The sequence below is a fragment of the Watersipora subatra genome, chromosome 4 (assembly GCF_963576615.1).
Source record: "Watersipora subatra chromosome 4, tzWatSuba1.1, whole genome shotgun sequence".
In the NCBI taxonomy this organism is placed as follows: Eukaryota; Metazoa; Bryozoa; class Gymnolaemata; order Cheilostomatida; family Watersiporidae; genus Watersipora; species Watersipora subatra.
The window spans coordinates 65,809,767-65,945,071 of NC_088711.1; the positions used below are offsets into that span (position 1 = coordinate 65,809,767).

The 135,305-nt window shown below is 38.0% G+C and overlaps 11 protein-coding genes and 1 long non-coding RNA gene across 14 annotated transcripts; 6 read left to right on the forward strand and 6 right to left on the reverse strand.

Annotated features, from left to right (window-relative positions):
• Nucleotides 1–1,925: 1,925 nt before the first annotated feature.
• On the reverse strand, nt 1,926–11,069 carry LOC137394528 (jhy protein homolog). Its single transcript, XM_068081252.1, has 9 exons — nt 10,921–11,069; nt 10,577–10,753; nt 9,818–10,087; nt 9,557–9,625; nt 5,193–6,870; nt 4,419–4,658; nt 4,019–4,150; nt 3,427–3,555; nt 1,926–2,605 (listed from the first exon to the last, which is right to left on the reverse strand). Exons 1-9 carry the CDS (start codon nt 11,067–11,069, stop codon nt 2,201–2,203), a joined length of 3,249 nt encoding a protein of 1,082 aa, XP_067937353.1. The 3' UTR covers nt 1,926–2,200.
• A 4,272-nt stretch (nt 11,070–15,341) lies between these two features.
• Nucleotides 15,342–20,231, forward strand: LOC137394529 (uncharacterized). The gene is made up of 12 exons (XM_068081253.1): nt 15,342–15,509; nt 16,133–16,330; nt 16,618–16,763; nt 17,000–17,233; nt 17,359–17,541; nt 17,770–17,876; nt 18,046–18,141; nt 18,414–18,645; nt 18,999–19,117; nt 19,486–19,703; nt 19,908–19,971; nt 20,209–20,231. Exons 1-12 carry the CDS (start codon nt 15,423–15,425, stop codon nt 20,229–20,231), a joined length of 1,707 nt encoding a protein of 568 aa, XP_067937354.1. The 5' UTR covers nt 15,342–15,422.
• A 425-nt stretch (nt 20,232–20,656) lies between these two features.
• Nucleotides 20,657–22,719, forward strand: LOC137394896 (uncharacterized). The gene is made up of 4 exons (XR_010978402.1): nt 20,657–20,721; nt 21,158–21,343; nt 21,655–21,864; nt 22,255–22,719. It is a non-coding gene; the product is annotated as an uncharacterized lncRNA (long non-coding RNA).
• A 1,051-nt stretch (nt 22,720–23,770) lies between these two features.
• LOC137394530 (general transcription factor II-I repeat domain-containing protein 2-like) lies at nt 23,771–25,003 on the reverse strand. The gene is made up of 2 exons (XM_068081254.1): nt 24,909–25,003; nt 23,771–24,768 (listed from the first exon to the last, which is right to left on the reverse strand). Exons 1-2 carry the CDS (start codon nt 25,001–25,003, stop codon nt 24,054–24,056), a joined length of 810 nt encoding a protein of 269 aa, XP_067937355.1. The 3' UTR covers nt 23,771–24,053.
• Nucleotides 25,004–31,375: 6,372 nt separating this feature from the next.
• LOC137394894 (sperm axonemal maintenance protein CFAP97D1-like) lies at nt 31,376–38,390 on the reverse strand. 2 transcript variants are annotated; one of them, XM_068081674.1, is made up of 8 exons: nt 38,281–38,390; nt 38,001–38,171; nt 37,719–37,799; nt 35,209–35,327; nt 32,920–33,028; nt 32,730–32,834; nt 32,287–32,421; nt 31,376–31,764 (listed from the first exon to the last, which is right to left on the reverse strand). In XM_068081674.1, exons 2-8 carry the CDS (start codon nt 38,085–38,087, stop codon nt 31,672–31,674), a joined length of 729 nt encoding a protein of 242 aa, XP_067937775.1. In that variant the 5' UTR covers nt 38,088–38,171; nt 38,281–38,390; the 3' UTR covers nt 31,376–31,671. The 2 variants fall into 2 exon arrangements, with proteins under 2 accessions (XP_067937775.1, XP_067937773.1); XM_068081672.1 differs by having other exon boundaries at nt 38,269–38,287.
• Nucleotides 38,391–38,886: 496 nt separating this feature from the next.
• Nucleotides 38,887–48,206, reverse strand: LOC137393282 (protein disulfide-isomerase-like). The gene is made up of 10 exons (XM_068079766.1): nt 47,945–48,206; nt 47,617–47,814; nt 46,377–46,507; nt 45,465–45,582; nt 42,568–42,692; nt 42,239–42,475; nt 41,812–42,019; nt 41,389–41,570; nt 41,068–41,190; nt 38,887–39,251 (listed from the first exon to the last, which is right to left on the reverse strand). The coding sequence occupies exons 1-10, from the start codon at nt 48,096–48,098 to the stop codon at nt 39,228–39,230; spliced, it is 1,500 nt and encodes a 499-aa protein (XP_067935867.1). The 5' UTR covers nt 48,099–48,206; the 3' UTR covers nt 38,887–39,227.
• Nucleotides 48,207–48,396: 190 nt separating this feature from the next.
• On the forward strand, nt 48,397–66,318 carry LOC137392979 (HAUS augmin-like complex subunit 8). Its single transcript, XM_068079356.1, has 14 exons — nt 48,397–48,475; nt 51,758–51,861; nt 52,636–52,660; nt 53,231–53,321; nt 53,968–54,137; nt 54,282–54,406; nt 55,301–55,524; nt 59,559–59,676; nt 60,067–60,164; nt 61,305–61,424; nt 61,625–61,744; nt 63,879–64,029; nt 65,775–65,925; nt 66,193–66,318. Exons 1-14 carry the CDS (start codon nt 48,441–48,443, stop codon nt 66,311–66,313), a joined length of 1,653 nt encoding a protein of 550 aa, XP_067935457.1. The 5' UTR covers nt 48,397–48,440; the 3' UTR covers nt 66,314–66,318.
• Nucleotides 66,319–66,810: 492 nt separating this feature from the next.
• LOC137392980 (beta-secretase-like) lies at nt 66,811–72,401 on the reverse strand. The gene is made up of 7 exons (XM_068079357.1): nt 72,232–72,401; nt 71,953–72,132; nt 70,755–70,949; nt 69,024–69,208; nt 68,205–68,336; nt 67,853–68,102; nt 66,811–67,164 (listed from the first exon to the last, which is right to left on the reverse strand). The coding sequence occupies exons 1-7, from the start codon at nt 72,338–72,340 to the stop codon at nt 66,815–66,817; spliced, it is 1,401 nt and encodes a 466-aa protein (XP_067935458.1). The 5' UTR covers nt 72,341–72,401; the 3' UTR covers nt 66,811–66,814.
• Nucleotides 72,402–83,366: 10,965 nt separating this feature from the next.
• Nucleotides 83,367–91,430, forward strand: LOC137393616 (serine--tRNA ligase, mitochondrial-like). 2 transcript variants are annotated; one of them, XM_068080248.1, is made up of 8 exons: nt 83,367–83,612; nt 83,879–83,980; nt 84,538–84,586; nt 84,704–84,927; nt 85,260–85,477; nt 88,430–88,646; nt 90,395–90,550; nt 90,640–91,430. In XM_068080248.1, the coding sequence occupies exons 1-8, from the start codon at nt 83,397–83,399 to the stop codon at nt 90,760–90,762; spliced, it is 1,305 nt and encodes a 434-aa protein (XP_067936349.1). In that variant the 5' UTR covers nt 83,367–83,396; the 3' UTR covers nt 90,763–91,430. The 2 variants fall into 2 exon arrangements, with proteins under 2 accessions (XP_067936349.1, XP_067936347.1); XM_068080246.1 differs by having other exon boundaries at nt 90,395–90,538.
• A 10,270-nt stretch (nt 91,431–101,700) lies between these two features.
• LOC137393518 (uncharacterized) lies at nt 101,701–117,331 on the forward strand. Its single transcript, XM_068080099.1, has 6 exons — nt 101,701–102,867; nt 106,533–106,634; nt 107,034–107,092; nt 108,366–108,612; nt 110,017–110,271; nt 116,377–117,331. Exons 1-6 carry the CDS (start codon nt 101,760–101,762, stop codon nt 117,015–117,017), a joined length of 2,412 nt encoding a protein of 803 aa, XP_067936200.1. The 5' UTR covers nt 101,701–101,759; the 3' UTR covers nt 117,018–117,331.
• On the reverse strand, nt 111,200–112,942 carry LOC137393057 (trichohyalin-like). Its single transcript, XM_068079446.1, has 2 exons — nt 112,930–112,942; nt 111,200–112,629 (listed from the first exon to the last, which is right to left on the reverse strand). Exons 1-2 carry the CDS (start codon nt 112,940–112,942, stop codon nt 111,200–111,202), a joined length of 1,443 nt encoding a protein of 480 aa, XP_067935547.1.
• Nucleotides 117,332–120,806: 3,475 nt separating the features above from the next.
• Nucleotides 120,807–123,980, forward strand: LOC137393280 (transcription factor SOX-14-like). Its single transcript, XM_068079764.1, has 2 exons — nt 120,807–121,174; nt 122,836–123,980. Exons 1-2 carry the CDS (start codon nt 120,877–120,879, stop codon nt 123,549–123,551), a joined length of 1,014 nt encoding a protein of 337 aa, XP_067935865.1. The 5' UTR covers nt 120,807–120,876; the 3' UTR covers nt 123,552–123,980.
• The last annotated feature ends 11,325 nt before the right edge of the window (nt 123,981–135,305 follow it).

Genomic DNA, 135,305 nt, shown 5'->3' on the forward strand with positions numbered 1-135,305 from the left:
AAGAACCTCATAACTTCAAACGTCATAAATTTGGAACTATATGCAGTACAAAGAGGCTCTGCGGTGACGCGCGTAATATTATTATGTGACAAGTCCTTGCGGGTCTGAGAACTGGCAGGTGGAGCCTACAGTCAATGTTACTAAAAGACATCATGAAGGTACACTTCTTGTCATTGCTCCTGCTGCTTGCATATGTCCTACCAGTAAGTATTTCAGCTCTCAAGTAGGGGAGACAAATGGAATGAAGGGTTGGACATAATTCATAGCGTGGAAAGGTTATTGCTGTACCGTATTTGTCAAATCCTTGGGTTACAAAACTTTTCAAAGTTATGTTTAGGCTTTATAAGATCCTATTCATATCCATATTGTTAAAAGAAATTAAAAATTAATAATTTAATATGTTGGTTCAAATAAGTATGGTATTTTGATAAAGATATTTGGTGACGAATTATTTTTTGACTTCGATCGAGTTTGTAAAGCTTCAGTCATAACATGAGAGATACTTTGTTAGTTGCAGCGAGTATGGTGATGACAACTGCGGAAGGATAACAACAGCAAAGTTTGACCAATTACAAAGTGTAATCACATGGTTACACATTCTGATTGAACAATACAATTCTTTAATTCCTTGTACTTAGGTCAATAGTTCACACACTACTACCTTTAGCAACCTTTTTTGTGACAAAAAAATCCCTCTCCGAAATATCAACAACATGATAGCAAAGGTTTTTGTGTTTTTAGGAAATCTACTTAAGCTTTTTGAGGCAGCATGTTCACGTATGGTAACAGAATGTTCACGCATGTTAATTGTATTTCAAGCGTGTCTTCAGCTTGCCGATATGTCCAATAGGTTTCTTTTTAAAAATTGACTGCAGCATCAGGAACAATACACACTTATGGTTGTCTGGTTCATCGTATGGTTTCAGTGATAGGTCAAGGATACTTTGAACAACTTTCCCTGAATAGTTTTCTGTTACCACTTCATGTCAGAAAATCAGAGCAAGCAAATACCTCAAGTTTTGCCTCCTCAGAGACTGACTGAACTAAACCCAAGTGATATTCATGTCTATGTCTCAGGTATTACAATCAAGAATGGCGCAAAGCTCAGTACGTAACAAGTACTGTCCGCTAAGTATAGAGCGTTATTATTATTAGTACTATATGGTCTGCAGGTCAAACAAGAAGAACTACATATGTGTCTAGAGGACAATGAGTGCCAGGAGAACCAATGCTGTCACCACGACAGAGCTGTTGGAATTTGCAAGGAAAGGCCACATTATGGACTACCATGCGGATGTGGGTGCCAGAAAGGGCAGATGTGCCGCAATGGCATTTGTGACTATATCTTCAAGGGCTAAACTGTAGTTTTAGCAAAAGTAAATACAATGATACATCCTTAGACCAACCGCGTGCTAAACACTCCGACATCATCAAGCACCACAACACAGCAGCACTGATCAGTCTAACATCAGATTACTGTCGTGTGCTGTTCATAAGATGCCCAGCAAAACTTTGAGTCTCTTTAACTATTACCTTAGGGTCGCCTTTGCGCCCCTCAGATCTCTAGCAGAAATTAGCACCTTGTAGAATCTAGGCAAAGGTAGAGCAACACCTTTCTGGGTGTGAAAATCTACTAAGTTCACAAAGGCTAGTCATCATACCGGAAAATCTATCTTAAGTATCCTCTGTAGAGGAGCTCAGTCTATCCATAGAAAAAAATGAAAAATAGATACAAAACTACAATACGTAAATGTATTGTATCTGCAACACAAAACTGCTAATACATAAATATTCATATCACAGAATGAGTGGAATTAATTATTGATGGCATTCTATATTATATTTAGTAAAAAAAATAAATAAAAATGTAAACTTTAATTGGCAGTGTGAAAGTTTGAGCTAAAATAGAAGAAATAGAAGCCAGTGAGAGCCCATTCATGTACGATTTGTACATCTATGGGAAAGAGCTTAGAAAATATTTACATAATTATGTACATATGATGAAAAAGAGAACCTACACAGCAAGCACCAGCAGTTTCATTATCTAATAGTAAATATACCCCCTACATTGCCAAAATTATGTTGGAGACAAGCGTGAGCGGGTAGACTAGCCTATCATGAGCCTCTATATCCTACATGCGTCTTACTTCATTATTGACAAGCGCCTACAGGTGTCAATAAATACTAGTGACTGTCACTCTCAAATCTTCTGCCTGATGCCAGCAACCAGTCTTTTTTCTTCCAAATGTCTCTTGTGAAGTAGATCTATGGCGTCCATATAGTTTACTTGCTCGCGGGTTACTGAGCTTTGATTCAGCATCGGGGAACTAAAGCTATGGGGAAAGGAATCATTTCTAGGTTCAATCGCATTGGCTAAGTGTATTGGCAGTGTTCCATTGATGGAGCCAGGACCCTGTGAAGTCTTGAGACTGGTCTGTGGTGCGAGGACAGTGCTGTTGGTGGTCCTGTAGGTTAGTTGTGATTGGTCGATATCGTTTAACTTAGACAGACTCCTCGCAGAACTAAGGATCTTTACTGGTTCCGCCGCGGGTTCAGCTTTGGAAACTACTTTTGGCTTAGGCACCGTCTTGGAGTACTCCTGAGCCTAATAATAATAATAGTAGTTATAATAATAATAATTATAATATATCTATTACTTTTGTTGGTGACTCTTCAGCACAACGTTGCTGAATGGTGCCTCTCAATATTTACAATGTTTTTAGTAATTTATTATTTCTCAGCTTCTAATCTACTAAAAGTATACCAAGATGGTTGATTTCTGACCAGTATCTACCGGGCTCAAAAATTGTCATGAGATGACAACTCCTCCGACTAATAAAAACTTCACTACCAGCCGCAATTAAATGAGTTTCAAAATCATCCACGGTAATTAAAAAGCTAAACATTAATTGTGGGCCGCAGATTATGCGGACTTAAACAAAATCAAATGCGTAAACAGAGAATAACTGAGAGCAAAAGACATTTGTTGACAACCTGTATCTAAACTGGCTTCACCCGATATGTCAGTCAATCAGCCAATAACAGAGGATTATATAGCCTTTCAGCTATTGTACATTTCTCTCTTTATGGTCTGGCCCACAAACACGAGGACAGACTCAAACCCTTGAGGTAGCCTACACTACTGACACCACACCATATACCCATACTATATGGTGAACAACACGAGGACAGACTCAAACCCTTGAGGTAGCCTACACCACTGACACCACACCATATACCCATACAATATAGTGAACAACACGAGGACAGACTCAAACCCTTGAGGTAGCCTACACCACTGACACCACACCATATACCCATACAATATAGTGAACAACACGAGGAGAGTCCAACCAATACTATTCAACTGAGACGACTCGACACAGTTATTCTGTTCTGACCTCTTCTTGTCAAACTGTTACTCACAAGCTGTCTCCCGGAAGGTTGCGCAACTTTCTCCTCCTTCTTTCCTTCTTTGGCCTTAGCCTTAGCTTTTTTAGCCTCAATTTCCCTCGCTTGTTTGGCCAACTGAATCTGTTTCTGTCTCAATTCATGCTACAGAGTAAAATGTTACACATTACAATATGGACTCACTAAACACTTAAGTCTAGCCCTAAAATACCCTGAGATTCTCCTAAAATTGTGAAGGGCATGCGATGGGAAACCAAAAGCAGCACATTTACACCAGTCATGCCTCCCTTCCCTTTCCCCGCCTAGAAAAGCTGAAAGCAGATGAAATGAACAAAGGAAAGTCATAAATACAGAAAAATATGAATGTATAACTGATCGCTGGCAACATGGTTCAGCTGTTCAAGAGGAGACCCTAGAGTAGGCTAGGTAACAAGAAGTTGAGGAATTGAAATATTCACCTCTTGATAAACAGTGAGATTAGACTCAGGACCAGACCTGAGACAAATGATAAACTACATCGATTAATTAGCTCTGTTAAATTCAGAATACTCAGTTTATTTACATCTTTAGAAATTATGCGATTATTCACAAAGAATCCATATCCAACCTTTTCCCTCAATACATTAGGATCCGCGCTAGGGCCAAGGCCACCAAGTTTCACCTCCGTGTTTAGCTTTTTATAGTCCTTGAGTGTGTATGTTTTGTAGCTGGTTCCTTTGTCCTCTTTTTCACGCTGACTCTGAGACAACAATTCATGAAGAATTGAACACAACTTCACAAAGTACTGTTATTCATAGATGACCTACTTGCGAATTATTATACCGTTATTTATAGATGACCTACTTGTGAATTGTAGCCCACACCTCATAGCACACCTCGGTGCTGACTAAATCTGACAAGAAACCACAAAAAATTAACTTTATCATCATTCTGCTTTTAATCCGTTCAATGTTATGAATGTGGCATTTGATTGAATAGATGTTGTTACTATGACCTCCTGAACTCACTTTGTGTATCTGGGAGTAGGTCTGGCTCGCACCGTCTCCAGACTCATCACTTATCTGGTGGTGAATAGGTGGCACCGTCTGGTATGGATTGAGTTCTCTGCCAGAGTGAGTGGAGTCTATCCTGGGAGAACTTGGGCTGACCTCAGATTGTTCTGTTGAAAGATGTTTTAACTTGTCATGTTCTAAGGCTATGATCTCCTCTAGTGTCAGGTCATTTCCGTCTGAGACAAAGTTCGGAGGCTGTCAAGCAGACAAATGCATAAATGAAGATTCAATATAGGCAGCATGTGAGTGAGTGAAAGACCAGGCAGCAAGTTAGCAGTAGATACAAATAATATTTACTAAGACGATAAAGCAGCAGGAAAAATCTGAAAACAAACTGCAATGAGAGCTTTACGAATTAACTAAAGAGACAGAGTGGGAGGTGGTCTGACACAAAGACAAGTGACACTCCAACATCCATAACATTTGCAGAGGAGCCATTAGTATGATAAAGACACTACATATCTCCACTTAAGAGATGAAGAGGAGTTCAACTAGATCAATGTATAAATGTACATAAAAAAGGCGTTTTGGCACCCTTGAGTAGAGTAGCAAAGGTTTTAGGTTTTCGCTTTCAAAGGCAGCAGCCATTATAAACACTGATGGTTCGAATATTGTTTACCAACATTTATAGTTCTTTGGGTTTACTAATTAATGCTGTTGCTTGGCTCCTGGTTGACAAAACATGGAACCAGTAGTATACAAGTTTGTTGAGGATGTCTCCATGCTTACCCTGCTCCGAGAGTTCCATCTGGATTCTGTTTCCACTCTCTGAGTTGCTGCCGGCTCTCCCATTGACTGTAAACTACTCTGATAATACTGGTTATAGGAATCCAGCTCAACTGGAGCGAATACCTCCCGTTTGTCAGAAGGCAATTGGTGACCAGTGCTAGTGAGCTGTGTGTGGTATCGGGGAGAGCCTTCTGGAGACTCGTACTGGGGTACAGAACTAGGAGGGCCATAGGTGCGCACTGGTTGACTAGCAAAAGCAATCTCTTGAGCTTTTCTCTCAGGACGCTGAGGGATTGGTCCTATAGGTCTCATATGGGTGGAGCTTGCCACAGTTTCACCGGAAGGTTCTAAGTTTACATCCAGTTTTACTCTTGACTCAGTGATTGATTCATGACTAGCGACCGATGACCTACTGGTTTCAGGTTTGCTGCGGCTAGTGGATGTCATGCCATTACGCTTTTTTGCTGCTGGTCGGGACTTCACTTGAGAAAGCTGCATTGCTCGCTGCTCCCAGACATTCTGTGGAGGCTGTCGGGCAGATTCATTGGCTGCAGATGTTTCTGGCTCCACGTCTCTAGATGGCTTGACCATCCTCAGAGCGTTATCAGCGGACGCTGCCTTTTTGCGAGGAATAACCATTCCAGGAGCCCACTGTTTCCTTTCCTCTTCCTGCTGCCGTGATTGGGCCAATCGGGTCGCATAGCCACTTTTTGCCGAGCTGACCCCTCGAGCCCGATTGATATTTCGCTCTATAAAATCCTTGTCTGGTCGACCTGGCTTTGGAGCAACCGTACCAACCACTTTTGAATTGCCCTCAGATGGAGCCGAAGACCGCACCGATCTGGGAGAGACATTCGTTGGTAGCTGGGCAGAATTGTTTGCCTGTGAATACTGCAGTTGCTGCTCTAACTGTTGCCCATAGTTTTGCTGCATGCCATGAGATGGCTGTTGTTCATACTGTACTCGTGGGTGGCTCTGGTGTTGGTTCAGTGCATAGGATTGAGCTTGGTATTGCGACATACCATTCAGTTGATCTCTCTCAATATTGTTTTCTGTGGTTACGAGTTGATCTTTGAGAGGGTGTCGACTCTCATACTGTGATGTCATATCCTGTTGAGCATCATTTTGTACATGACTGTCAGAGATACCTTGATAATGCAGAGGCATGGGTCCTCCTGTTTGGTACTGTGTTACGATGGGCTGTTGATTCCTATACTCATTACCTTGACCTTGATATTGCTGTGATATATGTCTTCCATCTTGATGTTGAGAGGCCATCTGTTGCTCTAGCTGGTATTGCGAAGGCACAAATCCTCTCTGGTATTGCGGCGCTGCTCCTGCCTGAGATTGGTAATCTGCTGCTGCCTGGCGTTGCTGATGAAACGTATATGGTTCTTGATACTGCATATGTGGTTGAGTGGGATAATAGGATGTAGACTGAGGTCCTTGAGGCTGAATCGAATGTTGTTGAGTCCCAACAGCCCTTTCTGATCCCCGTCCATCTAAGTACTGACCCTGCTGGGAGACTAGCATTTGAGATTGTTGAGAGGCAACATCTCCCTGTTGATCAGTAGGCATTTTCCGTAGTTGAAATGAATTGAATTGGGAGGCTCGAGGAGTTGTCTGTTCTTCTTGCTGTTGATGTGCGGATAGAACACTTTGCTCTCTGTCACTTTGACTGCAAACGAAAAAGAGAAGAAAACTACACAACTAAAATGAAAATTTCTGAAAGTTTAACTACATATACCTGTTAGAATACAGATGTACACATGGGGGTCCAACCACACAAAGTTGTCGTCAGAATAGTCACTTTTAAAATCACTGTCGTCACTTTTAAAATCACTGTCGTCACTTTTAAAATCACTGTCACCTTTTTTCAAGTTGGTAACCAAAACAACCTCTTTTTTCACATTTGTTATTTTAATACAAATATCCATTCTGGTGGCACTGGATTGCATTAAAACCCTGAAACTTGCTCAGTTTGAACTTCTGCTAACCAAAAGCATGGCTCAACCAGCGACCTTCACAAACTTATTAGTAATGTTTGGGAGCGTTGCTGATTACTCCGCAAAGAGTGACAGCCGTCTCAGGCTTTTAGGGCTACATTTCTTGTACTGAAAATAGACCGAGATTATCTTTAATAATCACTGTCAGTCACAGACTTGGAAACGGATTTGCTGTCAATGTTGTGGCATTTCATTGCTGTTTACTTTAATTATTTGGCAGTCTATAAATGCTGGACCAGATGCTTCAAACCAAAACTAGTGAAGTTTTGGTTGAACGTTTTGATTTATGGACAAATAATAAGTTAGTAAAGGTACGGCTACACGTAACAAATTTTTCGTTGGTTCTAACCAAAATCACGAAATGATTGAAACACACAGAATTATTCTGCTCTGCTAGAATCGTGCTAGCGGGCACGATTCCAGCAGCTTTTGCAATTAGTATACCCTAGGACACTTATGTATTCGCGGCATCTAACTTTCGCATTTTCGCGGTGTAATCCTCTCGCGAAAATTTAATGAGCGAAACTAAACTATCATAACGAACGAGCGAAAACGCGAAGTTAAATAGCTTTGTTCATTGATATCCACAATAAAATCGTAATATTATAAATGCAAGCAACTTTCGTCTGTGGTTAGGATAGATGGGAAATTTCTGGTAAACTCATTATAGCTAATACACCAACTGAGCAGCATGGCAAAGCAATATCAGTTTAGTCACCGAATTTGTAACTGATGAGGATGAATGTCTGGTAGGTGAAGTCGTAAAATTGAAGAATAATTATTGCAGTGATGAATTTTATTACCATCCAAAAACAATATCAACCCTCATCAGGTCCAACCACATTATCTCTTTCACTGCCAATCATGTACAAATTCGTTACCGGCCTAGTGCCAGCCATTTTACCGAAATTGCCGATATTGCTTCATGATATGTATACAGTATTTTTCAAGTTCTACTTTAATTATCTGTATAATCACGAAAATCTAAACTGGCTATTATGTCATCAACAACTAATTACCTGTTTTATGACTCGCGCGGGGTAGTCAATGAACTCACAGAACAATGTTCGTTTTTAGATTAGAAATTCTCAAACAAAAGTTTAAAATTGCTTCGTTGTTTTAGGCTGATTTTATAGAGAAATCTTCGGACAACACAGTCAATTTCATAAAACACTTAAAGATCGTGGGTTATGTGGTCAACAAATAATAAAATCAGGTTACCAGACAATTGCTGAGAAAGTCAGAAAATGCGTTTATGTCAGTGGCCCCTAGAAAACGCATAAATGCGTTTATGGCAGCGTAAGGGTTATACAGTTTTGGTTGTGAAGTTGGTTGTTACCTATCTATTTTCTTCTTCTTGGGATTCGAGTGTGAAAGTCACGGCGCGAGGGACCTAGACGTCATTGATAGTCTAAGAAACAAATGGCAGCAAGTGATCAAATTGAATTGTCGATCTCACCCACACGTTTCAACCTGTGGTTTACAAATACGAACTATTCCCAAATTGAATTTTTTTCTTATTAGTGAACTGGACCTGAGGAATGTAATGTTTTTTCCACTGCATTTATTTTCACACCACTATATTTTCGCACTCATCAGAGCTGCGAAATTAAGTTGCAGCGAAATTTTACTCTGTGTGCTACTCACGAAACTAAATACTAGCGAAATATAAGTGTCCTAGGGTAGTCCAAGAGACGTATAATGACACACAATAAAAGTATAAGTGCAATTCAACATAGTACACACGATGCAACTGCTTAGATTGCGTTATTGTATGCATTTATTGTTTGTACGCTATAGCTACAAATTGTTTATTTTTCAATTGTATTTCCTTTTTAGCAGCAAAAGTTTTGTGGTAGAAAATGTTGCCATCTTTAGCGCAATCAAATCGGTTGCATCGTATTTACTATGGTGAATTTCCGTAATACATTTCTTGCGTGTCGCATTATGTTCTCCGACTACATAAATTTTAAAATTATTTTGCTAGAGTCGTGCTCGCTCACCAAGAATAGCGCCACTTAAACAGTTACATCGTGTGTTCTATGTTGAATTGCTTTCATACTTTTATTGTGTGTCACGATACATGTCTTGGGCTATACTAATTGCTAAAGCTGCTAGAATCGTGCTCGCTAGTAATTTGTTTACACTAATCTGTTAAAAGCGTTTCGTCGACGAACTCGGTGGGCATGCACAGCTACAATAATTCTGTGCATTTCGACCGATTAATTCTGCGTTTTTCGTGATTTCGGCCAGAACTCAGAACCAACGAAAAATTTGTTACGTGTCGCCGTACCTTTAGTAATCCTACTTACACAATCATCGTCACCTACATTGATAAACGGTCGTTTCGTCTGTCACTTTTTAAATATCCCTGTCGTCGGGTCGTCAGAATCGTCACAAAACATGGGAGGACCCCCACACATATACCTACATTGAATACAGATGTACACATATAGGGCCTAACTACATTGAATAATTACATTGAGCACAGGCATGTGCACACATTCACACAGACACATATACAAACATACCTAGACTGAAGACCGGCATAACACTCTGTTTACCAAATTAAAATACTTTCGAAATACTTCATGATAACTCAACAAGATTTTAGCATACCTTTGGATGGGACGAGGCGTGGTACTCCTTACTAGAGTCAAAGATAGCCTCAGATCTTCAGCAGTTCCTGGAGTATGGGTCTGCCCATTCACATCTGACAAGCTATTGAAAGGGTTAGACAACGGTTTGTTAGAACTCATTAGGTTCTCGAGTCGTGCAAAGTCTTCGTCTGTCATAGACATATCGAGGGAGTCGTCTACCGCCTTTGAACCGTCAGTTTCTGGATCATCGGCTATTAGACTGTCAGTGAGGACGAGAGGGGGGACGAATCTATAACAAGCAACAGAATGAAATTTATCTTCAGTCAATGTGCCTACCCATGTCTGTATTGTGTTTAATGTTCATGCTATGCTATACCTTTAAATAGTAGATGTACCCAACCAAGTAGACACACAGTTATAATCAACCTTTCAAATTAATTAAACCAAATTAATTCAAATTAATAAACCTAACTAACCATTCAAATTTAATATGACAAATGATTAAAGTAGCCAGTCTATGATCAGAGCCTACATCATCACATAGTTATATAGTCATATATAAGTCATACAGAGTCATATAGTCATACAGAGTCATACAGATTCATATAGTCATACAGAGTCATACAGATTCATAGCTATACAGAGTCATAGAGCTATAGAGTCAGAGAGTTATACGGAGTCATAGAATAATATAGTCAATAGTCACATAGAGTTACACAGAGTCATAGAGTCTATAATTTTTCCTTGACCCACACCTATTTAGTTTTCTTGCACCTACTTGTCCGCAGCAGAATTCTTTTTCGGAATTCTATGGGGTAGCTGTGGACTTTGTTGCTGAGCTGAAATCTTTGGCTTTTCAGGAAAAGAGACGGTTTCTTCAATGTCTTCATCATAATCCGAGTTTACGTACTGATAATCACTCAAATCTGTCTGCTGGTTGTAATCAGTAGTGTTTCTGCAAGGAGAGTATTTCTTCTGCACAGAGTTTTTTAGGCTTAAATAGTGATCAGGGAGGTTGCCTTATAACAAACGCCATGATATATGTCACATCTGCAGCTTGACGAACAGCCCTGGCTTTTATCAATGCATAGCATAGAACTGGTTAGAGCAAACATGACCTACATTTGCGCAGCTGAAGAGTTGTATGGAGACGGCGAGTTGGTGGTAAGATGAGCCAAGAGGGATTCGCTGGCCACTTTAATAACTCCGCTATGAGTATGCCTATCATCTCCATCTAATGAGTCCACCGGTGATACATTTCCATCAGCCATAATTTTATGCTGAAGACAACATAAAGAGCAGAATGAGTCCTGTTAGAACTTGTTTTAATCAAAGTCGCAGTCTTCAACCTGCAAACAGAACCTAGATCCTTGAAATATTGACATTATACCATAGCAAGACCTATAATAAAATACAGATCTGTGGCAAAAATTATTTCAATGCAATCTGCAATAAATTTGCAAAGAAAAAGCATAATCTGATCTGCTGATAACATGGAGCAAAATATCTAATAAGCTACAACTTTTGACAGCAATATTAAAACTCTGAACATCAGATTGCTTTTGAGCCACGCTTGAAAAGATCAAAACAAATTATAAAAAGGTTGTTTCATCATAAAGTAATCTTACAAGTAACAAAACATATTGAACAAGTTTTTATATACCAAGGTTATAGGTTATAAAAATAATCCATTTGCAGTATGTAAAAGAGAACCGGCGTGCATATCTGAACAAGTTGAACCTGACCAAAGTAAGCTAATGCCTGTCACTAGAAACTGGGTTGAACATAGTTTCTAGTGTCAGGCTACTTTGTTGATCATAGTTTTCCCCAGTATTTTAAAATCCCCAACAACATAATTACATAGATTGAATCAATTCAAAACAAAGTTTTTATTTACCGCAACTCATGAAAGTTTAGTGAAAATTATGTAGTAACTTTTACTGAGGACGAATTTTCTCAGTGAATTACTGATGAGGTAGAACACTCGTGTTCCCCGTTGGTGTAGTGAGAGTGCCTCATTAGTTTAACAGTTTACTATGATATATTTGGCCCATGGTTCGGCAATACCACTGATCATGTTCAACTGTGAAAAGCAACAACGAAGAAACGTATTGTAACAACAGATATGTCAACTTGATTTACCAAAGGAGTAAAATAGTTCGACAATTCAAGCAACTAGTTTAGCCACTGCAACCATTCTGTTGTTACATCACTACAATAAGCTGAAATTATATCGCATGATACATAAATCACATCACTGTAAAATGCCTAAAACAAAAGGAAAATCATAACATCATTGTAAAATGTCTAAAACAAAATGAAAATTATATTTTCAATATATCTAAAATTAATCAGCAATATTATTATATATTTGAATATTTTTTGTTTTGCTACAATAGTAAAACAACTATGCTATACATCTTGTAGTTTTTTGACTGTAGTTCCAAGTATTTTTAGTCAAACATGGCATAAAAATGTGCTTAACCAAGCTATTAAAATCCACTTCGGATTTAGCAGTTTCTATTCAGTGCAATTTATCTAAAACTAATGTATTTAAAATTCGCAGTATCAAGTCAGTGTCACTAAAATAGCAATTTTCTATAGCTATGTTCTGACGGTAAAAAAAATAATATGCGATTAAATTGTGTAGTTTTCTGACGGTTTTCGTGCGAAACATGGCTGTTCACTGATTTCCGCTATGCGGTTGCTGCGACAACACTGACATACATACAAAGTAACGCTCAACGTAGTACAATTTACTACGGTGGCATAAGAATTGATATTTAATGCTATTATGTCTATGGGCCAAATTAGCGACCTGCAACTATTATATATAACCAATTGCCATGGCGCCCAGCATACCAGGTATATTGGGGCGTCTACCAAACCTAAACCTAAAATTTTGAAACGTAGGCCAGATTAATTCGTTTGGAATTTACATGCACGCATACATTACGAAAGCTATAATTTAAATTTTGATGAGCAAATATAGTACATACATATCTGCCAACTCTCACGCAATCTCCCCAAAGAAAAAATGAAAATGCGTGAGATTTTTGCCCCAAATTCCACAAATTTATATATACTATCATTGATACATCAATTGCCCCAAAACCAAAGCTCACGCATTGCCCACTCTTGGGTTGGCAGGCCCATACCTGCCAACTCTCACGCATTGGGCGTGAGACTCACGCAATCACCCCAAAGAAAAAATGAAAATGCGTGAGATTTTTGCCCCAATTTCCACAATTTTATATATACTATCATTGATACATCAATTGCCCCGAAACCAAATCTCACGCATTGCCCCACTCTTGGGTTGGCAGGCCTGGGCAGGCCTGAGTACATAAACAAATAACTTTACTAACTTCAACTAATAGTTTTTGTTTGTATGATTATAACAAAATTCATAATGCATTTTCCAAATGGTTTGTAACGTCACAGCAAACCTAAAATTAGTAAAATAGCGAAGGCCAAATCAAACTTGTTTACACTTTGACACTGCCCGCGTAGCAGCCGTTAATACAGACTCGCTATATCACAGCCGATAACAGACTGTTATATAGTAGTACTATAATTATACCAGCGCAAAACCAGCAAGAGCTGACAATTCAGATTCTATATATCACAGCCGATAGCAGACTGCAGCATCAGTGCAACTCCAGCAAGAACCGATAAATCAGACTCTATATCACAGCATATTGTGTATATACCGGCACTAACCTTTGATTCAAGCTGTCGTAGTTACTAAAGAAGATGTTCTATAGTTGAATAAATTTATTATAGGTGTCCCATGCTAACCAAATTCCGACTGACCCTCAAACGTGAAAGCAACAAAAAACAAACTCAATGTATGATTGGTGGTTACAAGTAGTTGAAACTTCTAGGTCAAAACGACAGTTATTTTTGAAAAGAAGAAATATAATTTTCTGGTAAATATACAATAGAAGAATTTTGCTCCATTTTTGTAATACATTAATTAGACGAGAAGAGAGTTCATAACAAAACAAAAAACCAACAAATATTCCTTCTCTATTTTCAGAGGATTTTTTGCTCGCAAGTGTAGAGCAGCGGATGCTTTATAATCTTTTTAGTGGGCGCGTTCTGACCTGTAATTAGTCCAGCAAGCGCCTTAGTCTCCATTAGCTGTTGAATCACATCATAATTTGAAATTTTTAGTTGGGTCCGTAAACCCAGATTGATTCACTAGGGTGGTTGTAGCCTGTGCTTCCATCCTTTCTTCGGCCCTTCTCAGTGCCACCAACATTTAATGAAGAGTTATCCATTCGCTGTAGTGGTGGAAAGTCTTCTTAATAATTGTCACGCAATTTTACTACAATTGGTGATACGCAAAAATAGAGGTGGAACGAGACAGGTTTTTTAAGCTCGAGACGAGACTCGAGACACTGTCTTGTAAAAATTCGAGACTCGAGACACGAGACAGTAAAATAATGAGCATTTGGTGATGATTTTACTACACAAGTACTAGCTACTTGGTATATATAAAATTAATAAAACTCTTTTTAAATTGAATTTTCACCTGGTGTAAACGATTTAAATACAACATTTTAATAGTGATATGCATGTAGTTTTTGTAAACAAAAGTGACACAAACAGCTCTAAAATACCGAAGTTATATATTCTAAGAATTTTGAGCTTGATTGATCATAATTATTATAAACATATTGCTTTGTTCATGTATATTTTTACCATCTATTGAATAGTTCTTACTTTTTAATGTAATGTGTAATGAAACCGATAGCCGTCACTCTACAAAGAAATGCCGCAACTAAAAGAACACACGATAACACTTTCATTCTTATCGTTTCATTAAAGTTTGCTTTGTGTATTAGCTGTAGTATGTGAATTATATTTAAATTGTACTCATGAAATTATATTAATTACTGTATACATGTATATTCTTACATTGAGCTAACAAAACGTCATTGTTAACCGAGCACGGACTATGGTCGACACAGCCTTTCGTTCGTTTCTCCGTGTCCGGGCAAGTTTTACCCGCGATTGGTAGTATATACGTAAAAGAGGCCCGAATTTTATGAAGGGCAGTTGGTGTTTAGACACGATACGATAAAATACAGACATTTTACCCGCAAAAGTCTTATTTATTAAATTGGATTATCCGAAGAGTAATTAGATACGACCCGGTATCTGTTTTAACGACACAGAACCGAACTAAAAAATAACAGGGCCGTTGTCCGGACTACATGATTAGACTCAGTGGCCAACATAATCAGTAGCAACAGGTAGTAACGGACCGGGTATAACTTTAAAGGCAGTTGCCCGCAATCCATTACAATATATGGAGTTGTTGCTATCGCAAGAAGCCATGTTTTAACAACCGTGCGCAGGCGGCGAGAGGAAATTAGCACCCCAAATGAGAACGCGCGCGGGAGGTAGGAATAATGGGTTGTTGGGTTTACCCGCGAGCGCCAAGTACGCCGAGCGTACTTATTCTAATTTCCTAGCTAATTTCGTAGCTAATTTCCTCTCGCTCGTTATCGCGTTCTAAACTACACGTTCTAAACTCGTACACTAAACTTGCATCTTCCCTATCTTGGAGAAAAGATTCTTTCAGCAAGCTTGAATCAGACACCTATCATACCATGAGCACTGACCACACATATCATTGTGAAAAACCAGCAGCCAGTCACCAAGAAGTGGAAGTATCAGAATGGGACAGCATTTGTAAAGTAAGGCATGACATGAACTGAAAACAAGACTCAAGAGACTGTCCTGTGTGGTCTGTCTGTCAGTTCTTTTATCTTCAGTTAAGTTAGGGGAAGAGTAGAGCAGAGATAAAATAATTTGATTTTTAATTTTGTATATAACTACATTGTAACAAAATCAATCACGAACTACTTGCTCTACTTGCACTTTGTGTTATCTAACTGAATACTGAACTCGATTTTGCTTGCTCATACCAAAGACAAGCCAAAGAAAACCTTTTCTCATACAATTGCTTCACAGAATAAATATCATGCCTGCCAAGCATATATTATGAATCAGTCTTTTAAGTCAAGCCTACTCTGTCCAAATTATATGAGGCGCTTCATAAATGAGCTCATCTTTTAGAAGTACTTCGCTTTAATATGACACCTGGTTGTCAAAATCTCCCAAAATTCATGCATTTCATTTGCCCCATTACATTATTTTGGGGGAGGTTGGTGGGCATTTGCCGCCAGCTACTCACTACATTGGTCAAACTACTAATGACGAAGCAACTATACAGTTTATCTTTGCTATCAATCATGGTCTGAGTATGATTGTGATGTGTTCACCAATGAAGGTATTTGATGATACTTTTTGTTCTTAGAATATCCTACCTGAAGGTTTTGCCTACCACCTTCTAAAGCACGAGATGGTCCGAATAACCTCCAAGACGACCTTTGTCTTCTCTGTGAAGGAACTAAAATCAAAATCCGATATCTTGGCTTGGAAGGCCTCGTTTCAGGCAAACAACAGATGGCGCACAAAGGAAATCAGGAAGCCTACAGAAAGACTCCTGTTTCGTGTAAGTTATCACAAGTATAATAGGTATGAAAATACTCTAGTGTTGTTAAACCAGGTTTATCACCAGCCTGCAATGTATAACCAGAATCGCTGGTTGTGACTCAAAAACAGATTCAATCGTTTTCTAACCTCACCACACTCGAAAGACACAAGTCGGGCACAAGACCCGAGTCCGACACACTATACAGTTGTGAAAGAAGAACCTCAAGGGCATTGGATTGGTGCAAGTATAGTATACACTGTCATGTTTGTACTCTGTGGATCTAATATATTACGTACCTTTTTCAGCTTAGAGCTGTTTGTCAGCATCAAACACAGTATCAAAACAAGCATAGCTGCAAAAATAAGCAGAAGAGGAAGCGAAAATATTCCAACATAAAAAACACTGGATGTCCAGCCACGCTCACAATAAATTTAAAGTCAAAGGGAAACATGTAAGTTAGAATATAGCGAGTCTCTCTTATCAATTGCTTTAGGATTTATACATTTTGAGGTAATGCCTGTATTTCAAACCAAAATCGGTTATCAAAATCAATCGGTAACATAACAATTAAATAAAACATTGTTACCCCTGATTCTATGCCTCTAAAAGGATTTTGTAACTTGTTAAGCGACTGTTGGACTGAATTCATCAGATTAGTTAATAGAAATAAATATTTTCTGTTTCAAGGGGATCTAGTGAAGCAGTGGTTAAGCTCAATTTGGCCCACAACCACCAAACAGCTTCTGCTGCTTCATATGGAAAGAATCGTGTCTCTGAAGAAACCACTAGAGCACTAGAACAGCTTTTTGTTGATGGACATTCTCCGATCTCAGCTTTAAGTCATTTGAAAATGACTGTGGAAGAGGATGTTGTCAAACTTGCGAACAGGTCAATCATCCCATCATCCAAGTTCTGCTCAAGGTATATAATTTGTGTGAAGGAAAGGCCAGTTGAACATTGTTTATACGCTCCGCGTACATTGTCTGACCTACAAATTATTTGATAACCATTCAAATTGCTAGCAATTCTCATATTTTGCTTTTTAGACTTTATAACAAACTGAAAAAAATCAAATATGGTGAATTTCAAAAGACAACCGCAGAGATGAGAGAGGCTCTACAAATAAAATTGGAGAATGAGGATGTCAAGTTTTTGACAGGTCTAACAGAGAGCGGCCAAATGGTTGTTTCTCTGATAACTCCACTGATGGAGCGCTCACACAATTTAAGGTCAGCTTCTAAACATTACTGTGACTCTACATAGGTATAGTCTATGTACAGCATGCACTTACTAGATAGGATATAGGATTTAGTGACCCCAACCACTGACCCCAACCACTGATTATATTCCTCTATTAATTGTCATTCAGTGTCATTTATTGTTATTTATCATTTAAATGCGCCTTTATGTTCAAACTGGCAGTGAAAATAACATACATGGCACATAATCTGTTGCAGAGAGTCTGCAGAGATAGTGTTTTTAGATGCCAGTGGTGGAATGGACGGTCACCAGACCCGCCTCTTTCTACTTCTAACCCATTGCCATGGAGGAGGTGTCCCTTTAGGTATGAATAAAATTTAAATACAATGTAATTCTTCATTCACTAATAACAACCTGATTTGATGTTTTTGTTGTTCAAGACAATGCATGCTATAGTTGCAAAAAGCCATGAAGGTTTTGAAATGCTAGAACATCGAAAAACCCAAACTAAACATATTGTGATTTTATTGCAGGTGCATTTCTGACCACAAGTGAAAGTGAAGATGCCATCACCATGGGATTAGACCAGATCAAACAGCTTGCTGACAGTTCTGGCTTCTATAACAGAGGTTTTTCATTATTATTTTTTTGAAGATAATTCATCTGAAACTATAATTCATTGAATGTTGGTACTCGAAAAAACAATGTAGGCTGAGAGACACGTGAAAAAAATCCCCACTCTGTTTAGTGGTTAATGAGTGAACTTGGTAGTACCCAGAACAATGCATTTCACAAATCACATAAAAACTTCTCTTGGCAATCAGTGTTTTGATGACAAGGAACCCATCTCTGCCCTTCTTCGTGTTTGGTATGATCAACACCCATCGTTCAACAATTTTAGGCCTAGTTGGACCAACATTGTTTATGGTTGATGACTCAAAGGCAGAACATGCGGCCATTAACACTGTGTTTCCAGAAAGTCGAGTGCTGCTTTGCACATTCCACATACAGCAAGCGGTGTGGAGATGGCTGTGGAACAGCCACAACAGGATCCACTTGAGAGATCGTAACACATGCATGGAACTGTTTCGTAGGCTTCTCTACAGCGATAGTGAATCTGAATACATGGAAATGTAAGTATAATTTATAATGCTATGTATTTGATATTTGTATTATTCAGAAAGCAATTTTCAAATACCTACTGATATTTTGGAGCGAGAAATGGAGCAGCAATGATTACCCTGTGTTATGGATAATGAAAATAATAAAAGCAGAATATCAGCACCAATCCTTGGTGTTGTTATGTATATGTTAGTGTTTATTTGGTGTAATTTTAGCCTAACTATTATTCCCCAAACCCCAGGAGGGTTGATGACTAATAGTTAGGCTAGGTGTAATTCTTTGTAATTTATCTGGCATACTTTAAATGTATATTTGATGATTTGATTAACAAGCAGCTATTAACAACTTCCTTAATGATTTATAGCTATGAGAGTGACCATTCGTGTCTGGCAAAATATCCAAATTATGCCAATTATCTTGGCGTGTTACATGGCAGGCGAAGTCTTTGGGCTTTGTGCTTCCGCCAGAGCAGTCTCACAAGAGGTGGCTATTAAAAGAAGCTTGTTGCATGCAATCCACTGTTCACTGTTCCTTGCTTCTGCTCTTCACCTTCTTAGCTTTTTAGGTGTATCCATGGGCTATGGTCAATTGAATGTGGTGTTGCATTGCATGTCATACATATAGTGTATACCACAAAGTTCAATGCTTGGCATGAGTCTGCAATTGATATTATGTATGAGAAGAAATCGCATGGAATGTTATTGTCCTTTCATTTGTCTAGTTTATACTCATTTAAGCACCAATTGTATGGCCTTTTAGCTTTATTATATATTGCCTCTTGTATGATTTTATGTGGGCCTGTGCTACCAAATTATTTATTTTATACTTAACATCTATGTTCGATCTTTAAGGTAACAACACCAACAATTTTGTGGAGGCAGCGTTCAGACTCCTCAAGGACACAGTTCTTCATCGAGCTAGAGCGTTCAACTGTGTCCATTTGACGGAGTATCTGATCACAAAATTTGAGAATTCAATTTGTAACAGACTTCTTGATATTGCCCATGGCAGGACAGAGCTTAGACACAGAAGGAAACGACCTGCAACTTCATCAGTAACAATAAAGCATGTGAGTAGCATGTGGTACATGAGGTGGATTAGTTCAATTTATGTTATTGGACGTAATTTTAGAGTAGGGTAAGTTGAGTTACAGGGGAGATGTCTTGTCGGATTTCTTGATATTCCCATTAAGCGTTCCTCAAGTATAGTAAGTTCTGCTGCAATAATGACCTTACGGTTTTTTATGTATATATAACTTACTTGGTCTTTGCAGAAGGTTGGTGACCAGTATGAGGTGGTCATAGGGAAGACCAAGAGACTCGTCCAAGCTGATCTAGGTTTGTGTAGCTGCACTTATGGAAACACAGGAAACCTGTGTAAGCACCTGTGGGCTGTGATGGAGAGTGCATTTGAATGTGGAACAAATGCACACCACTATAAGCCACTCCAGCACCAAAGGGAGGTTTTGTTTTGGCTTTCAACAGGTAATACCATAGGACTAATTACTGTTTAAAATGATAATAAGTCAACTAGTTTGCTTAGCCTTGTTAGATGTAAAGTTTGACTATTCACAGTGAACTCTCATAAAACATTCTAAACTATTGTACAGGTCAGAAAGCACAGAATGGCTGGTTGGAGCCGCTCCACCACAATACTTTTATAGATAATAAAACGATTAGTACAGAAAGAGAAGTAGAAGAACATCTTGAATATGAAGAGATTGTTAAAAGGTACTGGCCTAGTATTAACCATCTTCGCTTCGTAAAATGTAGTGGTCATGTATGACTAACAAAAGTCAGCCATAAAGCTTACTATTACTAAAGATTGGAATTTTTTGAGACCAAGAATTCATTTGAACCACTTGCAGTACGAATGTATAAATAATCTTTTTCAACTATAACCTACTTGTGTTATACAATATAAAGTTTGGTCATATGTGGGTTTGATTACTCAAACACTAAAATTCATTAGATAGCTGGATATGTTACATTTTGTGAACAATTCATTTGTTTTTATCATTTTAGCGAGAACAGTTATTCAGAAGTGGATGTGATACCAAAGGTTTCTGAACTACAGCGCCAGAAATGGTAGGCCACGAGACAAGGCACATGATCATCATATTTATACATGTTTTTCATTTATAAGCTATTTTGTCACACATGCCTGTTATGACATGTCAGCAATCATCATCGCATAACATACCTGATGTATATTATTTGCCACTGTGGTGATTGATTTGATAAAATCATGTCAGAAGCCCCTTGTCCTATGTTCTCTGTTCAACAAACTTACCACCTTCTGCTTCTTGCTTCATTACTCCAGTGGTGTGTTTACTCTCCTGCTCAGTTTATTCAGTAATGATTTTTGTTTCTCAAATGATTGTACATTTTATGATTCATGCCGAAGTTCATACTCTGTGTGAACAATGATGATTCAATAGTTGAAAGACAAGATTACATAACACTGGGAGATATTACTGTTTATAATATGCACATCATGTACATATTATTGAGTTTTTTAAAGGCAAGCAGCTATTGATGCATTCCACAAGGACATGTCGGATAAACTCGAAAACTACTATGAGGCGGCTATGTATGGTCCGGCCTTTGAGACCTTCATCGAACGGTGGAAGGCCCGTACAGCGAGTCAGAAAATCACTCTCCTGAACACACCATTGTTTTTAGGAGGATACAGTTTTATGCAAAAGAGGTGAATTTTAGGGTGAATTGGCAGGGTGTAGTATTGCCATAGTTTAGATAACAAGTCAGTCAGTTATACATTAATGTACAAGCATGCCTCACATGGTATTAAATGTTGATAGCCGTTTGATACATGCCTAACTATTAGGCCCACCCCCCAGCGGTTTTGGGACTAATAGTTTGGCTGGTGTCAGACACTCCTCATCAGATATTCTGGATAAAGTTTTGTGATTAATCACAGTATCATCAGATTTGTACCATGTAAGACATAACGAAAAACATATTTCACATGAAAAAGAACAAATATCATAATAATTACAGGACTAAAATTGGAGTGCAGCCTTCAGCAGTGGCCAGAAGAAAAAGGCCACTCGGCACAACAACGAGCCAACATGGAGGTTCTCGTAGGAAGGCTGCTGAACATGCCTATGGGAAGGAAACCAAGAAGAACCAACCTGCCCCACACAGTTTATTATTCTGTGTGGAAAGAACCATTTCTTTAGGCAAAACTCACTCCAAGAAATGATACCGGTATGTTTATAGGTATAGAATAGTCTATGGCTGTGACTTGCGCTTTTAATTAACTGTACTCACCAGAATTTATAAATGATGATGTCTTATGAATGATAATGGTTTCTTCTTTACACGTCCAAAGCTCTGTGAGAATATCAGCAGGCCATGCATTTTTATTCGCAGCTGTCCGATCCACATGTTTGAATGGAACATAGGTGTAAAATATTATAAATCTAAAAAACCATCTCCTTAAATCTTTTATCATTTAATCAATTTTATTGATCAGTTTTAGGAATTACTTTTCATTATTGTTGATAAGATGCATGTGAGTACATCTCAAGTCTCATTTGTTAGTTAACACTTTTGTATACTTTCTGTTAGTAACACTTTCTTTTGTTATTATTGTAGTAAATCTTATGACACACTGAATGATGATCAGTTGCCAGTGGCTCAAGAAGATACCATTACTACATCAGAAAATGTTCCAGCATCTCCCATATATGACATGGAAGCTCACCCCTTTGCATTATTTTGTTTTATTATTTTAGGTGTGTTAGGCGTAAGACTTCATCCTCGTACAGTCTGAATAGCATCTTACTGAGTATTTCCAAATAAGGTTTTTATATATTAAAACTTATTGAAAGAATACAATGAACATTCTGGATATACATTGTAAGTGTTTTCAAACTTTATCTCACATTTTATCCCCTAATCCACCACATCATAAAGCAGACGTGATTCCTGGATGAGGCTCAAACATGAGTCTTTTTAATGGCTAACACCAGACATTGTTAGTCAAACTCTAATTTATGCTGTAGCAATAGTGAGGATTAAAACGCTTTTGGGATTTGTAAAAAGATATAAAGACACAGCCTGGCCAATTGTCCTACTTATATTTATTGAGACAGCTTGATCAAACTGAGCCTCTTGATGATTTGATGCCTGCATTTGTGCCAAGAATTGTCTATGTACATGTAGATCACAGCTGACTTGATTTGATCAAGAATTATTGGTTTGATATTGTTACATACTATTACAACTGATCTGTTTCAAAAGTCACATGATGAAATGCGGATGTGTAAGTGAGTTGTGGCATGTAAAAATTCTGCACCAGTTGTATAGCAGCAGTGCTATTCATCACTGTAAATAATTCCTTATTAGATCAGCCAAGCCAAAGGCGTTTTTATAGCTTACCACCCAAAGTGAGAGACTCTCACTGAGAGTATAAGTTCACTCCATTCAATGGTACACACACAAAAACTGAATTAACTTTTGTTCTCGGCGTTGAGGAAAAGATGATCAGTTCCCAAAATTTACATAATCTGCAGCGACATTGCATTTTTCTATAAACAACTGCTCAATCATGAACTGAAGTTTGGAAGACAGCGTACCAAATATCAACAAAGCTACTTCCTCGTTTTGATCAGAGCCGTATAGTTTCAGAGTTCCATGGCCAGCGGAAGCATATATGGGAGCTCTATTTTTTATAAAAGTTATAATGGAGAGGCCGCAACATTAACCAACACATATTACTCTCATTGGCAGTTGCTTTAAAGTTGATTGTTGTATCATACACCATTTGAAAGAGGACAACATTTTCTAGAAGAAACTACCTTTTTTGTAAAAAAATAAAATCTATGCAAAAAAGTGAGATGTTGAGAGCGAGGTAAGAATATTCCATTAGAGATCAGTATGTCGATCGGGTTTGTTTGGAAACAGCATTTTTGTTTCCGGTTCTTGATGCTGGACTCAGAAGCTATACGGCAGGGGTGCCCAAATACTTTTGCTGGAGGGCCAAACAGGTAACCAGGCCTTATCAGGAGGGCCAGACATGAATACAGCTGTATATATGTAAATGTATGTGCATTTTAAGTAATGTGTAAGTAAACATGAACATAAACATGAAATGTATGTGCATTTTAAGTAATGTGTAAGTAAACATGAACATATACATGAATTGTATGTGTATTTTAAGTAATGTGTAAGTATACATGAACATAAACATGAAAGTAACAAGGTGTAACATAATAACATATGTAGGTTTATTCTCAACAAAATCTACTGTGCAGAAGAAGTATATGTAATGTTAATGAGACACATGGAAGCAAGTTTGCTTTGCAGCTATTGCTGCAATATCTGGTTTATCTTTGGTTACTGCTACAGATAAGAGCTTTTGAGTGTGTTCCTCTGTCAGTACACTCCGATACCTACTTTTTTATAAATGTCAGCTTTGAAAACATTGATTCACACAAGTAGGTTGTACCAAAGAAAGTAGGTAAGTGCACTGCCATTTTGCATAGCATAGGATACTTCTCCTGGACAGCAGGTTGTGTTCGGAACCCTACAATAGTTTGCTCAGCAAATTGAGCTTTAGCCAGTATATCTGCCTTTAAATCACACAGCTCTAATTCTGCCACACCTCTCGGAACATGAGGAAAGTTATCAACTTGGGTTTTCCAAAGCTGATGTGCCTGAAATGGGCACGCAACCAGCTCAATAATGCCATTGATACTATCAAAGGCAGCAAAGCGACGCTCCATCTCTGAAGAAACATCAATGAGAAAAGCGCATGCTGCTGTAAGGTCCACGACATCATCACGACCATTCTCAAATTCTCTGATGATTGGAAAGTGGTTCATATCACTGTTTATGTCCTCGTAAAAACAGTGGAGTTTGTCTTTAAAAGATGTTACTGCCTGCCAGAGTTCTACCACATTACGACCTTCACCCTGCAATTTCAAATTTAGGTCATTCAGATAGGCCAAAATGTCTGTCAGAAAAGCCATGTCTCTCAGTGAATGCTCCGATCTGAGAATCTCTAAAAATCGTTCTGCTGCATCTCCTCCAATCTCACTAAAAACCTGCTCAATATGCTGTCTTACAGTCCATACCCTTTGCAAAGCTATACCCTTACTCAGCCATCTGCAAATATACATTAAAGTACATTGTATATTAAAAATAATTCACAACATTCACAACTTTGCTGTCCTTTTTTACCTTTTCATAATGTAATGAAAATAAGTATGTCAAATATAATTCAAAAATAGCAGTATGGTACTAACCTGACGTTGTTGTGTACTAACAAATCATCATACTGAGAATCAGACTCCTGGAGAAATTTTAGCCGTATAGTATACGGCTCTGGTTGTGATGTCATATATCGCGGCACAATCGCGCTTTCTTGACTTCTCTCACGAGAGTTTTTGGGGTGCTAATTTCCTCTCGCGCGCAGGCGCTTTAGTTCTACTTCCTGTCTCGAGTTTGGCAATAGTTAACTCGAGACGAGACCGATACGAGACGAGACAGGTCGATACTCGAGACGTCTCGTGTCTCGTTCCACCTCTACGCAAAAATTGCATACTACTGAAAAACATCCAAACCCAGAAAACACTCTTTTGTAATTGGATACACGTGTTTGGGCTTATAGGTTACAAATGCATTTGATTCAACTTTCTAGGTGTAGAAGATAGTATACAAATATCGACATATTATACAAATATAATATGCAGCTGAATGTACCCCATATGTAACAAATATAACATATTTGTACAAACATAACATGGAACTCCAGCAATGTAGCTAAAGCTCACCCACAGCTTAGCGGATTTCTCCAAAAACTAAGTCAAGCAAGAATTTTTTTTAGGTTAATAAAGGAATTTATCTTTACAAAGGAAGGATCTTTACATTGTATCACATGCAAGAAATTCTTATAAACATACAAAAGCATTCAGTGCTGGTTGATTCAAGGCTAATATGAGTCAAGTATTTAATCTATTAACCTTTAGGTTAGGGTTTGCTCTATCTGAAGTGGTACTGTTACTGATATGGTCAGCATAACAGTTGATTAGGGCTATATATGGGCTGCGATATCTTTCATATTGCTAAATAATTCTATAGAAAAGCGCAACTCTTTCACGTTGAAGGTAGGATGATGTAAAATTTTCGCTACTCATCAAAACAAACTGCATTTAGCAAGATTGGAAACGCTTTAAGAGTTGATGTTCACTCACACACCTTAATCAATAGCTGTTAGTAAGATAGTATGTCATTGCTTGATAAGTTGTTGAAACGATCAGAAAAAAATCAAAGCATTAAATTAATTAGGGCTACATAAACCAAAGTTTTAGCACAGTTGCTTTAGTGTAAATATTAAAAAACCTCACATGCTTTTGTTGTTACTATTTATTTCGTAAAAAGGAGCGTTTTCAAAAATTTTCATTGAACGAAACAGAAACTTCTTAACGAGCTGAAGGCAAAGATTTTATATGCCATTCAAACAAGGGCATGTATAGTTTGGATTATATGTTTTCAATACCATGTTAAGTTGTTTTGCTTCTGATTGAGGTTACATCTATGCTTGAGACTACATCTATGATTGAGGCTACATCTATGATTGAGGCTACATCTATGATTGAGGCTATATCTATGATTTAGGCTACGTGTATGTTTGAAGCTACGTGTATGCTTGAGGCTACATCTATGATTGAGGCTACATCTATGATTGAGGCTATATCTATGATTGAGGTTAGTATACCTGTATGTTTGAGACTACATGTATGTTTGAGGCTACGTGTATGATTGAGGCTACGTGTATGATTGAGGCTACATCTATGATTGAGGCTACATCTATGATTGAGGCTACTTGTATGAATGAAGTTACATGTATGATTGAGGCTACATCTATGATTGAGGCTACATCTATGATTGAGGCTACTTGTATGAATGAAGTTACATGTCTGCTGCTACTACAACATTTTAGTAGTCATTTTAAATTTATACTTTTACGATATTGAAAAATCACAATACGACCTAAACAGCATTTTCTCTCATGAAAAACCTTTTGAGAACATATACATAAGAGTCTGTTGCTGATACGCTATCCTAGTTGAGAACATATACATAAGAGTATGTTGCTGATACGCTATCCTAGTTGAGAACATATACATAAGAGTCTGTTGCTGATACGCTATCCTAGTTCTTGGCGTTTATGCACCTAACGTTTATACTGCCAAGAATTGTCTTTCCTGCCATCACGGTTTTCTCAAAAACCATCCTACTGTAATCTTGATTGACAGGCCTTTACCAAAGTGTGCATTTTATATAGTGGCCATTTACCAACGTGCATTGAAAACCTAGACCGCTTTACAATACCAACTAGTATTGAGAGATAATACCGCCTAACAAATATCAAGAGAACGCAACACCTGACATATTTCAAGAGAGTACAACACCTGACAAAAGGCAAGAGAATACAAGACCTGACAAAAGGCAAGAGAATACAGCGCCTAACAAATGTCAAGAGAAAACAATACTCAACAAATGTCAAGAGAAAACAACACTCAACAAATGTCAAGAGAAAACAACACTCAACGAATATGCAAAAAGACCCTTTAAACTGAAATGCCTTTCTATGCATACTCAAAAAAATTTAACTTATTGCTCAAAATCAAATATCACCACAGTAAATGTTTCCTGAGCTTCTACATTCTGAAACAGTTTTGATCAATTATGGATTTTTGCTCTGGTATTGTTTCATTATATTTCTATATTATTATGATTTGAAACATTCTCAGTTCTAGTATATTTGATTGACTCAAATATACTAGACAAAAACGCATGGCTTTAAAACTTACTACTACTAGGAACAATAAAGCTTTTCTCAAATAAATTTTGACGAAGTAATCTCAATAGTCGTTAATAAAAGTTAACTTTATTACACCTGTCAAGAGGTATTTTAACATGTCTATCAAGTGTGTAATATCAAGGCGTCACCTGTTGATTTCATAAAGAACTGAACTAGAATCAATGAAGCCTTTCATGATAAAAATTTGTGTGATTCGAATGCAGAGTTGAAAGAGAAACAAAATAGCATTTATTAATTAAGCAACTGAAGCCTTAAGACTACTATAGGCCACTATAGATTCTCGTGTGCATATGGCTAGTATAATAACATATATTAGAAAGTCCTGGAGTGGAGCAGCAAGGCTCGTGTCAAACTGTTCAACAGTATTATTAGCATACAATATGTTTTACAAGATACAAGTTGGGAAAGATAATAGTAAAGCATAAGATTTAGCGGCTTGACATTTATAATTGTTGTCAGGTGAACAAGTATTAGTAAGAATTTAAATGTGAAGTTGTCTTCTCCTAGCTCATCTAAAACATTCTTGATGACTCGGCAACAGCTGTATTCTAGTCATCTAAACTATAAAACTTTTCCTTGTAATGATATGGTGGGTGTATTCGACAGGATATGTTATGTTCTAGGCACCACTGATTTTAAGATACCACTAGTATCCTATCATTGCTAATGCTGGTCAACTGCCATTCAGATAGTAAAAGTTAGCAGATATATCTCAATGATTGACTGCTTCAAACAGATCCGTCTATTACCTTCATGAACTGATGCCGTCATCATGAGATAATTCAAATTTACGTAACGCTCCGTTTGAGCATCCATAATTAAATTATTTCATTCACATAGTTTTAGTATGTCTATGTACTGTCTATATACTGCCTATGTCTATGTACTGTCTATGTCTATGTATTGTTTATGTCTATGTACTGAGATTAATTTTGCCTTCTTCGCTTCAGTTTCTTTAATGAAATTTACCAGCCATGATGCTTTTATCTTTTCAAGTCAACAGGAATACCTCCATCTTGCTGTGTCAACCAGTTCTATTCATCAAACTTTCTCTGAATGTGAGACTAGTTTTTGAATCAGTTAATCTCTATCAACACACAAGAGGAACGTCCAGAACTCTATCAGCACACAAGAGGAACGTCCAGAACTCTATCAACACACAAGAGGAATGTCCAGAACTCTATCAACACACAAGAGGAACGTCCAGAACTCTATCAACACACAAGAGGAACGTCCAGAACTCTATCAACACACAAGAGGAACGTCCAGAACTCTATCAACACACAAGAGGAACGTCCAGAACTCTATCAACACACAAGAGGAACGTCCAGAACTCTATCAACACACAAGAGGAACGTCCAGAACTCTATCAACACACAAGAGGGACGTCCAGAACTCTATCAACACACAAGAGGAACGTCCAGAACTCTATCAACACACAAGAGGAACGTCCAGAACTCTATCAACACACAAGAGGAACGTCCAGAACTCTATCCACACACAAGAGGAACGTCCAGAACTCTATCAACACACAAGAGGAACGTCCAGAACTCTATCAACACACAAGAGGAACGTCCAGAACTCGAATAAAGTTACAACATTGTTTTGAGTGTTTCTCTTGTCTACTGCTTCATCTTCTCTCTCTATTTCCTCCTGCAGTGACCCTCTCTGGTACAACCAATCTCTCTTCCTCTTTACTTAAAAAGGTAAGAATTGAGCTTCTCGTACCATTTGAACTTCTTGTTTATCTGCATTTCTTTGCTAGCCTCTACTACTCTCACCTTTTCTTCTCAACCTTTAGACATTTTTAAGAGCTTCCCCCACCCCCACCCACTCACAAAAACAACACTCACAGTCTAACTAAAACAGTAAACAGTAAAAGTGGCTGTCAACAACTGTATGCCTGTTGTAAATAAATCTTTTCATTCCAAAAACTCTACATGATTATTGAAAAAGACTGTCGGTTAGTAGAGGTTTCCGAATACAAAATCTCTATAGTTAAGCCTACTTACAGTTATCATACTGTTTAGTGGTGATATCTTTCTATACTTTTATGAAATGCTAGGTCAGCCCAAATACAGCAGGAAACATTTTGTATTCACCCAGCTACTGTGTAGATTTTACTGTTTCACAAAAGAAGATAACATTTACATAGGCTTGTTTAGGTTGATCTCATGTAGATATAGAAGATACCATTTTGAAGCAGAAGTGTCAGAGATATAACATTTGTATACAAATAGATCACAAAGAAAGGACCATATGGGATAAAGGGATATTTTGTGAGCAGAAATCACAAAGGTATTACTACTTGAGTGTAAAGGGACCGCAAGTGCAGAACCATCTGTAGGATAAAATGAGCACAAAGGTTTAACTTTTCATATACCAGAAATAACAGGTCATTGAAATTATTGTCAGCGCTTTTAGTAGTTGTTCCTGTAAGTCTAACGTTTACCAATCACTCTTTTGGCCAGAGTTCAGAGAACGGTCTAGCCAAATAAATATTATCATTGATATGCTAACTTGCTTTCATGTATTTTATTACAATAAGTTTATCGTATGATTATTTGTTTTATAAAAAGGATAAATCTTCATGCAATGTATGTTAATGTAGACTCGTGTATGTTTACTGCTATAGACGAGACACGTCTGATTCATGAATAGTGTCATAAAGCTTTAGCGATAAAAATAGATTTCAGCCTCAAGTTGTCTTCTCTTTTTCAGACTGATTTGTTTATTTCCTGCCGGTTCTCTTTCTATGTGTACAAAGTACAGAGGCTTATAGAGTTGCACCAATAACAGGGTAACAACTGGACAGGTCAAAGCGAGAGGGTTGCTACAAATTAATACTTTTATTGTGATCACCGAGTGATGCCTTAAGCCTCAGTATTACGCTAAACTGTAACTGACTAGAATCATGTAGCTACGAGTGTGACTAACTAATCAGATTTAAAATGATGGGTGTAAACATCTCAGCGTTTCATTCAAACATTCTGTATCATTTTTATGGCTGATCAATTTCATTATTATTATTATTTCCTATTAGCATGTTGAGTGTACTTCCTGTTGTGTTTATAGAAGTTGTAGAGGTCAAGCTCGGTGTGATTTAAAAGTCTTAATTGTGGAGCCACTAGTGCTAGCTGACCACCATTTATTTGGCTCCTCTATTTATATGGGTTCTTCACAATAACCACATAAGAACTCCAAAGAAAGTCATGCAATCATAAATTATTGCGCGCTGTGAAAAGCTTGCATAACCAGTTAGCTAATCAGTTCATGGTAGAGAGGTTTGAATGTATGGTCTGCGATATCATAACACTTCCTCTCCTCTACTTCAAGTTTAAAAGATTTGTCTCCTTTTACATAAACTATACAAACAGGAATTTAGTTTATGGTCAAACGCAAATGCTTAGGAAATGGAAAAAATGGTGTCACATTCGAAGAAGAGTGTTTGTGAATGCGCTGAAGCGAAGATACAATCTTATTTTCCACAAGTAGGTTGGAAGAAGGGGGGGGGGTGCAGTAATCTTCATTTTAATATTATTTGTCTTAGATGTGTCAAGTTAGCAGGCTATTGTAATTTTGAATTTTACTTCATTTGAAAAGGTCTGAGTTGGAATTGGGTGGAGACATTTCTGTAATCATGAATGTGAATACGCTGAGCGCATGTACCTCCATATTACAAATGACACTAAGATATAGTACTGTTGTTATACACACTGAGTTTGCAATTAATAGTTTATTTTTAAAAAAGAATTATTGTGCAGTTGATATCTTTGGAGGAACATTGACAGTTTTTGAAAATACTCGTCTGTTTGTTAGGTTGAGTAGATTCTTTACAGTTTCCAAAGGTCTAGCTCAAATCATCTATCGTTTACAAAACATGTTTACATCGTTTACAAGTAACCCCACTCTATGCACTCAGCGCTATGATTATACGTAGAATAGGGAATCAATAGTAAATCGATAGGGAATCAATACAGAGATGTCAGTAAGAAACACACAATAATACACACATGCAATTCGTAAACATGTGTACAATCTATCAAAAATAGCTTTTGTATTAGATAAGTAGAGCAAGAGACCGTCTGTATGTATCTTTTATGTACAGGTGACAACAACAGAGAGATAACTCTCTAAATAACTGTGTATTGAGGCAGCGCTGTCGGGCAGGTGATGGAATTCTAAATCGCTGGCAACTTGGGAACATTCGCATTTCTATTTTTCCTTCTGTTTTCCGGCGGCGGCTTTTGAGCTTTTGGTTTCTGGCCATTTGGCTGTAGAAACAATTGACATACACAATACAGGTTGACACAAACGACCTTGTCCTCACTGTTCCTTATTGCTAGTCATCTATCACGTGTGTTGTTGTCCTTGACACACATTAAATCCTTTCATATTAATGAAAGGAAAATTATGAAAAGGAAAATTTCTTTTTATAGTTTTCCTTTCGTCTTTCTCCCTATCAAAGATATATCTGTTTTATGGAGACATCAATTTTGATATCCCCAGGAAACAGGTATGTATATCTATGATTCAAATGAGTGCATTTATTTAGTTCATCGTAATCTAAATCTTCTCAACATAGCAAATTGTCTCACATGTGATCTCTCCTGGGTGTTATTAGCTGCTCAGTAGAGCCTGCCAGGGCTATCAGAATATAATAGCGCATCACAAGGAAACGCATTCACAGAACTAGAATAAAACCTATTAACGATGCTGTGATGGTGTAAGGTCATTAATAGGTCAGAGACAATGTAGTTTACACAAGGTGTCTCAACCGAGACTATTTTACGAACCAATGGTGGAAGCTCCTTATCCTTGCCACCAGATTGATTGTTAGTATCTGTATTTGATGTCTCTGAGCTTTTAGAATTTTCACGCTCTTCGCCTTCTTTCACCCGATCAGTCCTCTCTGACTTGGTTTCTGCATTCTAAATACAGGCACCAAAATAACTCTTTACCAGCTAGTGACATCTTATCTATGAAGGCAGATATTATTGTTATTACTGTTTAAAAACATAGCAGTCGTCAAGAGTGACTATATAGTGTACTCATTTTTTTAAAGTAAACTTTTTTGTCTCATAGAAACGATTCATAAAATAGCTTTGTCAGGTTTGTATATAATGGGATCAAGTCATATGACTTGATCCCATCATATGACTTGATCAAGTTAATCACATGACAAGTTTTTATACGTGCCACTGAAATGGCAATAGTTTCTTTTATATAATTCACTTACTCCGTTGCTTACGTTAGATTCTGTCCTCATTCTCGGGCTATCATAGTCCTTGACACTGCCTCCAAGCATCTCTTGCAAATTTTTATGTTTTTCAAAGTCCTTTTTCTACAAAGAAGCTCATAAATGTCTACATAAAGACCCTCTATGTAAGTAACACTCAGTAAGTATCTACTAGCAGCCATTGGCTCACCTGTTGAACCCTCTGTATAACAGGTCTAGTCTTTTTCAATCTCTCCAGCATGGCCTGGTTGTCGATCTCTATTTGTCGCTGCTGCTTCAACCGAGCGGCAGCGTGCAGGCTGCAACACAAATCAGAGAGTGATACCATAAAGTGGTACAAAGATTATATTTATATGCTATAACCTATTACCAAAGGGCTTTAGTATCCCATTTTTTGCCCTCGGTACTAATTCACTTGTTGTGTACATATTTTCATATATTTATAGCAAAATCTTTACATTTTTTACACTTTATTAAGTATGACTTTTTTTGCATAAAGCTAAAAAATATTAGTATTTTTAATTTGACTCAATTTATGGTGTTGGCATGAAGCGCATTCCTACATGAACATAATATAGCCTGTGGGCATAGCAGTGCTTGGGACTACCGTGTGCACTTGATTTGTACTTGGACAGTTTATTTTCATTCTGATTGGAAAAGGCCAATTAAGTATATCTAGCTTATAATAATAGCTATAATAACTGGTGTCACAGAGACTGTTTACAGAAATCTATAACAAGCCAATTTACAATGCTAAGGAAGTGGCACTGTCCGTACAGTTGCCAACGAAGACATTTTAGATGCAATGTATCCCTGTACATGTATATGGATTCCTCCTATGGACCTCGCGCAATACTATTGATAAAATATAATACCTATAATCTGACATATTATATTAATTGTTTTCAGTACATTTTACATCTGCTGCCGGGACATCTGAAGAATTAATTAAACAATTGCAGCAGACCTTCCCAAGCGTGAATAATTGACAGCAGCATTACTCGGCAGCTGAGCTATGCGATATGATGGGCCAAGGCACCAATCCAAGTGAATGTTACCACCTGGTGGTAGTGAGAAGGTCTGAATGATGCACAACCACTTCAACACCTTGAAGTATCACAAGCAGGTCCCGTGATCCTCGACCGTAGTAACAACTTTACATCAATTGTGAAAGCACTTTGAGTTGCACAATTCCTTCTGAACTAGATTTTTTTTCAAAATTCGAAGTTTATACAAATAATAAAAAAACAAACCAGATAGACAGAATGGTTTTTCCTACAGACTATTAAAAAGTAGCGTTTTAGAGACAAATGAAGAGACATAATGATTATAGTGAGTCTGATAGAGTGTCTATATTTGTTATGAATAGAAATACAAATAGTTGTTGTGTTAAACGCCTGTTGCTGAGGAAAGAAGCTCTCTAGCTCTGTCTATTTCTTAGACTTCATTAGCAAGAACCTCAAACAGTGTGTCATTAAAGACTAATGATCTGTCAGCAGACATTTTTCGTTTCTCGGTCAGTTTGAAACACCTGCAGTGTTCTAGCGATACCTCGCAAAATAGTGGTCCAATCGACTTTAAACTTCAGAATTATACTGCAAACTTATCAAGCACAGAGTGACCATAATTTCGTAATTTGAACTAAACTGAAAATAAAGAACAAACAAAGTAAAACTACGCAGCCAAGTTTTCTTAGGCACAGGACGAGGTGGAACAACAACTCCCCGAATTACCTCAGGCCCAGGCTTCTAAGTGTTGATACTAGTTGGCTAAATGAAAAGGTTTTATAGATTGAGGGTGACATTTGCTGCCATTAAAGTAGTGTGCAAATAGAAAAGTCGAGTTTCTAGTCAGGCAGCCGTCACTCACCGAGAAAGGGTTCTACGGAATCCATTTAAAGCAGGCAGCCGTCACTCACCGAGAAAGGGTTCTACGGAATCCATTATAAAGCAGCGTATTGATCTTACAGATGATTGAGGATATCATTAGTTGTAAGGACAAATGTTTTTAAACATACCTTTGAATGCAAGCATATTTTGATATCTGATGCTTTGAGAACCAACTGATTGAAAATTATTTATACAAAAAAACTAATATAGTGAGTAGAGCAGCTGACTGACAATACTTACGTTTGGCCATTATTCCTACCAATAGAAACATACAATAAGCAGCGACAAGTAAACACGAGCATGTTTTTATAGCTTCTAATGTCATGTAATGTAATTCTGTTTCTCTGTTACCATATAAAGATCACTTGCTACTGCATGTCAGTTAAATATATCTTCCGATAATTTCAGTACAATTATGCTTTCTATTTTGCTGGATTTGAGAATGAACAGAAAGGCTCCTGATATGTAAAACCGTAGTAAAGTTTAAACGATAAAACAGCATTACACTTGAACACAGAGCCAACAACAGATGATACATGAATAATATTTCCTCTCAACTCGAGTGCTTCGCAGACCCCACACAAACTTACTCTCGCCTGGACCACTCATTCCAGTTGCGGACTGTGCCATGACCTTTCACAATAACCTTGATCTTGTCCAAAAGCAACTGGTTCTCCCGGTTGTACTTATTCTGCTGTTCCTCTAGTATCTGTGAAGGACAAGCACAAGTCAAACTCATCTACCACCATTCACCTACTCAGCTGCCTCCAGCTAGATAAAATGACATGCTAAAGCTTCTTGTTGTAGCTCTGTCTACTGGGGATTAGAATGCTAGTCAGCTGAAATGAGTAAATAAGAATAAATACAACTGCTACCTTCAGTAGATCCTGAAACATTTTAAAATGATTGTTGAACAAAGTTGACTTACTGACTGTTTCTGCTCTATACATACATGTATATTTATTCTGGGCAACAATTATGATAAACCTGGATTCAATATTTTTGTTACTATTCAAAGCATGAAGATATCTATTTATAGATTATGAATCATGGGTTGTCATATAATGATAATCCATCAGTTTACTTCTGTAATTTACTGTATATGCACATGTAGGTTGAATAGTACTTGAGACAGCATGTTATTACTAGATGTCTAAAGTCATATTCTATGCAGAACTTATATAAGCCTATTCAAAACTATATATTATTTACTTACATATAATGTTATATTACTATTATAACATATTGTGGTTACTTTAGAGTGTATTTTAAAACTAGATTGAATGAAGACCTGCTTGCTTTATAGATTAACCTAGATATGATTGTGCATATTTCTAGCAATCGTTCCAAAAGCAGCGATACTGGTGCATACTCATTCTTGACGATATTTAGTTTAATCTAGGTTTATTACAGTGTTTCTGTCTCACAACTATTGTAGGTTTCAATTATTGCAGAAAGCTTACTTAGCGTTAATAGATTTTTCCTGACCAATAAATAGCCTAGAAGTCATTCACTTCACAGGTTTCGATAAAATTGATTAAAATGCAGATTAAGTGACCTGCAACTTGGTTGGGAGGATGGAGATATAGAACTATCAGAAGACTAGTGGGTTCATGTGTCTTCATATTAGACGTTGATAAATTGACAAAATATTCAGTATCTACGTGACCTTCATGCTCCTAGCAGCCTATAGTAGTAGTACTGCCGCTACTACTACTACTGTAATTCCTACTGGGCTATTGCTACACACTTTCTTTAACCACTTCTGAAAAAGCTGCTATGCATTTAGAATGTGATTCACTAGTGATCTATTTTACCCTAAAACCAGATGATAGAATTTACTAGTGACAATGTGTTACAACTCAGTATATCCATTGCCTTTACACTTTTAGCAAGCCATAATACGGTCACAACAGCATTAACAAATGAGAAAAATGTAATAACTAAAACAGTAACTATCAGCTATTTGATCAATCAGCTCAGATGGACTGTGAATAAGTATGGCAGCCAATGACACCTAGTGACAGCTGATGATAGTAGAGGATGGCAGATGACAGTAGATGACAGTCGATGACAGCCAATGACAGTAGATGACAGCTGATAACAGCCGATGACAGCAGATGACTTGCTGCTTGCACAAGTCTGGGTGTTGGTGACTGACCATGTTATTATAATAATTATGTTATTATATGGTGAAATTATCCTTCCTTCCTAAGCATTGAAGTGGTTCAAAGACATAAAGAAACCTGCGTCTCACCAGAGGTTGTTAGATTCTTGAGGTCTACTGAGTGGGGTATCCAATGCTGTCATTTGTTACAAGAGGATGTAAGTAGCAGTTCTAATAGATATCAGCCACTTGAAGGTCCTTAGTGAAGTTAGATGCCATGTACTGATGTACTATTATTTTCTAAAGCAACCCACTACTTGAGGTCAGCAAATGTTTGACCCCAGCCCTACTCGCTAGATGATGATTCACCTGATGGGGCCATCAATTTTGAAGAAACTATAAATCCTACAGACACCACCAATCCTGCTAGTACCACCATCCTGCTGGTACCACCATCCTGCTGGTACCACCAATCCTGCTGGTACCACCATCCTGCTGGTACCACCATCCTGCTGGTACCACCAGTACTGTAACGCTCACATAAAAGCGCACACTAATCCTTCAAGAGTGACATTACTTTTTGCTGCAAAGCCCAATGACTGCTGAATTCCTACTACACATATACAAGATGTTTGTTGGTGAGCTGAACAAATTATCAAGTATAAATATGCTATGTGGCATGCGATTGATGCACGAACAGCGTCTGTCACGTGCATCTGGGATAATCGCAAGCTTTACAATAATAATAACAGCCATGTCTGTTTGTCCAAAGCTAAGCTAAGAGTGTTAGAAAAAAGATTACCCCACACTGGAACTGAACTCCCATATTCAGCTTTGCAGCCCTGCACCCTACAATCTGCACCGCTGGACCACCTCACAGCATGACAGAATAATTGTGTACATACTTATTACACACGATGATTTCTCACAGCGCATGATACTACCAGCGTACTGATCTTTATAGAAGTTACAAACTTTGTCATATTAACTTACTGCTTGTCTGTTTAATCCAAGCTGTAAGTGTGGGTACTGCTTCGGTGCTGAGTTGTCTAGCATAGATGGGGCATCTCTGACCTACACATACAAATGAGATAGAAAATAATTGACTACCTTTTGTGATAAGCTTGCAACAATTGTAACTTCTGTATAGGAAGCTGAAGCAATGGGGCAAGCGTTGAGTATAGGTAAAGTGTGAGATACAGAGCAGGTAAAACAGATATATAGGTAGTGAAGTACAGAATGGGTGAAATCTCACATTTCTGTTAGGCTACATACCCTAATTCTGTGCATCTTGAACTTGTCTGACTCCCATTTTTGTGCAAGGTACTTGCTCGCCGGTGCCAGAGGCTTTACCAATGGCATCTTTACTCCCCGCCTTTTCTTTGCTTTCTATGTGTGAGCAAAAGCAGTGACTTTCAAGTCCAGTATAGAAAACTTCAATCGAAACTACAATGCCTATGAATGAAGTAGCTGGCGTTGTGTATAGTGAATAGAAATGCATTAGGTCAGCCAATGGCTGACCACCATAAAACATATAATTTACCTTGTAGCCTACCTTCTACAGCTCGTCTGTGTCTTCCCGCCCTATAATATACATTTCTGTTGTTACCTCGTAAACAGGCTGCCCTAGTGATGTCAATATACACCAAGATATTACGCTAGTGCAAATCTCTCTCACTTGACCACGGATACCCCATTGAGTTATTGATTGGGAACTGACAAGCTCTTTTGAGATGCACAGACGTGTGAATTGGCACAATAGAGATTGATTGGCTAATTACGCTTCAAATAGCCAGTAATCAAGGGAACAATATGTATTGGCTTTTGTTTATTCCTTTGATTTTTTGAGAATCCTCAAGCTTACACTAATAAATCTGAAATTCTTATCTAGATGAAGGCAGTTGTGAATACAGTGTAGGTGTTTGAAGCAGGATGCAGCATATTTTACAATGATGGTTGACTTGTAGAGTGCTACCTTGTTGCGGAATATCATGTCATAGCTTCTGGGGTTAGGTTGCTAATTTCAGAATTGGTTTGTGACGTTGTGCATGCATTTCTCCGAAAAAAAGTAGAATACCTGAGAAAGATGCGATCTTTAAAGTCATAAATATATTGCTGGAGGAAACAGGGTATCTGATCATTTCATCAACTTTCAATAATCTGTGTTTGTTGAATTTTTTATTATTAAACAACTCTATAAGAGCTTTGATCTTCCAGCTAAAACTGTATAACATTAAAAATATCTCATTTACTCCATAAATAAATACAGACTTTGGTCTATATAAATGGAATGAAGATACAAAATAAGACTGCAGATCCAAAACTAGAAGTAACTCCACAAGAGTGGATAAAACAGAGACAAACGATGTCACGACGGTGTAGCGCGTGACAACAAGAGATGACTTGTCTAGAGTCTTGGTGAGATTTGGGTGCCGAGAGGAATCCCAGTGACTATACAAATGCTAATAATTATGCTCTACATATGGTAGACTTCCTTCCTGTCTACAACTCCTCGCGCTTCTGTTCCTAAAATAGTGAAGAGGTGAATGATAGCACAACAGTAGCGAAAGGTAGGAATGCTGTCGTATGATAGCAGCAGTAATAAGTGGTAGGTTTACTATTGTATGTTAACAGTAGCAATGGGTGGTATGGGTGTTATTGCATGGTAACAGTTTTAATAAATGGTAGAAGTTTCATTAAATAATAATATACTAGAAATTCCCCTGTCATACAGCCCGCGACTAAAGTGATAATGGAAAAAGAAAGGGTACTGATGGTTGAGAAATGCAATATTAGCAGTCAAAAGGCACTGCAGTGCAATAGGATAACTGCAATGGTAGCTGTAATGTACTGGGTGTTATTATGTACAACAAACAGCAATAATGAAAGGAAAAGATTATATGTTTATATGTCTGTCCCCTGCAATAGGAGAAATGCAATATTAGAAGTAAAATGGCAAGCTGCTGTGTAATATACACAGGCTGCAAGGGAGGGGGCTGTATATCTTTGGTCATAGCAACCAATATCAAGAAGTTGTGATATTTATCTAGAATTTGTATTTAGATCTAAAAAATTATCCTGAATTTAAAAATCTAAACAGATTTTAGCTGGTTGTCATAGAAATGGATATATATCTATAAGAAAATGTAGGCCTATTACTTAATTTTGCAGATATTAAAAATGGCTTGGCAGTACCGCGATATTGAGCACATCCGTAGTATCATCAACAAAATCTTTAGAAAAATAATAACAGTAACATATTGCACACCATCGGTCACTATATACTTCGATCCTATAAATTCGAATGATTATTCTTATAATTAAACCTTATAATAGTCCTATAAAACCGAATAATTATTCTTATAATTAAATATTGTAATAATCTTATAAGAATCGTTAGAAAAATATCATCGTTATTTCCTTTACTTTCACTGCTTTGGACATCAGTTGGAATACCAAAGTATTCATTATAAGTGTCCAAAATGTCAGAGTCCGGTAAAATCGGCAAAAACAAACGATTACTTTTCAGTACATCTACATTAATTACAGAAACCATCGGCGATTGGACAATGCCATAGACTGGTCAAATGTGCACATTTTTCTCGTGAAATGCGCACCAGTTAACGGTTCTACTCTTTGTCGCACGGCCTTATCGGCGTTTCGTTGGCAGGTCTTAATTTTGATTAAAAAAAACTTGTCAAGTTTTTATCATGATTTTAGGCCAAATTAATCTGTCTATTTATGTATAATCCGATCAGATGGGTTAGTTTTAGGATATTGCACAAACTTTTCTAAGACTTAGTAACATATTGAAATATGTTTATATGTGTTTTGTATCATTATTATACTTAAACGACTCTACACAAAAATGGTTAAATTTTTTGATGGGACTATTGTACAAGGGTTTGGTAACGGCTGTTGACGAATAATTTTTCGGGAGTTGTGTGCGCATATGCATTTATCATAAAGCTCCCAAACAATCGCTTCGCTTGTGTTTGGTCGTGGGATCAGTAGTAGGAGTGCTATTGTATACTGACAGTATCAAAAAGTGTGGTAAGCATGATATTGTGTGGCAACAGCCGTGATAAACGGTAGACTCATTATTGTAGGATAACCGTAGCAACAAGTAATAACAACGGCAACAATTGGCAAGTCCTCTACCACTGTGATCCCAAATGTATGGCTGTCATGGATCCACAAAAAAATGACCAAATGCTCATTGCATGTGTTTGGTAGTTGAGTAGTTGATACAGACTAGCTAATAGCAGGAGTTGCATAGAACTGAGTCTATGCCATCAGAATGTTGACAGGTTAGGATCAGAGTCTAATCATGAAAACCTACCTCTTTTCCAGCATCCTCTGGTGTGTCAGGAGGTGTGCTCGCACCTTCTTCGGGCAGTGGTGCATATTTCGCTAAGAACTTGGTGAGGTCCTCGAGTGACCTGTCTCCACTATAACTGTCCATCTGTGATGTACAAAAACGTTTTTACAAATATACTCATTACATACACATAGACACAGATCGCACACATGGGAGACACAAATGGATATTTTTATGATAGAATTACACTTAACCACAGTAACAAATAAAAAGACGAAGAGCTCATATTTGATGAACTTGCAATTGCATGAACAGGTTGTACAGTGAAGGAAAAAAAATCACCTTGCCACCAGAATTAGCAGGGAACATTTTAAGGGTCGGGAATCCTTTTACGCTCACTTCCTCCAACTCATTCTGCGTAGAATCAACCTTGGCGATGACCACATTCTCTACTCCCTCGTACTTCTCAGCAATCTCATCCCATATGGGTGCAAGTTTCTTACAATGGCCACACCATGGGGCATCTGTGGGACATTCAATATAGAGTTCTTACAATGGCCACACCATGGGGCAACTGTGAGACATTCAAGATAGAGTTACAAACATTTTAAATATTTAAACTCTTATTTAACAAAAACTTCTCCTGCACGCATCAAATGTCTAACAAACCAAAGCATTCTATGAGTGAAACATCAGCCAATAAAATGACTAAAGAAACAAACTTAAATGCCAAAACCAACCAACTCACAAACTAAATAAACTCACAAAATTCAACGAAGACATGCTTGCTGTCGTCAAGAGCGACTTCCTTGAAGTTTTTTCCTGTTAGAACCTTAACAGGCTTAGCATCCCAATCCTCGGGGATCTCCTGAGTTTTGAGGAATGGTTTGGCACCACCATCGAGGAAACCGGAGACAAATTCGCCTATCTTCTCAACGGATAACTCCGAAGTTTCTGGCTTGTACTTGAGATTCTGAAATGAACCATATTAAAAGAGAGATGTTCAGAATTAGTAAAACGGGGTAAAAAACAGCTCAATAGTTAAGTATAATTTTCAGTCATGTTCAACGCTTTAAAAAAGGTGGACACAGTCTCAAGTTTTTCTGTTCACATGCCTCGTTGACAAATGGATGACACCCGATCCACTCCAATACAACAGTGAATCAACAGTGAATCAACAATGAATGCCTACCTTGTCTAGGTTGAGGAGCCTGTATGCGGGATAGTCACCCTCCTTGAGGTCAAGGTACTGGAGAACTTGGGCGGCTGACTTGTCTTCGGTGTTAAGGTAGACTGCAATCACTCTACCCGCGTGCTTCTTGGCTACAGCGCGCACAGCCTCGGCTCCTGCCTCATACTCGTCTGATGTCTTGGCCATAGCGAGAAAGAAAAAAGGCACATCTTTTCCCGAGAAAAGCTTTTGTGCGGTCTACAAAGAAGAACATCCCATCAAAAGAAAAGTAGTAGGCCACATCCATTGAGCAAGGAAAAACAACAACTAATAGCAAATAAAATTGTTACCTCAGGTGCAAATTCAGTCAGAAGGGGTACAGTTGTAGCCTTAATGAAAGCAGTGATGGACTCGACAGAAAGACCCTCTGTCAAATCTGCCCTCTTCTCATCAAAGTCTTTGATGGTGTGCACACCTAAAAATTATTTTCTAATATTAAAGAAAAATGTTGTTAGATTATCAACAGCAGAAAGCATAACGTCTGACTGTGAAATTGGAGTTCTCACATTTGTTGGAGTTATGTACCCTTGTATTTCATGGACACACAAGAGCAGACAAATAAGAATGAATTTAAAAAGAAGTGGTCCACACAACATGGTTGCACTGGATACTGCAGAGCATGCATATCAACCCGTTCGCTCTGGCACCATCAGACAAATAACTCAACCTAAAGGCCCTTGCACAACTCAATCATCCCATTCACAAGGAGAGTAGTAGCGTACACTAGCAAACTCCTTCCTTAAAGGTTGACTTGCAACAAAATTCACATTACAGTTATTTGGTATCAAAAGATTCACCATGTTTTACTCTGTTGAGTTGTACGTGCCAAATATGTGGAAATGTGATTACAAGCTCTTAAAAGCTTAAAAACGAAAAGCCGCCATAGATTGGAATCTCTTTATTTCTCTGACGTTGTCATTACAGTTTGGTTATTGTCTTGTCACGTGAAGTTCTCACGTGAATTGAAAGGCCAATGAAAAGCTCAATATAAACTTATCGTATCACTTGTTTATGACAAGCACTTCGGGTTTTACTGAAGACCCCGTATCACATATAGATGCTCGCTACTTTACAGTTTTGTTTCGACTTGGTCTAATCGGCAAGTCGTAATCTGATCACAGGACCCAATACTTCGCAAATAATTTATGCAGCACTTTTCGAGTATCACAGGTGACCAACAGGCTCGTCATGATTATCAGACAATGATATGTACTCCTTTCGAGCTAAATTAAAAAAATTAAATGAATTTTTACGGTAAGTTATAAGATATCACTGCTAAAATAAACAGCATTACAATGACGATAAAATAAACGCGTAAGAACAAGAGACATGGTTTTATTGAATGCGTGAAGAATATTTGTGAAAATATATATCGACGAATAAGGTTGCAGGAAAGTGTAAACAGAAACCATCCTACCACAGCTACGTAACATTTGAGCCGTTTTGGAAAGAATCCAAACTACGGCGGTCTCGTGTGGCTGCGATTAACTGTTTGTCTTTTAGCTTTTAAGAGCTTGTAATCACATTACCACATATTTGGCACCTACAACACAGCAGAGTAAGACATGGTGAATCTTTTGATATCAAATAACTGTAATGTGAATTTTGTTGCAAGTCAACCTTTAAGCCTGGTTCCCATATCGAATGCGAGACCCTGGCGGTAATCTTGCGCAGTGAAACACTTTCGGTGCTAGGCTCAGCGGCTTATGTTCACCTAAAGCTGCGTCGCTGGTAATCGCATAAAAATGTCCGCTCGCCATGCCATCTCCAGACCTTCACCTGTACAGTGCCTTTTGGGAAGGCTTTTCCTGCAGCTCTTCGCAAAAGTTGAACAGTGCTAAACTCTTGCGTAGACCGCGGACAACTACCCGTGGTACTCAACAAGTAGGTTCACATTTCACTGCTGATAGTCCTGCGGTACTGTCGCCGGTGCTTGCGACGCATATGGAAACCAGGCTTTACTAAATGTAGCCTTATGACAAGCAGCTTATTAAGGAGGTCCATAGGAATCGGTATGCTTCAGACAAGGTACAACAGCCGATTCTAACATTGATCTGATCAATTGTTCGTCAGTAAAACCCAATCCAACTTCAAGTTTTTGTGTCGTATAGTTGACTATTTAATTTTTTATAGAAAACTTAATACAATTTATATTTATTTGTTAGTATTTAATACTAATTTATAATGCCAGTAAATGACAATAAACAGCGTAAATAGGAAATGCAACACACATTTATATTACAAAAGTAAATTGCTCACTGAATTTATTAGCTTAAACGTGAATGTTCAAATTATTACTGTTACTTTTAAATTCTGAAAGTAATTTCATTCATTTCTCTTATCTGAGTTATAGGAGCTGACTGTTTATCTGTGTTCTATCTGTGTGTCAGGCTAAGACAAGTTCTATATGTGTGTGTTCCATCTGTGTGTCAGACTAAGACAAGTTCTATATGTGTGTGTTCTATCTGTGTGTCAGGCTAAGACAAGTTCTTTATGTGTGTGTTCTGTCTGTGTGTCAGGCTAAGATAAGTTCTATGTGTGTGTTCTATGTGTGTGTCAGGCTAAGACAAGTTCTATGTGTGTGTTCTATCTGTGTGTGTGAGGAGGCATGTGTCTAAGACAAGATTAATAATAAGAACAACTGAAGTTTCAGATAATTATCAATACCCGTCGATATAATCGATACCCATCGATATAATCGATTTAATCGATACCCATCGATATAATTGATACCTGCCGATATAATCGATACCCGTCGATATAATCGATACCTACCGATATAATGGATACTCGTCGATATAATCGATACCCATTGATATAATTGATACCTGCCGATATAATCAATACCTGTCGATATAATCGATATCCGTCGATATAATCGATACCCGCCGATATAATCGCTAAATGGCGGACAGATCTTGAAGACTGATAACATTGATAAGTAGCACGTTTACTATCTATGAGCAGTTACATGAAATGTTTAGACTAAGTTTACGGCTAACTTATGGATAGGTCAGGGAGAAGTTAAGGACACATTTAATAAACTGCTCCACGCATGGAACAGAGGCAGAAATAAAAAAAATCCAAAATAATCTACTTAAAAACAAATTTAATCTGAAAAAGTTCTAAACTCATAAGAACTTTCTCATAGACACGGCGGATGCACGTGCCAGTAAAGCTACCTTACCTTCCTCCTCAATGTCATACTCCTTCATGAGCGATGCATCAGAACACATCCCAAAAAGGATTTCATCATTTAGGCCGGCAGCCTTAGTGAAAGCAGCGGCTGAGTCGGACTCCACATCCTGCAAGTGTAAGATATTCTTAGAGTTGAGATTAAAACAAACAAGTTGACAATTTAAAAGTTGATTATATAAGCTATGACATTACTTATTTCTAAAAATATATAATCACAGGCTAACCAAAGAGATATGCTATTAGTCATGTAGCAGACCACTCAATCCAAAAGTAGGTAATTGTGATTGCCATAGAATTAGTTTGTGTGAGCCACTGGTGACTCATACAATTGTATTAGCCTAGTAGATGATTTATGATTGAACAATAACTTATAATGAAACCATTGCCTTTCAAGAGCACACAAATCCCTACCCTGATCAATAAACTCATACATGAAAATCAGAGTAACAGCCTGGCTTACTGAAGCTTTCTGTGTCCATGATGACTGGAAAAAAGGCGTAGTGTGAAATTTGTAAATGGTGTTTGGAATCAATGGTATTAAAACTATATGACACCAAGGCAAAGGCTCTAAAAAGGTTATCGGTAAATACGCACAGCCAGTCATCAGGGCCATCACTCTCCTGTTCGCTGATACTAGGAGAGTTGTAAAGAAACCACCCGAAATGTTCTACTCTGTCACATCCAAACTGGTAAGCTCGTATGTATTCAGTTAGTTTTGCAAGTTCACACCAACTAATTAAAAAATATTCTACAATACACACGCATGCCAAAACAACACCAGGTTGATTAATTAGATTACAAATATTGTAGCGAGTGACACAATGTGAGGAGTTGTCGGACACTGATGCAAGGAAAATAGAGGAGCAGATCGGAAAGGAGACGAGGCATTTGAATGACTTACAGAGAAGAATCCGATCACAGCTACTTTTTCTTTCAGTAGAATGTCAACTTCTTCCTTGTTGGTCAGAGTTATGGCTGGTGGACCAGACTTCTTCTTCAGCCAACTGACAATGGTGTCCTGTGTCCTCCCACCTATCCATACACACATACATAAGTAATTGAGATGCCGCTGTCTGCTACTCTCAAGCTTGCTAACAAGAGGCAGTGTGATGTCAGCCAACAAGACAAGTGATACTTCACATACAGATTAGATAAACAAAGTGAGGCTTCTCTTGATGACTGGCAGTAGTTTAAAATCTAGAGTGCACAGCCAGATACAAGATGTATCTGGCTTTATCTATAGCAGGTTGTAAAATGATTGCATGGCCTCATAACGTGCAATAGATCAAAAAGGGCTACTTAACCCCCTTGCAACCATGGTAGCATGTGTTCCAGTCAGTTGCTATAGGAAGTCACTCTGACCTAATGATAGGCTTACAAATGTCAGGTTTGATCGACGTACAACTGTCAGCACACGCCTGACTGCTGGCCTCTGATGCGCAATAACCTATGCATATCAGTCTTCTGGAAGCGTTAAGAGAGAACGTGGTTTATCGCTGCGAGTCTATGTGGCCAGCGATGCAGAACATTTTAAAATTCACGTGTCCCCAGCTCACAGGTGCAACCAAGCTAATCTTCAATTGACACGTGTGCAAAGAGCAGATTGAAGCCCTTTTGGCCAGGACTGTCCTACCACGCAAACATAGAGTATGGGTACCAGCATACGAACCCTTCACATTTAGAGATCATGTACAACTACTACTCAAACTGTAATCACCTAGCATTCACTAATTGAAATGAATATGCTGGCTTCTTTCATTAAGTTCGTCGCATATAACAGCTTAGTAAACTATTAATAGTACACAAAATACTTCATTAAATGATTTTTAAACCTGACTTGATGTACCTGTCTAGGCTGTGAATTTTAAATGCAATATTGTTTCATAATTTTCAGAAAAAACCTCATTTGCTCATTGACATAAGATAAAGATGCCAGTGCAGGACAAAACCCTCATCCACACTACTATCATATCATATTTGGGGAACATATTAAATGGAGAACTTAGCAGACAAAAGTACCCTTTTTCTAAAATTGAAGTTGACAAAGTGAATATCTTTAGTTCAAACAGCCATAATAAATTACCCGAAGAGCGTAATGAAAACATAGAAGCAACCAAAAATAATTTACGTTCTAAGCTCACCAGTGTATTCCAAAGGAGTGCCAGCTTTGAAAAACTTGAGCGTTGGGTAACCACGCACTCCATATTTAGAACCAAGCTCAGTTTCTACTGTAGCATCAACTTTAGCTAGCTTGATATTAGATCCTTCTTCCGCAAGTTGCTTAGCTGCCTTAGAATACTCGGGAGCCAAACTCTTGCAATGTCCGCACCAGGGTGCATCTGTAACAACATACATAGGTTACAGAAATATATTTTTCAATCTATAAAATCAATTACTCAGTTCGTATTATTTTTACTACTCATAATCAGTTACTCCGGCCAATTATTCTTTTTTGATGAAAATACTTACAGAACTCTACTAGAACGAACTCCACTTCTTCGATAAGAGTATCAAAGTTTGATGCAGTTAACACCAGAACCCCATCTTCGACCAATACTTCGGGTTTGTCGTCTTGACAAGCTGCAGAGGCAAACAAAGCTAGCAGCACTAAAATCTTATACATGTCTAAAAATGTTTAATAACAAGTATCATCCGAAGTACGACAAGACAAATATTAAAATAACTAAATGAAGGAATTCCGTGCCGCTGATAAATATCCCGAACGTGGCATTGACGTCCTATTGGACTACAAACTTATGAAAGACCAATAAGGGTTCTATTTTCGGAAAAAAGAAAGCGAACACCATCTCCGCTAGTCAATTGGTCCAACTTAGCGTCTTCGTCACCCTATTGGTCCGAATAGGAATATGCGCGCAGAGTTATTACGGCGAGTTTCTGTAGTTCAGCGGGCTATTTGAATAAGTTCTTAGGTGTCAAATTGTTTACACGCATTCGTTCATGCAAAATGGCACTGCGCAGTAACTTCACAACGTATTCAGGGTAAACAAAACTTTTATATCCATATAGCTATGTGAAGCCTATCTATGGCAATAAGATAACGTTAAGCACAATTCAAACTTGTATCTTATCATTTTGCGTATGATAGTGGCGAATGAGGTAATGAGGTAATGAGGATATGGAAATGTTATTATTATGAATATTTATTGAGGATTGCAAACCCAAGTATATAAACTCTTACAGAATAAATAACTTTTTGTCCTCACAAAAAACAAAAAATACAATACTGAAAGATATGCTACGAAACATACAGTCAACGTAATTATCAAAACGATGCAATAATACAATGCTACAATACAACTCAATGCAACAATACAATAACACAATGCTACTAAGACTATGTGCTACAAATGCCACTAAGAGCATATGCAACACCTATCAACTTATACAACTTATACTAGGTGGATGTGGAGAAATAATGTTATGCATAACTAGCATCATCCACACACAACATCACTGTTGAAATTGCTTTGTCATTTTTTTCTATTTTGATTAGGTATATATTTAGTTTGTGGACTTTTGCTTAGCTTGTGGGAACTGAATTGATTATTACTGGTACAGATACTAATGAAGGTGTTAACCTATTGTAAGCAATACTAATATTTACTAGTAAAAGTTACTTCTTTATTCTATAAGTCAAACAATTAAAATACACAACTAATAAAATTCTAAAACAATAATATTAATGATAAAATATTAAAATAGCCAATAAAAGTTACATCCTTACTCGAACGGTCGTCCATGCTTGTTTGCTCTGTCCGGGCGACTGTGAGTCTCGACAGTCAAACGAGAGTCGTGACAGTCCATAGGTAAAAAGTTTCGGTAGTTGAGATAATGGTGTAGAAGAGGCTCAGTTGCTGAAGGAGAATGAGGCTTCATAGGCGGGGGGGGGGGAGAGGTTTTGCTGACTCTTTCGGGACTCTTTCCATTTGTTGGTATCGCTAACAGTGGTAACTCATGTTTGCCTTTGAACATTGCAAGTAGAGATATCTTTCTTCTAGCTGTATAAGAAACGTTACTTGTATGGAAATGCAAAGAATGTCACTTTGCTTGATAAAATCTATTGTACTAATAGCCCGTAACCTATACTCAAGATTGTGCATTATATTGATGTAGCTCTTAAAATGTGTATTTTGCATTTTATTTGCTTGTATAAAAAGATGACTAGTTTATACCCTACAGGAGGAATTTATTCGCGGAGTTAAATTTCGCGAAAATTGCTATTTCATGCATATTCGCGGATTAATTTATTCGCGGCTGAAAACTGTCACTTTCTATGAAGAGTTAACTCTATTACGTCTAGCAATAGAGTTAACCCTACGCATGCGCACATTGCGTGTTTCGGTTTCTATTTAGCTTACAACTACGGGGCGATCGTGCTCAGCTATAAATTTTGTGCTGCGTTCAGAGGTTTTCACGAATATTCATAGATTTGGAGGCCTTTGATGAACCAACAATTTGTGGTAAGTAATGAGTTTTTTTCAAACCAATTTACTAAATTAGTTGAATTTTACTTAAGTTTTTTCGGTAAAACGTAATATTTATTTTTTCCATCCCTACCGCTTCGTTATTTGTTTTAATACGAGAGAGATTTTTCATCATACACGGAGGCATAATGACTGCAAGGGTGGTAGATGTCATTCTTAGAAGATCGCCAATCATTTAGGGAGGTCTTGAAATTGAGGTAGAAGTGACCGCAGCTGCTAACGAGAAGAATATATCTGTTTTAAAAAGAACAAAAACGCCTTTACGAGCACAAATCTTTGGCCAACCAGCAGAACTTTGCAATAGTAAGCCACGAGTAGAGTTCTGATGATAACTTCCTTACCAGTCATGTAGTAGCGAGAGAATCGCCTTTAACATCTACCCAAGACATAAAGATCCAAGATACGACAGCGATATAGAGCTGCTATTACCAAAATAACTAGTCAGAGAGCACCATTGCACGCTAGTATTCACTTATCAAGAGTACCAGTTTAATTTTATTGCTAGACAACCGCCATATAGACTAAACTGTTTATATTTACTTCATTCATCGTTTGTAAAATATTGTTGTTGTTGATGAAGGGGTCTAGGCTGACTGGTTGCTTCTCTGCCAACATTCCTGCCTTGATGAATATTACTACTTGTCTCTAGTTTTCGTAATCGGAATAGGTTATATTTCATTCTCAATCTGCAGTAAACACAAAAAAGAAAAAAATATTAATAAGTGTTAAGGAAGTACAAAAACAATAGCTGAAGTATTTAATGAAAGCGATCAGTTTTTAAACAAAAGAATTAACTAACGCAGTTAATTATAGAAAAACGTATCTGCACTACAAATCAAATACATACCATAATGTCCAGATCAGAATCATTATCGTTCTCAACTACGGTATTATAGATTGATGGAGTTGATTTCAATGTCAAAAGACTAGGAGAGATTTTTGCGATGACGAAGCCATGCCGAATAACTTGTGAAAATCTTGAATTTTGTAAAGAAGTTCGATGCAATGGCAATAAAACTCGAAGCCCCGGCGATGATTTTAAAGAAGTTTTGGAACTCGGCTACATTTAGTACTTCTGCCTAGCGGCTATTTTTGTGATGACGCCATTCTGCATATCTTGTGACAACCTTGAATAATTTTGTAAAGAAATGTGATGCATTAGCAATGAGGTACACTCAAAGCACCAGCAATGATTTTAAAAAGGTTTTGGAACTCAACTATGTTTAGTATGTATGCCTAGTGGCTAGTTTTTAATTTTGAGGCAGTAGTTATTCTCCCTTGTGATTAAAAATAGAACTAATTCTTCGCGGAATTGACTGTTCGCGAAGTCGCGAATTTTTATAACCATCGAATATTTTCATCCTGTAGGGTATGATGTATTTTATCTGACCTATTTATAACATGCAATGAATTCTAGACAGCACCTTACTTGACTTATTTTCTGTTGAATTAATGTCAATACTGTTAACAAAACTGCACCTAACAAATACATACAATGAGGACATCATTCGTTGCGAATCTTGCATTATTAATTGTGATAATAATTAATTATCTAATAATTAATTATTAATTATTAGATATACTAGTTGGCAATTGTCATGATAGTGGAGATCTTTTCTAATCAATTCATTTTCGATTTATTGTTCAATTGGTAGAAATGAATTGATATGCATATTAATGACTGGATGAAGTCAATGAAAGGCTATATTTGGGTGATGTTATCAGTAGAGATCGTGCCCGGCTGAGAGACTAATAGTACTGTTATCCTCCCTTTTAGATCACCTGCTCGGAAGGTTGTTCAGGGAAATTTAGTCGTTACTTCTGCTTCACAATCAGCAGTTTTCAATCCTTCAACTAAATCTGATTCATTTCCCAATGATGGTAAGTACTTTGGGTTTTATTCACTAGCCTTTGTCCAAGGCCATAAACATAAAAATACCTCTCCACATAAAACCAGCCTCTCGATGTGAACCTCCTTCTCACTCGCTTTTTCTTGTTCACTCAAGCTTGGCTAGTAGCTGAGGACACTGAATGATGGGTTTGTACTTCGTTTTTGTCAAAAGACTGGATTACAAGCAGTAAATAATTTCTATATTTGAATACAGTTATAAATATATTTTATTAAAGTTATAAATATATTTTATTAAAGTTATGAATAACTTATTTAACAAAGACTATTCACTAGATAATCAACCGCTGTATGAGACATGGTAGAAATTGAAATGACTCCAGGCCTACGGCTCTTTGTTTCAGTTTAGTGGTTAGTGAGAGAACTACTCACCTCATCTGAGCAATACTCAGACTTACCATCTGTCAGGCAACTCATCATCATCTCTCTATAATGTTTTATTACTTGTAAGAGTTGCATGCAACATTCCTTGTATTTGTAGTGAGCTCATACAAGTGCAAATGTAGAACCGAGCTTGCTTTCTAGTATTAGAATTGTCTACTCTCACCGCTATATAGTATGCTTGAGTATTGTAAGTATTGTACTTAAGTGCTTATAGTATTGTTAGCTCTATGGGATATCTCAGTAAGAACACAGGTTTATTCTTTGCTGTAGTATGTAAGGTCATACTATATATTGTCAGTATTTCTGTTGTGTTGAGGTCTTGGCTCTTATAGCGAGTTAAGACTTGGTGATATGTTTTGTAGGAGTTGATAGCTCAGTTCCACACAGGTTAGTGGCCCTTACTTACAAAGTTCACACCAACGTTCATATATATGTAAAGTGCCTGGCTATTTCATGTGGATCACTCCTTGTGGTGCTCCTTGTGGAGAGATTTGCCCTGTTTCAAAAATCCTATTTACTATTCTAATGATTTATATTCTTTTGATTGGAATTTGTACACCTAATTCTGTCATATACTATACCTCCCACTGTATAGAGTGTACACCTACCACTATATGGAGTTTTTACACCTAACTCTGTCATATGCTATACCTTCCACTGTAACGAGTGTATGCCTACCACTATATGGAGTTTGTACACCTAACTCTGTCATACACTATACCTCCCACTGTATAGAGTGTATACCTTCTACTATATGGAGTTTGTACATCTAACTCTGTCATACACTATACCTTCCACTGTATAGAGTGTATACCTACCACTATATGGAGTTTGTACACCTAACTCTGCCATATACTATACCTTCCGCTGTATAGAGTGTGTACCTTCTACTCTCTGTCATAGATTTGTACATCCAATACTGTACTGTATGCTTAAGGAATGACAATGTACTTGTAGCATCAAAAGGTCAGTGTATGGTTTCACTAGCGAACAAGGAAAGCCTCTCTCTGACTTGGATCTGTCAGATGAAGCTCAGGGAGATATTACTGTAAGTCCCTTTTACTCGTCCGTTTTGTCGTCTTGTCACTGCATAATGAATATGGACACTTGTATATAACATCCTCATTTATTGTTTCTATAGTGAATATGGACACTTGTAGATAACATCCTTGTTTATTGTTTCTATATGGACACTTGTAGATAACATCCTCATTTATTGTTTCTATATGGACACTTGTAGATAACATCCTTGTTTATTGTTTCTATAGTGAATATGGACACTTGTAGATAACATCCTTGTTTATTGTTTCTATAGTGAATATGGATACTTGTAGATAACTTCCTTTTTTATTGTTTCCATAGTGAATATGGACACTTGTAGATAACATCCTTGTTTATTGTTTCTATACTGAATATGGACACTTGTAGATAACATCCTTGTTTATTGTTTCTATAGTGAATATGGACACTTGTAGATAACTTCCTTGTTTATTGTTTCCATGGTGAATATGGACACTTGTAGATAACTTTATGTTATATATTGTTTTAATATTGAATATCTTTATTTTGATTTTGTTTAATCTTCACCAGACCATTGATGTCTTATACGAATTTCATGACTGAACCATGTTCTTGTCTCTCGTGTTTATCTTGAGAGGTTTACTAGCTGTGTTAGTTCACCCTGTTTTATACAGGAGAGGGCAACTGCCAAGCCAAAGAAGGAGGAAGAAAGAGTGATAGTCATCGACGCACTCAGTCAAAGAATGTCTAGAGATGCAGCTGAGGTAGCTGTCACAGAGCGTTTAGAGCTATCTCCCCATAAAGTCATCTGCCACTCTCCTCGCGCCGCTCAGTTGTCTCTCAGGTGACCAATTATAACATCACTATTCGCTGTCGCATGTTCTTAAACTATGAATTGTTTTCTATGCCTTGCAATGTTAGTACACCGCTGTCTATAGACACGCCCTGCTAAGTGATATTGCAGCCACTCATACACAAGCGATTTCAGGGATACCGGGGATACTCATAGGGCTGCTAATGTAGGTGTAGACCTCATGCCCAGCATTGCCGTCAAGTCTTCAAATCCAGAGCCAAATACTTCACAAAATACAGCCTCCAGTCTCAGCTCATCAGGTGGGTGGCTCTCATTCCTCTTTCAGTCTTGCTAGCAGGTATTATTTATTAAATCACAGAAGTGGAAGCATGGATTACGTACTGGTAAAATGTAGCCTGTGGTGTAATTCTTCAATATGCATTAATCAACATGAATAATCCTGCTTAGCCATCGCGTGGGTGTATGTGTCTGTCTGTGTGTTTCCACATTTCCTTGGCCGGTTTCATCCAAACTTCACATGCACATGCTCGGTGCTTTTCACCAGGTGGCTAAAAGTATTTGGTCTCGAAACTCCATCTGGTCGCTGAAAACCAGCCTCTTAAACTCTCACCTCGGGCCATCTGATTGATAATGGCATCGCCAGCCGTACTGATAATAAAGTATAAAATATATTATTTTGTCACAAAGATTGTTGTCTTTGCGTGTTGCTAGTGTGTGCATTAGATATTTGAATGAATATTGTTAGTGTATATTGCATATCATTCGTGCATATTGCATCATGTTAGTGCATATTGTGTATTGCTCATGCTTATTGTTAGTGCATAATGCATGCTGTCTACACCAAGTATGGCTAAGTGATATCTTATATTGTGAGTTTTTAAATGAATCTATATAACCTATAAACATATTAGTCCTTGAGTGTGCTCATAACATGGTATAGCATTTGCTTGTAGACATTTCAGTGCTAAATAATGTAGAATGAAGGAGTGCATACCTTGTGTCTGAAATGTATTGCTAGTGAATGCTGCTTCTAGCAATAACATCAACAGCATTCACTATGGCACGTGATTGCTGTTGGTGTATAGAACAACAGGCACATGTTGTTAGTATTAGTAATAGAACATGTACATAGCATTTAAACTAGTAAACAACATGTACATGACACTTGTGCTATGTTAGGGATTTGTTTGTAGGTGCGGAGCTCGGATCAGAAGTTCCATCATCCATACAAGACATTTCCAATGAGCTACAACATCTAAAGACTGTGTCTCCCAAAGACCAGCCCGCGGGCACAACCAAAGACCAGCTCACGGGCGCAACCAAAGACCAGCCCACGGGCGCAACCAAAAAGACAAAAAAGTCCCGACGAGTGGTTGCCTCCCGGTTTATGAACAGCACCACCAATCAGGCACCAAAGGTATAGCAGAGCTGTATTTGTATTTTTACCTGAGTCTCTTGGTCACCTGTCTCTTGCTGTCTCTTGGTCCCCAGCTAGCTTTTTCTCTGATTGAATTGTCTTGCTCATGTTAACTGTGTACATGCATCCTGTTTTATATGTAGTTACTACTGAATTCCCAGCGTTGCACGGGTAATAAAAAACGGCTTATAAACAGTGGCAGGGGATGTAGTTGTAGTTTGCCAAGTTTTACCTTGTCTTTTCAAATTAGCAAATTGGCTAATTTGAGTTACTTAAGCTAGTATATTGCTAAGCTAACTATAATAAGAGCCATGAAGGCCATTAAGCCGTAAAGGTTGTTAAATCGTGAAACCAGCTCTAGGGATGTTACGTGTCATACCATGTTAGTTTGCATATTTTAACCGATTTAATGACAATGAGCATGACTGATCTATTTATCGCAAGTAGCCATAGTCAATTCAGGACAAAGTGGAGTTTTTGTTTCTAGACTTCAATCGCTATAGCTGAACACACGATAAACCAAGAAACAGACAAACACGGAAACTTATATGTATACTAGTTGAATGCCCGGCATTGCCCGGATAATAAAATAGTCTTTGCACAGAAAACTCGTTTTTATTTAACATATACATACATATACAACAGTTACCATTATAACTTTAACACTTCATATCGTGAGAAAGCGTTTTTGTGCAGTTCAAATAAATTAAGAGAAAAAATAAACGAGTACATGGAAGTGAGTGTATAAAAAAGTTCACTGTTGCAGCAGACACTCGTTGTATTCAAAGATTTGATGAACGATGCTGGTACCTCTCGATACTTAGACGTCTAGACGTAAAAATGAGATATCGAACTATTTTTGTCCTATACTTTGTCTGACTACATGGAGAGAGAATTTAGAGGCAACTCCTACTCTAGATAATACATCTTTCAAACGTGAAAAGTTTTTACCAGCTTTTACGGATTCACCGAAACCGGAACTAGGCGTTTGAAACGGCACATTTTAAATTGAAACAGCACATTTGAAAATTACAAATTAGGAAAATAGGTAATGGTGAAAAAAATGAGCTTTTAAAAATAATGTTTTAAAATAGCAATAATAAGGTAATATTCATTAATAATAAAAACTGCCTATTTAACGTGTGCAATTGTGATAAGGATATACTCATATGTAAAAGCATTAGAAATGATAAGAACAGCTTAGCCCAGTGGTTATGCGTGCTATGAGTTGGGGGCGCTTGTTTGTAGACTCGCTATTTGAATGTCGCGAGTTGAAATTCTCTAGAAAACGGCTTTTTTATTGCTAGATTTTAGTCGCTATAACTGGACACGGGGATAAAAACAAAAATGCAAGCAAACTTTGAAAAATATATATATAGATAGATATTGAGGTCATGTGAAGTCATGCAGACAATGGTCAAGGTGGCAGAAGCAATTGACTTCTTTTCATCATGATTTAGTTGGCTTAACCAAGACTGCCAGTATCTATGAATTGTAACCAAGACTGCCAGTATCTATGAATTGTAACCAAGACTGCCAGTATCTATGAATTGTAACCAAGACTGCCAGTATCTATGAATTGTAACCAAGACTGCCAGTATCTATGAATTGTAACCAAGACTGCCAGTATCTATGAATTGTAACCAAGACTGCCAGTATCTATGAATTGTAACCAAGACTGGCAGTATCTATGAATTGTAACCAAGACTGCCAGTATCTATGAATTGTAACTAAGACTGCCAGTATCTATGAATTGTAACCAAGACTGCCAGTATCCATGAATTGTAACCAAGACTGCCAGTATCTATGAATTGTAACCAAGACTGCCAGTATCTATGAATTGTAACTAAGACTGCCAGTATCTATGAATTGTAACCAAGACTGCCAGTATCCATGAATTGTAACCAAGACTGCCAGCATCTATGAATTGTAACCAAGACTGGCAGTATCTATGAATTGTAACCAAGACTGCCAGTATCTATGAATTGTAACTAAGACTGCCAGTATCTATGAATTGTAACCAAGACTGCCAGTATCCATGAATTGTAACCAAGACTGCCAGTATCTATGAATTGTAACCAAGACTAACAGTATCTATAAATTGTAACCAAGACTGCCAGTATCTATGAATTGTGACCAAGACTGCCAGTATCTATGAATTGTAACCAAGACTGCCAAGATCCATGAATTGTAACAAAGACTGCCAGTATCTATGAATTGTAACCAAGACTGCCAGTATCTATGAATTGTAACTAAGACTGCCAGTATCTATGAATTGTAACCAAGACTGCCAGTATCCATGAATTGTAACCAAGACTGCCAGTATCTATGAATTGTAACCAAGACTAACAGTATCTATAAATTGTAACCAAGACTGCCAGTATCTATGAATTGTGACCAAGACTGCCAGTATCTATGAATTGTAACCAAGACTGCCAAGATCCATGAATTGTAACCAAGACTGCCAGTATCTATGAATTGTGACTAAGACTGCCAGTATCTATGAATTGTAACCAAGACTGCCAGTATCTATGAATTGTAACCAAGACTGCCAGTATCTATGAATTGTAACCAAGACTGCCTGTATCTATGAATTGTAACCAAGACTGCCAGTATCTATGAATTGTAACCAAGACTGCCAGTATCTATGAATTGTAACCAAGACTGCCAGTATCTATGAATTGTAACCAAGACTGCCAGTATCTATGAATTGTAACCAAGACTGCCACTATCTATGAATTGTAACCAAGACTGCCAGTATCTATGAATTGTAACCAAGACTGCCAGTATCCATGAATTGTAACCAAGACTGCCAGTATCTATGAATTGTAACCAAGACTGCCAGTATCTATGAATTGTAACCAAGACTGCCAGTATCTATGAATTGTAACTAAGACTGCCAGTATCTATGAATTGTAACCAAGACTTCCAGTATCTATGAATTGTAGTAAGACTGCCAGTATCTATTAATTGTAACCAAGACTGCCAGTATCTATGAATTGTAACCAAGACTGCCAGTATCTATGAATTGTAACCAAGACTGCCAGTATCTATGAATTGTAACCAAGACTACCAGTATCTATGAATTGTGACCAAGACTGCCAGTATCTATGAATTGTAACCAATACTGCCAGTATCCATGAATTGTAACCAAGACTGCCAGTATCTATGAATTGTGACTAAGACTGCCAGTATCTATGAATTGTAACCAAGACTGCCAGTATCTATGAATTGTAACCAAGACTGCCAGTATCTATGAATTGTAACCAAGACTGGCAGTATCTATGAATTGTGACCAAGACTGCCAGTATCTATGAATTGTAACCAAGACTGCCATTATCTATGAATTGTAACCAAGACTGCCAGTATCTATGAATTGTAACCAAGACTGCCAGTATCTATGAATTGTAACCAAGACTGCCAGTATCTATGAATTGTAGTAAGACTGCCAGTATCTATGAATTGTAACCAAGACTGCCAGTATCTATGAATTGTAACCAAGACTGCCAGTATCTATGAATTGTAACCAAGACTGCCAGTATCTATGAATTGTAACCAAGACTGCCAGTATCTATGAATTGTAACCAAGACTGCCAGTATCCATGAATTGTAACCAAGACTGGCAGTATCTATGAATTGTAACCAAAACTGCCAGTATCTATGAATTGTAACCAAGACTGCCAGTATCTATGAATTGTGAATTTCCTTTTGTGGAATCTTAACACTTGTTGCAAACAGTCTTTGTTATATAATGTAGGTAAATAAGTTGAATTGAGGAATATGAAGATAGCGCCATCTATCCAACTACATATCATATCACAGCATTGCTTTTGTCTAGTATTTTCATGATGCTATGCGCGGTATGAGTGCCATATACCGTAAAACCTCTAATTGAATGAGGAAGGGAGGGTTGGAAAATAGAACGCCATGGCGTTCAATTAGAGGTTTTACGGTATCTAGTTATGCTAACTCTGTTGGAGTTATCTGTCTACAGCTATAGATGTAACATGTCTATATTTATCATGCTATGATAGAAGAAAGATGTAAAGAAAAGACAGGTTAGCACACCCAAGCACTACGCTCCCAACGAGTCATTTGATGTATCAGCCTTGCAGTCCACTCGTCTCTGCAATAGACTTCTCAATGAAACAGGTTTGTATGTACATCTATGGAATCTTTCTACTACCTGCTGTGTATCTCTTTAGTCTAAAGCTCTTCGTGCCAACGACTCTGATTTAATCATGTTCCTGGTTCATAGTGGTCACCATTTATGCTTAAGAAATGTATTTATACAGATGAGATGTTTGACTTTATCAACAGTTTCTCTCTGTATCATACATATTTTAGCTGTGAACAGTTACCACTGTTAACCAGGCTTTAGCAAGATCTATATGATATCTAATGAACTAGTAAATTCTGAGCAAACAATCTTATCATTCTCCAGTTACTTGGCATTCACAAATTTATATTTCTTGTACTTCATTCCTCCGAAGGTTTGTCTTCCCTCGTCAATCACCTTTGCCCTTCCATTTATATTGTCAGAGTCATTCACAGCCCCACCACCCGAGTCAGGGATAGCAGCTAGTCAAAAGTCACTCTCCTACACAACTACTAAGAAGTCACAAATGCTGCACAAGAAGGTTTGTCTTCTCACAAAATCGAAGATATACACAAGAGCAATACACCGTGAGAATATTAGCAAATGCCTTAGCGCTATTTGAGATGGTTTCTATACGACAAGAAATCACCTTGGTTCCACGACTTTGATAGTATTGCTGGTTAATATAGGTGAAATAGGCAGGTCTAAAGGGGCAAAAATGTTTAGGTCATTTGTTGGGTGGCTAAATAGGCCACCAACAAATGACACTCCAGTTCTGATTGGTGAAGGAGCAAGTTGCTGACACATTCCATTTATAGTCTTGTAGTGTTATTGCCAAGTCCAAATCATATCTGCATGTAGATATTAGAGGCTTTTAGTATAGTCGTATTGATACAATTGAGGTGTCTGTAGTGTACTGTATTTGTAGTGTACTGTGTCTGTAGTGTACCGTATCTGTAGTGTACTATATCTGTAGTGTACCGTATCTATAGTGTACCGTATCTGTAGTGTACCGTGTCTGTAGTGTACCGTATCTGTAGTGTACCGTATCTGTAGTGTACCGTATCTGTAGTGTACCGTATCTGTAGTGTACCGTATCTGTAGTGTACCGTATCTGTAGTGTACCGTGTCTGTAGTGTACCGTATCTGTAGTGTACTGTATCTGTAGTGTACTGTATCTGTAGTGTACCGTATCTGTAGTGTATCGTATCTGTAGTGTACTGTATCTGTAGTGTACCGTATCTGTAGTGTATCGTATCTGTAGTGTACTGTATCTGTAGTGTACTGTATCTGTAGTGTACCGTATCTGTAGTGTATCGTATCTGTAGTGTATTGTATCTGTAGTGTACTGTATCTGTAGTGTACTGTATCTGTAGTGTGCTGTATCTGTAGTGTACTGTATTTGTAGTGTACCGTGTCTGTAGTGTACTGTATCTGTAGTTTACTGTATCTGTAGTGTACTGTATCTGTAGTGTATTGTATCTGTAGTGTACTGTATCTGTAGTGTACTGTATCTGTAGTGTGCTGTATCTGTAGTGTACTGTATCTGTAGTGTACCGTGTCTGTAGTGTACTGTATCTGTAGTGTGCTGTATCTGTAGTGTGCTGTATCTGTAGTGTACTGTGTCTGTAGTGTACAGTATCTGTAGTGTACTGTATCTGTAGTGTGGCTGCCTTTGCAGAACACTGTTGGAGAAGTTACACAAGATTCGATAGATGTCTGCTATTCTCGATATCTTCAGTGGCTCTTCCTCTCCTCAAAGGTTGATAAGGCCATAGAATCCGAAGAGACTAATGTCATGGTGAGCTAATGACCTATTATCTCTCATTTGGTCACTCCTTGATTTCTTTTTGTTCCTCTCTTAAAACTAATATTTGTAAATGCCGGTTAGTTGTCTTATTTTTTTTCACACTGTGCAAGCCACACCGTGTCCGTCTTGTGGTTGTATGTTGGCTCTTTTTGCTTTCCCATCTTTGGTGAAGTTTGCTCTGTATTCACCAGTCGGAGCTCCAAAAGTTATCCATCGAAAACCATAAAATGAGACAGAAACTTTCAGCTCTAGAGCAGGAGTTGGACAGACTGGAGCATGTGACCAACTTGGACGAGATGCTCGAATTGCAGGTGAGTTATGAAGCTATTCTCATAGATCAAATCCGAGATCAGTCTGCGATCAAATCTTCTGCGATACGGATTCATTATTCCAAGATTTCAATAGCTATAGCTGGACACCCCTACAGACATACGACAAACTTTGAGAAATATATATATAGATTATTTCATCATTTGCTGAGTTATGGAGTGTGGCATGAAAATGTTATAATCAGTATATAATATATCATTATACAGTAGTAACTTTTCATTAAGATTTACATTAAAATCAATATTTCATTCGCCTCCATCAGTCTTTCTTTGGTGAGGGTTAAAATGGCTTCGTATAACTTACTATAAGCTTGCATGGGGAGAAAGGTTAAAACTGGGTTAAAGCTTTCATATTTCTAGTTGAGATAAGAATAGGAGATAAAACCAAATAAGAATTCAAGTGATATAAATCTCTGTTTAGTTTGGAACTATTGCAAGGACAGTTTAATATTGCTGTTATTCATAGCCAGTGTGATATGCCATAGACTTAAATTCCATAGCAATGATAATTGAATAAATTAGGGGCAGTACAATTGCATCCACAGTCATGTTGAATACTAGGCTATGTTAAACAAGGTTCTACAGACTGCTCAGCCATAGATAAAAGTTGTGGTAATCCCTTACGTGATGCATGGAGATGTTGTATTTAGTTGGTTCGATAATTGGATACATAGATAACAGTTGTGGTAATGCCTTACGTGATGCATGGAGATGTTGTATTTAGTTGGGTCAATCATTTGATACCTTCAGCAATTAGAAACATGTCCAGGTTGTATTAGCTGATTGTACTTCCAGCTTGCTAACGAGTTATGGTTGTCAAACATTGTGCTGTACAAAACAGGTCATATGTCAAGGTCTATAATTTGTCCTAAAACTTAACTTGGCATTAGAAGCAAGGAAGGAGTGGTCAAGCATCTGTTGTCTAAGTTGGTGTGTAATCTTCGCTGACTCATTGTTTTGCCTAGCTGCTCTTTCATTTACGTGAATAGATATGTCAAATGGGTTAACACAGCATGATCCCGTTGATCAATGACCGAATGGCTTTTCATGTGGACTGTAAGACATTCAAGTGACATTATCTAGCAGGTGCTCTGTGATAATCATTATATTGGTGAACCTGACGCTATTGCAAAAAATAGTTCTTTTTATGACAATATGAATGATTAGGAATGAAAATTCCTTTTTATCTATTTTATGCACTTTTATCTACTGTCTTGTAATCCCATCCAAAGTTATCTTTTGTACCATCATATCTACCCTATCACCTCCTTTGTACCATCATATCTACCCTACCACCTCTTTTGTACCATCATATCTACCCTACCACCTCTTTTGTGCCATCATATCTACCCTATCACCTCTTTTGTGCCATCAGACCTACCCTATCACCTCTTTTGTACCATCAGACCTGCCCTATCACCTCTTTTGTACCATCATATCTACCCTATCACCCCTTTTGTACCATCAGACCTACCCTATCACCTCCTTTGTACCATCAGACCTACCCTATCACCCCTTTTGTACCATCATATCTACCTTATCACCTCCTTTGTACCATCATATCTACCCTACCACCTCCTTTGTACCATCATATCTACCCTATCACCTCCTTTGTACCATCATATCTACCCTACCACCTCTTTTGTACCATCAGACCTACCCTATCACCTCCTTTGTACCATCAGACCTACCCTATCACCTCCTTTGTACCATCAGACCTACCCTATCACCTCTTTTGTACCATCATATCTACCCTATCACCTCCTTTGTACCATCAGACCTACCCTATCACCTCCTTTGTACCATCAGACCTGCCCTATCACCTCCTTTGTACCATCATATCTACCCTATCACCTCTTTTGTACCATCATATCTACCCTATCACCTCCTTTGTACCATCAGACCTACCCTATCACCTCCTTTGTACCATCAGACCTACCCTATCACCTCTTTTGTACCATCAGACCTACCCTATAACTTCCTTTGTACCATCATATCGACCCTATCACCTCCTTTGTACCATCAGACCTACCCTATCACCTCCTTTGTACCATCAGACCTACCCTATTGCCTCCCTTGTACCATCCACATGCCGTACTCCCCTTGTATGTTACAGCAAGGATTACTTGGCCCTATAGTGAGTGAACTGCCGCAATTGAGCCAGTACTATCAGAGCATGGCCGTAGCCTTAGACACTACAAGGCATGAGCTGCATACTGTGGGCATTAACATACCCGACACTGAACATGAGCAAAAAGCATTCGAAGGTTTGCTATCTTTTTTAGTTAAAATCTTTACTTGTCTTTTCGATTTTAAAATTGAAGTCAGATGAGCGTAGTTGAGTTGCTTAGAATATTCTAGACCACACTGTATACGCGGATGTAACTAAACAAGCAGCACCAGAGAGTAAGGTTAATGTTTTCTATTAGTTGTCTGCCAGTACCCAAAGCAAGCTCAACAATATAGAGGCAGGACATTCATGCTGTGCTGACATTTGCTTATTGTTGGATGAGATTCCATCAGAAATACATGTATGTTTTCTAGTGAACATCTGTTAAATGCTTGTAAGATTTGTCCTCATCAGCTGATGACAATCATCTTTCACTCCAATCTAAATGCTCTAGTCCACAGCGAGCTATATTATACTAGGTAGTTCACAGCAAGCTATATTATACTAGGTAGCTCACAGCCAGCTATATTATACTAGGTAGTTCACAGCGAGCTATATTATACTAGGTAGTTCACAGCAAGCTATATTATACTAGGTAGCTCACAGCGAGCTATATTATACTAGGTAGCTCACAGCCAGCTATATTATACTAGGTAGTTCACAGCGAGCTATATTATACTAGGTAGTTCACAGCGAGCTATATTATACTAGGTAGCTCACAGCAAGCTATATTATACTAGGTAGTTCACAGCAAGCTATATTATACTAGGTAGTTCACAGCGAGCTATATTATACTAGGTAGCTCACAGCAAGCTATATTATACTAGGTAGTTCACAGCAAGCTATATTATACTAGGTAGTTCACAGCGAGCTATATTATACTAGGTAGCTCACAGCCAGCTATATTATACTAGGTAGCTCACAGCAAGCTATATTATACTAGGTAGTTCACAGCGAGCTATATTATACTAGGTAGCTCACAGCAAGCTATATTATACTAGGTAGCTCACAGCAAGCTATATTATACTAGGTAGTTCACAGCGAGCTATATTATACTAGGTAGCTCACAGCCAGCTATATTATACTAGGTAGCTCACAGCCAGCTATATTATACTAGGTAGCTCACAGCGAGCTATATTATACTAGGTAGTTCACAGCAAGCTATATTATACTAGGTAGCTCACAGCGAGCTATATTATACTAGGTAGTTCACAGCAAGCTATATTATACTAGGTAGCTCACAGCGAGCTATATTATACTAGGTAGTTCACAGCAAGCTATATTATACTAGGTAGTTCACAGCAAGCTATATTATCTTAGGTAGTTCACAGCGAGTTATATTATACTAGGTAGTTCACAGCAAGCTATATTATACTAGGTAGTTCACAGCAAGCTATATTATCTTAGGTAGTTCACAGCGAGTTATATTATACTAGGTAGTTCACAGCGAGCTATATTATACTAGGTAGCTCACAGCCAGCTATATTATACTAGGTAGCTCACAGCCAGCTATATTATACTAGGTAGCTCACAGCGAGCTATATTATACTAGGTAGTTCACAGCGAGCTATATTATACTAGGTAGCTCACAGCGAGCTATATTATACTAGGTAGCTCACAGCTAGCTATATTATACTAGGTAGCTCACAGCTAGCTATATTATACTAGGTAGCTCACAGCGAGCTATATTATACTAGGTAGTTCACAGCAAGCTATATTATACTAGGTAGTTCACAGCAAGCTATATTATCTTAGGTAGTTCACAGCGAGTTATATTATACTAGGTAGTTCACAGCAAGCTATATTATACTAGGTAGCCCACAGCAAGCTATATTATACTAGGTGCCATGATGGCAGCGCTTGATGAAAGTGAACAGCTGTTGGCTGACGTTGCATCTCACACGAGACGAGATATGTCCACCACTAGTCAGTACGCACAGGCTGTAGAGAGCCTGAGTAAATGCGTCTCCGAGGAGGAAAAGGAGTTACGCAGGTATATACATATATATGTATTAGTCTTACAAATGACTTCTAAATTCCTTGAACTTTTCTATTACATCTTATATGAAATATTTTAACTCTATTCAGGCGGTTGCTGCTTTGTGGCACGACTCTGCGTGTAAGTTGTTGCCCTGTTTTTATGGTTGAGCATCGCGTTACCTTAGTAACCTTACAAATGGATTCATTCCGCTATTGGACCTGTCATAGCTTGTCCTTGAAGATTAACTATAGCCTGCCTTAGTCCATGTTTTACCTTCAGCTGTAAAGACCTTGTTAGAGCTGCTCAGTCGCTGGCAAACCATGAGAACTCTATGAAGATACAGGATATTGAAAGCAGTAGACAGGTGGATCCATTGACCCGACAGGTCAAGCTTATTTGATAGCTGACATTCTCATCACTGACCTTCTCACCGTGCATTGCGAGCTGTTGGTGTGAAATATGTGTGGAATATGTGTGTAAGGTTTGACATGACTTTAATATATTTATAATTTTATGGCTGTATCATGCATGAGTGACCTAGAAAAATACAAATAGATCTGTGCACCATGAATAGAAAGCGAGCAATGCTATATAGTATTACGGTATATAGAGAGGATACTAAAAACTAGATATAAAGACATAAAGTGGACAACTCCCATGGTGGAAGCCAGCTAAGATCTATAAATAGTGCTATATAGCTATAGTAATCATGCAGTGTCTGAAAATACAGCACAAGAGATGAACTGCAATGGAATATGTGATTGCAACTGTTTGGAATGTTCAGCTTTCTCCCACTTTAGCCGGGGAGATGAAGCAATTACCAACAGTATTTCATACCATGACGACTAGAAACTAGGGCTGTATTTATATCACAGTCACAAAAGTGGATGGGGTGGGTGGCTCAGTAACCCGTATTGAAACTATCATCCATGAGCTCATCAAATGCTATGTCCATGCGGGTTTTCCGCCTCTTCTGTTTTATATTATTTGCAAGTTTTATGATGGCTACCAGCAGGACTATCACGAGGACTAAAGAGCCCACTACTATGAGCGCGATAGCATATGCTGGCAGTCCTGAAAAGGCCTCTTGCTTAGCTTGACACTCACTAAGGCCTAGAGATGTGGTATCATAGCCCGTTACGCTACTAAGGCTGGAGTTTCCTAGACGAGGAGTGCAAGTTGTCTCTCCAAAGGATACTGTGCCATTCTCTCGATCGAAGTAGACATAGAATCCTTCCATGATAACTGCCCCTGTAATAAAACATTCAGTCAAACTGGACTAGGCATTGGTACACGTACCGCTGCCTGGCCACAGGCATCGGTACATGTACAGCTGCCTGGCCACAGGCAGAACAACAATACTTTGTACCCTCTTAGCGCATGCATATAATGAGAATAGCCAATATGTACTTGGAATATGTAGCATTGGTTTACAAACAATTCTGTACCACAAGGATATAGATAACCTCCAATGGCTAAAATATACCAATGGCATTACCTGCTCCATGTGAGAGTTTTTAGGTGAAAAACCCAGTAGATTTGCATGATTAACAACGCACAGAAGATGTATCTGGCACAGAATATACTTTCTGGCTCGAAAGTACGCACAGGTACTCCAACCAACCGTATCACGCGCAGGTACTCCAACCAACCGTATCACGCGCAGGTACTCCAACCAACTGTATCGATGTGAAAGTATGTGAAGGGATTAAGCTCAAAAGCTTTCACTCTGTCATCGAATACCAAATTATTAGCATACTGTAGATAGATAGTAGAGTGACAAGCTAGGCAGGTGATATACTTGGAAAACGATTTTATGGTTAAAATTAAAGTTCGAGAAAGAATTCCGAATCTCGTTAGTAAGAATATGATATAGTAATCCAAAGAGTGCAGATAGCAGGCAACTATCTATTGTAAGGTAACCGATGTGAAAGCATACCTAATATGGTTGCAGTGTGACTTGTGATGCCTAGGCTATAGCAATCCCTCCCAGGTTCAGACGACTCCACAGGCCGAAGGTAAAGCTGAGGTGAAATATTTAATGTGATTGTCAGTTCTTGATCACTTATGAGTTTCAGCTGCACTGAGGGGAAGTAACTGAATGGTTCAGAGGCATGTGTGAGGCAAAGGAGAGACGTACCTTCCCAGAATTTATCATCCAGGTTGAGATTCGATTGTGACTGCGAATACTACAAGCACAGTCAGAGAGCAGACAATGAGAGCAAGGATGGACAATCCCAAGTGAAACTATTGGGTCTTGAGTATTCATGTGATCAACCAGGTAAACCTACCGATGCCTTCAATCTGATTATGAGGGCATCAAAGACTTTAGTAGGCAGACGGAGATTTGTGGTCCCACTGTCCAAGATGGTGCTCGGGCTATTGTAGTCGACGCACGGAAGGCCTAGAGTGTCCCCTTCCACCTGGGCATCAGAATGATGAATCAGAAATGGGAAAATCAACATACTTTTAGTGCTATATTATAGCTAGTGTACATGTGTCTACACTAAACAGCTAGTGTACGTGTGTCTACAATAAACATACATGTAGCTAGTCTACGTGTGTCTACAATAAACATAGCTAGTGTACATGTGTCTACAATAAACATAGCTAGTCTACGTGTTTACATGTAAACATTGATAAAACGATATGATTTTTGAAGTCCAAACAGAAAAGTTGAGAGCCAAGTCTTCCCTCTAATGCACATTCAAGCAGCACTGCTATGATGGCATCTAGCACACACCATCTGGGATGATGGCATTGGGATGGTGTCTAATATAGTGCACATCTTATATTACAAATGTTGTAAAAATTGTAGTTGTATTTATTTAATACACATGATTATCCGCATTTGATCTCTGAAGGCTTGTGCAGGTCACATCATGCTTCAGCATGTCTGTGTTCAGCAAATATATAGCCTCATGCCCTTGCAATCAACTCGTTTACATAACCAAACATGTGGATGATGTTATTCCCGCGATGAACTTTTAGGCAAAAAATGTTTTATTCAGGTTAAATTATCTCAATAATGTCTCAAGACAAAACGGAGCGTAGCAATGCAAACAAACACTTTCAAATTAACAACAGATGTTTATGCACTAAACACCCACCTGAATATCTGTTATGAGGAGCTGGTAAAATTTTCGTTCGACTATGGTTGCCTTGTAGAGCTCGCCTTTGTATTGACTACTGTCAATGGCTCCAACGGTTAGCTTCCCTCCCATCGCGATGTTATCTGAGAAGAGGCCATCCGCAGCCCCGCATAGAAGCAATGAGAATCCATCAGCAATTCCAGCTAAAAAGACAATATAGCCATAGCATGATATATTCACATACAGTGACACCAAGGTCACCTCATCATGGTATTGCTGAACTGAACGCTTGCCAGAGAAGGCCAGACATCAACATCTGAGAGCTAGAGAACAGCCATCATCGTCTACAATCACCGCTTTGTCACTATTTATCATCCATAATGTGAATCCTAACACCACTCTTTTAATCTGTATTAACATTGAGAGTTTGATGTTTCCAAAATGCTACTTGATTGCATGAATCATTTTAGACCGACATCAACACACTATTCTGCTCAAGAAAGCGCATTACATATCAACTGGCTGCCAGCTATGAGATTTTTTTCTATCAAATGCCACCACAACACAATACTCACTTGTATTTAACATCAACCTAGTAACCAACAACTATAACTGATGAAATTGTGAGGGCTTTGTTGTCGCTTCAAGATATTTGTTGCAGGAAGAATTTAGAGTTTCTATGTAGTGGTAATGAAAACCATAAATTATCACACAGGGTTTGCTGACTGCTGCCTGCTAACTGCTAATGATGCACACTTACCGTCAATATTATGCTTAAACATGTTGTCGAAGTACTATGTTTGCATATCATACAAGGTAAGTGTAGAAGATCCTAGTTATGACAGACATACAAATATGAAACCAGTTCAAGTTTTTAGCCATCTGAAACCCAGGCCTCTATTAGCTAGTGTAGTAGCAAAACACACAGTGAACTGCATGTGCATGAGGAAAAATGTAGATGACACATCAAGGGGAGAAAGTCCTGGTCTTAATGAAAAGATGAAAGAGTTATTAATTTGGTGAAAGTCAAAAAGTTTATTTGCCAAACATCTTCAATGCAAAGCAAATTTGAGACAGAGCTAATCTACGGCGTTTTCGTGATGGCTGCGATGAACTGTTCGTTTGTGAGCTTTTAAAAGCTTGTAATCACATTTCCACATATTTTGCACCTACAACACAACAGAGTAAGACATGGTGAATCTTTTGATACCAAATAACTGTAATATGAATTTTGTTGCAAGTCAACCTTTAAAGATAATGACGTAAACGCCTTCTTCGACTTGCCTTTTACATTAAAGATGAACTTGGGCATAGCCAAACTGATTTGAATTTATTAAATTGTTTAAAACATTGGAATTGTTTTCAAATTAGAGGCAATCAAGTTGTGGGGTCAAGCAAAAACAATGATGTTAAGTCCTCAAAGCTTCAAAAAGTATAAACCGTGTTCAGGTCTACTATAAGCTGAAGCTCCGTGTTGTGGATCATTGTGTGCAATACGAAGCAAGTAAAAGAAGTTCAACACATGGAAAATGTTGTTAATCTGTCATATATAGTGACAACTAGACAAAAAATTCAACTGTGACTCTCAACAGAAAAGATCATTGCATTAAACTACCAATTACGACGATAGGTGACAAACCTGAAGTAGTCAGTTATCTTCCATGAACAACTGACTAAAGAATGGAATGGAGAGCCATCCTCAAACAAACCCTCCATACTGTACCATGTACCAGGAGAAGGCAATCCTACCTTTTTGCACGAGAGAGTCGAAGTATGGCTGCGGTATGTGCATATTATCAGTGGCTACAGCGATACTTTTATAGGCCAGACCAAGGATGCCCTGCCAAATGGTGCCATTCATAAAAAAGCCCTCAGACTCCTGTATCATCTCTATGTCAGATTTGATGGGGAAACTGTTTCCAGAGAGGGAAACTACATCATTGCCTGCAGCGTGTAATATTTATATCTGGCTATATCACAGATTCACAGGCTGTATATTCAACTAGCTAGACCTTAACGCTACTAGATGTAGTCTTGTGTTGGTGTCTATCTGAAGATACGGTCTATTTATTATATATACTGTCTGAATCTACTGAATTCCTCAAGTTACCCTTGGCAGTTTTATTATACGTTGCGCACTACATTAGATATTCTTTGGTTGAAACTGTCTAGTTATACTAGATACTGTATAATGATATGAGACCATCTAGTTATATTAGATACTGTATAATGATATGAGACTGTCTAGTTATATTAGATACTGTATAATGATATGAGACCATCTAGTTATATTAGATACTGTATAATGATATGAGACTGTCTAGTTATATTAGATACTGTATAATGATATGAGACTGTCTAGTTATATTAGATACTGTATAATGATATGAGACTGTCTAGTTATATTAGATACTGTATAATGATATGAGACTGTCTAGTTATAGTAGACACTGTACAATAATATGAGACTGTCTAGTTATACTAGATACTGTATAATGATATGAGACTGTCTAGTTATATTAGATACTGTATAATGATATGAGACTGTCTAGTTATATTAGATACTGTATAATGATATGAGACTGTCTAGTTATATTAGATACTGTATAATGATATGAGACTGTCTAGTTATATTAGATACTGTATAATGATATGAGACTATCTAGTTATATTAGATATTATTGTTTAGAAAAGTGAATCAAGTTTTGATAAACCAGCAGTTGCATTAGATACTAGATTATTCCTGATTAAAATGTTAAGAGTGAAGGTTAAATATTACCAATTGTTGAAGTGAAAGATAGCAAAAAGATCAATCCTCAATAGATCAAACCAAGACAAGTTTTACAGCTATTTATATTGAACTCGATGCACAAAGGCTAATGTAATAAAGTAAAGAAAAGCGTAATGAGCAATGAATACTGGCGGCTCAGTAAGATTTAAAAGTTACCCAGAATTCCCTTCCAATGGCCTTGCGTGTAGTTCACACTTATACTCTCATTGTTACTGTTAAAAGTGCTTGAGGTACTTGTGTTGAAGAAGCTGGTGATGTTGACATCATTGTACGCTGCTAAGGCAAAGTTACTACTGCCTGTATCCAACAAGAGTTGGAAGTGAGAAGGGGGAGTTCCTTAAAATACAGAGTTTAAATTATTTCAATACATAGGAAAATGAGATTTGCTTAAGTGAAAACAACAGTGTAGAAAAAATGATGACAAACTTGTCTTACCGACGGAGACAGGCAGATAGTAACCTCTATCAGGCCGTCCACTCAAATTGAACACATTTTGTGCGAGGGAGACGATAAGGAGAAGGCATAGAATGAGTAGCTCCCTCATCGTATCCCGCCTTCTCACACCGCGCTACACCAGAGAATCTCAAAGAGATTTGGTTTCCTAGGAACACTAGCAAACATAGCAAAATAATAAAAGAGAGCAAACACAGAACTTTGGTTAACTACACAAACTCAATTTGATCTTGGGATATTAGCAGTGTTCATCAGAGATTAGTAGATAGTGCAGGCATGATGCTAGTAGATTACTTTATCAGTAAAGGTTTGTGACCAAATAATGAAGGCATTGCCTCATACATCGCTTTCTGTGAGATGAATGCTAGGTGAGCGTTTCAAAGAACTGCCATTGATTAAAATGGTAAAAGTTGAAGATTTCTTCTAGGGTAGGAAAGACAGACCCAGAGCTACATATTCTGAGATAACGGAACAAGAGCTACTTAGATAAATATATTCAGTTCATATTAATTATAGTAGATTAAATTATTAATCTCTGAACAAAAAGCTATTAACTCTAACAAATTTGGAACGATATTATTATGCCATTTCAGTCCTCACAGTCTTTGTCTAATATTGTATTATAAAGTTTTATAGGAAAAGATCATTTCAGCGCTAAATTTAAAAACGAAATAATTGATTTCTACATCGCCATTTCAAATTAATTTTTTATTTTATATGTTAATCCTACGACCAAACAAGCCAAGCGAATGTTCGAAAGTTTTTATGATAAATGCATGTGCACACAACTTACGAAAATTATTCATCAACAACGTCGCAAACCCTTGTATCGAAATCTCATCAACAAATTTAACCATTTTTTTTAGAGTCGTTTAAGTATAATAACGATACAAAACACATATAAACCTATTTAAATATATTACCAAGTCTTTGAAAAGTGTTGACAGTATCTTAAAACTTACCCATCTGATCGGATTATACATAAATAGACAGATTAATTCGGCCAAAAATCGCCACAAAACGCTTGAAAAGCTTGGTTTAATAATAGTTAAGACCGGCCTATGATACGCCAATAAAGCCGTGCGACAGATAGTAGAACTACAGTCAAACATGGATAACTCGTCCACGGATAGCTCGAACACATGGTTAATTCAAACGGTTTCTTTGGTCCATTCCCACGTAATGATAAATTGCTATAGATAACTCGAACTCAACACTGTTAATTCGAACTGTTTTTTTGCCCAACGGCTACCGAAACGGTTGTTATCGCTTTAGAAAATCACTTTATTCAAAGCCTTAGAGGTAAACCTCATCTTTTCGTAATTCATAAGCGTTGTTATTACCACCATCGGCAAAATAATTTTGTCAACGACTTTTCTAAAGGTTTGGTCAAATTTGATTTATACTGCTATACGATTAATAGCACGGGCTTGCCGGGTCACGCGCGCAAGGATTTTCGCCACGCACATACAAAACAAAAACAGCATGTTGTTTTGTATGTGCGTGGCGAAAATCCTTGAGTGCGTGACCCGGCTAGCCCATGACGAATAGTTTTCCGACGTTGATTCCGTGTTGAATCAACGTCGGAATGTTGAATGTTTAAAACGTCTTAAAAATTGTTTTTATTAAACGTATACGTTGTCTTAGCTAAAAGAACTATTCATCGTTTGACCTAAACACAGAATACGTGTGTACATTCAATAAGTATTCATTCAAAAAGCGTGAGTGATATACAATGTACCGTTAAACCTCGTAAAACTTTTAATTGAACTGCCTCGGAGTGTTGCTCTTAACGAATCCGAGGTAAAGTAAGGGATTTTTCTTTGGTAACTTTTTCTTGAATTTGCATAAACTTCAAGAAAAATCGGCAAAATTGATCGTGGGTAAAACGCTCAAAAGAAAAAGATGTCTTTTCTTTTGAGCATTTCAACAATGATCAAGTTTTGCCAACGTCAATCTAAAAAAACGTCCTGGCAATAACATCACCTCAAACAACAAACCAATCTCAAGTGATAGAAAAATCTCTATACTTTTTGATAAAAACGTTTTAAACTTTACATTAGAAGCATTCATTTTGAAACAAGCCATTTGTGCTTTTGATTTATATTATAGTTTGCATATGTACATGTATCTACTAATAAATAAGTAAATACATGGACTTGTGACAGTGCTCTGATAACTTGAACGCTCTGATAATTCGAACACTTTTGCTCGGTCCCGTGAAGTTCGAGTTATCCATGTTTGACTGTATTTAGCAGTGCGCATTTCACGAAAAAAATGTGCTGATTTCACCAGTCTATGACATTGTTTACTTGCTAAGGTTTCTAATATTTTGTTAGATTTAATTATAAGAATAATTAATCGAATTTATCCGAAGGTTTCTGTAATAAACGTAGACCGTTTGAGGCGTAGACCGATTTACAGGTACGAAATTGTGGTACACAGTTTATCAGACTATGTTTTTTTGTCCAATTACCGAAGGTTTCATTAAATTATTTAAAACGTTAGCAGAAATTCTTTACAACTTATGTACAAGCTAGGACCGAACTACAATGCCCGTTTATGACGAGAACATTTTCTTATTTTGCTCCAGTTTGCAAAAAACTTTCAGAAGGTGAACGCTCATACTTGCTTTCTGTTAAAGATCGCTATCAAAACCATTCTACATTCAACACAACCAACTTTGAAACTGTGTATAGTACACAGTAGCTTGCCATTTTACTTCTAATTTTGCATTTCAGAGTTATAATAAACATATTTCCTTATTGTTGTTGTTAAATTACATACATTACAGTAGGTTAGGCCTACAGCTTTAATTAATATTTATTTTATTGTTGTAAAACATAAGTTTGAGATAGTAGTAGATTAGGTGTGATTTTTTGTGTGATTAGGTGTTATTTATTGTTGTGAAACATACTTTTTGACAACTACTTTTTCAACAACCAGCACTGCCATTTCTTTTTTCCATTATCACTTATTCCATTATCAGGTCGTGGGCTGTACGACAGGGGAATTTCTAGTGTTATATATTTAATAATTTGAAAAAAATTCTTACTTTGTATATTGTGATGCTAATTTTTATATACTTGCAGCATTAAATAATACTTGAATGATTTCAAGCGAAGTAAATTTATAAGACAATTCTCATTTTTGTGTCTCCAGGCAGACGTCTAGTAATCGCATTACTAGTTTACAACAAGCTGGAATGAACAGGATGGAAGTGAACCCAAATCATTTCCTTCTGCTGAAACTAACAAGGTGAGCTGTACCCAACACTTACTAATTGTGACCCAAAGGAAAGAGCTCTACTTTATGTTGAAACAATAACTCTATCAGCATCAAACTATCCTTGCAACAATGTAATGAATTGCTGCCAATCACTTGGGAACAAACAAGAAGTCAGCAAGCTTCCCAATGAACAAAGATTCTTACGATCTACATGTAAGTGTACTAGGCAGGTGTCTTCCTAGAAAGCCAACCACAAATCGCATCCACTTGACATAGTAGGAACAATGGAGGCAGAAGTATTTATGCTAATTGACCAATTAGACTCGGCCCACACAGCAATTGTTTACGCAACAAATCATATAGCTTCGCTAACAGTCAACCTGAAAAGATTTTAATACAAAGCAATAAAAAAGTTTATTCTGCAACAATTACCCAGAATTGAACAAATATTGGCACTATTAAAAATGGGGAGAAACCACATATAATATATACAGAACACCACTCTCAGGTAATTGAAAGACAAATTTGAGTACTCTCAGTGATAACCAACTACATGGATGATTTGATTGTATATAGTACAACATGGGAGGAGCAAATGGCAATATCACCAAAACTAGTAGAGTATATAAAGGGCTCATTCAGTTCATCCAGAGTTGGGTTTGTGGGTCAAAGGTTCAGTTCATCTCGAGTTGAGTTTGTGGGTCAAAGGTTCAGTTCATCCAGAGTTGAGTTTGTGGGTCAGAGGTCATGTGTTGCAAAGTATGGAGAAAACAAAAGCCGCACCTTGAGCTACGACCAGAAAAAAGGAGTGGTCATTCCTTGAGTTAGTTCTATAGGGAGTACATGCCCTAGTTTGCAGCCATTGGTGTGCCATTAACAGATCTCATTAAGAAGGGTAACCCTGACTAGGTGATTTGGTCTAAAGCTGCAAAATTAGCCTATCAAAGTTTAAAAATTGTTTAGACCTATTTTAAAACTAACAGACTAATCAAAACTATACGCGTTGAGAACAGATATATCGAACATTGGTGTAAACGCTGTCTTGATGTAGGAAACTAATTGAAAGCTCCTGTTAGTTTTGTTAGTAAAAAGTTAACTAGAACAAGTATAGTGTTACCGAAAAAGAGTGTCTAACGCATGTATAAATGATAAAAAGTACTAACCATAGTTTTATAATAGCTGCTTTGTGCTACAGACCGACTATGAACCTCTAACTTAGCTGAATCAAGCCCCGTATATTAATAATTGCATTATTAGAGAGGAGCTGTTCTCGCAGCGCTATTCTATCAAGATTAAAGCTATCACGGATAGTGAAAGCTTTAGAGTAGATTTCATGAGTCGGGTTGTTAGCGACTAAAATTTGTAGGTTTTAGAGAAATTGCTTCGGAATTTGCTGTAGAAAGAGTGCAAATGTCGCAAATTCTGGGCTTAGTTGTAGGCTTAGTTGTCATTTATATATGCGGTATTTAGCATATATGCATATGTAGTTTTATTATTATTCACCTCTGCTCTATTTCTGGTAATTTTATTGCATGTGGCTAGCACTTTGGGATATTCGTAGACATATAACATGGTTTACTGTGACTACTGAATAGTTTCTAAGATTATACGCAGCAGCTGACCACTGCATGACTGAAGCGTTTTTCATAATTTCTCATGATGTGTCCATTCAAGAATTTTCTAAAAGTTTTGCTTCTGTTTGCAAGCAGCCAATGCTCTGCAGTAAAAATCAATCCTATTTCAGAAGTTATTCAATCAGAATACTTAATAATTTGCTGAGAAACTACATGTAAATAAATTTATTTATATTCCGCTGCCAAATCGACGTTGTTCATCTTATTGATCTGGTGAGTTGTGCTTTGCATATTGACTTTACAGGATGAAGATGGCTTGTATATATCTCTCATCATGTCCTAATAATGCTCCCAACGACTAACCTCACATAACATACTTCTTAGTAACTTTCAGCTAATCAATCTTGTTCGTATTACCCATATTGTTATTTCATTCAACGGAAACTTTTTTTCAGTGTAGACTTCTAACTAGTAAGAACTTTTGTAATACTATATGTATACACCATTGGGGCAAATAATTATTTAAAGAACAATTACTTACATGTAAGTAAAACTAATAACGAGTGCTCAACATGAAGTATGGAACTAAATCCATAAACAGTTTAAAGAGCAGTTTGTACTTAGCTTTCAGCTACTATCAGTTTCAAGAATTTAGTCATTTATCCACTGTACTCTAAAGACTCTCCGAGTGTACAGTCTGATGATATATATGTTATGACATTCTAATAAGTGCTCAGATGAAATCTAGAAGATGTGTGACATCACAGGCTGACATTTGAATTAAATAAGAGTTGTTTTGATTTAATTGGTGGCGTTTAATTCATTTTTCTATCGTGCAACGATTACTATAATTATGCTTTATTGATAGACAATTTTCTCATGTTGCCACTGTTGTACCAAGGTGAGAAGTTCTCAATAATATTTATTGAACATAAATTCTTACACTTGATATCAGTAAGGTGCACTTGCAAAACTATAACACAACTACACGCTGACAAGAGAAATTGCCACAGCTCACAAATATTGGCAAAGCCCATAATTCTCAATTAGCTCAATCAAAATCGCTAAGAAAAGCGAAGACAAAAAAACAATGTGTATTATGTGGATTTCATGGCTTATGAACTCAATCTTATAACTGATCAAAAAGTTCTAGAACCAATTGTTCTACAAGGTGCATCTGAACTACATTTCAACCATTTCTTTCACAGTCAGTTCTACGGAGAACCACAATGGACACGAAAACCAATGGTTGAACGTGATAATATTCAGGTGTCAACAGAGGGACTAGTGTCGCTTATCAGAAGATTACTGAATGACAAATCACCTGGAGCAGATGGCATCAGGAAACCAGATCTACTAGTTGACGTTAAAATGACTGCCGAATGTCTTCGACCCATTTACAACGCCTCCCTGAAAGATGGAAAACTATCAGACGAATAGAAGCTGGCCAATACATAAAGTGGAGAGCAAAGATTACCTAACAATTACCGACCTATCTCTCTCATTAGTATTTTCTGAAAGATGTTGAAACGCATAGTATTACATTACCTCAAAAAGCTTCTTGATATGTTTCTACACAGCAGACGGCATGACTTCTGTAAGGGAATATCATGCGATACTCAACTGTGAGCCACTTATTAAACCCTTGCAAAAACACATGACAAATCCCAAAGCACACAGGCATATGATGAAGTTTCCCACTCGCTAATACTGCAAAAACTACAATGGATGTTGGATTTGAACACCCAAACTGTAAACTGGATCCGATACTTCATCACAAATAGCAGACAACAGGTCTTAGTTAGTGCTCCTCAGAGCTACCCGTAACATTGGGAGTAACTCAAGGCTTTGTGCTTGCTTAGTCTTTATACTGACGACACATTAGTATACCGGAGTAAAATCTGCTAAAAACACTACTAACTTTCAGTCAAACATAAAGGCTGTACACAACCGCTGTACAACTGGTGTCCCCCTACAGGCTGACCTCAGATTTGAGAAACACATAACACAACAAACTCAAAAGGCTTTTAAGGTCTTCGGCATGCTAAAGTATGTACTACATGATGACCTTAAACAGGGCCATCTCATAGCATACACCAGCCTATGCAGACCAATCCTAAAATATGCAGACATGGTGATACAAGAAGTTGAAATGGTGCAGAGCAGTGCTATAAGATTCATTGCAAAACTTGAGAGAAAACAAGGTGTAAGAGACGCACGGAATGAACTAGGCCTGCAGACACTTCAAATGCAACAGAAAAATCACAAGTTGAACTTGCTGACCAGTATCTTGCAAGCAAAGGACACTTACAGTGCACTCATAATGACGACACTGACCACAAGATCAACAACTCGTGGTGAGCTAACATCAATTTGTACGAACTCCGGATGCTACCGCCAAAGGTTTTCACCCAGGACCATATGAGGGGCTGCACAGCTGACATCTAATCATGATCAGCGGTATAGCTGAACCCCGGGCCAAATATATCAGAGTACACTGCTAAATATATAAGGCACTCTCACTACACCAGCGGTGACAAAAAGTATTCTACATCGTCAGAAATAGGCCTAATCAGAGGTAATCACGTTTCTATCAAACTAAAATCCTAGCTATGTATTACAGCAGAACCTTGCACCAAATTTTTAGACATTAACTATGCACTCTTGAAAACTGAAGGTTTATATAAGCTGTTCAAAGTAGAACATAACACATGATTCGTCACGCGAAATTTACTAAAAATTGTCATACACATGTCAGGAAATGCTCAAACGCATTAAGACATTACTACATTTATAGACCATTCGTTAAATGAACTTTTAAAACTACTGATTACACATTTTAAAGAGACACGCTTACCAATTTCTTTCAAATGTAGGTACCATATATCATTTGTACTGAATAAAGTGATTGATAAAGACCTATTGTTGAAGTGAGTCATGTACGATTTCTTATTCATAAGTGAATATAAAATCGCGCAAGGTGACAAATACTACATATAAACATAAATTATAGTACGTTCCATCATAATTAAATATTATAACGTTTAGAAGGTTCGGTACAACTGTTTAAAGTCACAACATTGGCGAGTTAGAAAAATATGAACTTTTCATAAACATACAGAAACTAGAACAACAGGTAATTTCTATAGCCTTAAAAACTTTGCAGTAGTGCACAGATACATACATTGCTACATAGATACATACATTGCTCTTATCGCACTGAGTTTACGAATAACCTTCCTCCACTAAGCTATCGCATGCATTTAGAAATCGCTTTTCCAATTTTAACATTTTTAAAACAAACTATTTGACTGGAATCGGCCTGTTACCGTTATTAATCACGGTTTTTTATTAAAGAACTAGCAATATATTACATAATGATAGGGAATATTGCAATGCCACTTTTTTGCTTTTTTGTTTCAAACCGAAATTTAAACTACCTTACTTATAAAGCAGTTTGTGTATTTATAATACATTTAGCGTGCGCTAGCTTCTAGAATTTAGGTAAGGTGTTCTATAGAGTTCGAAGTTATTTATTTTCAAATGTTTGAAGTAAATCTGGGAAAACATGTTTAAACTATGTAATGTCATTTACCTGACAGTGTATGACTTAGCCAATTGCCTACACCTGCTGGAAACAAAAATTATAGTATTTATATGTTGTTGTGAGTGGATTAGGGAGAGATTATGTTATACACAATTAATCCGAATCTACACATACATACCTGCCAACTCTCACGCATTGGGCGTGAGACTCACGCAATCACCTCAAAGAAAAAATGAAATTGTGTGAGATTTTTGCCCCAATTTCCACAATTTTATATATACTATCATTGATACATCAATTGCCCCAAAACGAAATCTCACGCACTGCCCCACTCTTGGGTTGGCAGGCCTGCACACATACATCAGTGTTCAACTTGCTTTGTCATTTTATTCTATTTTGACTATGTCTAGTTTGTAAACCTTTGTGTGCACAGCTTGTGTGAACTAATTTAACGATTATAGGGTCAGATGTTAATGAGGTGTTAGGCTATTATAAGCAATACTGATATTTACCAGTAAAATATGCTTCTCTATTTTATAAGTTCAACAACTACAATACACAACTAACAAAACTCTAAAACAATAATATCAATGACAAAAGGTTAAAATAGTCAATGAATGTTACACCCTTGTTCAACGGTCATCCATGTTCTTCTGCTCAATCCTGTATGGCTGCGAGTTTTTGGCAGTCAAAATGAGAGTCATGACAGTCTATAGGTAGAGGGGCTCAGCAGTTGAAATAGAATGAGCCTCATCAGTTGGAAGGGAAAGAGGCTCAGTAGATTGAGGGAAAAGATTGCCTCAGCAGGTGGTGAAGAAAGAGAGGCTGTCATTACAGCTGTTCTCTTTTATAAATGTCTCTGTGAGAAGGTGTTTAATGCTCAGGTTCTGTTTTTTATGTTGCAAAGGGTTAGTACTTGAGTGAACTTATTTTAAGTAAGTGATAGTAGTGTGTATTGATTGGAAATGATGACTAACTCCAGTGGTTTTGGCCGTGTCCGGTAGAGGTCTAATTTATTTTGGTGATTTTTTGGCAGGCCATTTGATGTCACTTTCTTCATGAATTACTTCCACTGAAGGTTTTTAATCCACTTTTGATAGGTCTATGATGACTGTTTTTCTTAATGATTCTCTGAGGTATTAGGTGACATGTTCATTGTAATATTGCATATATCTCTTATGCTATCTGCTTTTGTTAATACCTCCATACAACAATATTAAAGCCGATTCCACACCATGTTTATGATATGTACTAATCATGCAGGTGCTAATGTGAATGTATTTCTGCAAAACAAAAGGTATTAAAGCATTCATTTTCATTCTGTATTGTGCATTCCGGCAGTCTTTGGGAGACTGTGTGGCATCTAAAATGATCTGTTTGATCCAGCAGTATGGGATTTTTGAGGATCGTGATCAAAAACTTTTTTGCTAATTTATTCCAGTATAATTTAGCCTAACAGTGGCAACCATGAGAATACCAATGTGAGTTGTGCAAGAGCCAGTAATACAGACTCAACATGTCCACTCACAAGCAGACTACATGCTATATGAGCAAAACTTTTGTAAAACCTGATTTAAGTGATATCAGACTAGGAGTATACTAACTCAATCATTTTGTTAATTCTGTTCATGCAAACAATAAGTTAAATGACATTCAAATAGTTTCATTGAAATACAAGACCATGTTAAACTTGAAATTTGTTGGTATGCACTGTCGAGGTATTTAGCAGTCTTAACATTTTTTGCAGTCTCTTGGTCAGTATGTGTATGTATGTGGTATGTGTGTGCACGCACGCGTGTGTGTACCATTTTTGTATATTAGCTTTTCCCTAACACATTTCATCTGACATGAACACTCAAAGTAAGGACTTCTTAGATCAACTGTCCTTTCAAATACAGAGCAACCTTAAATGAGAACAAACATGATTTATTAAGTGCGCTGTGACTCTTACTGCCCCATAGACCTTGTTGTCTTCTATATATTGTTCTATAGAAGGGTTATTGCTGCAAGTCCATGTTGTTTTTTGTCTGGTCAAATGATCGATTGAGCAGGAATCAATATTTTTATGTTGCATGCTGAGCAAGTGTAGACAAATCTCAAAACATATTTACAAAAATAGGAAACGAAAATTTACTTTTTAATTAGATGCAGTGGAAATAGTCATAAAATATTTGCAAAGTCTGTCTTTTGAGATTTTCACATAATTATTTTATAGTTGAAAAATTGCTGATAGGTAAGTAAAGTCTTGCCAAGTATGAAACAAAGATCACTGGCTTCTCTCTAGACTATATAAAACCACTATGTTGTGATGCTTTACTAACTGATCTATTATGAATAGAGCTGTGGTGAGACTACTTGACACCGATACTTTTAGTGTCAAGGACGTGTGTCTAGCGTTTCATAAAACCGCTTATCATCACCTGTCATGCCATCTCCTAACTGAACCAACTAATAGAAATCTCGAATGGTCAGAGTTTTTGGGCCCGTGGACAGTCGAACGTCTGTTCCCAAAATAGAAACAGCTTGAGTTAACATGAATGTATCGCTATTGATAAGGCGATACAAAATACACTCATCATGATTCTGCGGTAAGAGCTTTAATCGATTTGCTGGAAGAACCAGGTCGATAATTAAATACTCAGCCTGGTCCTCTCATTGCAGTAAACATCGCTCAGAGCTGACTGAGCAAGTTTTTCTATTTGGTTTGTCCATGGTGACATAACTCCCCCTTACAGAACCGACTGCCTCATTTGTGTTTTTATCAATTGTAGAGTAGAACAGCAAAGACCAGCACTAATATGTCAGTGTGCCTAATGTGTCTCAGGAGGATAGCTTCCAAGAATCGGTTGCACACATTTCAGTTTATCAGAAGCTATGCGTCTTTTTTTAAGCAACTGAATGGCTTTCAGTTTGAACCTGTGCCAGACTTGGAATATCTTCTAGATCCTACCAATAGAGAAACTATCAAAGAAAACATAAAAAGTCGCAAAGGCATTGGAGACATTGACCTATTGGTTAGTTTACTTTGTACAGTAGATATTTTACTGTGCTGATGTTTTTCCTTTGCCTAAAAGTTTCTTTAATTGCAGGAAAATAGGCAGATAAAAGCCATGGAAAAAAATCGTTAGGAATAATATTGTTGTAAATGATTACTTTAACCAATCGTTAGTAATACCGTTTGCATTATTATGAGAGCTCATGTTGCGATGGTATAATAATAAGTAGCAGTTAGGGAAGGCCATCGCTTCATCCATTTTAGCTTCTGTGTAAATATCTTTAGCACAAACTAAATGAGGAGTATAAAGAAGACTCCAGCGAGCTGGTCAAAGAGCGATTGATTCAGACAGCTCTCCTCATTCCTAATCAATCTAGTCCAGATACTGTGAGTTGTTTTGTGACGTATCTAGGCCTATTAATCAACATATATTATCTACTAGTCAACACATTATTTACAAGTCAACATGTATTATCCACTAGTCAACATATATTATATACTAGTCAACATATATTATATACTAGTCAACATATATTATCTACTAGTCAACATATATTATCTACTAGTCAACATATATTATCCTCTAGTCAACATATATTATATACTAGTCAACATATATTATCTACTAGTCAACATATATTATCTATTAGTCAGCATATATTATCTACTAGTCAACATATATTATATACTAGTCAACATATATTATATACTAGTCAACATATATTATATACTAGTCAACATATATTATATACTAGTCAACATATATTATCTACTAGTCAACATATATTATATACTAATCAACATATATTATCTACTATTCAACATATATTATCTACTAGTCAACATATATTATCTACTAGTCAACAGATATTATCTACTAGTCAACACATATCATCTACTAGTCAACATATATTTAAATCTGATGTACGTATCCTTAACTTTAGATACCCGGCAGTAAGGGAAAGATTGTGAGAACTCATGGCAAGAAAACAGGTGAGTTGAAAACACTGCTTTTCAGAGGTCTCCTACTTGCGCACATAAAACAGAGATATCCAAGCGTTATCACTCGCAGGCCCTCTATTGTCATACCATCACTGATCATACTTTCAGCAGACGTTGCGTCTAAGTCCTTTGAAGATATCTGTGGATCTCAAGGTCTTCTTCGATTTCAGAACATCATCAACTCGACCCTTGTGTATGGGGCCCGATCATACAATTTGATGGGTGATCTAGCTCGTCTCGAGCGAGCCCTTGTACATTGGACTATTGATGAACTTGAGAAGAAAGGCTGGCGCTATGTCGTCGTGCCAGACATGCTTCCTGAAGCCGTTGTGGTGAGTTTCCGTTACATCGCTGTTTCTCTTTCAAATACATTCAGCTTATTCTTGCTCAACTAGGGCATGTTAGTTTAGTACAAGTGTAGGAAAAGCTGCACACCTACTACTGTACTTAGATGTACACGGCATCCATTGCTTTAGAGTGCACTGATGTTTTATGGCTATGAGCCAAGTTACTTGAGCAATGGTATCACTATATAACACAGGCTATCACTATATACATGTAGCACAGGCTATCACTATATAGTAATGGTATCACTATATAGCAGAGGCTATCACTATATAGCAAGGGCTGTCAGTATGCATGGTATTACATTGTTCTTATCCAGAAAGCGTGTGGTTTTGTTACTACGGGGAGGCAGAACCAGGTGTACAAAGTTAGGCCAGAGCAAGGTGGTCTCTGTTTAGCGGGCACATCTGAAATGTCTCTCGCCGCATTACACGCAGGAACTCAACTCGGATCTCATACACCCATTAAGCTCTGCGCCTACAGTCCTTGTTATCGGGCTGAAGAAGCAAGGAATAAAATTGACAAGGGATTCTACAGGTTAGCACGGCTGAGTTGGACTTATCGTTTACTATCTCATCTTCTCACAGCTCTCTCTCTGGGCATGTATATCTAACTTGATAGACAGCTTCTTGATTACCTGCTGTGTTACCTCCCTGCTGTGTTACCTCCTTGCTGTGTTGCCTCTCTGATGTGTTACCTCTCTGCTATGTTGCCTCTCTGCTGTGTTACCTCTCTGCTGTGTTGCCTCTCTGCTGTGTTACCTCCCTGCTGTGTTACCTCCTTGCTGTGTTGCCTCTCTGATGTGTTACCTCTCTGCTATGTTGCCTCTCTGCTGTGTTACCTCTCTGCTGTGTTGCCTCTCTGCTGTGTTACCTCTCTGCTGTGTTGCCTCTCTGCTGTGTTGCCTCTCTGCTATGTTGCCTCTCTGCTGTGTTACCTCTCTGCTGTGTTACCTCTCTGCTGTGTTACCTCCTTGCTGTGTTGCCTCTCTGATGTGTTACCTCTCTGCTATGTTGCCTCTCTGCTGTGTTACCTCTCTGCTGTGTTGCCTCTCTGCTGTGTTACCTCTCTGCTGTGTTGCCTTTCTGCTGTGTTACCTCTCTGCTGTGTTACCTCTATGCTTTGTTACCTCTCTGCTGTGTTACCTCTATGCTTTGTTAACTCTCTGCTGTGTTTCCTCTCTGCTGTGTTACCTCTCTGCTGTGTTACCTCTCTGCTGTGTTACCTCTCTGCTGTGTTACCTCTCTGCTGTGTTACCTCTCTGCTGTGTTGCCTCTCTGCTGTGTTACCTCTCTGCTGTGTTACCTCTCTGCTGTGTTACCTCTATGCTTTGTTACCTCTCTGCTGTGTTACCTCTATGCTTTGTTAACTCTCTGCTGTGTTACCTCTCTGCTGTGTTACCTCTCTGCTGTGTTAACTTTCTGCTGTGTTACCTCTCTGCTGTGTTACCTCTCTGCTGTGTTACCTCTATGCTTTGTTACCTCTCTGCTGTGTTACCTCTCTGCTGTGTTACCTCTATGCTTTGTTACCTCTCTGCTGTGTTACCTCTCTGCTGTGTTACCTCTATGCTTTGTTACCTCTCTGCTGTGTTACCTCTCTGCTGTGTTACCTCTCTGCTGTGTTAACTTTCTGCTGTGTTACCTCTCTGCTGTGTTACCTCTCTGCTGTGTTACCTCCCTGCTGTGTTACCTCCTTGCTGTGTTGCCTCTCTGATGTGTTACCTCTCTGCTATGTTGCCTCTCTGCTGTGTTACCTCTCTGCTGTGTTGCCTCTCTGCTGTGTTACCTCTCTGCTGTGTTGCCTTTCTGCTGTGTTACCTCTCTGCTGTGTTACCGCTATGCTTTGTTACCTCTCTGCTGTGTTACCTCTATGCTTTGTTAACTCTCTGCTGTGTTTCCTCTCTGCTGTGTTACCTCTCTGCTGTGTTGCCTCTCTGCTGTGTTACCTCTCTGCTGTGTTACCTCTCTGCTGTGTTACCTCTCTGCTGTGTTGCCTCTCTGCTGTGTTACCTCTCTGCTGTGTTACCTCTCTGCTGTGTTACCTCTATGCTTTGTTACCTCTCTGCTGTGTTACCTCTATGCTTTGTTAACTCTCTGCTGTGTTACCTCTCTGCTGTGTTACCTCTCTGCTGTGTTAACTTTCTGCTGTGTTACCTCTCTGCTGTGTTACCTCTCTGCTGTGTTACCTCTATGCTTTGTTACCTCTCTGCTGTGTTACCTCTCTGCTGTGTTACCTCTATGCTTTGTTACCTCTCTGCTGTGTTACCTCTCTGCTGTGTTACCTCTATGCTTTGTTAACTCTCTGCTGTGTTTCCTCTCTGCTGTGTTACCTCTCTGCTGTGTTGCCTCTCTGCTGTGTTACCTCTCTGCTGTGTTACCTCTCTGCTGTGTTACCTCTCTGCTGTGTTGCCTCTCTGCTGTGTTGCCTCTCTGCTGTGTTACCTCTCTGCTGTGTTACCTCTCTGCTGTGTTACCTCTCTGCTGTGTTGCCTCTCTGCTGTGTTACCTCTATGCTGTGTTACCTCTATGCTTTGTTACCTCTCTGCTGTGTTACCTCTATGCTTTGTTAACTCTCTGCTGTGTTTCCTCTCTGCTGTGTTACCTCTCTGCTGTGTTGCCTCTCTGCTGTGTTGCCTCTCTGCTGTGTTACCTCCCTGCTGTGTTGCCCTCTCTTCTGTGTTACTTCTCTGCTGTGTTACCTCCCTGTTGTGTTACCTCTCTGCTGTGTTGCCTCTCTGCTGTGTTACCTCCCTGCTGTGTTGCCCTCTCTGCTGTGTTACCTCTCTGCTGTGTTACCTCTCTGCTGTGTTACCTCTATGCTTTGTTACCTCTCTGCTGTGTTACCTCTATGCTTTGTTAACTCTCTGCTGTGTTACCTCTCTGCTGTGTTACCTCTCTGCTGTGTTGCCTCTCTGCTGTGTTACCTCCCTGCTGTGTTGCCCTCTCTTCTGTGTTACTTCTCTGCTGTGTTACCTCCCTGTTGTGTTACCTCTCTGCTGTGTTGCCTCTCTGCTGTGTTACCTCCCTGCTGTGTTGCCCTCTCTGCTGTGTTACCTCTCTGCTGTGTTACCTCTCTGCTGTGTTACCTCTATGCTTTGTTACCTCTCTGCTGTGTTACCTCTATGCTTTGTTAACTCTCTGCTGTGTTACCTCTCTGCTGTGTTGCCTATCTGCTGTGTTACCTCCCTGCTGTGTTGCCCTCTCTGCTGTGTTACCTCTCTGCTGTGTTACCTCTATGCTGTGTTACCTCCCTGCTGTGTTACCTAACGGTTTTAACACTAGATGATGTGACTTTACTGTTATAACACTGGATGATGTGACCTTACTGTTATAACACTGGATGATGTGAGTTTACTGTTATAACACTGGATGGTGTGAGTTTACTGTTATAACACTGGATGGTGTTACCTTACTGTTATATATAATGTAATTATAAGCAACTTGAAGTTCTTACATCTACAAAAGCAGCGTGTTAATTCATAATTTACAGGCTTCATCAATTTAACAAAGTGGAGATGTTCGGAGTGTGTATGCCAGATCAAAGCAGTTCATTGCTTGAAGAGATCATTGATATACAATGTGGGCTCTTCTCACAACTTGGTCTCTGCTTTAACCTTATTGAGATGCCTAGCGAGGAGTTGGGCGCTCCTGCATATAAAAAGTATGACATTGAGGCATGGATCAGCAGACTCAAGCACTGGGGAGAGGTAATCAGTGTCATTAATTACGTATATTTTTACTACTAGAAATTCCCCTGTCATACAGCCCACGACCAAAGTGATATTGGAAAAAAGAATGGGTACTGATGGTTGAGAAATGCAATATTAGCAGTCAAATGGCACTGCAGTGCAATAGGATAACTGCAATGGTAGCTGCAATGTACTGGGTGTGGGTGTTATTATATACAACAAACAGCAATAATGAAGGGAAAAGATTATATGTTTATATCTCTCCCATGCAATAGGAAAAATGCAATATTGGCCAATATTAGAAGTAAAATGCACCGATATTATTAGAATAACCAATATTATTAATATAGTTATAATAGAAAACCAATGCACAATTTTGTTTACAATTCCAAAAGTCATAGCTAACAATATCAAGAAGTTGTGATATTTATATAGATTTTTAAAAAATCTATTTAAAAAAGTGTTTTGTCATGACAAACAGCAATAATGAAAGGAAAAGATTTTATGTTTATATCTCTCCCCCTGCAATAGGAGAAATGCAATATTAGAAGTAAAATGCACTGATATTATTAGAATAATCAATATTATTAATATAGTAATACAGTAATAATAGAAAACCAATGCACAATTTTGTTTACATTTCAAAACGTCATAGCTAACAATATCAAGTAGTTGTGATATTTATACAGACTTTTAGAAAATCTATCTAACAAAACTATTTAAAAAAAGTAATAACAGTAACATACTGCTCATCATCGATGTTGTTAGCGTGACTATAACACTTCAATAGTCATCCAAACTTATAATTAAATATTGTAATAATCTCATAAGAATCGTTAGAACAAAATATCATCGCCATTTCCTTTACTTTCACTGCTTTGGACATCAGTTAGAATACCAAAGTACTCAAAAGTTTCCAAAATGTCAGTTACTTTGAAATCGGCAAAAAAGAAACGATTTCTGTACTTCTACGTTAATTACAGAAACCTTCGGCAATTTGACAATGCTATAGACTGGTGAAATGTGCACGTTATTTTTTCGTGAAATACGCACGACTTAATGGTTCTATTCTCTGTCGCTCGGCGTTTCGTTTGCCGGTCTTGAATTTGATAAAAGTAAGGCTTGGCCAGTTTTAATAAAGATTTTTGGCCGAATTAATCTGTCTATTTATGTATAATCCGATCAGATGGGTTAGTTTTAAGATATTGCGGTAACCTTTCAAAGACTTGGTAACATATTTAAATAGGTCTATATGTGTTTTATATCGTTATTATACTTTAACGATTCTACAAAAAAATGGTTAAATTTGTTGATGAGGTTTCGATACAAGGGTTTCCGACGTTGTTGATGAATAGTTTTCGTGAGTTGTGTGCACATGCATTTATCATAAAAACTCTCAAACCACGCTCCGCTCGTTTGGTCGTGGGATAAGTGAGTAGCTGCACTGTTCTTAGTTGTCACTTATGATGTCAATATGTCTGTAGATATCTAGTGCCTCCAACTACCTGTTCTTAGTTGTCACTTAATAAGTGACAGATATATTGACATCATAAGTGACACTTATGATGTCAATATATCTGTAGATATCTAGTACCTCCAACTACCTGTTCTTAGCTGTCACTTATGATGTTAATATGTCTGTAGATATCTAGTGCCTCCAACTACCTGTTCTTTGTTGTCACTTATGATGTCAATATGTCTGTAGATATCTAGTGCCTCCAACTACCTGTTCTTAGTTGTCACTTATGATGTCAATATGTCTGTAGATATCTAGTGCCTCCAACTGCACTGACTACCAAGCAAGGCGTCTCTCCATAATGACACAAGAGGCCAGCTTTGCCCATACAGTGAATGGCACAGGCTGTGCAGTCCCCCGATTGCTCATGGCTATCGTTGAACAGAATCAGATGGTGTGTACAAATGTACTTTGACAGAGTAAACTAGCACTGCCTTTACAGAAAATACAAAAAGTTGCATGTTCTAATCATTGTTTATCCATTTATTGTTGCAGAATGGCAAGATCGTGGTGCCCGCTCCTTTATTGCCATACATGAAGCTAAAACACTTGCGTCCGAGCCGCCAATTAAGTCATTACAGGAATTTTATTAAAAAAAGACCGATGCATGCTGACTAGGCCATCGGAAGTAGCTGAGACTGGTTGATTCAAATTTTAAGGGTTGTGTCCACTTGCTCTGTTCACTGTTGCATACGTCTAATACTCATTACATAGAGTAAAGATGGGGGATTATTGGGACTAAAGTGCGGCTAATGTTGCTAATCTGACATTTTATAAAGAGAAATTACTATTACAGCAGAGTCATCTAGACCATGAGACCAACATCACTACAATGGAATATATTGGGAGTTGCCCTCTTTTTGTTGTAGTATCTAAGAATATATTTTTATTCTCTGTAGTGTTACACACAAAGTAGACTCTCCAGAACAAAGAGGTAACAGAGAGCTTGTTTAGGTTTTAATTACAGAGTTTTACTCTATGAATGCCTCTATAGTATGGCGGTTAATTACATTTATACTCAATGAAGGCTGCAGGTCAAAGAATCTGGTGTGTAATGCTGCAGTATATTTCACACTTGCATTTCTATATCAGCATGTATAATAATAAGCAGTTGTAACATTACCAGCATAGATACTCCAAGATGATAAAATTAGGTGTAAACAAATCCAGTTGGGTTGTTGCCTGTAGGATTACAAGTGTTCTGTTACTAGCTCTGTTACTAGCTCTGTTACTAGCTCTTGCAATCATGAACATTGAGAGGAGTATAATTATTTTAAAATATTACAATTATAACAAATCTACAGTTTAAATAAAAGAAATGAAAAAAAGCTTCCACCTTTCAACTGTTTTATCTTGACCTTGCTGTCTACAAATGGGTCACCTTTCAACTGTTTTATCTTGACCTTGCTGTCTACAAATGGGTCACCTTTCAACTGTTTTATCTTGACCTTGCTGTCTACAAATGGGTTGAAACATACTCTGGTGTGAGATTATTCTGTGGTGAACCGAAGTCCTGAGAGTTAGCAGCTTGTCGGCTTGTATTCAGCTCCGGCGAACCAGAATCTTGTGTTGGCCAAACACTCTGTTCTGATTGGCTACTGTCTTGCCCAAGACAACCTTCAGTTCTTGTTCCGCAAGTAGTGGACTCATCCGTTGGTGGTGTGTGGTTGACTGCTCGTCGTTCAGGAGCGTCAACATCGGGCTGGAGATTTTGCATTCCGCTGCAGCATTCAGGGTTCACATGAGGAACAGCAGTTCTGTTAGGTGAAGGTAGGGCCATTGCGTCAGAATATGTAGGGGGTAGCCTATGGCCCATTTCAAGATTTCGTTGGCATAGTCTGGTGAGGCACTTGCTCACAGGCAAGTAGTACGAGTTATAGCAAGTTTGACTAGAAATGACAAACACTAAAGGTGTCAGCATCATCGATGTTTTCAAAATTATAGGACTGTAAAAGTCTGCCTCGGGATAGAATATAAATGCAGACTTCCACATAAGGTACAGACTGAGAAATACGAAGAATGCAGAGCAATGTGAGTTCATAGAATCCCAGTCTCTGTTTGACAACATAACGAGGTGTACAATCCTCGGGGAAACCTCACACCGCATCTTCTTCCATTCCTGTCTACCAAAGAAGCAAATGGCGTAGCACAAGATGTTGGTGATAGTCAAAGGTATAACAAACAGATATTCGTAGGAAGAAAAGTTCAGATCATGCATGCAGAAGGTTCTAGAAGGTAGAGAGTATTGCTCCACATCAAACGGTGTCTTAATAGCAAATAGAAGGGCAGCAATGAACCAGCAGAGTAGAAGTGTGACATAGAGGCTGGCGAGATGGGCGGCCAGATTAAACAACGGCCAGAGTATCCTGATGAGCCAACATACAGCGAGGTTTGTGTTGAAAAGTAACGTAGCAGCGTGCAATGCGCCAGACATCCATACCAGTATAGAGCAGACCAACCCTTGCCTGAGGAAGTTCTGCCATAAAGTTGCAACTGTCATGCATGGCAAGTAGAGAACGCAGTAGAGCAAACTTGCTAAGGCTATCTGCGCCTCTGCAGCTCCAATACCTCTCAGTTCCTTCTCTGCGTAGTAGCGATGACCGTTTCTCGCTGCCAGGGTGAGTATGCTGACAAGACCAAATACACATAGTACAATATTCACAGTAGAATGAGTCACGATGAATATTTTGTCCTCAAGTTGTTGCCTCAGCAGATAGTCGTTAGTCGTGTTAAATTCTGATAAGGTCTCGTTTAAGCCCTCCATGTTGATTGAAAGGACACCCCTCTCTGACAATTACAAAAAGTACCTTAGGAAGCTTTTAGGTATTTGCACAAGCAAACTCTCAACAGAGTATCCTGTTGTACAAATGTATAAAAGCTCGACACAATGATGCTTTTATGCTTCTCGCCCTAACCCTGAAAGATATTTACTTTTGAGGTAGAAAATGATTGATTGACTTGACTAACATGGCCCAGGAGAGAGCTAACCACACAAAGTCGTTCCCGAGAGATCTTTTCAGTTCTGCATAGGAAGAAGATGAAATAATCGCACGAGTCATGGCGCAACTGCTTTGCCAACTTTTAATAAAATGCAACGGTGTGATGTCACGTCTTTTTATTCTTTTGCCTTCCATTTATGGGCAAACCAGTTACTTTAGGTATGAAAGGCTTATTGAAATGTGTGCAAATTTCAGGTAGGTAAACCAAGGTTGGTGGCCATTGAAATCTTAGCTTCCGCTACGCAGTTCCTTAAGAATTGATTCTTGTATTGCCACCTTTGATTCAAATGATTGCTTAACGAGGCGTTTGTTTATACAGATTATTGTGCATTCCACATTACGGCTCCAAGTGCTAGCTCAAAGACCTCTCGTAATTGTAATATAAAACCATAAACAATGCCCAAGTATTTCACATATTTGAGTCATTGACAACAAAGACTCGCTAGTGTATGACAATAAAAGCAAGAATGTGTATACATGCCCTTATGGAATCACATTTGATTTGGGCTGACAATGAGCAAACAGCTCGTGATATAGCAACATGCCAATAAGCTTAGCGACTGACTAACAACCCGATTGTCAGCCAACAGGGAAGTTGTCGTATCACAAGGTTATTACTCATAACTGCAGCTAAGGAAATAACCTATTGCTTTGTTGAATGTTCCTCTCAGACTGACTAGTTTATTTAAAAACTGGTCTATACAGATGAGTTCAAGCCGCTGTCTTTTGCTAAGCCAAAACAATGTAGATCCTGAGCAGGGTACTTGTTACCTTACTGTTATAACACTAGATGATGTTACCTTACTGTTATAACACTAGATGGTGTTACCTTACTGTTATAACACTAGATGGTGTTACCTTACTGTTATAACACTAGATGGTGTTACCTTACTGTTATAACACTAGATGGTGTTACCTTACTGTTATAACACTAGATGATGTTACCTTACTGTTATAACACTAGATGGTGTTACCTTACTGTTATAACACTATATGGTGTTACCTTACTGTTATAACACTAGATGGTGTTACCTTACTGTTATAACACTAGATGGTGTTACCTTACTTTTATAACACTAGATGGTGTTACCTTACTGTTATAACACTAGATGATGTTACCTTACTGTTATAACACTAGATGGTGTTACCCATAGATATAGTAAACCCTAGATTGGCGAATAGCTATCAATACAATGGAGCAAAAGTGAGGCCTATAATTGGCTGTTGTTTTCACGACGTTACGTCTTAGTGATGTGCATCACAGCATCAAAGCCTTCAATTGAGCAATAAGTTTAGTAGTGGAAGCACGCTTGGCATGCTAGTTTTCAAGTCATAAACATAACAATAAGACCAAATTCTTAGTGAAATGTCATCAGAAGAGACCACAACACCCCAGGTATATCCTGAATTGCCCATAACAGGACAGAACTTCAACTCAAAACAAGAAGTTCTCAACACTATCATAAGCTATCTATGCAGATTAAAGACACCAAGCTTAAAGCTGCTAGCGGAAAATAATAGGAAAATCATCATCATTTCGTCATTGGTTTTGAGTCAGCAGCCAAATCTGTACATGACATTGCTCAATATCTTTTCAGCAACTACCCTTACATCAACTACTTCCTAACCTTTAAGATCAACCAGGATCACATTGAGATTCTGTTTTCCACAATACAATCTAAGGGTGGCTATAACAATAACCCGGATGTGCAGTGCTTTAGATCTGCACTTCGAGCACTGTTCATAAAAGCAGATATCACACCAAGTCCCAATGTTAACTGTATTGATCTGGATGTGAGCAGGGCTGAAAAAACTGGCCAACTCCTGCTACATTCTCTGGCTAGAAAGAAAAAGAAAGAAGAGACAAAAGCTGAGGAAGGTGAAGATGAGGAGTTCGGTGATGAGGATTTTTTTCTAACTCAAATGTGATGAGCGTATCAAGTTCTTGACCGATGTCGAAGTAGTGGGAAGTAGAAATAGTGATGACATAACCATAATCTCAGTTAAAAACAGAGGAGGATTGGTGACCAGATTGATAGGCCGAATATGAATTACTGCAGAAAAGTGCCTACGTTCACACATGGAGAGCTATGGTATCACACAGAGAGCTTTTAAACAAGTAACATCACAGACAGTAGCATATATGTCTTATTACATAGCCTAACCTCCATCAAGGTTTTACATGTACAGTGCATGCCAACAGTCTACTCAAAACTATAGTAAATCGCTATACTAAAATCAGAAAACACTATGCCGCTTCAAAGCAGGAATCTAGTTCAACCAACCTTAGACAAAAACTATCTCGTCTAGTTATTTTCAGTCATGTCTATTTGGTGTTTAATACAGTGGTCCAACTTAACTGCTTCTAAATCTCATTTGATTCATTAGTTTAGTATTAGTTTAATTTCTATTTGGTCACTCTTTGTATTATCAATTTTATAGAAGCTTCTAAATCATTGGTATTATTCATTACCATGTGTGTAAGATTCTTGCCTTTCTCATCCAAAGTCATTACAGTCATACTTCGACTTACGAGCTTAATGCGTTCAGAGACTGAGCTCGTATGTCAATTTACTCGCATGTTGGTGCAATTTATTTATATATAGAACAATTAAATATATATTGATAGGTTTTCATACTCTGAAAATGCAAATAAAACACTCAAAACAATATATTGTAACAGAAAGAACATGTTGGTTATTGTTCTAACTTACCACATGCTTTCAAAAAGCAACAAATAAAAATGATGCAAGGAAATGTGATTAATTAAAATGTAAAATTAAATACATACAATAGCGGCTAACGCTAGCATTTGCCAGAGAGGGAGAGATAAGTTATCCTTCATTACAACAGTTGACTGATAAATTTAGATTTTATCCAAGTCTTAAAAGACAAACTTAAAAGCAAACCTAAAAGCAAACTTTAATCTTTAACTTAACGTAATTAAAGTTTCTTCAGCGTTCATAGTTTTAAGTTTCTCGCTGGTTAGCTAATTTTTCTTTTGTTTCGCTCTCACGACCAGCCGGCTGTTTTAAGAGAAACCTATCTAAGGACGTTTGCCTTTGTCGCCCTTTCAACGTGTTGCAATCAGGATGAACACAGGTGTTGTCACCAAGGGTTAATGCACGACCGCTAGCCAACTTGTCCGAATGTCTATTTTTTATAGTCTTGATAGATAGCACCGGCCATTTTACGTAGCATCGTTTCAGTTACGCAGTCACCGGCCAATTGTTTGTCTTTTATCCAAAACCTGAGCAGTCTTTCCAACAGTGGTCGTGAAGATCGCTGCATCGTTTAGAAACTATGGTTAGTCCTTTTGCAGACTAAATGCCTTGAATATAATCCTTGTGTTTGATAATTGTGGATGTATTTCTGTCATATTGTTGAGCAAGCTCAATCACGCACACATCTTTTGCATATTTTTCAATAATTTTCCATTTAATATCAATTGTTATCATTCGCTTTTTTTTGCATTATCTATCCTTTTACTGGCAAACTTTCGGTCTACGCACGGTACTTTTAATTCACATAATTCTGCACTGAAAATCACGCACAAAAACATGGTAGCAAAGTATAATCTGAGCAGTTGAAAAATACAGAGTGATGCTGTTCTCATAAGACACCTCCGACATACTTGGCAACTGTCTCATGTGCTCATATCTCAAACATGGCTCGTATTTTAGTGCTAAAACTTGCTTAAAAGCTGGCTCGTACCTCAAGTTTCTCGTACGTTAGGGCACTCATAAGTTGAAGTATTACCGCATATAAGTTTTACATAATTTCAATAAAATATGCAGTCTCAGATGCACAAACTATGGAAAAATTGAGCAGTTTTTAGTGCTAAGTCAATAGGAGTTAATAGATCAGCTGATTCGCTTTGCACATCACCATGACGTTGCGTCATGCTAATTATAGGCCTCACTTGTTTTGATTATTCGCATATCTAGGGTTTACTATATCTATGGTGTTACCTTACTGTTATAACACTAGATGGTGTTACCTTACTGTTATAACACTAGATGGTGTTACCTTACTGTTATAACACTAGATGGTGTTACCTTACTGTTATAACACTAGATGGTGTTACCTTACTGTTATAACACTAGATGGTGTTACCTTACTGTTATAACACTAGATGGTGTTACCTTACTGTTATAACACTAGATGGTGTTACCTTACTGTTATAGCACTAGATGGTGTTACCTTACTGTTATAACACTAGATGGTGTTACCTTACTGTTATAACACTAGATGGTGTTACCTTACTGTTATAACACTAGATGATGTTACCTTACTGTTATAACACTAGATGGTGTTACCTTACTGTTATAACACTAGATGGTGTTACCTTACTGTTATAACACTAGATGGTGTTACCTTACTGTTATAGCACTAGATGGTGTTACCTTACTGTTATAACACTAGATGATGTTACCTTACTGTTATAACACTAGATGGTGTTACCTTACTGTTATAACACTAGATGGTGTTACCTTACTGTTATAACACTAGATGGTGTTACCTTACTGTTATAACACTAGATGGTGTTACCTTACTGTTATAACACTAGATGGTGTTACCTTACTGTTATAACACTAGATGGTGTTACCTTACTGTTATAACACTAGATGGTGTTACCTTACTGTTATAACACTAGATGGTGTTACCTTACTGTTATAACACTAGATGGTGTTACCTTACTGTTATAACACTAGATGGTGTTACCTTACTGTTATAACACTAGATGGTGTTACCTTACTGTTATAACACTAGATGGTGTTACCTTACTGTTATAACACTAGATGGTGTTACCTTACTGTTATAACACTAGATGGTGTTACCTTACTGTTATAACACTAGATGGTGTTACCTTACTGTTATAACACTAGATGGTGTTACCTTACTGTTATAACACTAGATGGTGTTACCTTACTGTTATAACACTAGATGATGTTACCTTACTGTTATAACACTAGATGGTGTTACCTTACTGTTATAACACTAGATGGTGTTACCTTACTGTTATAACACTAGATGGTGTTACCTTACTGTTATAACACTAGATGGTGTTACCTTACTGTTATAACACTAGATGATGTTACCTTACTGTTATAACACTAGATGGTGTTACCTTACTGTTATAACACTAGATGGTGTTACCTTACTGTTATAACACTAGATGGTGTTACCTTACTGTTATAACACTAGATGGTGTTACCTTACTGTTATAACACTAGATGGTGTTACCTTACTGTTATAACACTAGATGGTGTTACCTTACTGTTATAACACTAGATGGTGTTACCTTACTGTTATAACACTAGATGGTGTTACCTTACTGTTATAACACTAGATGATGTCACCTTACTGTTATAACACTAGATGGTGTTACCTTACTGTTATAACACTAGATGGTGTTACCTTACTGTTATAACACTAGATGGTGTTACCTTACTGTTATAACACTAGATGGTGTTACCTTGCTGTTATAACACTAGATGATGTTACCTTACTGTTATAACACTAGATGGTGTTACCTTACTGTTATAACACTAGATGGTGTTACCTTATTGTTATAACACTAGATGGTGTTACCTTACTGTTATAACACTAGATGGTGTTACCTTACTGTTATAACACTAGATGGTGTTACCTTACTGTTATAACACTAGATGGTGTTACCTTACTGTTATAACACTAGATGATGTTACCTTACTGTTATAACACTAGATGGTGTTACCTTACTGTTATAACACTAGATGGTGTTACCTTACTGTTATAACACTAGATGGTGTTACCTTACTGTTATAGTATTAGATGGAGTTACCTCACTGTTATAACACTACATGGTGTTACCTTACGTTCAGCTAGCAATTTAATCAAATCTGAAGGACAACCATCGGGTATTAGCTATGGGTTGTCTTCCCTTGGGGTTTCTCATATTTACATGTAACTCACTAAATATAATGGAATGTGTTGAGTTGGTGAAAGTCTTCTTTGTCAGCGATACAGAACAAGAGGAAACAAGTAGAGAAGCATTTATGTATGGATAGCCTTTCAAACACCCTCCATGACCTATGACTTACTGCTGTTCATATTTTTATGGTAGCAATCAAACAGCAAGAGTGAATCAACTTATCTGCTGGGGTTGAACTTATAAGATACTTGACTGATACTGGTAAGCTCAGGAAGTTAGATCAAATAATACATGACCTTTTTAGTTTACTTTTGTCATATTTTTAGCAACTAGTAAACAGTCTCTACTACCTTGACAACCTGACATACCTTAAAAACTTGACAAACCTTGACAGCCTGTAATACCTTGACACCTGTCATATTTTGACAACCTGAAATACTTTAATAATCTGACATGCTTTGACAACATGTCATACTTTGACAACCTGTCATACCTTGACAATCTGTCATACCTTAAAAACTTGACAAGCCTTGACAGCCTGTAATACCTTGACAACCTGTCATACTTTGACGACCTGTAATACTTTAATAACCTGACATACTTTGACAACCTGTCATACTTTGACAACCTGACATGCCTTGACAACCTGATTTGGACCGATTCACCAATGTTCACTGCAGCTTTCACTCATATAGTTATTACACTCTGTGTGAGAGGAGTGATGGTTTTCATAGCTTTTTAAATGTAACAGTGGGTAGTCAAAAAATACTCAAAAAAGAGCATTGTGAAAATACTCAGCAGATATTTATGTTGAGCATTGAGATCTTGGAAACTGACACAAAAAAAAAGAAGCAGATTTAGTCTAAATTCATAATTCAAGTTGCTTTTAGAGACTTTGTATAACTTCTTCAACTATTTGTGAAATTTAGTTAATCATGAATTCTATGGCCAACCTTTCTATGACAAAGCTCAAAGTTTTGGTTTGTCTTATTTTTACATTATTTAATGTCTTTGTGAAGTTTCTAAAAAAACTGAGAAATTTTACTGTAGTATCATCACGAGTAACTCGCTTCTTGGCTACAGTACTGTAGTATCATCACGAGTAACTCGCTTCTTGGCTACAGTACTGTGGTGGATTTGCCACCAAGTAAATAACGTTTTTTTTATATTATTATAGGGAGTTGTGCCCTATTTTTATCTTTTTCCGAGTAGCTACGCCCTCGTGGGCTGGCCTTATGTTCCACTAATTTGCATATCTTATAGTATATAAAGGAAGGCATCAGCCTTATTATTTCGTTCTGAAATACATGTTGTTCCATGAACCATCTCTCTCTTCAGTTTTTCTGATAAGAAGAATTACTTGCTTTATCGCAAGTATCTCGGCATTTTGCCTCTAAGCGCTGCTCGGTATATCAGGACAAGTCGACCTGTCGACCTCTACTGGCTGTCGACCCTGTCGACCTTGCTGTAGATTGTCGACCTGTCGACCGGGGGTCGACCCCTGTCTAGAAACGAGCAATTGTGTTGCCTATAGCGTAAGACGTCTCGTACGCCGCTGTGTGTTGGTGACGCAATCTAACGTAAGGTTGCCCGAGTTGGTGACTTGTTACATGTAGCATAAGACATTCCATATGCCGCTGCGTGTTGGTAACTCGGCCCAACGCAGTGCTACCCGAAGTTAGTGATTGGTTGTCACCTGTAGCGTAAGACGTCTCGTACGCCGCTGCGTGTTGGTGATTCAGTCCAACGCAATGCTCCCTGAGTTAGGGATTGTTGTTACCTGTAGTGTAAGACGTTTTGCACGCCGCTACGTGTTGGTGGCTCAATCCAACACAGTACTGTAGTATCATCACAAGTGACTTACTTCTTGGCTACAGTACTGTAGTATCATCACGAGTAACTCGCTTCTTGGCTACAGTACTGTAGTATCATCACGAGTAACTTGCTTCTTGGCTACAGTACTGTAGTGTCATCACAAGTAACTTGCTTCTTGGCTATTATGCTGTAGCATTAATGCAGTTTTTTGGTGAGTTAATTTAATATTAACATTTTTATGCCCAAGGACCATCGACAAAGCCATTGAAAAGACTTTGTAATTAACTACACCATTGAATCTGACAATTTGGTCTGATCTTCACTGAACAGACATACTTCGAGTGAGTCTCAATTGCCACAGTAGCAGAGACTTGCCTTCACTAATAAAGAAGCTAGGTATTGGTTGAAAATAATAGCTTTTTGTATATTTTAGTGCGATATTCCAAGGTTCATTTTACCAAACTACAAGATCAGTTCATTCATGAGCAAACAACCCTAAGAAAATAATGCTGGCAAATTCCGATGTGCACGTCTCTGTATGTACAGTATTTGTCCGGCGCCAGCGACCGGTTGCGTTTCAGTTGTTCATTTACATAGACATCTATTTTACATTGTGGTAGTATTAATAAAACGATTAACCATAGATCGCCAAATAGACACTTTACGGCTCTAAGGAAATAGCTGCCAATCTTAGATTATGCTGGTTTATACAAACAGGCGACGCGTAAATATACACTACTTTTAGGATACAGTGCTATACACTCTTGCCGTTCAGTTTCACGCGTTTGTTTTTTAACATTCTCCTAACGCACAGCAATGGTATTCGACTCGGAGTTGTTTTAGTATATAATTTTGTATACGGGATTATCAGCTTGACTTACGATATGGATTTACAATGGTCGGAAGAAACCTTCTCGATTCCACGTTTGATAGACAACGTCGAATTCCCACAGATTCTTCAATTGGTGAAGGTGACACATTCATCAAATCCTAAAAATGACATTAATTCTGCGAAACATTACAGTCATAAGAAATCTTTTTTAAAACATGGCGACATCATAAAGCTTCACGGGGTGAGAACATTTAAAAGGGTGATTCTAACTGGTGCGGGTTCTCTCACTCAGACAGAACATGTAGCCACAGAGTACGGTTACCTATCACCTCCCGGTAGCACATCAATTTACAAACAATTTAGTGTACCGTCTAATTACTCGATGCCTTTACAAGTATTACCTTTCAAGGGAATGGATCATATCTATGAGACAGCAGGTGATTTGGTCGCTGAGCATCCACGACCCAACGCAGTTATTGTGAATAAGACTATATCTATACCAGAAAAGCACTGTACCATCAGCGAAGGAGATGTGCTGGCCATCACCTCAGTTGATAAGAGGTGTACTAATACAGGAGTCGTAGATTTTCTGATATGTAAGCACAATGACAAGGCAATTGGTTTGCCCATGTCATGTGTTGGCAACTTTACTGCTTTACAAGACGAAACACTTCTGACACTCAGTGACCTGGTTAGCAAACACGTCGATATTGGCTTTCCTCAGAAAATACGTTTCCACGAGCTGGCCACTCTTGATAACATTCAAACGAGCCGTCAGACGATAACTCGAGGTGGACAGCATCATTTGATACCAGAAGAGGAGTACATAGCTGAGAATATTGTAAAACAGCAATACCTGGTCTGTACTCGATGTGTGGAAAGTATGAATGGACTGTCTAATGTTCAAGTGTTTTACATTCCGGCGACTTGCTCGTTAATGAGGGACATGAAGGTCAGGTTACCACTATTTGCTGATACTCAGTCTCGTGAACAGGTGCTAAATGGCAGATATTGTCCAAATTTGAGCATGAAAGATATTTTGGATGTTTTGCCTATCGAATTAGTGGGACAGTCCGATGTCACAGCTTGGAAATTGAGTGAAGTTTTCTACGAAAGTCCTCAACTTCCTCCGAGAAAGGGCGTTCATGCTGCCGATGCAGGTATGTAACATTGACTGCACGATAGACAGCAGAACTGTTCTGATTGATGAAAGGGCTTTTTTATTTCATATCTTCATAGTTTATGGTAATTTAATGTTCTTTGCTGAGGAATACCGGCTTAATGTTTGAGACTCTTGCATAACCTTGTAGCGGAATGTGTCTTATTAATAACTATGTTATAGGCTAAATAGATTAATACCAAAGGTATGGTGACACAGCTGCTTACCTTATTTTGATGATATCGCAATCAGAGAAGGTCACACATCTGCACATATGTTGTGGTGTAAGGCTTGCACCTTTTTATATATCCATATGTGTGTTTTCTATGTAGGAAATGGCATCTTGTTTATAGCATTATAATTATTTGTGCCCTGTGCATCCAATACTATTAGGCTCATACAGTACTGCCTGAGCATAATTATAGGTTTGAGATACGGTCTCCCAAAGCAGGCTTAAACTGTTTTTATTTCAAATTTCCTTGTTCTTCATACCATGAATTGCAATTTAAAAAAATGCATACAAAATGCTTATGCTGTCAATTTGGAGTTTTTAGAGCTTCCTGATCTTTTTAACTAGTGATGGCTTGAACCTTTAGTGGCACAGGCTTCCCTTCCCATATCCTAGCAGTTGATTGAAAGGAGCAAAGTTTACAATAGGAAAGCTATGATATATTGTTTAGTCTCTATTGACTGGACACTCAAGCACTGGATATCCAGTGCATTCACTTGAGGTCAATTGATTAACAACGGAATAGAGTCTAGGCCTACTCATAATCCTAGGAATACATTTACTAATCCGCACTCTAGCCCAGTGCCGGTCGACCTCTAGCCCCTCTCCAGTCTCTCTTCAACTCTTCCTACAACAGTAATTCAATCATAGCACCTCATGTACTAATTTCATGTCCCAAGTTGATCAACAGTTCACCTCCTGCTCAACTTGTTGAAAGTAGAGGTGATGCAATCGCAAGCATTTGTCTCAACATGGTACATATCCCATTTTGGATGCCTACTTGTACTGAGGGAGGCAGCTGTAATAGTACTGTAGTTGATATCGCACGGTTGAGTGAGCCTCACCAGTTGGACAATAAGTGTTATGTACCTGTTCCTCTGGTTTATTACCTGTAAGTTCTCCAAGTATTGTGGTTTTACCCAATCGGTGTGGAATGGAATGATGCCATGTACTTCATGGTTTTTGAACCAAAATCTAGCTCAGCTAATGTTGCTATGGCCATATTTAGATAGCCAAATGTGTAGGTTTTGTACTCATAAAATATCGTGACAGTACTAGTTGACGTAGCGGCTCATTCACCTCGCATGACTCATTACTCAAATACAAGAAGCCTGATCACTGATTAGCTACCGGTACACTGTCTAAGCCCCTCCTACCGGAACCTCACCGGAACTCTGTAACTATTAAGCTAATCAGATGGCCAGCTCAGGTTCGCACCTGTTTCAAGCAAGACTAGTACTAGTAATATATACCGAAAATTCTGGTGACTTCTTAGCTAGTTATCTATCTAGCCTTGAGACTGTAGGAACGCCGTGCCACGCCTTCCAGATCATTCTTTTTATGTTACAAGCGTTTATTGCTGCATTACTCAACTGTAAGCACTTCCTCCTGTCTGGCCCTGTCATCTTTCATCATCCACCTGCTGCCCATGGTATTCATTCAAAAACATGTTGTTATGCTCCAGTTATCTCAGCCATTTCAAGTCAAGTCTCTAGTTCCAGGCCTGATTAACTGTGTTTTCTTCAGCTAGCTATTGGCACTACCTAGAGTGTCAGGTATTTGAGCATTGCTGAGAAGGCTAAGAGCTGACACAGTCGATTAGCTACCTTCTTAGCTACCATTTATTGTCTTCTGTAAGACAAAATAATCTAAATACTTCTACGCATTTGGTCATGGCTCCCTCTACTTTGATACAAAAATACCAGATTATTAGTTTGATAAGTTTAGTATTCATATAAGATCCTATATAGAAGTATCATTCTGTCTAATTAATATTGTTAACTCGTTCTACTCTGCCGAAAATGTCTATTTTGCGTATCAGTAAAGTGGGTTTACTCTGCTCATAGAAGGTTGAGGAGGTATCTATTTTATAAATTCACTTCGTGACAACAGTACAGGATGTTATACTCCGTATAGCTAAGTACATGTATTTATATAATAATGGTTAAAGTCGATTAGCCGTGTGTCCTAGGGAGCCGTGTGTCCTAGGGAGCCGTGTGTCCTAGGGAGCCGTCACACGCTAGCAGTTCTGTTAATAGTTCATAGCCTATGACAACATCACATTCCTTTACCACCTGTTTCTCTGACAACGTCTAGCATCATCTTACAGCCATATGAATATCATGGCATGTGAAACATTTGATTGTGTAGCTAGGGCGGAATTTAAGAGACTGTGTATGCTGCAAGACACAGATTTGCAACTTTGTTGGAAGAATTAATTAGATTTTACCCGCTGCGCTGCGTGCTTGCTGTGGCACATTTTATACATATTTGAATGTTTCAGTTTTCCTTCACATCAAATGCTCTGCATACAATGACATTGTCTCCCCTTTTCATATACACTGATGGTGTAGAGGTGATCAGATAAACTGTACACTCATGCCATTACATTTTATTTGAAAGCGTATATTTTGATGTAGCATAGATGTTTTAGGCTTCATTATCACCTACGTATTTTTTGTAAACTGTTTTCGTCTTAAGCCAGAATGCCTATCACTTGAAAGCAAAAGTGCTCAACCAAGCTTGCCTCTAGCCCGTGTGTGTTTAATGGTTGTAAGGTGGCTAAGTTTTACTCAACAAGATAGATCATATTCTCAATGGCTCAAACAGAAATGATCAATTCTCTGTTATGATTTCCTCAGCTGGTAGCAGTACAAGTATAATGTATGGCGAGATGTTGAATACAGTGTCACACTCACAAGTGTCACACTCACAAGTGTCACACTCACAAGTGTCACACTCACAAGTGGCACACTCACAAGTGTCACACTCACAAGTGTCACACTCACAAGTGTCACACTCACAAGTGTCACACTCACAAGTGTTATGTATAAATCTTCTTTTCCCCTCAGTGGTTTTTCCCTTATTCAGTCGGAGCTTTGTATTTCCGGTGACTTTATTAGGTTCAATTAGAAGGGTAAAAGGCGTTTCCTGTTACACTCTTGTTTGCTAATTTGCAAAGCGTGCAAAGAGTACGAAAGTTGATCTCACATTTATTTGAACAGAGTGAACGATGAGGTGTCAGGTTACAGCATTAGCTGATGACTCTAGAGGTGTCTCCCACAATACACTCACTTGTCTTAACTTGCCTAACTCTAGAGGTGTCTCCCACAATAAACTCACTTGTCTTAACTTGCCTAACTCTAGAGGTGTCTCTCACAATACACTCACTTGTCTTAGCTTGCCACACAGCTAATCGCTGCTCCTATCAGGGTTCTGTCAAACCATGAAAAATACTGAGCAAAGTGTTAGAGGCCTCTGAGTCAGTCTTATCGACGCTGGTATGGAAAAATGCTCTGCCAATATAAACACTTCCCGGGGTTGACAGGCATTTCTATAAATGTTAGTTCTGTCTTCCATGCTTGACATTCTTTGTGTCATAGATTGACTATTTATAGCGGCTAACTTCAAGTTGGACTGTCTTCGCTCTATTACAGTCTCTCTGATATCTACTGACAGCGGCGGAGGCACCGGAAGTGGCAACTACGCCAATGTCAAGTTGAACCCACGCATGAATGTCTCTGAATCAAACATTAGCAGTGAGTTCTTTTCTATATGCGCTCATGTGATTCTCGTATTCTTCTAGTGGCAGCGCTGCCGAGCTGCCTAGAAACAGAAGGGCTGTTGTTATTCCCATGTTCAATTATTATAAGTATGTAGCGGATGCCTTGCACTATCTGCTGGATACTTTTGGTGAAACGTTATCCTGCTAATTTCTTACACAAAACCTCAACAAGCACTTGTTGGTATGTTTATAAGCTGACCTTGTTGATTAGAGATGATAAGATGAATAAACATGGCTAGTCATTCCTTTGCCTTGTCATGCCCAGCTCCTCTGCTACTATACGTACATGTAGGTACTTACAATGGGAACCCAGGAGGACATTGGCAGCTCCTTAAACCTATGTGTATGTATGAATAACCATTATTTTTTGCAGGGCTTGTACAAATGTCTGGTGTCAAGGATAATATGCCCAGCTCGCGGCTTACAGATCGGGTAAGTTTTTCTTATCAATATGCAGTCCGATGGGGCAGTTTATAGGACAGCCTGTCATAGACCGACCTGTTGTAGGAGAGTTCATCGTAGGCCAACATGTCGGAGGGTCCATCGTAGGAGGATCCATCATAGGCCAGTTTGTCAGATGCCGACCCATTATAGGCCAGACTGTTTAGGCGTGGTCACACGAGCACCGAGCCGACTTAGGATAGGTTCGGTTCGGAGGCTGGTTCGGTTCGTGGCACATGTCACACGGCATCCGAAGTCACTTCGCTTCCTAGATACCATACGTATAGAGACATGACACGGTTTCATTAGTAATTGTTGTTATGTATTTGACTTAAATATTTCTATTGTAAACAAAAAACTTTGAGGAACAATTATAAATTATAATTACGCCGCAGATTTATCAGAAGATCGTTCAGCTGCTCAAAATAAATCACTCGATACAAAGATTTTGCTAACCCTTCCCATCAACATAATTGTATTTTTTTTATTAACATATGAATGTTTTTCTATGCTGAGTACATAACAAACAAAAACAGTCTTTATCATAGTACTGTGGTTTTACATAAATAAATCAGTCAACGATACTTCATCAGGATGAATATGACACATTACTTATATTCCACACGAAAGAAAATCACAACCATTCCCTTACATTTATGCAAAACTTAAGTGCAACATCTTACATTTATGTAACACAATCACAAGTCTGGGTGAACCTTGTGGTAAATTGCTTCATGTTGTTTATTTAACGAAATAAATGTATCGTCCCATTTCTTTTTTAACTTTACTCACACGCCCGTAAGGAGAAATGTGACGCGTGCTCGCTAGAATTCTAGAATTTTAACCAGCCAATAAGAGCAAGGGTTCGGCACGAAATTTTGAGCAGTACCGAAATAGTTCGTTTCGGCTAGAAATGTCTTCGGCCGAACTTTTTACAGCTGAGAGCGACGTCGTTTTGCGTCATTTAGTTCGGTTCGGTGCTCGTGTGACCACACCTTTAGGGTCCCCTAATTTAATCCCCTGTAGTTCTACTCAGTGGTAATAGGACAGCTTATTGATAGCCCAGAGCTCAGGCCCAATTACCACCTCTCAGTCTCAGTCAATGTTTGCATAAAGCCAGAGCTCTCCCCCAGGCATTTGTTTTGAGAGACTCATGCTAGTAATTCCTAGCGGACAGAGTGATCAATCGGGTCTGCTCCCTCTCAATTTACCCGTTGTGGTTAATTACCGAAGTAGTTGAAGTGACTCACTTGTACCTGTACAGATGCTTGCTGGTGAAGAACAACCGCTGTTGAGTCGGGGAAACAGCCCCGAGATGGCCCGTCAGCAAAAGGGACAGATGAGAACTCCTGTGCTACAGAGGAAGGGAGTGTCCACTCCGTGCACCCCTGAAAACCGCAGAAAAAAGGGTGACCATTCAACCTGGAGCGAGAAAATCTCTCTTTCGCTAGATAACCTTAAGAGGACATTTCGGAAAACAGAAAGTGAGGGGAGAGAAAAGTCAAAGATAGGTATGTCATATATTCACTGCTGTAATTCATGAATGTCTTCTCTTCACGTCTGCCATGGCTGTTTACTTTACAAATGTTTGAATAGTCGAGTGAGATGCTAAATGGATTGTGAGACGATCTTCGTCTAGTTCCTTGTTCAGATTCATCAACTACCTCTGCTCAATGTCAAGGACTCTTGTCCATCCTGATACCTCATCTGTGTGTACAGAGTTGATTTCAGCTTGTTCTGTCCAGTGGAACCTCGGTTCTCGAACGCTTCGTTTCTCGACCAATTCGGTTTTCGATCAAAAAAATTGAAATTTGTTCATCTCGGATCTCAAACATAAATTTGGTTCTCGACCAAACCAGAGCATACGCATTTGAATTAAACGTTCGGAACAGCTTCGGAAACAGCATGAAACATTCGTTAACACAGGGAGAAGCAAGTTACGCTTCATAAATTCTTTACAAATAGGAAGGAACCATCTGGGACAACGTCCCTATACCGAAGAGATTTGCTAGGGAGACAACTCCTCCAGTTGAGTTACTTTAAATTGTTTTGGAGGAGGATTCTCTTTCAAAGATGTAAAGTAAACGTGCCATTGCTGTTTATATTTTCTTTTTCACACGATTTTTGATGTAACTGATCTGTTGTATTTTTCGCTGTTTCATTAACAATTTCTGCAATTTTTGGTAATATATCTTAATCTAGAATGTTTTCGATGTTTTAAGAGCGAAACATACGAAATGTTTACTTAGTGTTTTCTGTTTTCATCATCATAGATAGCAAATCTTTTATCAAAAATGAACACGATCTATATCTACCCGTTTTTATTTATAGTATGTAGTATACAGTACAGTTTGTTGTGTAAAATATTAAAAAATTACTTTACCGAAGTTGTTATTTCGACTTGGAACGGATTAAAATTTACATACATTAATTCTAATGGGAATAATTGTTTCGGATCTCAAACAACTCGATTTTCGAACAACCTTCTGGAACGGATTATGTTTGAGAATCGATGTTCCTGAAATGGAATGCCGGAATGGTTACTGACACCTTCTCTGTGTAAGGAGCTTCTCCGGCTAGAGCTTTACCTTTTGACTAATTATTGACACACTCAAGTGACTCGCATAAGGTCGCAGTAAAGTAATTAGATGTCTTTCCTTTCTTGGCCGGAGATGACTCATCTCTACCAACATCTGCTAGTTCCCGCACTAAATGACCCCCTAGTTACAGTCCTCCAACCGTCTGCAGTAACAAATTCTACCACAATTCTCAAACTTGCATCCAACTTATTTGTGAGCCAAGTTGAACAAAGCCTGAGGAGAACTATTGAGGTGACAGTAGGGTGGGTAAGTGCACAGTCTTGTGTGGTTGCTGCCATATTAGCACTCTTATACGTGGTCGCTGCCATATTACAGGTGATGGATCGCAGCGTGCCGACAGCTTTGAAAATCTATCCATGAGCAATGGGGATGATTCCGCTGACTCCTCTCCTGAATCGGCCTCTTGCACGACCTATGCCAACGCTAGATTGGTGTCTGGGCAGTCGGAAGGATTTGTAGGCCGGGTGAGGCCACCGCACAACGGCAGCAAATGTACTCAAATACAGGAGCTGTGGACACCTCCCTGCTCTCCAGACTACAGAGACCACACGACCCCTTTAGACACTTTCAGTGAGTAGTCTTGTATCTTAGAACAAGCATTCACAATATCTTACTAGATTTTATCAGAAAGTAACAGTTTCTATCATTTGCGATTGTTTTTAATGTCTGAGATGATCTGCTTCAAGATTAAAATCAACAAAAATTGATCGCAGTTAAAAGGCTCAGAATCTCATAGACAGACCACTATGGGGTTGTTGGTGTGTATCTGTCACAATCTGAAAAAGCTGTTAGCTGTGCTGGTTCCTCTGTTTTATGCTTCAGATATTTCCTTTTCAGTCATTCCTTGAAAAAAAATAATTGCAGGCCAGTTTCTATGTAGTCCAAGAAAATTTAAATTTATAGCTTTTAAGGTTTATGAACAAATAAAAAGTCAAGTTAATAGGGTTAATAGTTGTTAATATTGTTAATATATTATGGTTATATATTGCTATTACTTTCATTGTAAGCTATTATCTTGCACTAGTTATGCCTATAAGCAACCTGTAAGCAACCTGTAAGCAACCTGTAAGCAACCTGTAAGCAACCTGTAAGCTACCTGTAAGCTACCTGTAAGCTACCTGTAAGCAACCTGTAAGCTACCTGTAAGCTACCTGTAAGCAACCTGTAAGCTACCTGTAAGCTACCTGTAAGCTACCTATAAGCTACCTGAAAACCAGTTTTAAAGGTTTTTGGCTCTAATTTGCAATTGCGTTTGATGATAATATCGCTTACGGATGTTGAAGTCTTTCAAAATTGCTGCCTCCATTCATCAAAGATTCCTTAAGACCAGTTTGTAAAGGTTCGTTGTCGTAGGGAAAGCGTCATTCAAAGGGTCCAACCTTTGTAGGTTTGTTTGTTTCTATTAATTGATATAAAAGGTGAACAACATCGCTTCCCAAACACTTTATGCATCGCTAAATAATTGATGACGACAAATAAGTTTTCATCGTTAAATCAATCATATCTCCAGTTCAGGCTCTTCCCGATGTCTATGCTTTTGTACTACATATATCTGCTGCTCTTCCCAATGTCTATGCTTTTGTACTACATATATCTGCTGCTCTTCCCGATGTCTATGCTTTTGTACTACATATATCTGCTGCTCTTCCCGATGTCTATGCTTTTGTACTACATATATCTGCTGCTCTTCCCGATGTCTATGCTTTTGTACTACATATATCTGCTGCTCTTCCCGATGTCTATGCTTTTGTACTACATATATCTGCTGCTCTTCCCGATGTCTATGCTTTTGTACTACATATATCTGCTGCTCTTCCCGATGTCTATGCTTTTGTACTACATATATCTGCTGCTCTTCCCGATGTCTATGCTTTTGTACTACATATATCTGCTGCTCTTCCCGATGTCTATGCTTTTGTACTACATATATCTGCTGCTCTTCCCGATGTCTTTGCTTGTGTACTACATATATCTGCTGCTCTTCCCGATGTCTATGCTTTTGTACTACATATATCTGCTGCTCTTCCCGATGTCTATGCTTTTGTACTACATATATCTGCTGCTCTTCCCGATGTCTTTGCTTTTGTACTACAAATATCTGCTGCTCTTCCCGATGTCTATGCTTTTGTACTACATACATCTGCTGCTCTTCCCGATGTCTATGCTTTTGTACTACATATATCTGCAGCTCTTCCCGATGTCTATGCTTTTGTACTACATATATCTGCTGCTCTTCCCGATGTCTTTGCTTTTGTACTACAAATATCTGCTGCTCTTCCCGATGTCTATGCTTTTGTACTACATACATCTGCTGCTCTTCCCGATGTCTATGCTTTTGTACTACATATATCTGCTGCTCTTCCCGATGTCTATGCTTTTGTACTACAAATATCTGCTGCTCTTCCCGATGTCTATGCTTTTGTACTACATATATCTGCTGCTCTTCCCGATGTCTTTGCTTTTGTACTACAAATATCTGCTGCTCTTCCCGATGTCTTTGCTTTTGTACTACATACATCTGCTGCTCTTCCCGATGTCTATGCTTTTGTACTACAAATATCTGCTGCTCTTCCCGATGTCTTTGCTTTTGTACTACATACATCTGCTGCTCTTCCCGATGTCTATGCTTTTGTACTACATATATCTGCAGCTCTTCCCGATGTCTATGCTTTTGTACTACATATATCTGCAGCTCTTCCCGATGTCTATGCTTTTGTACTACATATATCTGCTGCTCTTCCCGATGTCTATGCTTTTGTACTACAAATATCTGCTGCTCTTCCCGATGTCTATGCTTTTGTACTACATATATCTGCTGCTCTTCCCGATGTCTATGCTTGTGTACTACATATATCTGCTGCTCTTCCCGATGTCTATGCTTGTGTACTACAAATATCTGCTGCTCTTCCCGATGTCTATGCTTTTGTACTACAAATATCTGCTGCTCTTCCCGATGTCTATGCTTTTGTACTACATATATCTACTGCTCTTCCCGATGTCTTTGCTTTTGTACTACATATATCTGCTGCTCTTCCCGATGTCTATGCTTTTGTACTACATACATCTGCTGCTCTTCCCGATGTCTATGCTTTTGTACTACATATATCTGCTGCTCTTCCCGATGTCTATGCTTTTGTACTACATACCGTATATACTCAATTATAGGACGCACTTTTTTGACCTGAAAATCAGCCTACATTTCACCTGCGTCTTATAATCGCAACATACCACGAGGGGCCATGTGTTTCTATGAAGCAGCACCGATTATCAGGCCACTGCTATACCGTATACCATGTATACGAGAGGGGAATGGACACTCGGTAGACGGAAGACAATCGCGGCGATTGAAACTGTTTTTAACTCCACTTATTGCTCGCAAAAATGTCTTCAGTCAACAAATGTAAGCGATCTGCATACGACGCATCTTTCAAACTGAAAGTTGTTCAATACGCTGAAACTTGTAACAACAATCGTGCTGCTGAGTTTTGGACTGCTGCTGAGTTTGGAATTTCTGAAAAGCAATTCAGAGACTGGCGAAAAATCAAACTTGAATTACTTGAAATGCCACGTCACAAAAAAGCCCGTAGGGGTCTCCAAACTTAATTTCTTAATGAAGAAAATGAGCTGAAAAACTGGATTCTCAATCTTCGTCAAGAGGGTTATATTGTTACCCGTTCAGCAATCCGTCTGAAAGCCAAGGAGTTAATAGCAGATCCCAGTTTCAAAGCATCAGCTGGCTGGTGTACTCGCTTCATGCGTAGACAAAAATTAACGATGAAGAAGAATTCCACGGCTTTTGAAAATAAACATTTGTCACTTTATTATGTAAACACTTACTTGTAAAAATTGCTATGAATTTCATATTTCTATGTCTGAGTGAGGTGATAAATAAATGGAATTATGTTTTTATTTCACGTTTTCGTAGCTTTTCATTATTGAGTCAAACGGACGCCTTTATAAGGAAGATTAAGATTGATTGCTCACTTCCAAGATATAGTCACGTGACTGACAAGAAAATAACAACCAGATTCGTTTTCAAAAGATTTATTCATGACAAACAAAAACAACACAAAAAAACAGCGCATGTGAAAAGATTTATTGATTCCAATTACAAAATTGATTGCCGGCAGACTTCAGTTGAATTCACTCCAGCGTTAAAACTTACCTGTCAGTCAGTCAACTGAGCCCTAAAAGTGAGAAAACAATCGATTGATCGTGCGAAAATTTCACTTGTGAAGAGATCAATTGAAGTGCGTCCTATACTGGAATTACCCTTTATTCTCAATAATTGGCTGAAATTTATGCTGCGTCTTATACTAGGGTGTGTCCTATAATTGAGTATATACGGTATATCTGCTCGGGCATTGTTGATATACTCTACCTTAATGATATGAGGATGGTCAGAGAAACGGGTAATCATTTTCTCCTGCTAATACATATATTTGAAGTTTGGTAAATTTTCCATTGACAGCAAAAATCGCGAGAGATTTTACCTGTCATGAGCGCATTGCTAGCTTCTGGCTGCAAAATTTATATTAACCATAACTAACTTCTTCACCTTTGCTACACCAAATATCGGCGAGTTGAGGCTAACAAAAATGCTTCTAATTTAAACTTTTTCAAAATTCATTCATGCAAGAATGAATTTTAAAAAGGACGACTGTCATTTTATTAAAGAAATAAAACAGACCAAACCTTTGGTTTTGAATTCATTTTAAAGCCCAGTTAATAAGGTTAGTTGGAGTTGTCTAAGTGTAACTCTGAAATTCAAACTCTTACTATGAGCATAAGCAGACAACTCCTAATAATAATAATATTTTTAATTGAAATGTCATGGTGTTGGGGAAGATAAGTTGCACTGACATGCTTGAAGGACGGTAACACGATAGCTACCGATTACTGAGCAATACCTACTGTACAGCTTGGACTGTTCATTCCCTGCCTTTTTAAAGGGTGAAAACATACAATATGGGGCGGGAATGCATATTAGTTATCTGGTCAACACATGTAGCCACTAAATTTCTAATAAATATATGAAAATACAGAGCAATAGAAAGTCACCGACCCTCTCAGCCATGCCCATTTGATTAATAATAAACTTACTGTCATGGACTTTACAACAACTGGCCACACAATTTTGTAAATTAAGCTCACCACAATGGCAAACATTAAGAATGATTGAGATCTTTTGGAGTTACTTCCTCATTGATTATATATTTTATTCAATCTTACATTTGTACATATTTACCTTATGTTAACTTGTTTTGTCATTCCACCGCTCCTAGTTTACCAATCACATAATGTATCTATGGCTTCAGAAAGGATTCCCAGAAGTACTTCCACTGCAGGGTGTTTAAGAATTCTGAGAATTTTAATCTTGGCTTCTGGAGAGATAAACTATATATATAAATCTGTTTTGTATGCTTTCCCTGACTCTGTACTTCGGTGTGTTCAGCTATAGCTATTAAAATTTAGGAACGAAATATCCGTTTCATGCTGGATTTGAACTCACAAAGATTACAACTGCATGATTGTAAATCAATTTCCTAACAACAAGTCTACGAAGGGATTCCATAGCTCTCATTATATACTTACCCCGTATCCTTTGCGCGATTGTATTGTATTGCATACGCTAAATGTGCGCTTTTTATTATTAATTAATATCTTTTGCATTTGTTAGTTTTGAAATTTTTCAAAAGTTAATTTTTTGCTGCCATTAATATTGCCATTACCCATTATTGTAATTTGTAAAAATTAATTTAAATTTTAATTTTAAAATGTACCATTTTAATTTTAAAATGTGCCATTTCAATTTCAAATGTGCCATTTTAATTTTGAAATGTGCCATTTCATTGTCAAATGTGCCATTACAATCCTATTTCCGGTTTTACATACGTTTGATTACCAGATCTGTAAAGGCTAAATTCTTTTCACTTGGACAATTGTATCATCTCGAGTAGGAATAGCCTCTACATTCTATCTCCGTTCGGTCAGACAAAGTACCAGACAAAGACAGTCCGATATCTCATTTGTACATTTGTACCAGTATCGAGAGGTACTAGTATCATCGTATGCAAAGTTTTGATGGATAGCTTCCGTTGCAACAGTGATATTTTTTATACACACACTTCTATGCACGAACTGTTATTATTAACTCAACATATTCATGATTTTTATTTTGTTTTCTCAGTTCATATTAATTGTATCATTACCGAATCATTTTTCATTGTAATTGTAGCAAACCAGACTTTATTTAGCCATTACTCGCTAATTGTTTCACATTTACATTTAAACACTTTTACAGTTGTTTTTATTTCCTCTTTTAATTTATTTAAACTGCACAAAACACTTTTCTCATGATATGAAGTTTGAAAGTTAGAACGGTAACTGTTATGTAATTCGTTAAATAAAAATAAATTCTCTGTTTAAAGACTTTTATAAACGCCGGGCATTCAACAAGTAATTACATATAAATACGCATGAAACATGATTTTTCTCTATTAGGCAGAATTGGTAGTTGGTAGAGCCCATTGGATTTGCTTGTTTTACAGCAGCATTCGCTATAGAAGAATGATTAGTTTTGAAGATAACTTGTATTGCCTTAAACCGTAGGGTTCTGTGCATTAATCACAAACCATTCAACTCTCTTTTACAGCAGTGTTTTACCTGTTTTAGAGTTTGGACCGTCTCAGCAGCTTAATTCATCTGGCCCGATGGCCTTGGTCAGGCCTGCAACAGGCCTCCAGTTTGTTCCTATTGATGGGGGAAATCCGCTACAAAAGGCATCAACCACCGGAGAGCAAAAGTGCCAGAACACTCCTGCCAAGTCTGTCTCAGCTCATCATATATGCTCTGTAGACAACAGACGCTCTAAATCACCTCGAGCTGCTCCTCGACAGATGAGGGACAACTCTGGTATTGCCAAAAACTATGAAAATCTCGAACGCTTGTGTCAGCCTCCTCCCAAGTACTCTGACACACAAATTTTACCGCCTCCTAGCAGGTGCTCCGGCTACTCATCTAGTGGTTCCCGGGGTAGCTCCGAGAATGACTTGGTGCATTATCAGCTTGACACCATAAAATCGGTGGATATGATACCAGAAGATCTCTCAACGCTAACTGTCCCGGGCCTCGCAGATTGTTTACACCTGTTTGAGTTACCGAATGTCGCTCAAAAGTTTAAACAGAATCAAGTCGATGGCCAGTTCTTCATGATTATGACTGAGCATATGTTCCGTGATGACGTCTTTAACTTCAGTGAATTTGAGTTACTCAAGCTGAAACAACTGAAGGATGGCTGGAGACCGAGGCTATGATTGAAGGATGGCTGGAGTTCGAGGCTATGATAAAAAATCTGTTTATCTATTCCCTTATTATGTCTGCATTCTCCATTTCTTTGCAATGGTTACAGATGATGACCAAATGGCAAGGAATCGATATTATTACTGTTTGTATTATTACCTTTTACATGTAATTAATCTTTATCCATGTATAAAACAAAAATTCTTATTTAGGTAGTTAATCTCACCTGTGAGGATAACTCAAGTTTGTTTTCATCCATTTCACCCATATTATTGTATCAAAGCTATTCTATATTATGTTATATTAATTTACAAATAAATTCTGTGATATGTTTGATGTGGAATACTAGCTAAAGAGTCGATGGTAGTGGAGTCCATAATAGCGGACATAACTAATGTGTCTGACAGAAAACTGCCTATGGATTGCACCAAGTGTGTGGCGCAATTAATTATGTGGGGCTGGTATTAGCCACCTAACATGATCAAGTACTAAGAGATGGCAGACTAAGAGTAATAGACCTCCGTTTAATACATTTTGTGAAAGAGCTGGCATCAGTCTCGTCCGGTTGAAAAAGGACTCCATCCACTCCTCTGTGTGCCAGATCAGCATTCTCCAAACCATCAGCAGATAAAACAGGTTGGAAATCGTTTCACATTAAACTTGAAGCTTAAACTTCTCAACAAGTTGTACCCGATCATACCGGTCGAACTTATTAGTGATACGGAGTTACGCACTCTTTTACAATAAAGGAAAAACAACTACTAATTTCGTTGCCCATGATGGTAACTGTGATTTAAAACAGAGTTATCTGCTCTCCCCAAAATAGTTCACTTGTGTATCCTGTACCGCATGTTATATACAATACATCAGCACAATAATAGTTTTTGGAATCCTAAAGTAAGCCTTAACAACATGATAAATTCAGAATATAAATGGTCTGCGACTCTTGAAATAGAAGTTGCAGTAGCAGTGATTTGAACAGAACGTTTCAAAAATTTTCTTCAAGAGTAATGGATAGAAAAGAGAAAATGCTGTTCTAGACAACTGCAGCCATCACTATCACCACATGTTGGTCATCATAAAGTTTCTTACAGAAATGTGTAAAACTGCAATTCCATAGACTATGAACGTAAATTCTGTAAGCACAAAACTTTTAAATTCTGTAAACTAATAACCAAGTGTATTGAGAAGTTGTTAGTTACTTGTTTATATAACATGTAGTCTTTATGTGCTGGGTCTTAAGTCTAGCAAGATGATCAAAGTGCACAGCTACGATTTCTGGGTTGCTTCTATGGGCGATCAGCCTAAGGTCTAGTGATGTAACGTAGCAGGAAGAAGTTAGTAAGCCTTAAGCCACGTCTCTCACTCACCGCAAGTTCTGTCAAGAAAAAGCGTGCTATCAAACTACCATTCATCAGCCTACTGTCAGGAGAGCACATGGTAAATAGAGGTGGTATGGTTAGCAAGCTAATCCCTTTTGTTACAAAGTACCATCAATCATCGATTTATCACTATTGCCTAGCAATTGCTTCATAATCCTTTGTTTTTTGAATGATTAATTTAGCCATAAACACCTTTGGATACAAGAGCGAGGCAAGTACTGCAGGCTAGCGAGTAGTAATTCATGGATAAGCCGTGTCTACCACACTCTCTGGCAGAGGGATAGAGCTCATGAAAGCGCATATCCTTGTTAGAGAGTGAAAAGTAAGCCTCTCTGGAATGCATTCTATGGTAAACAACATACAGTTGACTTCTGTTCTTCGCTGACAACTTTCCGTATTCTGATGCAACGACATGAACAATACCATGGTTGTGGATGATCTGTGAGAGATAAACATACAGCAGGTGATATGTGTTATCTCTTGAGATATGTAAAAACCGATGAGAAATGTCCGTTTCGACTGTCCATCAGCAGTTTCCATAAAAAACCTTCGGTAGGGTGAGTTGGTTCCTTAGAAGATCGGCCAAGCTCTGCCTAAACCAAACGCTCTCCCCGTACAGAAGTAACACATTCGTTTTCTGTTCATTCCATGGTTTCATTTGATCAAAGGAGTCTTCCTTGGCTCAGGCAAAGGACAGGAGTTGAGATCTTTACATATCAACTAATTTCATGATTTGGACTGTAGCCTCTCTCTAATTTTTAGTAAATACTTATAAATGATTTTCGAATGGCTCAGAGGCTGTGGCTGAGTTGCACCAGTGGCACTCAGGCCAGAATCATCTTCAGTCACACTATGCAGTCTAAATTAGACTTTGTTTTCTTGTGGCTGCCGGCTGCCAATTTGTGTCTTTGCCTTCTCAATGACTTTCGCAGTAAGATTCTATTGTCAGCGCTGACCCTAAAGCTGGATAACAAAGCAAGGGTCACATTCTATTGTTGTTAGAAATTACATCAATCATTGCTTTCGGATATAGTTGTTCAGTAATGCACTAGGCATGCCACTCCTAGCTGCGCAGCTGCAGTGCCGTTATATAACGCCCAGAGGCATAAGCGAGTAGAAGCGCTCAAGCGTTCTACATCTCTCCAAGCATGACAGAAAAACTTTGTACGAGTCAGAAACATCTACTTGTCTAAAAGCTTTAAATATCTCCAAGTGTGCAGATCACCACGGCGATTGCCTTTCAATTTTTAAACTTCCATTCTGTTGTTTGCCTTTTGTAGCCCATTTTGTTCGACTTTTAGTTAGAGATTTTTTTTCAGTAATGTTTAATAAAGCGTGATTAAGTGATGAAGACTGAAAGAGACAGGAAATAGGAGCTTGCAATGAGCTAACCAACCAGATATATATAGAAACAGTTACTATCCTAATGCTCGCATCATATCATCTCAAACATCTTTCTATCAAATTAAGGCTTTTATCTTGCAGCGCTAATCGCCTCTAATACACCCGTCAGATACATAAATCTATGAGTAAAGGTAGACGCAGCTAAATATATACACAGGAGGCCAAACTTATTTTCACCACACGTCTATTAGCAGAGCACGTGGATGCATTTACATGACATGAAGCCTGCGGAGCCGGTGAGAAACACTACCAAGCGTGTTCATAAACAGCCCTTATGCGTAGAAGATCTGTAATTGTAGGGAATTATGCAAAATAAACAGAATGTTTACGGGGTGTGTAAAGGCAGCATTCTGAACAGGAAGAATTAGGTTGGGCAGCATTGCACACATACAAGCCACTCTTGCAACAAGCTTTCATCTCATAATAATGACCAAGCTTGAGAGCAATTCGATTATATGGCCATCATCATGGATAATATGGCAGCTATGTGCCGAGACCTAGCAAAGATACGATTAATATTGAGAGTAAATATTCTTATCCTACATAACTTTACGTATGAGTTATTTTAGAAGTATTTCTGGAATATCTGTCAATATCGGCGGTATCTTCATGCTTGAAAAAGAAAGTTTCTCGAGTTTACACGGAGCACAATTAGTAGACAATAAAAACTAATGCCTGGTAATAATGAAAAAAACCCCAATAAATAAAATTACCAAAAATTTATTTGGAATTCTCACAAGCAAGGTATACAATCATGGAGGTTGCATTCTCAATATCGAGTTCAGAAGCTGAGTAAATTACCAATGAGATGAATAAAAGGGCTGTGAGGGAGAGACTACCAGCCATACGCGCGCTAGGCAGATGAGCTCTTGGGGTGCAGACAACTTCATGTGTAAGCAAGACAAATCATCCAATGATAGCTTTTGCTTGTTTCTCATTGGCTAGCAGTAAAAACATTTTTTTAGAGGTATCGCAAAGATAGGCCTTGTATTTAGTGTGGCAAGGAAGCGTAGGATTCAGTCTGACGGTGTTCTCTAGTCAAATGAGGAAGGCTTGACTGCTCTACACTAAAGAAGAGGAAACGGGTATGGCCACAGCAACAATGGCTGGCTACAACTGGATGCACCAGCAAGCAATGATGGTGGCACGAGATGGCCCCAATCGTGTTTATGCTTCTCCGTATGAGCCATACGGTTTGCAGACATCCAGTAATGTCTTGACACAGCACCCTATGGATTTAGTTGAGAAGAGACCAGAAAATCGAAAAGCAGAACAGAGAATTCGCCGCCCTATGAATGCATTCATGGTTTGGGCAAAGGACGAGAGAAAGAAGATGGCGGATGACTACCCTGAAGTGCACAACGCTGATCTCAGTAAAATGCTCGGTAAGTAACAAGAGAAGAAACCTTTCAGTTTGCACCATCCTGGTAGAGTTAGGTTTGCACAGTATTTATTCTTCAATAGTTATTAGATCAGCTGTTGGTCTTGTGCCATGTTCAGGACACCTTCTAACAACTAAGGTTTTATTGTTGGATTAGCTTTTAAATAAGTGTTTATGGTATCCATATGTAATGCGTGTTAGTCACTAGATAGTACAACCGCCTTGTTGCCTGTGGTAGAGAACGTCCTGATGCAGTCTGGAGGGGAGACAAATCATGAAATATGCTCAATACTCAATAGCTATCAAATGGATTTGCAAGCTTTACACAAGTTGTCTAGTTCAATTGATAAGCCTTGGCTGTCATCAATCAAGAGACCCACACCACTAGTAATGATATTAACAGAAGGGGGTGTTAGATTGCTTCATCTAATGATAAGTGACCTGTACTGGCACAGCCTCCATCTCTGCTCACTCCCTATGAACAGCCATTATTTTGCTCAAAAATATTTTATAAAATAACTAATAAAAGTGACAGCAAGTGATATGTCATGAGTCTGTTCATATTCACAAACTTGTGCTCTTGAAGTGGTCTATGGCGATGTATGCTCGGTTACCATCATATATATATATATATGGCTATAACAGCATTGACCATTATATGTACGTGTAACATGTAAGGTAGCGAGATTGATAGCAGAGAGCAGCAACTGACTGTCAGACTTAAATTCCTAAGGTTATAATTGGTGACAGTTGACGGCCACTCCGAAATTATGACAACAGGCGGCCAGTGTTTGCAGTATTTTGTATGAAAAAGTTGGGAGCACCGGTTCTGTGGGTTTAGCATATGTAATAAATCAGGCAAGCTCGACAGAACATAGCATTCCAATTAGGCTCAGCGACTGCACGTAATACTAGACTCTGGGAAAGTTGCTAACTTGAACCAGTAGGGCCAATTATATAGTTAGCCTTATTGCAAGCATGCTCTACAATATTGAACACAGCCCCCGCCGCCCAAATAGCTTCCCCTACAACATCTAGATTGTAAAATTATCTTAGATTATTAACTATTAAAGCTAGACGGCCTATAATGGCTAAATTTATAAGAATATGTGAATCTAATGGCAAAAGAATGATTATAGCCTCGAGTTTGCGTTATTATTTGATAAAAAGTTGGGCTCGTATGCATCTAATTTAGAATTAATCTAATTTAGATTTGGGGCTAATAGCTTGTTATCGCACTGCTCCTTCATTATATACATGATTGTAAGCTGACATAACATGGTTAGGCTAACAACGAGGAGCAAAGGTCCCTCGTCTTACAGATTTGCTGTTGAACACATTGACCTTAACCTCTTGATTTTCTGAGTGACAAATGAATATAAACTCGGTGTAATGTATTAGCATTGATAATTTACTTCACATACTGGAGTGTATCGTGACCTATATATCGTAATGTATACCAGCTTATGTATTTTAATATTAATTAATACAACCTATATTATTAGCAATTATAAAAATAATAGCCATATCTTATGAATTATAATTTTTACATATTATAATTAGCTACAATTACGAACACTATAGTTTATTTTGTTCATAGTTCACATAAAGACCTACTTCTTTGGACGATGTAAAACCAATTATTATTCTTACAATGTATTGCAGGAGATAAATGGAAAGGGATGACAGCCCAAGACCGGCAACCATTTATCAACAAGGCTGAGGAACTTCGGATCCAACATATACAGACTTACCCAAACTATAAGTACCGACCGAGAAGAAGGCCCAAGAACAAGCATGCCAAAGTTAAGGCTGGTCAAGCCGCTCCTCTCTACAGCAATCGGCTCTCACCAAACTGTGGAACATCACCGAGCATCACCCCGCCTACAACCCCAACAAAAGTAGCGCCTATAGACTTGCTTCACATAAAGAAGGAAGAATCGGGACCGTGTAGTAGCCCTTCGTACAGTGGCCCTTGCTCTGCGCGCTCAGTCTACAGCAGTTCATCCTACCACTCATACGGAGACGCGACACCAACTGAATATAATAGCAGCAGTTTTGTATTCCCTCCACAATACAAACCTTACTACCCTTCCTGTTATTACGGTGATACCAGTACAGACACATACTACTCATCTCGGCCCTCCCCGATGTCGCCCGTGTACACACAGTCATCAGCTGGATCGCCCATTCAGCATCAGGAGGTCTCATCGGCCACCAGCCTCTGCGCAGGACCAGGACAGCAATCGTCTTTCATACAACAGCTAATAGGCATCGACGACTACAAAGACATCCAGCCAGACGAGTTCGACCAGTACCTGACGGAAAAAACTTCCGCCCTGACGGCTGCAGTCATTAGCAATACCCTTGGGGCCACCTAATTAATATTTCAGATCTAAGGCTATTTATTTTAATTTAATTTTCTTTATCAGTATAAAGAGCACTTTTCATATCTTTGTATAAAATGGCTTTAAAATGTTTCAACAATTGTTACTCTCTAGATATCCATTGTCCATTTGACAGCATTCATCCTTTTACCAAAGTAAGTTAGATTCTATTGCTGTCAATCTTTTCTATTTGTACAGCGATTTGATTTGTGTTGATTGGGCAAGTTTTGCCTAAAAACGGGTTAAGAATTGATTGAGGAGAGAAATCTTTGCAAACCATTTTATCCCGAGGCTAAGATGAGGCTAAGATGATAAAGCCTGTCTAGTTGCCTCTTATCACAATCACTTTTTGCTCATCAATCAAATATCTATATTTTTTTGCAGCATAAAATAATAGATAATATATGATTTTTAAAAAAACAATATTTTTATTAACTTTTTATATCTCGCATTGACTTAACATGCAATAGTCGGCAGACCAGGGCTGGTGCTGCCTCATCACACCGTGACTATCGGAAGCAAATTAGCCGTGGTTCCTAAGCAGAGTAGTTTTAAATTGTTAGGGGGGGGGGTGGCTAGACTGGAACCAGCCTAGACTATTGGTGAGCAACACTAGGTACCAGCGCTATTTCATCTCTCTCAGTCCACAGATCTAAGTTTGTTTTTCTTGGTCTGCTTCCTTGCTGTCTCTATCATGGATCGATCAGTCTAGAGTTTTATGTGACACAGGACTTTCAGCAATGCTGCCACTTCTAACTCGCTCATCCACAGATGATTATCACCTGATAAACACCTGTCCTGTGGTGCCTAAGGCATAACACCAGTGCACGGCAATAAAATATGGTCATACAACTTTTGTGATCATTTTAGTGATCAACGTCCAAAGAAGGATTGATGGGTGTTATGACGACTATATTTATTCCTAAAATGTACGATGACGTGAGGACAAATTTCTACTGGTAATTGATTCAGATTTAGTTCTGTTAATTTACAAGACTCCTAAATGAGGACCATATAATGAAAGGACAAAAAATGAAATTATATCTTTTGTTACATAGAATAGCACTGATTTCGCCGAAATTCAATGATATAATCTGAAGACAAATGTAGCACGCGTACTCTTAGCCTTGAGCCAGAGCAGACGTGACCCTCCATCTTTTCATCACCCTATCAGCACTGCTGAATGACCTGCCACAACAAGTTCTTCAATTTTAAGAATTTGAAATGATGAGACCAGCTGATGACCCCCAATGTGTTTGTGCGTGAAAACTAGTGAAACATGCTAAGTTTGCGTGTATCTCTTTTATTAGTCAAATCTCATCGGTGCTGCCTAGCTGACCAGTAACAGAATCACACCATAAGGGAGTAAAAGTATGTATGACCTTTAGCTGGTAAAGACCCGCCTTTTTGTCCCATGTAGAAACACCTGCTGAGGCTCCAAAGAACCTGTACAACTGACCGACATATCTTCACAGCTACTAGAAGAACGACTTCGTTTATGTTTGCCAACATAGACACCTGTTACCCGATTGCTGCACCATTTTTATAATTAAAAACGACGATGTCCCCTAAAGACATGCCGTATTTGAAGTACATCGTATGAGTGTGACAAGAGTATAAATAAATCATTATCAGTTACCCAAAAACTTTAGCGTTTGCAGTTGCTTACGTCAGAAGTTTGGCAGAGATCCGAACACAAGTATTCCTATCCATCACTTCTTGATTCGCCATCATATCATCACTAGAGTGGCAGCAACAACATGCGCTGTAAATTAAATGTCTCTAGCAATTATCATACACTGACTGCTGCCGGCCGACCTCAGCGCCAATGCTAAACATTTCCATAGTTTACTATCGCTAGTGAAATCTCTTTTTGTAAACTTAACAACCGATTTGTATCATCATGTCATCTTGAGCAGCTACTTTCAATGAACAAATGGGTATCAAGGAAAAATGGTGTGGTTCTAGAGACTACGAAGGTACAGCTATTTGCTGATGTGACAATGAAATGACATCAGTTAAAAAAATGTCTTCAGAAACTAGATGTAACTGCTTCCTTGCGAGTGACACAGCATTACATATTGCACCATTCAGCAATGAACACCTCTTATCAAGTTCACCATCCCGATATGAACAAAGTCTTAAAATTGCACAAATTTAGCCAGTTTCGAGTTTTTCTCATAGTTTAAAAGTCTGACACGATAGCTCAAGGTGTTGAACCAGTACAGTCCAAGAAGCAGAGGTGAAAGCTGGAGAGGAAGTCGACGAAGAGATCCATCTGACAGTTCATTGTTCAGACGGCTCACTAATACTCCGCAATGCCATACAATATTCATTTCTCCCATAACAATACGACACCTGCAGTTTTTTTGCTGAAAAATGAGGTAACCTTGCTAATCCAATAAACTGAATGAGATGACCCGCGGGCTATGTATAGCCCTAAAACTGCAGTAGGAGGAAAAGGGTGAACATGCACTCCTCTTCACTCTCCTTGACCACGCAGGCACAAACTCGAGGCTAATTGGTTGCGGTGAATGGCTACTCAGGTCCATTAGGATCAAAGGCTCTCAACATAGTAGATATTCCTTCATAATAACGCTTGATAATTCACAGCATAAAACTATTAATATTCTCTTCTAAGCTTTTATTGATGTGCAAAAAGTAGAGAATAGGATGAGTAAATCAAGATCTAAATTTACAAGTAAATGAGAAGAGAGAAAGCTGAGAAAATAGCTACAGGAAGTTACAGCCAAGCGAGAAAGCGTTGCAGCCATTTTGAAATAACAATTCAGATCACTAGGATACACGACATACATATTTATAAAATGTGATAGCAATCATTTATCTTTATACAAACAGAAAATGAAAGTGAACTACTGAACTTTCAACCTTGATCTTTCAGAAACAACTCAAGGTTATCAAGGTATAACCTCCTTAATAATATATTTTTGTTATATGGGAGGCAAAAGAATTTTTTATAACACTGTCCATATAACCTGGTAAACTCATAACCCCACCTTCATGGCTCTCTGACTACAATTTTAGGATTATATCTTCACCGTTATAGCTTCATGGCTATAGCTTTATGGCTACATGTTTATGGATGCGAGTTGATAGCTAGAATTCTGAGGCTATAAATCTATACCAAACCTTTACAGCATTCAAGGTCAGCCTACACAGCCAATTCTTCTGCATTAATGAGAATTTTAATGCAAGAGCTGATATGGTCAAATTGCGCTTTCAAATGAGTCCGCCCTTAGTTCACCATTCTAAAGTTGATTTCTTTTCTGAGTTCTTTTGCATCACTAGTTTACTCACTAGGTAACTCTATGACTCTACCTGCACCACGAGTATACTCATTAGGTAACTCCATAACTCTATCTGCGCCACTAGTATACTCATTAGATAACTCTATGACTCTACCTGTACCACTTGGATACTCATTAGATAACTCTATGACTCTACCTGCATTACTAGTGTACTCATTAAATAACTTGATGGCTCTTTCTGCATCACTAGTGTACTCATTAAGTAATTCTATGACTCTATATGTAACCACACGCTTGTTACCCTAAAATCTTACCTCTATGTTGACTGCTCTTTATAGTGATAATTCTTTTTTGTTCCTTTATTGCTAGTTAACTTGTCTCCAGATTATTGTCTGCTGTTTCATAGATATCGGTTTTTTCGTTTTAACAATGTTTTATCATTTTTGTTTTTCGTTTGTTTTGCTAATACACATTATGGTATTATGTTGTTATTATGGTCGCATCATGAACACAAAATACCTGATATTTGGAGGTTTGATGTAAACTTTAGCTAAACTAACTATAGGGCTAGTATCTAAGAGTTAGTCATGAATTTTTAATCATTTAGTGTGCACTATACATAATACTCTAGACCACAATCCTATAACCTAACATAATTATAGCGCTACCTCAATGACTACAAGATGTGGCCCTAAATCTATGAATTCAAATTCTACTATGATTATAACTCAATGAATATCACAAATGCTCCAAGTCAGTCAATTTGTTAACGAAGATGAAAACAGATCACAAAGTTTTTAAAATGTGAGGAAGATCACAATGTGTCCATAGAAAACATGTTAGATTATTAATATTCTGAGAGTAGAAAGTCACAAAGAACTAGATTAAAGTCTAAAAAAAAGATATTAGATTATTAATATTTATGTGTAGACTGGCGTAGCCATAGCACATGACAGCTTTAACAATAATTATAGATTAAACTTCTTATAGAATGGAGTGTTTCCTGTTGAATAGCTCAGCTGTTTCAGTTCTACTTTTTTCCTCATCTATAAATAACTGGACTCATCTATAAATAACTGGACTCATCTATAAATAACTGGACTCATCTATAAATAACTGGACTCATCTATAAATAACTGGACTCATCTATAAATAACTGGACTCATCTATAAATAACTGGACTCATCTATAAATAACTGGACTCATCTATAAATAACTGGACTCATCTATAAATAACTGGACTCACAACATTTAAAAGCGAAATGAAAGTGAACGGTTGAGTTACACATTTCATCCTTGGAATAAGTGAAAGAATCAACTAGAAAAATATGGGGCAGTCAAACATGGCAGTCAATGGAAGAAATATAATGTCGAGGCTGCTGAGTTGCGTATTATTAATGGTCAGCGGGAGAGAGTTCACGCGAGGAAGTCCGTTAGCTCATTAATCTAAAAGGAAGGTGATTAGAGCCCGTGTAATAGCTGTGAAGTCTGCTCGGGTTGCTATCGTAATATCACACTTAACTGCTCCCATATATTTAATATTTCCTTTTTGGAGCTGAGTCAAATATCGGGAGTCTATTAAGAGAGTTATGGAAAGGCGCGGCAAAAGTCTGGGACGATTTGAAGTGCTAAGTGATGGGTAAAGGCGAAAGACTTCTTTGTATCCCAGTTATCTACAGCAAATAGGTGTCTATGTATTCCACTTATATACGATGTGTACACAACACCTCTGACTGCCTTATCACCTGCCTTATCACACACCTGTCACGACCTTCATACAAAATCTCAAAATTGGCGTAGAAATTACACTAGTATTTTAGTTCTCACAAGAGAATCTGGTGTTCTGCGCGTAACAGGTGTACCGAGTCAGGTCACCCGCAGGTGAATACATTTCAGTGTTTGAATAATAAAGTGGTGACAGTTTTTAATGTTAGATAACAATTTCTGTCAACAGCTTAAGGTGTCCATTTCTATAGACACGAGAGCAGGCAACTAATAATTATACATATTATAATGACAGATAATGAGCCTTGCTCTATGTATGCTAGATTACAGCGGATGTAGCTCAATATCTACATTTCATGCATGTTATATAGCTTTTGTAACCTCTGGGTGCTATCAGTGTCTGTCTGTTCTCCTTTGACTATAGTATGGAATACCACTTGAGAGCTGATGACAGCGGGTCACAATTATAGCCCGCTTCTCTACGCGTTGCATAGAGGAATTCACATTAAAATAATGAAAAATATTTATGGTGTAATGGAGGACTGCACAGTAAGACTTTGTTTACTCCTACATGTACCTTGGAGGCACTCTAAAGCCGTGGTCACATGATGGCCGAACCGACTTAGGTTTGGTTTGATTCGGAGGTTGTTTTACTTCGGTTCGGCTAAGTCACATGTTACACGGCATCCGAAGTCACTTCGCTTTTTAGATACCATACGCATGGAGGCAGGACACTGTTTCATTGATAGTTTTTCTGTATTTGAGCTAAATATTTTTATTGTAAACAAAAAACTTTGAGGAACAATTATTAATTATAATTACGCCGCAGATTAATCAGAAGATCGTTCAGCTGCTCAAAACAAATCACTCGATACAAAGATTTTGCTAACCCTTCCCATCAACATAATTATATTTTTGTTAACATATGAATATTTTTCTATGGTGAGTACATAACAAACAAAAGCAGTCTTTATCATAGTAGTGTGGTTTTACATAAATAAATCAGTCAACATACTTCATCAGGATGAGTATGAGATATTACTTCTATTCTACAAGAAAGAAAGCCACAACCATTCTGTTACATTTATGCAAAACTTAAGTGCAACATCTTACATTTATGCAACACAATCACAAGTCCGGGGGGGGGGGGGGGGGGGGGGGGGCGGAGCCTTGACGTAAATTGCTTCATGTTGTTTATTTAACGAAATAACAAGATCGTCCCATATCTTTTTTAACTTTGCTCACATGCACGTAAGGAGAAATGTGACGCGTGCTCGCTAAAATTTTAACTAGCCAATAAGAGCAAGGGTTTGGCCACGAAATTTCGAGCAGGACCAAAATGGTTCGTTTCGGCCAGAAATGTCTTCGGCCGAACAGTTTACAACTGACAGCGACGTCGTTTTGCGTCGTTTAGTTCGTTTCGGCTCTCGTGTGACCACCCCTTTAGCGTACTGCTTTCTTCGATATGTTACCGACACAACAATGCCGATGATCCCGAGTTAATCCAATAAAACAACTATAGCATAAATCAAGCATTTGTTTATCATGACCTTTAAATAGTAAACCATTCATGAAATCCTCGGGCTAAAATTTTTAATAACATACTGATGTGCATGTGTTTATCTACTGTTGACAGACAGTGCTCGACTAGGTTATCGTGGCCATGTACTCTCATGCACCTCAGTCAAAGTAAAATTACCACAATTCCCCTACAATTGACATGGGTACGCGATTAGAGCCTAAACGCTTCACACGTATCCCCCTACCTTGTATGCTGACCATGCACTGCTATGTTGCCCATGCGATGCTATGCTGCCCATGCAATGCTATGTTGCCCATGCAATGCTATGCTACCCATGCAATGCTATGCTGCCCATGCAATGCTATGATGCCCACGCAATGCTATGCTGCCCATGCGATGCTATGCTGCCCATGCAACGCAATGCTCTAAAAGTGATGCTACTTCAGGAAGACATTCACAGCGATAAAATGATAACCACAATTATGTGACCTTATCACACAATGCTACGTAGCGAGCCTTTACCATGACACACAACCTATTTTTTGTTAATCATTCTCAATTATTATAGGCCAACACACATGAACAACCACAAAGTAAATCACAGCTTTACGAGCAATATTGAAACTGAAGTCAAATGAATATAAAAACAAGCAAGATCAGATTTATAAAAAACAAACTGGGCCTTTAATCTGTCCTTGCAAAGGAAGAGAATGATAATAGATTTTGCTAACAAATATCCACTATGCACTGCCCACTTGGTAATACATCTATTATACATTACCCGCTTAGTGATACCTCTATTAAACATTCCCTAGCATAGTGTTACATCTATTGTACACTCCTTATATAGTGATACTTCTATTAAACACTCCCCAGCATAGTGATACATCTATTATACATTTCCCTATAGTCCTATACATGCTGTGGGATGTTCGAGTTCTGCATTTTACTGGCTGAGAGCAGCAACTGAATAAAATCTGTATTATTATTATTTGTAATTAGGTAGTTACTTAATTATGTATTTATCTCTAAAAGATTATTTCTAAATGACATCATATCCCAACAGAGTTACTATAAATACACGCTGGAATACTGTAGGGGAATTTCTCTGTTCCAAATAAAAGATACGAAGTGCTCCTCGGACCCCAAGACTCTGTGAAATATTCATTTAGTGTTGTGTTTGGATACCTCTGAAGGTTTGATGTTCATAAAATTTGACTTATTGAATAAATAAAATTGTTGAAAAATCTTTGGTCGGCATAAGCATAAATGAACAAATATATAGATATAATAATAATAAAAATTACACCTTAATGAAAAGTTTAAAGATTTTATTAAAAATAATGGTTACTTGAAAGAGTGGCTAATGCTAATAAGCTTCCATGCTTAGTATAATATTGACAACTACTATAGACCAGACAGTATCAATGCGTGAGTCATCCGAGTCATCAGCTATTGAAGTCACTCAACAGGTGACAAAATAAACAATGGCGCTGTACACTAATACATATGAGCTACCATTCCTCCTCGTGCTCAGCTACCAGCTAAACAACTTTGCTAGAATTGAATTCCACCGCCATCTAAAGCTCATTAAAGCTGGCAGCATCAGCTCTCGACAGCACTAGACCACAATTAACGAGTTCATAAACATAATACAAAATTAACAGCCATTTTTATGCAATAAAGCAATTAGCAGGCTAAAATTCCGCGAGATTTGTTGCTTTATGACCAAAACTGCGCAATTTATTGCAAGCAAGTGGGCAAAGTGAGCGCACTGGGCTGACTGTATGAACGGCAGATTAGAGCAGGTGGTGTGAGAGGCAATAAAGTCAGCATTTATGCAAGAGCAGCCTCAGAACTACATTTTTACATTTTTTTAATACAGACAGCAGATTAGCTAGCCGAGAGGTAAATCTGCAGAGCTTTGAGCAAAGGTCCTACATTACACAGCGCTGCCACAAATGATATAATCAACATCTAGGTGGGGCTGCTGTAAGCCAAGTTATGACTCATTTTGTCATCAGAATCTATCTGATCTGTCATCATATAAGACTGACAGCAGGGCCTGTTTTGGCTCGTGCTTATACACATGTGGGTGGATTCAGACTAGCCATTGAGAACTTTGTTAGATTTATATATTTATGAAAGCAAATGGGTGTGTTTGCTGCTCCTACTGGAGAGAAGCTTTGTTATTAAACATGATAGTCTTGAAATAAATACCAACCTTATTGCCTACCTACTTGATATAATGCACCCATTCTGTTGACTAGCAAAAAGCCATATTGATATAATGTACCCATTCTGTTGACTAGCAAGAAGCTATGTTGATATACATGTAATATACCCATTCTGTTGACTATCAAGAAGCTATATTGATATAATGCACCCATTCTGTTGACTAGCAAGAAGCTATATTGATATAGCGTACCCATTTTGTTGACTATCAAGAAGATATATTGATATAATGCACCCATTCTGTTGTCTAGCAATAATCTCTATATTGACATAATGCACCCATTTTGTTGCCGAGCAAGAAGCTATATTGATATAATGCACCTATTCTGTGTCCTAGCAAGAAGCTATATTGATATAATGCACCCATTTTGTTGACTAGCAAAAAGCTGTATGACTAAAGGTACAGCCACACGTAACTACTTCTTTGTTAGTTCTGACCGAAATCACGTAACGAACGGAAAACACAGAATTATTCGACCGGAGTTCACAGAATTGTCAGAGATGTGCATGCACACCAAAATCGTCGACGAAATGCTTTTAATTGGCTAAATAAATTATTAGCGAGCACGATTCTGGTGACTTTTGCGATTTATATAGTCCGAGGCACATAACATGACACGCAAGAAAATTACTAACGCAATTCGCTATGGTAAATACGATGCAATTGACTTGATTGCGCTCAATATAGTAACTCTTTCTACAACAAAAATTTTGCTGCTAAATAAAAATTGTTTATTATTAAAAAAGAAACGATTCGTAGCCATAGTGTCTGAACGATAAAAAACCAACAATAGCACAATCTAAGCAGTTGAATCGTAGGCCTATGTACTATGTTGAATTGCATAGGTATTTTTATTGTGTGGCATAATACGTTTCTTGGACTATACCAATTGCGAAAGCTGCTAGAATCGTGCTCACTAATAATTTGTTTAGCCAATTAAAAGCATTTTGTCGACAACTTCGGTGTGCATGCACAGCTCTGATAATTCCATGAATTTTGGCCGAATAATTTTGTGTTTTTCGTTCGTTTCGTGATTTCGGTCGTAACAAATGAAAAAATGGTTACGTTTGGCCCGAACCTTAACACTGAGTAAATCAACTTATTATATTGAGACAAACAGGTTACTTTATGATAGACAAGCATTACAGCTGACTTCTTCTGCTGGTTCTATGCTACTAGTGAATCTTCAAGTCCTGCTAACTGGAGAGAAATGAAGGTTCCCACAATTATAATAAAAACTGAGCTAGTATTTTTTGATATGTAGATTTTAGATTGGCTGTTAGGCTGATGGAACAGCTATTGTGATGTTAGCATCTATTACAGCCATAATTCTATTATGTGCATATTAATAGGAAAGCCTCCTTGCAAATATTGCTTTCTCAAGCTGTTTGAAGGCCTAATTGTGGAGGCGTGAGTTTTAAGTGCATGCTGCTCTTCATTTCTTGCGCATCGCATCGATAGACGTATTTCTTTTACTGACTCGCAGAAACATTCACTCATCGTTTATAAGACCTTACTGATCAGTGGTTAATTTTCGAGTGTAAACAAGTGTTTTTGAAAACTGCAGTTGTCAGATGTTAGGATGTTAGCCCTTCTCTGAAGCCCTTAAACAAACAAGACTGTGCTGGTACTCTGGTGTTTTGCCAGCAACTCTAACATACTGTAGTCATAATAAAATCAAAGTGGTGTCATGTTTAGGTTTTGTGAAAATACACAAAACCTGTTCATTGAAAGCATTAATAGGTAGTGTTTCAATGGTAGGATACTGCACAGAAACATATTGGTCCCTAAGAAAATGGTCTATAAAATATTGTTCAGTAAGAAAATGGTCTATAAAATATTGTTCAGTAAGAAAATGGTCTATAAAATATTGTTCAGTAAGAAAATGGCCTATAAAATATTGGTCAGTAAGAAAATATTATATAAAATATTGGTCAGTAAGAAAATGGTCTATAAAATATTGTTCAGTAAGAAAATGGCCTATAAAATATTGGTCAGTAAGAAAATGGTCTATAAAATATTGTTCAGTAAGAAAATGGTCTATAAAATATTGTTCAGTAAGAAAATGGCCTATAAAATATTGGTCAGTAAGAAAATATTATATAAAATATTGGTCAGTAAGAAAATGGTCTATAAAATATTGTTCAGTAAGAAAATGGTCTATAAAATATTGGTCAGTAAGAAAATGGTATATAAAATATTGGTCAGTAAGAAAATGGTCTATAAAATAATGGTAAGTAAAAATGTATGAATAGCATCTCATGTATTTTATTCCAAAAGAAGCTTCCCCATGATTGGAAGGCTTAATGATTTTTTGTAGCTTTAACAAGAGAGGTAGAGTGTAGGTTTTTGATAGCTTTAGTGCCTGTAAAATACTTTATGGGAGCATTCTTTTTTGTTAAATATCTTGGGCTAAATTATTATATTTCCCCGATGAGTGTTGATAATTGTTATTATTGTGTTAATATTAACTGCTCTTGTAAATTTCACACAAATACTGTTTTTGGGTTTATTTTTTAAATGAATTCTCTAAAAAAGTTTCCAAAAACTACCTTCACAACAATTTTGATTTTTAAACACTGAAAATTATTACCCCTTTAGTATTTAAACATTTAGAATTTGGTTCAGCCGAATTTGAAGCACTTTCATGATTTCTCACCAAACCAGCTGTAGAACGAAAATACCCGCCTCCACCTGTAAACAGCATTCTCTACACAACTGATCTTGGTTACTAACATTGCACTAGTTCCGTTCTTTTTCTCATACGCATAAACATATTGCAAATGCTTTGATTTTATGTATTAAAGCGTTTTATAAACTAACGGCAACCACTAATCAAGGAACAGCAAACTTGAATACCAGATTATTGTAATACAAACTCCACACGCCCTGCTCCTTTTCTTCGGTCCTCTTACACAAGTCTGAGGACACCTGGGTGGCAGCAGGAAGTCTGTCACTACCAACTAACGCTTGCATACTATGGCAATCTATACTTT

What these genes read in the sequence shown, in the direction of transcription:
- LOC137394528 (XM_068081252.1), bottom strand. Translation starts at nt 11,069, where the DNA reads ATGGCTGATGGAAATGTATCACCGGTGGACTCATTAGATGGAGATGAT. An exon ending in CCTACTCCCAGATACACAAA is followed by an intron (nt 4,151 to 4,418) that starts GTGAGTTCAGGA and finishes TTGTTGTCTCAG; the next exon opens with AGTCAGCGTGAAAAAGAGGA. An exon ending in CTAATGTATTGAGGGAAAAG is followed by an intron (nt 3,556 to 4,018) that starts GTTGGATATGGA and finishes TTTACTCTGTAG; the next exon opens with CATGAATTGAGACAGAAACA.
- LOC137394529 (XM_068081253.1), top strand. Translation starts at nt 15,423, where the DNA reads ATGAGCACTGACCACACATATCATTGTGAAAAACCAGCAGCCAGTCAC. An exon ending in CAGAAAGACTCCTGTTTCGT is followed by an intron (nt 16,331 to 16,617) that starts GTAAGTTATCAC and finishes TACCTTTTTCAG; the next exon opens with CTTAGAGCTGTTTGTCAGCA. An exon ending in TCATCCAAGTTCTGCTCAAG is followed by an intron (nt 17,234 to 17,358) that starts GTATATAATTTG and finishes TTTGCTTTTTAG; the next exon opens with ACTTTATAACAAACTGAAAA.
- LOC137394530 (XM_068081254.1), bottom strand. Translation starts at nt 25,003, where the DNA reads ATGACATCACAACCAGAGCCGTATACTATACGGCTAAAATTTCTCCAG. An exon ending in TTAGTACACAACAACGTCAG is followed by an intron (nt 24,769 to 24,908) that starts GTTAGTACCATA and finishes GTATATTTGCAG; the next exon opens with ATGGCTGAGTAAGGGTATAG.
- LOC137394894 (XM_068081674.1), bottom strand. Translation starts at nt 38,087, where the DNA reads ATGCCATTGGTAAAGCCTCTGGCACCGGCGAGCAAGTACCTTGCACAA. An exon ending in TCAAGATGCACAGAATTAGG is followed by an intron (nt 37,800 to 38,000) that starts GTATGTAGCCTA and finishes TTGTATGTGTAG; the next exon opens with GTCAGAGATGCCCCATCTAT. An exon ending in AATCTAACGTAAGCAACGGA is followed by an intron (nt 32,422 to 32,729) that starts GTAAGTGAATTA and finishes GCCTGTATTTAG; the next exon opens with AATGCAGAAACCAAGTCAGA.
- LOC137393282 (XM_068079766.1), bottom strand. Translation starts at nt 48,098, where the DNA reads ATGTATAAGATTTTAGTGCTGCTAGCTTTGTTTGCCTCTGCAGCTTGT. An exon ending in GTTCGTTCTAGTAGAGTTCT is followed by an intron (nt 47,815 to 47,944) that starts GTAAGTATTTTC and finishes ATGTTGTTACAG; the next exon opens with ATGCACCCTGGTGCGGACAT. An exon ending in TGACTGAATTTGCACCTGAG is followed by an intron (nt 42,476 to 42,567) that starts GTAACAATTTTA and finishes TCTTCTTTGTAG; the next exon opens with ACCGCACAAAAGCTTTTCTC.
- LOC137392979 (XM_068079356.1), top strand. Translation starts at nt 48,441, where the DNA reads ATGGCACTGCGCAGTAACTTCACAACGTATTCAGG. An exon ending in AACTTCACAACGTATTCAGG is followed by an intron (nt 48,476 to 51,757) that starts GTAAACAAAACT and finishes CCTCCCTTTTAG; the next exon opens with ATCACCTGCTCGGAAGGTTG. An exon ending in AAGCTCAGGGAGATATTACT is followed by an intron (nt 53,322 to 53,967) that starts GTAAGTCCCTTT and finishes TGTTTTATACAG; the next exon opens with GAGAGGGCAACTGCCAAGCC.
- LOC137392980 (XM_068079357.1), bottom strand. Translation starts at nt 72,340, where the DNA reads ATGAGGGAGCTACTCATTCTATGCCTTCTCCTTATCGTCTCCCTCGCA. An exon ending in CCATTGGAAGGGAATTCTGG is followed by an intron (nt 70,950 to 71,952) that starts GTAACTTTTAAA and finishes TACACGCTGCAG; the next exon opens with GCAATGATGTAGTTTCCCTC. An exon ending in TAATCAGATTGAAGGCATCG is followed by an intron (nt 68,103 to 68,204) that starts GTAGGTTTACCT and finishes CTGTGCTTGTAG; the next exon opens with TATTCGCAGTCACAATCGAA.
- LOC137393616 (XM_068080248.1), top strand. Translation starts at nt 83,397, where the DNA reads ATGTCAGTGTGCCTAATGTGTCTCAGGAGGATAGCTTCCAAGAATCGG. An exon ending in TGCTTCCTGAAGCCGTTGTG is followed by an intron (nt 84,928 to 85,259) that starts GTGAGTTTCCGT and finishes GTTCTTATCCAG; the next exon opens with AAAGCGTGTGGTTTTGTTAC. An exon ending in ATTGACAAGGGATTCTACAG is followed by an intron (nt 85,478 to 88,429) that starts GTTAGCACGGCT and finishes CATAATTTACAG; the next exon opens with GCTTCATCAATTTAACAAAG.
- LOC137393518 (XM_068080099.1), top strand. Translation starts at nt 101,760, where the DNA reads ATGGATTTACAATGGTCGGAAGAAACCTTCTCGATTCCACGTTTGATA. An exon ending in CGTTCATGCTGCCGATGCAG is followed by an intron (nt 102,868 to 106,532) that starts GTATGTAACATT and finishes GCTCTATTACAG; the next exon opens with TCTCTCTGATATCTACTGAC. An exon ending in GCTCGCGGCTTACAGATCGG is followed by an intron (nt 107,093 to 108,365) that starts GTAAGTTTTTCT and finishes GTACCTGTACAG; the next exon opens with ATGCTTGCTGGTGAAGAACA.
- LOC137393280 (XM_068079764.1), top strand. Translation starts at nt 120,877, where the DNA reads ATGGCCACAGCAACAATGGCTGGCTACAACTGGATGCACCAGCAAGCA. An exon ending in TGATCTCAGTAAAATGCTCG is followed by an intron (nt 121,175 to 122,835) that starts GTAAGTAACAAG and finishes AATGTATTGCAG; the next exon opens with GAGATAAATGGAAAGGGATG.